Source organism: Phyllopteryx taeniolatus, chromosome 2, assembly GCF_024500385.1.
Source record: "Phyllopteryx taeniolatus isolate TA_2022b chromosome 2, UOR_Ptae_1.2, whole genome shotgun sequence".
Taxonomy (NCBI): Eukaryota; Metazoa; Chordata; class Actinopteri; order Syngnathiformes; family Syngnathidae; genus Phyllopteryx; species Phyllopteryx taeniolatus.
In genome coordinates, this window is record NC_084503.1 from 34,832,591 (window position 1) to 34,976,769 (window position 144,179).

Below are 144,179 nucleotides of genomic sequence, written 5' to 3' on the forward strand. Positions count from 1 at the left end.
GGAACCCATTTTAAGAGAATTATGCGTGCAAATGTTTGAGCACTGCTCATAAGACCTCAGAGTTTCATGATGCTGCTACATTTTCGTGATGACTAAGTTATTGTGACGAGGACACCAAAGGCACTTTGGAGTGATATTAACTTTCCCATTCGAAACCAACTGTGCCAAAAGGAAGCAAGAAGTAAAAGAAACCACTGTCGAGCTGGGTCTGTATGTAGCTGTAGACATTTTTACACACTTGCTTTGTGTTGGAATTCCCAAGAGCGTGTGCAAGTGTCCCTAATGTGTGACCACCGGTGAGCGAGCGCGCGGAACGAAAAACCGGTTCCACGAAGCGACTGTCTCAAAATGAAAGAGTGAGCATGAGCCAAGACCGCAGACGATGAATGCGTTGCAGGAAAGTAAACTAACGTGCGATGCAGAAGACGTGGCGGAGAACAATCACACAATCACACAATCACACACGCACACTCACGTACCTGTCACGCCAGTTGAAGTGAGGACAGAGAGGTCATTAAGGGTGAGCTATTATTCTGGAAGTGTGGCGTTCACGTACCGGTAGTAGCGCCCCCTGATGCTGCTGCTGCTGCTGCTGCTGGTGGCACGTGAACGCGCCGCGGGCTCTGCACTGCGTCAGACGCGCGCTCCCGGCCGCCGCCTGCACCGGAATGGCAAGTGAGCGCGTTGTCGTCCACGTGGAAGATCCGCACAGCCGTCGGCCACGTCCACAGCGAGATCCAGCTCGTTCCGCTCGTCTTGACGCCAACTCGGGATTTGGTTTCACGGCTTGCGTGACAGGAGGGTTCCGCCCAGTTGCGAGAAGTTGACTGCAGAATTGCTTCGCTTATTTCGACTACATTGGGCGCACTCCCGCACACAACTAATTTGCCAACACAAAATGCATCAACCCTCCATGTTTGGAGTCGTCCACAAAAGAAAAAAGGGAAGGTGCCCATTGTCAATCTTCCGGATGTTTTCTTTTCCGCTGCACAACATTGCGGAGACTGATATTATTTATTTATGTGTTGTTTTCAATGTTAAGATCTAAGAACGACTGGAACTGTAGATAGTCAACATCATATATAATGTCGGCATTTATTAATATTCTCACTTGGAATTAACGGATCGGGGCATACTGGGCATGCATGATAAGCTTAGGCTCCTCCTTTTCCAAAACAAAATCGATATTTTGTCTTTTTATTCATTTTTTTTTTCAAATCATGTTCAAATAAAGATTCAAAACAACAACAAAATACCTGATTTATTACCCCACTTAACCTCAAAGCAGAAGAAAAATCACGTGATTTGCTCTAACCAATGAGGGAAGGTCAGGCTCACGATAATAATAACACGCAAAAAAATAATAATGTATTATAAATTATACGTATTATAATGTACTATATATTATAAAATAACACCTATCATTAAAATGTGGTCACACAGGAGAATAGGTAGGTGTTTTCATTTAAAAAAAACAAAAAAAAAAACATTCAAGATGACTGCAGAGGTGCATGAGACTTACTAACGATCTTCTTCATACCGTTCGATATGTTTCTACTCGACTGTGATTGATCCTGGATCATCTTTTGTGTGATTTGTAAATGAAAGTGTCAATTTGTCCAGCGCAATGAATGAATCAGTGTCCATTTGATGAGAAAGTTTAGTCGTTGCCATTCCTGCTAACAACCACTGGGAGGCGACCCACTAAAAAGTAAAGTAGTGTAGTACAGTATATATTTCTTTTGTTCATACCATTATTGCACGCGTTCACAGATGAATCAATGTATGACTAGGTTTAAGTAAGACTACTTTGAATTGTTTTTATTGATCTTAATTTGACAAACAACATAAAACATTTGCAGCTACACTGTGCAATACAAAGACGCACGTTATCATGTGTTTGTCCTACTTTCACTATGTGCAGTATATGCACATTTTTATGTGAGGAAAATTAAGGGCAGGTTGTGAGACTAAATGTCTCTGGGGTCTTTTTTTGTGAAAGAAGATTCATATTGGGGATCTGAAAAGGAGCAAACCTTTTCAGAATCACTTGCCGACCTGTGATTCCCAACTGAGTTCTTCCTCACAGCTCCCCTCCTCTGTCAACTCTGAAAATAGAAAATAAAGCTCACACGGCCACGATGGCAAAGCATGTAAACAACAGTGCGGCGCAGGTTCTCTGGAAAAGACACACCATACTGTACATGAACATTTAGACTCGCAAATGTGTGGTTAATGCCTCTAATTGCTGAGTTGCAGCTTTGAAAGTGTGTGTGTGTGTGTGCGTGTGCATAGTGATGCAGAAAATGAGACAGTTGGACTCAGAAAACACAATTAATGAGACAATTCCCATTCCATCTTGGCTATGCAAGGGAAACTATTACACAGATGAATTCAAATTTTAGATTAATTAGTTTAGTTTAGATTAAGTTTTAGATGAATACATAAGTAGGCAAATTCCTGCGTTATTTGTATATTAAACAACCATTTTAATAGGGATGTAATATTCTAATATCTTGAGATGCTTCATTTTGTTTAGTTTTTTTTCAGTAAGCTACACTATATTCATCAAAATTGTAAAACATAAAATCATGAAATATTTAACTCTGGGTGTAATTGGACAAACAACCATTGTCACTCGCCTATGGAGTACCTAATGCATGTTTTTGGAATGTGGGAGAGAGCTGGAATACCCAGAGAAAATCCACGCAAGCATGGGGAGAACACAAACTCCACGCGAGAGCAAATTAGTTGTTTCAGAAGCGTGTATGCAAATGGTCGCCCTTCGGGATTGTGGTTATCAGTACATCGGTATCTGACCCTAACCCCAGAAGTAGTCCTCACTTTCAAAAAGGTTAGCGACCCCTTACCTAATGTTTTAAACCATGTGATGTTACATCTCTTCGGTGTGCTTCGTTCTACATCCCCTTTACGCATGAGACTTCAATTAACAGATGTTTAGTCCATGTAGTATTTTGTGAGCGCTGTCCCCGCTTCCCAGCACCATGTCACGCAACTGCAGGACTGTTTGTTTTCAGCATAGCCCAAGTGCATTCACGTGCATACACACACACACACACACACACGCACACACACACACACACACACACACACACACACACGAAACTCAAGCACAGGTCCCATTTGGAAGCCCCCCCACCTCCACTCAGTTGCATAACAGGGATTACCCTGCGCTATTTTATGGGCCCCAACCGTCCAAACCATGGCAGCTATTTTTAGGTCCTGACCCCCAATATAACATCAACACATGTTCTGGCATATAATGGCTAAATTAACATTCATGTGCGCAGCAGGGGCCTCACATAAGAACACTAACATCAACCTATGTGAGGCTCTACTTAACGCTTTGTTGCCAACAGTTTTTTTTGAGGTAAGAATAATCAGTACAGCTCTCGGTGGTATGCAGTGTAATAGTCTCGCGTTGCATTGCACCACAATAATAAACGTATCTATAAGTGTCAATCCAAACTGAGCATTATCTTTAAGTCTGATTCATTTGTATTCGCTCTCAATAGATCAGCGATTCCCAAGCGCTGTGCCGCAGCACATTAGCGTGCCCAGAGAGACCATCAGGTGTGCCGTAGGAAATTATCCAATTTCACTTCATTGTCAGGAAGTTATTATTCATTCAACTGCAAATAACGAATCTAAGCGACATATAGTGGTTGGAAGAACAATTAAATGCGCTTCCGGTAGATGGCAGAAGGTACAATTAATGTTATCCATCTATTGCAATTCATATAACTAGTCATGGAATGCACACACTGAGTAAGTAAACTGAGATGAAATATTCATTTCTGTATATACTTTTGGTGCCATTTTTGTTTGGTTGTGCGCAGTGAGATTTTTCTTTTCTTTTATTCTCCTGTTAGATTTTTCTAATACAGTGGATAATAGTCTAATCGCCCCTGTTTAAATGTCAGTTGTTTTTGGTTTTTAATATCAAAATGAGACCAAGATAAATCATTTCAGCACTTGTTTTCACCATTAATGTGACTGTTCAAGAGGGGTAGTAAAAATAAACAACTAAAATGATGTGGTTGCCAAAGTGTGCACACCCTCTTACAACCCAGATGTGGCTGTGTTCAGAATGACCCAGTCACATTCCAACTCATGTTAAATGGGAGTCAGCACACACCTGCCACCATTTAAAGTGCCTCTTAATCTCAAATAAAGTTCAGATGTTCTAGCAGAAGCCTGAAGGTTTCGTGCTAACACTGACTGGTATTTAGAACTGTTCATAATTCCTGCCTTCCCGTTGCAGCTGAATAAAAACAACCCTCAAGCATGATCCTGCCACCACCATGTTGTTTTTGTGCCAAACGTACATTTTGGAATTATGGCCTAAATGTTCAACGTTGGTTTCATCAGACATAACATATTTCCCACATGTATTTGGGAGAGTTTCTTTTGTGTTTTGGAGATTTTCTTTTGAGTTGTACAGGTTATAAGTCACATGAATGGTGTGAAAAAAGGTGAAATGAATTACCTAGGTCTCATTTTTTACATCACAAAAACCTGGCATCGAACAGGGTTGTGTAGATTATTCTTTTTTTTGCCACTGTATGTTACTCAAGGTTAACACTACTATACTGTATCTTGTAAAGAAGTACCTAATGTTGTGGCAACTCAGTATTCAACCACTTAAGAATGATAAACAACACAGGTCAACAACAAGTTTATTGTCGAAGACTTTTTGCTGATTTATGGCAATTTTGATGTGCCGAATCCAAATACATTTGTTTGGCTCAGTCAGGTCAACTTTTTGAAATATGGCCACGATTTTATTTTATTTTTTTTACATTTTTGTTTCTATATACAGTTATTTTCGCTTGATATCAGGGGTTCTGAACCTGGAGGCGAGCCCCTCTAGTGGTGTGTGAGTCCTTCCTTATAAGAAATGAAATACTATTCAATGTACAGTACGTGAAGTTTGTAACATTTGATTAATAAACTGTGTCAGAACACAATGTTTTTCTCTTCACAATCTATCTCAGATGAGAAATATTAACACAAATCAACCGATAATGTGACAAAAATGTAAATGTGTATGATAATGTCGGTGTATTTGGTCCAGTTTGATCCAGTTCCAGATTGGCATGAAGAAGATGGACAATATGCGCGCGCGCGCACACACACACACACATACACAAAAATGCCAGGCATTTCCATACACTTGAGTTTGTTTGAACTAGTTACCGTCACATTCCACAAACCTATTATTATGAATTTCTGGTCATTACAACTGGACAGCCAGGAAGCACTAATTGTGTTACAGTACAATAACACACACACACACGTGCGCACACACAAAACAGTGCGCGATTGCCACAGAGAGGATGTTTCTCTTGCACTCTGGCAACATGAGTGCACTTCTTGTACAACACACACCGAGAGGGCAGTTCCGCTTCATCATGGGCGACTAATTGCAGCCCAGCATGCGGCCAGGACGTTTTGACCCAGCCTCCAACGGTTATTAGTCCACAGGTTTTTATGGACACTTATTCCAAGTGTATAAGACCACCTGAGCACAGCATGTAGCCGCGTGTTTGAGACAAGCGTGCCCAAGGAAAGCTCGATATTCCTGACTTTTTGTGAGTAGTGTAGTACTAATTGATTGCAAATAGATAGAAACACAGTTGCACCCTATCAAATTAAAATAGAAGCCATTTCATTTCATCAATGGCCACTTCCACAATAAGGAGTTATAGGATTCCTTGATGGTTTATGCTCTATGTGGCATGATATTTGGTATTTTACATATCTTATTCAATTATTTTGATAAACTGGTCTGGCTCCTATCATGACAAAAAGCGGAAATAGACCCACTACATTAGGAGTATACTCTACATTAAGATGGAAGATTTAGTATAATTGTTAGTGAATTCAGATGCATAGAAATTCAGTGGCTATAAAAAGTTTACACACCCCTGTTCAACCGGCAGGTTTTTGTGATGTAAAATAATGAAGCCTTCTCCTGGCTGACGCGTTTTAACAATGAGATCCCTCTGACGCTGTTGGATCTGTCTTCGTGCTATGGCGTGTGCCACAAGATACAACTACAAAAAAAGTCAGGAAAAGCCTTCTATAACATCGGAACTTTATTTGGGGTTAATTAGAGGCACTTTAAATTGTGGCAGGTGTGTGCTGACTTCCATTTCACACGAGTTTGAATGTGAATCTGAAAACAGCCACCTCCCCATGCACACTTATGTAACCAAATGATCTTAGGTGTTTATTTTTACTTCCACATCTCAAAAAGATTGGATTTCAATTGACTTGTACTGGTTATAGAGGGCGGCACGGTGGGCGACTGGTTAGAGCGTCAGCCTCACAGTTCTGAGGACCCGGGTTCAATCCCCGGCCCCGCCTGTGTGGAGTTTGCATGTTCTCCCCGTGCCTGCGTGGGTTTTCTCCGGGCACTCCGGTTTCCTCCCACATCCCCAAAAACATGCATGAATTGGAGACTCTAAATTGCCCGTAGGTGTGAATGCGAGTGCAAATGGTTGTTTGTTTGTATGTGCCCTGCGATTGGCTGGCAACCAGTTCAGGGTGTACCCCGCCTCCTGCCCGATGATAGCTGGGATAGGCTCCAGCACGCCCGCGACCCTAGTGAGGAGAAGCGGCTCAGAAAATGGATGGATGGATGGATGGTTATAGAGCACATTAATGGTGCGAAAAGTTCATTTCATCATTTTTAACTATTTTTTTTTAAATCCCACGAACGTGGTATTTGAATAGCGGTGTGTCGACTTTTTAAAAAAAAAAAAGTAATATCCAGTGCAATTGACTAGTGACCAGTTCAGACTGCACCCAGCCTCTTCTTCCAAATTCTGCTCTGGTAGGCTCCCGCTCACCTGCATAGTGAGGATAAGATGTATCAAAAATGCATGAAAATATATTTATTGAGATATTAAATAACTTTGTATCATTTTCCTCACAGACTTGCATACAAACTCACAATCCATTATAGTCTCCCTCTTCTGGCCATTATGAAGAATGCACGTGTATATCAACCATGCATTTATTTGTACCTGTATATTGTGCGCTAAATACTTACTGGCATTGTGGAGGGGCGAGTATTATTGAATGTCTCATAAGCGAAAAGTGATTCCTTCAGGAAGTAGCCCATGTTACTGAATGCACACTTTTCTGTGTTGCATCGCAAGCACAACACACACGTTGGAGAAACGCACATCATTGAGTGTGGAACTAACTGTGACACACACACACACACGTCTATCTTTAGCAGAACAAATGGGCGTGTAATTAATGTTTGTGTGTGTGTGGGAGCCAGCAGGTGGAAGCATGAAGATTTAAACTGCTATTAATTTCTCATCGGCAGTAGACACACCAGCAGAGTGTCGGCGAGCCATCAGGGATGCCAATCAAGAGGAGGGCAGTGCCAGCTCAGCAAACCACACCACACGCATTTTAGTCACATCTCAAATGGATGCCAAACATCACAGAAAAAGCTCAATACAAGACATGTATAAGAAATTCTGCCTTTACACATAATTCTCAGTTTTGATTGACGCTGCCAGGGAGGTAGTCATTTTGCAATATGTGTGTGTGTATATATCTTATTGTGGCGTGCAACTGCCCTGCATCATACTGAGAGCTTTGGAAAATGATTGATCGATCGATAGATAGATAAATTGATTTTGTAATTAACGTAGAAATCATCCTTGGCATCACGAAAAGCAATCACGGAAGTACTTTGCAGCAGGCCTGCACAGGGGTGTCAAACTCTTTTTTTGTCTCGGGCCGCATTGTAGTTGTGATTCAACTTAGAGGGCCGTCAACTATTTACACAAAGCCGCTCAGCATTGTGGGGATTCCAGCGTCAGCGTCCTCGATACAACAATATATTTAATTGTCGTTTTCTCAAACGGCATCCTGCATAATAAACCAAGGCTCTTTAACTAGTGGCCTATTTAAAATTGTATTTGATATGGCCCGACAGATTTAACTACATCCATCCATCCATCCATTCATTTTCTGAGCCGCTTCTCCTCACTAGGGTCGCGGGCGTGCTGGAGCCTATCCCAGCTGTCATCGGGCAGGAGGCGGGGTACACCCTGAACTGCTTGCCAGCCAATCGCAGAGATTTAACTACAATTCTTTTAATTTGATGTAACGCATTGTTTGCAGTGATCGATTTCTTTATGTATCCAATTTCATGTTCTGTTTTAAAGGAGACTCACCGAAGTCTGTGGGCTGGTTCAGACTCAGAGGTCTGATACGTATGGTGGTTCTTGTAGTGTTAAACATTTTTCTGTAGTCTTGTTTTGGCTGTGCCCAGGGGTCAAATACATGTAAAAGTGTAGTTCTTTAACTTAGCTGTAATCATTCATCCATTTTCCGTGCTGCTTATCCTCACGCGGGTCGCGGGCGTGCTATATTTGGGCGGGAGGCGGGGTGCACCCTGAATTGGTCGCCAGCACATACAAACAAACAACTATTCACACCTACAGGCAATTTGGGATGTGGGAGGAGACCGGAGTATCCGGAGAAAACCCACCACGCAGAAAATATCTGCCAATGAAATGGCAGATACTTTATTCACATTAGAAAATGTGTGCGTGTGCGCATGTGTGTGTTTGTGTTTCTCCACCTCTTACTCCTCCCTCTGTTTGATCCCATCCCTCATATTCACTCAGGGAGCACAGTGAAGCAGCGTGCATGCCGGGGAGCAAAACAACACACTAGTGCGGCACACGTGGAGCTCCTCCATCCACTCTGCCGCTGGCTCGGCCTCAGCTGAGGAGAGGTGTTCAAAGGCGGAGAAGAGAGGAGGAGGACAAGAGGCGCTTCGGTATTACAGGGAGGAGAGCCCAAGAGGAGGAAAGATTCCCCCAAACGCAGTGAGGGCCTCGGATGAGGAGAAGAGGAGAGCAGAGGGCATTGGATAGGCTTCATTCAGAAGTGAGTACCGGCACCACTTTCAAACAATTTCTTTGCATCGGGCTTCACTTTCGATACGACGGGATCAATTCTTATTTTCCATTAGTAGGGTAAGCTAAGTCCTACGATCGCCACTATTAGTTTCAAAAAATATATATACAAAAAACAAAACTCTGTGTCATGTAGTGTTGGTATCATTTTAATCGCAATAATACATCATTAAATAATACCTCTTTGACAGAGTCATTTGTAATGAAATGTTTAATTTGTAATACATTTCTTGGATTTTGTGTCATTAGATTGTACATGTGTGCCTAATGCGCAGTGTATGAATATCTGTTTAAAAAAAAAAAATTAAAATTAAAATAAATATATATATAGACTAGTGCAACAACATTTGTACTTTTCAAAGCATCAACTTGATGGCATCCTATCTTCTTACACTCAGACACTCTTTTTTTTCCACCGCTGAATTATGGTGGACTTCAGAAAAGGGATTTATGTAGTGAAGATGGCCAATTGTTTCAAGGCTGCGTAGTGACAACACTGAAGCCTTGTTTGAAATCAACCAATTGTTTTTTTGTTTTTTTTTTTAAGTAAAACATCATGTTTTGTTATGTGACCTGCTAATAACAGCACATATTAACTATTAACTTTAATTGTTGACTGTGTGTGAAAAGGCAACAAAAAGCTGTTACTGGAAATTGATGGATGGTGTATTCTCAAATTGTGGCATGCGAACTGCTAGTGGTACGCCGGCTCCCTCTAGCGGTACATGAAAAAAAACATCACTGGCTTCAATGTTCAAAATGTACATAATGTTACATTGTCTTAAACAGTTTTTTAATCCAGTGCGTACATTTTTTAAACACACTTCAGTTGTATTCAACTTTTAAGTACAGTGCGACACATTTGCATTGAGCTTTCATGAATTGTTTGTATTCAAGCGTGTATTTACATGTAATTTGTATTTAAAGTACGTGCAATACAATTTGACTGAATCATTAAGTCGTTTTTTTAACTTCCTTTATTTAGGTACCATTTTAATGTTCCAACTGCGCATCATGTTACAGTGGCTTACAATTATATTAAATATACTATTTAGGAATAAAACCTCCTATATGATGAACACTTGGGTCTGCTATGCCGCTGTATTTTAATATTGGTCATGACATTGGTACTTGGAGAGTTTTGTTGGTATATTTAGCGCCTCTAAAAGATGATTGTGTTTTGATGTGCATGCACTTTCACTATACTGTACACTTATTCTAATCTTGCTGCAAGAGGCAGGAGCGCCATTCATGTTTGCTTGTGTTAGGACTGAAAGGCCATTTCAAAACCTTGTCTGTGATTTATTTATAAAGACTTCTAAAATTAACAACTAAATGGCCACAGCAAGTGAGAGTGAAGTGAGACAGTGTGGGCAAACACAATTCCAAGCAATCTTTCCCCCCCCCCCCCCCCCCCCCACATCCCGTCTGACAGTGGCAGCTCCAGACTTACTGGACCCCAAAACGGCCACTCACAACAACAAGCCCCGCCTCTCCTTCTCCACCAAGTCCATCACGCTGACCCCACGAGAGGAGAGCGAGGTGCGAAGCGGCTAAATAATCAACGCGCTTTCAATCGTAACCTTCTTTCCAACGCACGTGTTGGCTGACTGACCAGTTGAAGTGTTGCAGGTGGTTGCCACGGTGATGAAAAGGAAGACGGTGACCGCCATCTTTCTTTTGGTGGTCCTCTACCTGGTGATGGGAGCGGCCGTCTTCAGGTCCCTGGAACAGCCTCACGAAAGGTAAAAACAACAATGTAGGAGCTGTATCCCAAAAAAATTGGAATAACTCATTTTGCTTGAGGTTTTAATTCAACAATAAGTTTTTTACTGTGCTGTAAAACTGAACTTTTGGCCTACTCCCAGAGCTAAATAAAATAAACAAACAGTACAGTGCAGTACAGTTGGACACTATTTTACTTTTTCCGGAACTTTCCTGTTTACCCTGGTGTTATGAAATATCCGCTGCACTTCCACTAAAAAAGCACTCGGTTAAAAATGTTCCCGGAGCGTCCAATTTTGTTCCTCCTTGCCACTGTGCTCTTTCTGGAAGGCCCCGGAACTTCTGAGGGGCGAGCTGTGCTGACGACCGCTGATTGGTTGGACACAGCTGCAGCGCTTCATTCGAGCACTTTCTTTTACCACTCCCCCATACTTCATCAGTCTCATTTGGATAAATGACCCCCAGCAGGTGGAAATCCAACCCACATGAGCCGCAGGAAGCTTTCACCTAAACGGGCTGGGCTTTTGCTGAAAAAGGGGCGATTGAAAATGAACAAATACTGGCATGACTTTTGCTCCCAGCTACCATAAAATCATCTTGACTCAGATAGACAACTTTATTTTTGCTTGTACTGTTCAAATGTCCGAAAAGCAAGTCCTACTTCAAAGATACTCCTAAATGATGTATTTATTGCAGTAAGCAGTTCAGAAAATGGATGGATGGTAGCTTTTGGCATTCATGGAATGAAATGAAAAGAACTACAATCTGTCCAAAGTCATACCACGCTGTATCATTTCTTAAATTCGCATACGATTAAAGACAAAACCCCACCCCAAAAAACAGACAGAAAAAAATTACAATGAAGAAATAATTTTAAATTAGGGAGCTACTTTTCAATCACTGTGTAGTTGTAGTCGTAATTGGGTCCCTGGTGTATCCCTGAAAGTTTAAGTAGTTTCAGATATTGACATTTCAACTCAGGCACCTTGTACATAATGAGTCGGACGTTGGGCAGAATAAACCGCATGTCCCTGTAGCAACTAAACATGGCTAAATAGAATTGGATTTTTGTACCCCACGAGCACACATTTCTAATTGTGTCGATGCAAATGAATGAGGTGAACAGTGGTGGCAAACGTCTTTCTCCATCAGTGCTCAACGCTTGGCCATCTTCAATCAGAAGTTGGATTTTCTGGCCAAACACTCCTGCGTCAACTACAGTCAGCTGGAGGATCTAGTTAAGGTAAAGTACGTACATTTGTGTAGATGTACACAATCTGCAGTACAGTGGAACCTCGGTTTCGACGCCACCACAGAACGCTTTTTTGGGTTTAAACAAGGCGACGAAAGGCTTTTTGGGCTAGCAGTAACCATAACAGTAAAAATCACTGTACCCAAAAAGGCTAAGACACTTCACAGGGATTTGCAAGCAAACCCACTTTTATTTCATCATCAGGAATTGTGTTTTCTCCTATTTCTATGTTGCACAGTTTTTTTTAAACTACACAACGATCAAAATAAGGTAAAAATAACATGCAGCGGCTGTAACGGATGCATTGGATTTCCATTCATTTCAATGGGAAACATTACCTCAGTTTGTGAACGTTTCAGTTTGAGAACAGAGTCACGGAACAAATTCAATTTGTAACTCAAGGTTCCGCTGTAAAGACACTATGTGCATGTGTGTTGCCGCTGGAGCCGTGTGAGCGCCTAGGACAGCTCTTTACTTTCTCCGACTGTGGAACCTCTCAGGCCTGCTGCACACTAGCTGAACTGTCACGAAGTGTGCGGAGTTCGACGACGGGTTTTCTGAGTGGCCCGAGCGTCAGCCGGCAGTTTTGCTGCGATTCGAAAATTTGAACCACAGATTAACAGCGTCGCAACGTCGCAGGTCTAACAGCCAATCAAAAATGAGATGTCGTATCACAACAAAAGTTCTCTTTCCTGGGTGTGACGTGAGATCTAGCCGGCTGCTACTAAGCTGTACCAATACGGCGTATACAGTATACATATATTGTTTTACAATAACGCTTCACTATAAATGTAATTTCATATGTAGCTGTGGCTACAAAGCGAAGCGTGGAGAGTCTCTGTCGACAAAATAGAAAATCGATCAAATAAATATAATAGATACAAAATAAAATCAATGAAGAGTGAGATCCCTGCCAAGAGCTTCTCAAATATCCACATCATATCCTTTATTTCTTCCCTCGTTTCCTCTCTTTGGATGATGAGAATAAAGCTACAGCAGCAAGGGCCTTCTTGGCTTGCTTGACATGTTGGTATCTCAAAACGGTATTCGCTGATAAGAACATCAGGGGTCGCATTGTTTCCATTGCAGCGAGTTGGCTATAGGTGTGATGGTCAATCGCCAGGTGTGCGGGTGCGAGTCAGCAACTGTTTTTTTATTTTTATTTTTCCCATGATTGCCCAGTTCAGTCGCCTAAGGTTGAACACATTCTGTTCCGGTTGACCTCCACTTTTTTCTATTTCCAATCATTTTCCCCATTGGGAATACCGTGATAGAAATAAACAGAATCCCTCCCGTGTGTTAAAATGTACCTAAACCTAAAATAAAATAAAAATGACTCACACTTATTTAAGATGTAACAGAAGTGTAGTTTTTAAGGAAGTTTTAAGCTGAGTCATCTTTTCACGTGCGTTTTCACATTCTCGATTGTCTTACGAGTGTAAAAAGAAGTTAACCACTGTACAATACAATTTCAAAACAATAAGTATGTGGTGTGGTTATATTGTAGTAGACGACCGCGTTCTTGCATCACAATAAGGCCACTTTCCAGTTCTATTGTTATGACCACATTTTATTTATTAATTTTTTTTTGCCAACGCTGGTACATTCCTGTGGTGGCGTCAAAAAAAACCCCAAAAGTTGAGGAAAAAGCAAAAAATGGACTTAATCTTAGATGCTCGTTGACCTTAAGTGTTGTGTGACATCATGCCTGACGCCGTTTCGACCTGTGAAGTTTTGCTTGAATTTGACATCGTACAACTTTATTCACGCACTTACTTTTCCAATGAGGAGGTCCATTGTTTTCTCATATTATTTACATCTACCTTTCCACCGTAGCGTTCCAAGTGAAGTGTTTTCTGCCTCTCCTTCTCGCTCCAGCAAGTCGTGTCGGCCATTCGCTCGGGAGTGAACCCCGCGGGAACGCTCACCAATCCCAGCAGCCTCTGGGACCTCAGCTCCGCCTTCTTTTTTGCCGGGACTGTCATCACAACCATTGGTAGGACACACGCACACGCACAAAGAGTAAATGTGTGGTCAACATATGGTCATGAGAGCGCCACTGTGCACTAGTTTGATTACTTGCAGGAAGCAGATGTGGGATCGATGACAAAAGTAACATCCTCAATGTCTCGCAGTATTAAATCTTCTTACATAACACGCTCGCAAATATTATCTATCCATGTTTGTTTTTGTCTTTACTGCTTAAAATGCATTACGAGTAATACTGTATACAGATTGCCATCTATCTTGATAGCAGTTAAAAGTATTGAACTGTGCTGTGTGCGTGTACTACATTCTTTTACTCCCATTCTTTGACTCTTTTTGTTAGTTTTTTTAGAATTTGTTTGCGGCAGCCAATTTCAATGCAATTACGACATTACAAGTACAAGCAATGTTTGCTTCTATTGTGCACGTTGCTCCATTATTGAGTCTGTTCCTCTGCTTTTGTTGTTAGTGGTGATTTAAACGCATCAGCATACAGCCATCAAGTCTGCCTGGGCCATACTAGTACATGGACCATTCTGGCCTATGAGCAGTTTGAGCAATCAGGTCAAATTTTGCGTACTAGTGGATCGATGAATGCTCAAATTACTTTCAATAAAGCACTTTATTCAATATCCATCTTAAGGTCCAAGGACTAGTAGACTCTTTGGCCTAGGATAACGAGTAGGATAACGCTGGCATACTAAGAGGACTACATCTGCTAGTGAGGTAAAACTACTACTGGGCATTTTGGTGCTACCAGAAGGGTGAAGTGACATTAGAAAATCCCACTAGTTAACATTCAGTACTTCCTTAACAACGTACTAGTAATGCACAGATATCAGTTTTGAATTGTCCTACTATGATTCCAAAGTTGTCCTGCTAGTGTGCAGAAATGTCACACAACAGCGGGGGGAAAAAAGATTCCTAGTACGACATGAATTCCTTATTAGTGAGGACAAAGAGCTTACTAGTACATGGACATGAAGCTGGATATCAAGGGCACTGACTAAATGTTGAAACGCCGTTTCCAAAAAAGAACAACATGACAGCCGCTGTGGGAACGTTCAGAGCACTTCAGAGAAGTCCGTCTCCCAAAAAGTAAAAAGTAAAAAAGTCAAGTAGCGCAGGTAACAGGCGAATACGTCGCTGAGCGCGTTCTCCCGTCTTGGGCGCAGGTTTCGGCAACATCTCCCCTCACACGGAAGGCGGGAGAATCTTCTGCATCGTCTACGCTCTGCTGGGCATCCCTCTGTTCGGCTTCCTCCTGGCCGGCGTGGGCGACCAGCTGGGCACCATCTTTGGGAAAATCATCGCCAGAGTGGAGAAGATGTTTGTGGTGAGTGCAGGTGAACCCACGCACGCACGCACACACGCATACGCATACAGTCCAACACGTGTAAAAGGTGTGTTTCATCATTGACACAAAAGCACTCGGGACAGCAATCCTGTCACGATAAGACCTTTTAGTTACAAGACAGACAACCTGATATTTGTGTCAATATACGCTGAAGAGCGTTCACACACATGCGGTATTTCGGTCTGCACCCCCCCCACCCCCAAAAACAAACCCAAAAAAGCTCGTTTTTATGATTATACGCGGCACTTTATTGACATTGTGGTCTGCTGCTTCAGACCACTTCAAAAGTTTCCCAAAAATTCCTTTTAAACTTGTGCTAGTCTTCCCAGAATTCTGCATTTTGCACACACACAAATCGAGGGAATGAGAGCATCGAACAAAAAGTTCCCCATCTTTCCCATTCCAAATTCCAACTGTTCAGCTCGTTCAGCACACATTTTCCACGTTCCAAAAATTCCCAACACGCCACACTTTACACAGTTATTTGAAATATTCCACATTTCTTAACCAATCCAACATCCAAATATTCAGCTCCCTCAGAACATCTCGGGGACTATTTATCACTTTTTCCAAATTCCAACATTTTCACGATAAACATTCACAAATGTAAGAGCTATCTTGCACATTTACCTCCTCCTTCCACATTTCTTGAGCGCTTCAAACTATTCCCATTTCTAAATATTCAGCTCATTCAGGGAATCATCTATCACTTCCCCAAATCTCCCAATTATTATTGGATATTTCATATGTTTCTGCATACTTTAGTACAGTGCGATATGGACTAAATGTGATAATGATATATTCTATCCCAAATCCCAATATAGTATTTTTCCTTTAAATGACATGAAATTAATGGCAATTGTCTCTCATCTTTTGCGTCGTAGAAAATGTATTGCAGAATTCAGACTTTATAGCTGTTACACTTGCTTTGTTCTGAATCATTCATTTCCCAAAAACAAGGCAAACTATTGCTGCTGCACTTTCCTAAAAAGAAGAAATGAGTGCTAAGATATAACATTTTGAACATGCCTTGAACATATTCATCCTCACTTTCTTAATAAGCTGCTCTTGAAAGGCACTTTAAACATGTAAGCAGGAGTAGTCATGTTTCATATTGTGATATTTGTCTGTTTTCAAAGGCTATTTGTGAACAATACATGTTCTTTATTGTTCCTAACTTCCGTAATAGTGGGTCGCCACTTGGCAAATGGGGGTCCCACGGTGACAACCGTTGAGAAAAAATGATTTATATGTTACAGAGAAAAAGAAGGAAATGTATAAAAGATGAATACAAATACGATAAAACACAAATATCCAGTGGGAAACTACCATTCAAAGTATAGGATCCGGTAGTACAACCTGTTGTTGTACGTTCTAATGTACTGTCATGAACTTGTACAATGTCGTGTACATTTGTGCTCCTCTAGCAGCCGCACGAACGAGTACATTTGCGGGTGATGTGAAAGTAGCAGTGTTGCTGCAGTTACATTAAAACCTTCACTCATTCTTCAAATAATGTTAGTGTAGGAAGTCATTCTACAACCCCAATTCCAATGAAGTCGGGACGTTGTGTTTAACATAAATAAAATCAGAATACAATGATTTCCAAATCATGTTCAACCTATATTTCATTGAATACACTACAAGGACAAGATCTTTCATGTTCAAACTGATCAACTTGATTGTTTTTAGCAAATAATGCTTAACTTAGAATTTTATGGCTGCAACACGTTCCAAAAAAGCTGGGACAGGCTCATGCTTTACCACTGTGTTACAGCACCTTTTCTTGAAACAACATTCAATAAACGTTTGGGAACTGAGGACACTAATTGTTGAAGCTTTGGAGGTGGAATTCTTTCCCAAAACAATTTGAAATGTGGACTCGTCGGACCACAGAACACTTTTCCACTTTGGATCCGTCCGTCCATCTTAGATGAGCTCGGGCCCAGGGAAGCCGGCGGCGTATCTGGGCGTTGTTGAGAAATGTTCTTTTGCTTTGCATAGTAGAGTTTCAAGTTGCACTTACGGAACTGTATTTACTGACATTGGTTTTCCGAAGTGTTCCTGAGCCCGTGTGGTGATATCATTAACCCATTGATGTCGGTTTTTGATGCGGTGCCGCCGATTGATCGAAGGTCACGGGCATTCAATGTTGGTTTTTGGCCTTGCCGCTTACATGCAGTGATTTCTCCAGATTCTCGGAACCTTTTGAAATCCCCAAACTCCTTGCAATTGTACGTTGGGGAACATTGTCCTTCAACTTTTGGACTATTTTCTCACAAAGAGGTGAACCTCGCCCCATCTTTGCTTGTGAATGACCGAGCAATTCAGGGAAGCTCCTTTTATAGCCAATCACGGCACCCACCTGTTCACCTGTGCGATGTTCCAAACAGATGTTTGATGAGCATTCCTCAATTTCTCAGTCTTTTTTGCCACCGGTGCCAGCTTTTTGGGAAAATTCCAAGTTAATGATTATTTGCTAAAAACAATCAAGTTGATCAGTTTGAACATGAAAGATCTTGTCTTTGTAGTGTATTCAAGGAAATATAGGTTGAACATGATTTGCAAATCATTGTATTCTGTTTTTATTTAGGTTTAACACAACGTCCCGACTTCATTGGAATTGGGGTTGTATCTCGGAATGCATGTGTCATTGTGGCGGCGGTGCAGCCCGAAGCACGAACCCACGCTACAGGGTTGAAAGTCGAGTGCGCCAACCAGCAGCAGGTTGATGAGCTCCAAGAGTTTTTGGGGTTATGTTATATTTATGCACTCAGTCATTGAGATAGAACAAGTATGCATTTTAAGGGCAAAGACACACCAACATAAGTAAACATTCAATAATAACTGATCATTGAAAGTTGAATTCCGCCCCCCCAAAAAATGAGTCGGGCCATTTCTTAAATGCCTGTCCGTACTCGGGACAAACCTCCTAATCAATGAATCGATCAAGAGTTGGGCCGGTCCCTTAGCCTCCACTGCAAATCTCAGCTGTTCAGCCAACAGTTTTGTTCTGAATGATTAAGAGGTCCGGAGGGAGTCTGAGAGAAATATGATGATGACGACGGCTGCGGACCAGGACAAAAGTTCATTATGTCAGCCACCTAAAAGCATAATGGCTTTCAGGACAGATTGTTTTGGACGACAGTCACAAGTGCTCCCAAGAGGGTCCTTTGTGATGTAATATTGTGTCATGTCTGTTCCTGCGTTTGGAACTGTCGTAGGCGCGGATATGCAGTTTGTTATTGAAACTAAAACTGGGTGTGTTTGATGGACATTTATTCACAAATCAGTGTGATTCTCCAAGTGCAGTCACAATATTAAGCACTTGAACACTGTGATAGGATCGAATAGCTCCTTAGAACAACAACAAAAACAACAAAGCTTCATTTTAATTGACACTTAATATGAATATTATTGGGGTTAACATCATACTGACAGCTGTTTCTAATATTTTATAAACATTTTAATAAAAACTGAGCACTATTATCTTTAAAAAAGGAAACATTTTCAACATTTCATTCAATATTAATTCGGGCTCATGATTCATTTAGTATTCATACTTGATTTTGTTTAAAATCGAATTAATTGTCCAATTATTTAGGACAGTTTTACAAAGTTTTATGTAAAATTGTTTGTTTTGCTAATAGTTCTGTTGTATTATTTCACATAATCAAATCAATTATTTCAGATTATTTATTTTAATTTTAGATTTTTAAATTGCTAAATTAATGTAAATATTATAAGACTCTTGGCTTTGCACTCTAAAAATGTGACTGGGCTAAATTAATATTTAGGAAATTTGTAGATGAAACAAATGCCTGTGTGCAGTTTAGTATATTATTATGTGGAACTAATCAAATTGAAATTATTTGTCATTTGCGTTTTCTCAAATGTAATTGCTGTATATTTTTCTTCCGCAAAGTGAAAAAAATAATAAAGGATGTTAAACAAATGTATCTCAATAATTAGTAAATCTAGATTAATTCCACCAGTATTTAGTAAATCTACATTATATCACTCAGATATTTGGCACATCTAAAATACTTTTTTTCAACAAGTAAATATGAATCGGTTTTCGCTGTAAACATTTGCTCTGTTATTAGTAAATCCTACATATTTCCACCAGTGATTTCGTTATTTTGTATTTAATAGTTTTGTTTAAATTGACTGAATTTGAATTCAAATTCAAGTGGATCAAATCGATTCCATTGTATTAAGTGTCACTGTTTTGCCTTCATTCTTTTTAAATAGACAATGGTCACATGTTTCTCAGCGTGGATAATGTACATGCAAGAACAGAGTGGAGTGTATAGTTTATGGTTTTCCCACCCCTGTATTAGAAGCAGGCGTAACTAATATCGCGTCCCATGTTCTGCAACGTGTGCTCACCCCGTGTGTGGTCCGCGCAGCACTGGAACATCAGTCAGACCAAGATCCGGGTCATATCTACGCTGCTGTTTGTGCTCTTTGGCTGCTTGCTGTTTGTGGCGCTCCCAGCAGCCATCTTCCAACACATCGAGGGCTGGTCGGCGTTGGAGTCGCTCTACTTTGTGGTCATCACTTTGACCACCATCGGCTTCGGGGACTTTGTTGCGGGTAAAAAACTACACTAGTTCAAAGAAAGCATACAAAAAAGGGAGTTTGTAACTTGCCCGTGTGTGATTATATGGATGCTTCTACCTCTACCTCTTCCAGGAGGCTCAGAAATCGAGTACTTGGACTACTACAAACCAGTTGTGTGGTTCTGGATTCTGGTGGGACTGGCCTACTTTGCCGCCATCCTCAGCATGATTGGAGACTGGTTAAGAGTCATTTCTAGAAGGACCAAAGAAGAGGTTTGCTGCTTTTTAAGTTACCGTTCAACAAATAATAATAATATACATGCTGTACGGTGCAATAGTGGTTAGCACATCTGCTTCACAGTTCTTAGGTTCTGGATTCAAAGGTTCTCCCCATGCTTTACTCCGGCTTCCTCAAACGCACCAAAAACATGTTCGGCGTGTTCGGTTCATTGAATTCTCTAAATTGCCTATCGGTTGGAATGTGAGCGTGAAGGCTTGTCTGTACAGGATGTGACCTGCGATTGACTGTGGCGACCGGTTCAGGGTGTACGCCGCCTCTCAAAAGAAGCCAACTGAAATCGGCTCAAACTCACCTGTGACCTTAATGAGAATAGATGGATGGATGGAAAATGTACGCCCACTGGCAATAACTTCGATAACTATCATTAGGTCGAGTCAAGTAAAACAAAACATTAGAAATAACTAATATATAATATAAGAAACTGCTATGATGCAGTGTTGTTGTATGCTGGCCACAACCACAATAATAACCTATTGCTGAATGAAAACCTCGCATACTCATTTTGTATTGGGTATCATTCGACGAATAACAAATAACGGAAAATACTTTTTTTTAAACTACTTAATACTTCAAATACTATTTTAATAGCAAAATAAGAACAATAGAAACATTGTTTAATGTTATTTATAATTATTACATAATTACATAATTATTAGAATTAATGAACAAATATGATAATTAATTAAGTGAAATCCATGTTATTTTACTCAAATGTACAATACATCAATTAACAAATTATGTGATCGATACAAATAAACCAATACAAATTAATAAGTACATTTTCATTCAAGAACTGAAGAAGAAAAAAACTGCGCAAATATTAGGACCGGCGCACAGCGAGCAACGCGGCTGAACGTGCCTGAAGTGGACCATGACTAAGACTATAGTTGGCAACTCTTTGCCGCGCACCAAGCGGTTGAGCTACCAATTTGCGACCTTGGATCAGGCTGTGAGGCTGCACATACTATAGCTGCTGTACTGCATTGTTTTTTACTGAACCACAAAAACGTGGCGCATTTGTCAAAGAAGTGGATTGCCGCAAAGGGGAAACGAGGCGGAGTGTGCAAGGATATCTTGGCAATGATCGATCTGCATTTCGGTGTCAGAAATTTGCTTTCGAGCCACGATGTGAAATGATTTAGTTGAGTGTTATTATAAAACACAATATGTACAGTACGTACTGTATTGCTACGACTTGGCTGGCCGACTGGGTCTTGCTATGCTTCGTACCCGAAATTGTTTTTATTTGTTTTCTTATGCGAAGGCTCACGTGCATTTTTGTTTGGCTTATTACATGTGACGTTGTGACGCCGTGCACCAGAGGTTCACATTTTGAGTGGCAGCAAACTCATGAAAACGAGTGGCGGAACCCCGCGCATCGCGCGACAGTTTCAGCCGTGTTACAGGACTCTCCTAATATAAATGCTGGGTGGGATGGCTTGAAGAACACACTGTGGGTATGTCACCCGCAGGCCATACTTTGCCCAACCTTAATGCACTGTATTATGTAATACACAGTCGTCTCAGTGCAGTGACAAGTAAATGAGCTCTTGTTCATCTCCAACCACGGTGCCATGGCCTCTCATAGGCTTTTGTCACCCTCTTAACTTGGTTTCAATGATGAAACTGTTCTCTGATCCAATTGACTTTAAAACTAAACACACTCGCAGGTTGTTAGTGTGAGTCTCTCCAGCGAGAGATTGCATAAAGCATGACCATAGCCTTGCCAGGACATGCATCTTGACTCATTGGTGCTCTAAATATAACACAATTTATGCAAACAAGCACGCTTTTCTCCAGAGTAGAGAGATTTTTTTTTACAGGAGTCAAAATGGCAGATCAGGGACTAATTACAGTTGTCTTGTTTCACCATAAATTCCAATTCACAGTAGATGTAGTTTGGCAGAACTGAAGTTCATTCATTCATTCATCTTCCGTTCCGCTTATCCTCACTAGGGTGTGGGCGGGCGTGCTGGAGCCGAGAGGCGGGGTACACCCTGAACTGGTCGCCAGCCAATCGCAGGGCACATATAAACAACCAACCATTCGCACTCACATTCACACCTGCGGGCAATTTAGAGTCTTCAATTTACCTACGATGCATGTTTTTGGGAGGCGGGAGGAAATCGGAGTGCCCGGAGAAAACCCACGCAGGCACGGGGAGAACATGCAAACTCCACACAGCCGGGGCCGGGGATTGAACCCGGGCCCTCAGAACTGTGACGCGGATGTGCTAACCAGTCGTACACCGTGCCGCCAGAACTGAAGTTATTTAGCGAAAATAAAATACATAGTGTATTAAAACTATATGTAAAAAAATTTACCATGTTTCTTGCCCAAAGTCTGTATTCTGTATTTAATATGGGTACCCGCTCACATTGTCTGCTGTCCCACCGGCCAAGAGCAGTGACAACGCTCCACTCACGCACGGATCGCTGCGATTACACATCGTCCGCTTCTGCATAGATATGTCTCCATCGAGACCTTCGGTTGATTGCAGCACATTTAAAGGGAATGAGAGAAGCCGCTTTGATTGGCGGTGATTTAAGTTGGCTGCAAACACACCAATAGTGGTGCAGCCCGTCCACCTTCGGCTCCGCCAGGCGGCGTCGGTATATGAAATGACCAACACCGGTTTAACCCACCCCTGGCGCACACGGGCGCCGCCCGCCGTGCTGGATTTATTAAAGCATTCACGAGAATAGGGCCCTTCATGTTGTAGATCATGTCTGCATTCTGCACAGACATTTTTCAAACATATACATATATATACATCCATTTAGTCAAATTGAAACTCAGCAAATACAGGTAAACAGGAACATTAGTTGCCTGTTGATGCAGTTCTTACAACAGTACAGTGAAAATCATGTACAGTTTCAATCAATCCTAGCCCCATTGTAAATTGTATTTATTTGCAGTTATGTACAAACTTTTAATAGATGGTTGCTTTAATATTCATATTTCAAACTATTCAAATTGTTCTTGCTTTGTTGGCAGAATGGAGGTTGACTAAATTTAAAAATAGTATATTATACGACCAGTTCAGGGTGTAGTCTGCCTTTCGCCCGAAGTCAGCTGGGATAGGCTCCAACGTCCCGCGACCCTAACCAGGATAAGCGGTGTTGAAAATGGATGGATAATATATTCTACAGGCACTGTAGAATATATTACTATTTTTGTTTGTTTTGATTCATTCAAGATACAATACATACATAAATATACATGTATTTATTAATATAATAAAAATAAAAAGTATACATTATACTGCATGTAATAATATATGTAATATTCAGGTTTTGAGTCAGGTTTAAATGCACAGAAATCTTCCTTTCACTCTTTTTGCTTAGGTTTTTTTATTTATTTATTATACTTTAGATTGTGTTATTTAGGAATCACTCCAGCTCACAATAAGTCGACAAAGTATCATTTCATTTTGCCTCAATTTGATATCTTTATATACTGTATATTGTATATATATATTTTTTCTTTTCGAAATGATCTTCAGGCTTCTGATTGGCTAAACTGGCCTCACAATTAGAGTTTATAGCGCCCCCTGCACCTTCAACACGTATTTCAAAGCTGGCTAACGTTTTTTATTTTTTTTAACTAAAACAAATTTATTTAGTACTTGGAGAGGACGGAGTTACTTTCTAAACAGTAAGGAATATTGGGGGGGGGGGGGGGGGGGGGGGGGACGTAGCCTATAAGTGTGAACGTAGCCTTGCGACGTTTTTGAACCTCTGACTGCAGCTATCTTCTCCACAGGTGGGAGAGATTCGCGCGCACGCAGCCGAGTGGACCGCCAATGTGTCAGCTGAGTTGAAGGAAACACGGCGACGAGTGAGCGTTGAAATCTACGACAAGTTCCAGCGGGCCGCTTCCATTAAACGCAAACTGTCGTCCGAGCTCGGTTTCAGCCCCGCCCCCGATTTCGCGCTTCCCCGGAGGACGGTGTCAGCCAATCACAGCGAGGAGCGGGAAAAGAGCGACAAGGAGGCGGGGCTACCCGGGCTGACCTCACAGCTGACCCGGAACTGCGGCTTGTTTATGAACGGTCTGGACCTGGAAAGAGGCGAAATGGCCGTCGTTGAACACATTAAGTGAAAGACACTTTGTATTATGTCCCGCTCGAAAACATTGCGGCTCTCCTAATGATGGCGGATGTCGTCGTCTTCCATACAGAATTCCAGGTTTTTTGGACGAGTTCTGGGAGCTGAGGTGTCAATCAACAATGGGAGCATCTACTAAATATCCAAGCACTAGCAAATCTGCCTCTAACTGCAGTATTTCAACAGTTCATTCAAACAGGTTCCTTAGTTCTCAAACTATTTGGCTCCTGTGACCCCCTTATAATCCACACGCCAATTAAACACAACTACCCCTTAAATGCCAGAAGGATTGAAAAGGTGCCCATTTGGGGGTGGGGGGGGGGGGGGAAGTTGGAATATTACAATAAGAAACATATTTTTAAAAATTATATTATGATTATCGTATTGCTAATACCAATTAAACAACTACCCCTAAATGCCATAAGATTTAAAAAGCGGCCTATTTTTTTAGGAAAAAAGTTGTGATCTTTACAATAACAAATTCATATTTTTGAAAGAAAAAGCCATAGAATAAAGATGGATTTTACCCAAAAAGTCCAAATACATTGGACCCTCGCGTATTTCTGGTTTTGGCATTTGCAAATTCTTGAGAGAAACCCCTGCTTGTTCGCGTTTTTAAAAATAATTTAAAAAAAATTATAATTACCTAATCCCCCGCTTATTTGCAGTTTCATGGCCCAATCCCTTTCTGAATCCTCTCGGCTGCCTGAGGTCCCTTCACTTTCCTTCTGTTTGCTGGTCTTATGCCCAGTTGTTGGCAAACGAAGGATGGGCATTCTCTATTTTCCAGAGGTGGCTATTCCACTATAGTTTCAGCAAGGTACTTGAAACCGAAGCTATACTGCAAGGCCGCGGGGGTGTCCCCACTAGTGTGCCCGCAAGTGCACGGCAAATGATTGAAACCACGACTATAACTTTTATTCTGGAAAATATGGCTTTTGACTGAGGAAAATTTGACTTGATTTCTGGAGTAATGCACCTTTTCCCCCCCAAAATAAAAAAAACACCATTCATGCAGGGATATCAGATTTACGTGATGATACGTCACAATTAAATCAGTTTTTAATTGGCCTGAAGATAATGGTATGTTTGTTTTATTGGCGCACTGGCCCCCATGTGTAGGTATGCACCTTTCTAAATAATAAGGCATAATTTACTACATATTCTTTTGTGGACCCCCGAGCCACAGCTTGGGGACCCTCGGGGGTCCGGGGACCCCAGTTTGAGAACCGCTGTATAGTTAACAGCTGCTGCTAATTTATAAACGTTAAATACCTGGAATAATGTGGAGATTGTTTAGTTTTTGGGGGGACACTGCAATAAGCTAAAAAGTATTTTTGATAGTTTTGTTTATGCTTCTTCTATCGGTTTTATTGTCACTAACGTCTGTAGGCCACCATAATAATGTAGCTTGATCATAAAGACGTAGCTTTGGATGTGCTCGCCAGTTGAGAATAACAAGGTGGAACGCTTTTGGATTTTGTTTCCATGGCCAAACCTGTGACTGGTACTCATCAAAACTCCCAGGTGAGGAGGAAGAGGCAGCACGGGCGGTTTAATTCAAGCGTCACGGTGCCTTAAAGGCGTTCATTTTGCCGAAATGTCAAGCACACAAGCCTGAGAGGTTGACCTTTAAGTGCGAAGCAACAAAAAAAAGTTAGCCATGTTATCTTTCTATTGCCCCTCTGAGTCACTTCATCAGAGCTTCATTACAGTGAATGTGGAAGGTGGACACAAGCCTGTTAAAATATGAGGGTTTTTTTTTTCTTATGGAAAAAAACACCCAATATTATAGATATCTTTTTTTTCATCTGATGTTGTATGCTTGATTAGAGCAGGGTTCTCAAACTTTTCGGGTCTAAGGACCCCATGCAGGGTAAAAAAAAAAAAATGTTCCCAAGGTCTGCTCAAACAATTAACATGGCACAACTTGATTTGATATTGTTAACTCACTCGTCTTTAAACATAAGCCCACACATTCTCAGGTGGATTTAGGTCAGCGCTCTGGCTAAAAAAAATACAAAATAAAATAAAAAATAATAATTGTATCTTAACATTCAAACTAATTAAAAACTAACATAACTAATTATTTATCTGTTCACAAACTACTCCTAAACTTGGAATAGGTACAGGATACTCCTAAACGTTTATGTTCATCCATCACTCTACAGTACATGATTCCAGACTGACATATTGTACTTTTTCATGTGTGTGAATATGGAAAATGGAATGTATTTTCATGTGAATGTTGGAATTGACTAGATTCTAATCGACCTTAAACGATTCTACTCCTACTTTGTCACAAGAGGATGATGTGTGTCGAATATGTAGTGTTTGCATAAATTCTGATTCTAAGCTCTTAAATCAGGGGCTGGGGAACCTCAGATCCGGACGACGTACAATTGTAAAAACTAATACAATGTCAGGAAAAGCCCTAAAAACATCTAACCCACAAATGTTCAAAATTTGTCGTTTTGTTGCTTCGAGGACTTCCCCACACCCGACTTAAATCATTCTGAGCTCATGTACGACTACTGCTTAAAGACACACAAACAGGAGGCCGCCTCCTCCACCTGCAGTCTAAAATGCACTTTGATTTTACAGCATTAGCACGTAGCGACATGCTACAGTTGGCGCGGCTATGCAGTCCATCTCGTTATTAGCATTATTATTAAAGCTCTGATTTACAGTTTAATGTACTACAGTATTCTCATTGTGCAATGCTACACTACAAGCAGTCATTTTACTCATGTACACAAGTATGCCTGTGGAATGCCTTCATATGTATAAGAAACCAACATGTTTATTATTATCATTGATTTTGTTTACAACTGCACAGGAGTATTAGGGGCCAACAGAACATTTTCAAAGTTGGAAAGTTACCAGAAAAATGGTGTGTGAATGTCGATGCTCATAATATTATGAGCATATTATGTTTGTTTCTTTTTGTTGTTGTTGTTGTTGCGACATGTTTCACGTAATACTACAATTTTAATTCAGTTGTGATTTTTATTCTAATAGATATTAGATATTCAGATTTTATTCATATACAAATGTTTTGTTCTTCCCCAAAAAAGAATTTTATTCTTGCGAAACTACAACTTTATTTCCATTTAATTGAGATGTTTTTTTTCCCCACAAAATATTAGAACTTTCATTTTCATTTTTAGCACAATATAACTGTATTCCTGAAGTGTTTTCTTATTCATATATGTATACATACTGTATTTACACGTATTTGCCCTAATACTCCTTAGTACATGTTGAGTTATGATGGACTATGGTGCTAAAATGTACTCTCACACTTAGGCACATGACCAAAAGTGAAAGGTGATAGTTGTATTTATGTTTCATCTTCAGACTGATCCATCTGTCAAAAAAAAAGAATCGGAATGAAAACTAAAGCTGTATGAATGGTTACGACTATTTGCAGAGTTTAAAAAGTATAGTTTATTTAATAACCCAGTTTAATAACATGTTTGTTGGTGACTTATTGCATTACTCTTTTATTATTATTATTATTTCTTTTTTTGCTAGCCTGCTTCTTTTGCAGTCCAAAAATGAAACCAATGCCAATGCTCTTGTTTTTCTGCCACATGTGCCCAATCTGCTTTTTGTCTATTTTATGATTTTTTTTCTCTACATTTTACAATTTTTCTACCCTGCATGTTAGATTTTTGTTTGTTTTTAGTATATTTCTACTACTGATGAACACCAGATGAATGTCTTTTAGAGTTTAAATATTGTTTTTTCTACGCTACATGAGCAGAAAATATACTCAAGTTCAGCTGTTGTCATGTTTACTGTCATCCCTGACACTGATATCAGCAAAGTTTAAATATTGTGTTTTTATTAGTCCAGGTGATCTGTGATTTTGTTTAAGATATAAGATCATTCAGTCAATTCTTCTCAATTTTCCACGCAAGATACTTTTCGATCTCCACTTTCGAGACGATCATTTGGCTTTTAAATCAGATTTCAAACTCAACTTTAAATGAATTAAAGAAATCTGCAGGTCACATTACAGGCAGCAATATTTAGATCCTAGCAAGATTATGCAGCTCTTTGTCCCTGTCCATCACAAGTCTTTCAATGGGACGTCCCCTCAGGCAAGTTAAATGTTTGCAAACATAATAACTCCAGAAATCAGATGATGTAAAACATCCAGAGGCTTTTCTCTAGCCTCTTTCATGACTTTCTTTCTATTTTGGGTTCACTAAATGCAGAGTCAGCTCTTTACTGTGACTCAAAGAAAGAAAGAAAGAAAGAAAGAAAGAAAGAAGCCTGGAGTATGGTGAGCAAGAATGGCTCAATTGCTGCATGTGTAATTGTTTGCCGCCATGAGGACATCTCCCAGTCAATATGAGTTCATAATGTTAAGGTCGACATGTATTGCCGTTACTGAAGACCTCAGAAAATCTCTTGAGACTTGACAAAAAGGAAGTTTTTTTTTTTTTTTTCTTAAACATGCTCAGGTAACTGGAGCTGAGGAGAGAGCAGAAGCCATTTTCCAGCCAATTCACAATTCTTTTTGGAACCTATCCCCCGTTATTCCATGAAACTAAAACTAAGCCCTGTCTAGTGTAAAAGTACTGTTTTGGTGCCAACGTTTTAGTTGGGGCATCAATTACTTGCGGATTTTCACTATTTGCTGCAGGTTCCCTTACTTTTTGTACAGTAGCGCGCCATGAGATTTTTCTGAAGTAAAATGTCCTCCTTGGCTCAGTAACGGTTGGGAAACGCTGTTTTATGTCTCCTGTGATTGCAGAACAGGGGACTCATTTTGTGATGGACATTAAACAGGACTAAATGAAGACCAACAAAACTGTGAAATTAAATTAAATTGGGCCAAAATAGGTCACACTCAAACAGTAGCGTTGTGACGGTGTTGTTTTAAAGTAAATCAAATATCCTAGCAGGAGATCAAGTGTTCTCTCCGTGGCCTGGTGTCACTTCCTGACACTGGCTGCTGCTTACACAGTGTTGCCGGGCAGAGAATGGCTCAAATCAGGCATACAGCTCAGGGGTCGGACAGTCGATCACTCCGTCCGTCCAGTCCGCAGACACGCACACACACGTGTACACAAACACACGTTCGAAGGTCGGCGCCAGTCATAACATGGCCCCGCTTTTCCTGTGTGCCGGGCCACAGTTGATTCTGGCACAACGGCTTCCGTCAACAGTATCCGCTCTGAAGTGTGTGTGACTGGCTCATCCGGCTCTCTGTTCCCATAACCCACAATGCACTGCTCTCAGGTGCTTTCTGATTGTTGCTGACGTTGGCGTAAAGCGGTCAGGAGGTCACGCTGACCTCAGCTGACACATCGATAACCTTATTGTCTATAAGCAGAGAAGATCAATGGATATTGATCAGCAGCCGCCTGATTGCATCTTGACGCTGCGGCCACATGAAAAAAACTCGGCATCCCTAAATTACACACATACCGATATTTGTGGATGATCTTTGAGCATTTCCCCCTTGTAATCGGAAAACACATGAATAAATAAATAAAACAAAACACTTTAGTGCCTCTCACGTTCACTCAGATATACACATCTAGTAAAATAAAAACATCCTAAACACCTGTAAATGCAAACATGGATTGAGGAGGTGCGACATGTGACGACACATGCCGTTTGTGCGGCCAGCGTGGCAGGTGGGCAATTATGGGCCAGTGTCCCATTATATTTATCTACATACTTGTTGTTGTTATCAATAGCCTGACTATTGTTATTATTATGCCCACTATCATTAGGATTTGCATCATTAGTTTTTCAAATGTACAGTATATAACTGCGTGAGGAATAGTCCAACAGTTTAAGAACGTTTCTCAATGTACAATTGCAAGGAATTTAGGGATTTCATCATCTGGGGTCCATAACAACATCAAAAGGTTCACAGAATCCGGAGAAACGGCAAGGCTGCAAAACAACATTGAATGACCTTTGATCCCTCAGGTGGCATTGCATTAAAAACCAACATCATTGTGTAAAGGAACGGTGTCAAACTAATTTTTGTCACTGGCCACATTTTAGTTGCGATTTCCCTCAGAGGGCCGTTATGACGATGAAACCATATAAAGGTTTAATCATCTATTCATATTATTACTACATGTACACAAAATAATTGGATAACTAACTTTGAAATCAGAACGAAGTCAAGGATAATAGTTGATTCAGTTACTGCGAAAAGGGCTTTGCTAACAAAAACTTTTTATTTTGGCACAGACTTTAGTAAGAATCATGTAAGACGATGCACATGATTTTCTTTCACGGGCCACATAGAATGATGTGGCAGGCCGGATTTTACACTTGTGGTGTGAAGGATATTACCACGTGGGTTCAGAAAACCATTGTCAGTTAACACAGTTCGTCCCGACATCTACAAATGCAAGTTAAAACTCTACCATGCAAAAGCGAAAGCCATATATCAACAGCAAACAGAAACGCCGCCAGCTTCTGTGAGTCCGAGCTCATCTGAGATGGAATTACTCAAAGTGGAAAAGTGCTGTTCTGTGGTTTAACGAGTTGCTAACACCGCAAGGATAAAGAATCACAAAAACAAGAGGAAAAAGTTATGCTTGACAAAATGCTCGACTGAAGTACTGAATGTGTCACACATTGAGGCTGAACTGTTTGCTCAGGTGGTGACTTTGTGTGTCTGTGTGCATTGTGGTGACTCATATAGAATCATGCCACCGGATTCCCATTCCCAATTTGTCATGCTAAAACATTATTATAATAAAATCTTGATTCACCTGGAAGGATTTGCTCAAGACAGAGAGACCATACATAGTACAAGCTTGTTGGAACAAGTTTAATTTAAAAAAAAAAGTATTTACAATGATCACTAACCTCATACACCTAAACATTAACAATAAGCATATTTCGAATATAGTTTAAATTCAAATATGCTACAGAGTTAATCTGCGATAAGAGAAACACATTCAGATGTTACCAGGCTATAATTGTCAATAAAAGGTGAAGCAGTCCAAGCACAGAAAAGGACATTAAAAGGTAGCTGCCGTTAAAAGGAACGTAGGTGCCAGTACAAAGAATTAATGGGAAATATCATCTAAGCTGTACAAAGAAGGAACACAGGCTGTGATCACAATCGAGTTGACAATGAAATATACACAGCACATGACAGTGTAACAATGTGAAAGTGAGCAAAACAACTAATTGAACAGCGGCATGTAAGTATCGACGTATTCTAACACATTTTTCAGGTTTCTTTGTCCATAGTGCTGCTTCCATATTACCTATAACTGAAACACTCAAAAATAAAATGAAGAATTGGTGCATGCTAACTGTTAAGATTGATATGAAAAACTAAATTGTGTTAAAAAAGTGGAGTGTAATTACTGTAAATGTAAACTGTTTTGCTCACTGAACATGACAGTTGTCTTCTTGTTCCGGCGACTCCTCTGAATGAGGAGCGGCGGCTTCCTCGAAATTGTCAGTAGAGGAAGGACTCTGCTGGAGTAAAGGGAACAACACCTGTTGGACGAGAGAAGAAGGAGAGAGAGAGAGAGAGAGAGAGAGAGAGAGAGAGAGAGAAGGAAAAAAAAAATCAATATGACAAGGAAGAGCAAGTACATTAAAGAAAGCACAGGGTGGACATTTTTGAGAGAAACATTAGGACGTAGCATGATCTTCAGTTGAGGTGATGAGCTAGAAAGGAGAACTTGGCTGAAATGGACTCTCGCTGTTTAAACTAATGTTGTGTATCATTATTTCATGTGATTAATGTTGCCCACTCAACATCCTTTGCAGCCCGGTCATCCTGGAAGGGGGATCCCTCCATCGGTGATCCATCCTCAAAGTCTAGACCCAGGAGATGTCGTTGATTTTTGTGAACTGTGGACCCGTGAAGCCCTTTGACTCTTTTGGGGCTATTTAAGTAAACTTGACTCAAACACAAACTGCATGGCCCGGCTGACCCACATCTGTTAGATGAGGCCGACGCCCCTCCAGCTGTCTGTCTTGTCCCATGTAGAGTTGTACAGGTCAGGCACGGCAACCTCAGAATAATATTTGTGGCTTGGAAGCATGGGCCTCAGGTCAAAAGTGTCCAAATGTCTTTGGAAATGTTCAGCACCATTAACTCTGTGACTTCCACAAGACTCTTTTCTTTTCTTTTATCATACAGAAAACACTGTGAAAATGATTCCCTACGTCTGTCTTAAAGCAAAGTAAAGTCGATGAATCGCCCAGTCCTGCCGTCACATAGTTGTACTGTGCGTTTGTCTACTCCGGTTGAGGATTTGTGTGTGTGTGTGTGTGTGTGTGTGTATATATATATATTGAGTTATTGCTCACCTTATTGTCTGACTTGTGTCTGGCAGCAAGTCGAGGACTGCAGCGCTTCACAGTGGTTCTCCTCATGATGAAGGGGCTGGCCTCCCCCAGGGGGATGTCAGCAAAGCCTGACAGAAACAAATAATGACTCCACGACATCTACACGTTATACTGCATAATGATTTATTTAAAAAAAATAAAAAAAAATAAAAAAATTAAAAAAAATGGCAGCTGGGCATCCATACCTCTCTGTACCAACTCTGGAAGTCCCTCAGGCCTGAATTCATCCTCCTGCTCATTTCTTGGTTGTGGCGTGGTCACAGCGTTGGCTCTGATCTTCTTAGTGAGGTTGTGAAGAGCTTCCTGAGCACTGTCCTTGTTATTCACGTGTTTGTGACCCCTCTTTCCATTGCCCTGCGGTAACCTCTGAGGAGTAGAGGGAGGCGTGTTCTCGGTTTTGTCATCCAGACCTTTGGTAGAGGACCTTGCTGAGCGTCTGCGCCCGTCAGCGGCGCCGGAGTGAATTATGCTGTCTTTGTTGGAGGGTTTGCTCGCCGTTAAGTACTCCAGCCTCGTCGTCAGCATCTCGTTGGCCTCCTCCAACTTGTGCACCTCCAACATCAAGCTGCAGTATTTGTTCATGGTGTCGTCCACCTCCTTTGTCTTCTCCTCCAAAAGCTGTTCCAATTCTTTAACTTCACCTTTCACCTCCTCCAGAGCTCTGCTTCGGGATTCCAGGGCAGCCTTGCGCTCCTCCACCTCTTTGCCTCTTTCCTCACACTCCGCTCTCGCCTCTTTAAGGGACGACTTCAGCTCCTCCACCTCCTTTTTCCTCTCCTCGGCTTGAATCTGCAGCTGTGTATCCTCCACCTGTTCCGCCTCACTGTGCAGTGCATCTGGTGGAAAAGATGCAGGTCCATGTTTAAAATGTACTACATGGCGGATTTGTTTGTGTGGACCGCATTTGTCGCAGCAATCTGCGGATAATAGCGATCGTTAATACTGTACAGCTAGGTCCCCAACTGGTACCGGTCCATGAGACATTTGGTACCGGGCCGCACAAAGAGACTGAATAAAACATATTTTATTGCTCATCAGCGTGAGAAAAAATGTATTTTGAAAATCAGGCACATCAGTTTGTGGCTCTATCAAAATGCTCATGTGATGTGCAAACAAACAAAAACAACACAAGTATGCTCACAAGCTGGTAAAAAAAGAAGCAAATGTGTTTGGAGCACTTCTTTGAAGGGGAAAAGGCCAAATCATGAGATGGAGAACGAGCCTACAACTAGAAAGAAAAAGCTGTATTTAAGAGACAATATCAGCAATCATACTTTGATTCATTAATAGAATGGATTTGTATGCACCAAAGCTGCCAAATATGTGGCGACAGGCTTGCAAATGAGGCAAATCAATAAGCCACAAAAATTGCTCCGGCACATAGAGCCCATGCACTCAGCATTAAAAGACAAAGCATTTGTACTTTTTACCCCAAGATGGGACTGGCTTGTTGAAGAATCAAGTGTAGGGCTTCCAACTAATTGCGTCCTGCATCTTTGAAGGTTTTTGGGTTTTAGAAGAGAATGGTTTTGAAGGGTCTTTCGGTAGGACAACGTTACAGGGCCATTGTGTTGAAAACACTTTATTTCCATGTCAACATAACCAGCTATAGAACACCATATCTTGGACATTACTGCCATCTAGGGGTCTTCACAGCACACAGTACTGATCAATACTGTTGCGTTTTTTCTATCCATGTTATGCTTACAATTTTTCTGAGTTAAAATACATGTGTTTTAATAGGTAGGAGGGGTAAAAATGTAATACATATCTTTTTCATATGGTTTTGCAGATTTTCACATATTACAGGTGGGTCTGGAATGTAACCCCCACATTGAAAAGGGATTAACTGTACAGTACTTAAACATGAGCCAGAACGGAGGAGGACATTATATGTGCGAGCAGCGTCAGGTGAACAAACCTGAGCCACTCAGTATGAGCTGCTTCTCTTGCTCCAGCTGTTTGCAAGTCTTCATCCAAAGGCTCAACTTGCTGGAGGCGGCGTCTCTCTCTTTGGACACGCGAGCGACACGAGACGACAGCTCAGACACCTGGACGGAAACAAGGAGATACAGGGATTGATGAAGGAATTCAAACCACCGATTAAGTCTATCGTATAGTCTATATTTTGCTTCGTACAAAAGTGCATTATTATCCATCCATCTATCCCATATGTTAGGTGTGCATACCTGCTCATTGAGCTTTGAGACAGAGAGCTGCTGAGTTTCCAGCTTCTCCTCCAAGGAGGCAACTGTAGACTGAAGACTCTGTTGCTCCTGTGACATTTTCACCTTCTCTTCTTCAGTTCTCTGATTCTCTTGTGCCAGCAGAGAAAGAGCAGAGGACAAACTGTTCTTCTCTTCTTCCAGCAACGACAAGGATGTCTGAAGCTTCTTTGTCTCCCCCTCCAGCCTCTGTCTGTCCTCCTCTATTCTATCTCTCTCCTGCTTTAGTACAGTTTGCTTCTCCTCGCTAGAACGGAAAGTCTCGTTCTCCTGCTTTAGTCTCTCTTTTTCTTCTAGAAGTCGTTTGTTTTCTCCTTCTAGCTGTTCCTTGTCATCTGCCTCTCTGGCTTTTAAAATTTCTTCTTCCAAACTCTCAATGTGAGTCGTCAGATTCTTTTTCTGCACTTCCCACTGCTCTCCATCCATCTTCCACTTCTCCAGCAAGTTCTGAAAATGTTGTTTCTCTTCCTCCAGCTTCTCCAGGAGGCTCTTCATTCTCTGTCGCTCCCTCTGCATTTCTGCACTCTTTTCTTGAAAGGACAGCTCTCGCTGATGAGATGCTTCAAGCTGCGCTTGGAGGTTGTCCACTTGCTTCTCTGCTTGCGCCCTCACCCCCTTCTCTAACTCCTCCACCCTGCACCTGTGCCGTTCCTGCTCTTCTCTACGATCTATCTCTGCCCTCTCCAGCCCTCGCTCCAGCTCCTCCTTAGCAGCCTTCAGCTCCTCCAGCTCTACTCTTTTCGTTTGCAGCTCTCGCTCCAGTTGCTCCTTCTCGGATCTAAGGTTGTCCAGAGTGGCAGAAAGCTTCAAGAACTCCTCGTTAAGACCTCTCTTCTCTTCCTCCACCTGGGGGCCAGACAAAATAAAACCCAATCAGGAACAAAAGAACAGAAATTAGGAATAATTTGAACAATGATGAAAATGAACAAAACTTCATTTGCCATTTTATGCACAAACCGCTATTATGTCTTTTGCAAAGCAATGCGTTAAGTATTTGCTGTGAAAAGATCAGATTCAATAATAGTTTCTGCAATCAATATGTTGCAAGAGAGTGAGACGCCCTCTGAATGAAAAATAACCTCTGTCGTTAAATGTGTGATAATCTGGGGTGAGGTTGTGCAATAGGTATATTCAAAAGTAGTGCAAGTACTTTGAGGTCGAAAGGGCATCAAAAAGTTTTTATTTTTTAAAGACGAGGAAGAGACATGCAGCTACTCATTTTTTTTGTTTTGACGTTTCCCATGTTCTCACGATGTGTTAACATGCCGACCTTACGGTGAACGCGGAAGTGCTGCGTGCAATTACAATTTTAAACATTTTCAACAATTTGAAAACGGCCAAAACACTCTCTAAAACCCTATCTAGCAGCCACCAGGTTTTAATCAGATCCAAAGCATGACTTAATGATTCTCAATGAAAAATACTGACTGATGTATTTGCAGGAGTGTATAACTGCAGCGGCACTGGTTAGCACATCCGCCTCACAGTTCTAAGGACTCTGGTTCAAATCCGGCCTCCACTGTGTGGAGTTTGCATGTTCTCCCCGTGCCTGCTTGGGTTTCCTCCCACATCCCCAAAACATGCATGGTAGGTTAATTGAAGACTCTAAATTGCCCGTAGGTGTGAGTGTGAGTGGTTGTTTGTTTATATGTGCCCTGCAATAGGCTGGCCAGTTCAGAGTGTACCCTGCCTCTTGCCCAAAGATACCTGCACTGGATCATACAACCACAATTAAAGCTGCAAGTAGCGATGATTGGGGCACTCGCACTTCCAATCCTCATAAATGATATTGACATTTTCACACCATGCTCTCCCCACTTTAAATAGCAGAGGCTAAAAACCTTCGCAATTTTGCATGGCCCACCTTTCTAGGATAGCTGCTTCAGATCTGGGATCATTTGGGTGAATTCCGGAGCCCTGGAATTTGGCCAAAATGGCTCCTTCAAACCAATAAGGCAGACTTCCTGTTCAATTCCAGGCATGGGTCCTAGAGACTTTTTTGTGCATCTTGTTATGACAGACATGACCACCAATTGTGTATAGATTCGAGAAACTGGTGTTGGGGGCTGATTTTTGGTAACTTTTTAGAGGGCACTATCGAGTGCGTTTTTGGGGCGTCGTGTTACGGACTCCTAAAATGCAGATATTTTTACAGGGATACACGTGCTTGGAAAAAAAATGGTGCGTTTTGGGGCATGTTAAGGTCCCCAAAAAGGTAATTAACCTCCCAGAAGACTACTAACACAGTGATTCCAAGAGGCCTTCAATAACAAACATAAAACAATACTACATAAAACTTCTCTCCCAGTGTCAATAAAATGGTGCATTTACTTGTATGTACTTGAGGCTTTCGTTGTACACTGTGCAATGACATAGATAGATTCTAATTCTAATTGCTTTGTAAGTTTTTCCCCCTAATATATAAATACCATTACTGTATAAGTTCTCATTAGATTGTATGAGGTATATGATGTGGGTGATGATGAGTGTATGTTGCTTTGTCCAGTAAACAGTACATCCGAATCAAACAGGTTCAAATGAATGTACCTTTGTCCTTTCCTCCTCCAGCTCAGATTTGGTGGTCTCAGCCTGTATCAGATTGCAAATCACAGAGTAGTGTTACAATGGTCTGTCTCATTGTTTGTCTTGAAGCATTTAAGGTCAGAGAGGTATAAATGTTTGTGTGTACCTGAAGGACAGCTTCCTCAAGGTCTTGCTCTACATCTTCCTTCTCTCGCTGCAGAGCATCAATTCGGTCTTGCAGTGAGTCAGACTTCCTCTGAGCAGCTACCGACACACACACACACAAACACACACACACACACACACACACACACACTGAGTCCTGGTCAGGCCACTAACAAGACTGAGAAACGTGACGGTGCTGCAAAAGATGCGAGTAAGTTACCTTTGAGGAGTTCACCCATCTGCTTCTTCTTCCTCTCGTCAGATTCGATGCGAACGCGGAGCTTTTCAATGCCGCTGCGCATCTGCTGGACTTCCTCCTGTGTGGAGTTCAGACGAGAGGCGATTTGTCCCTTTTCCAGTAGAGAAGACTCCAAAGACTGCGTTAGCTGTCGCACTTCTCCCTCCAAAGCCTGGGCAAGGGAACAGTGGTGGAATTACAGAAACATATTAAAAGCCTATAGTTACTGCTTTCATCGCTCTTCTTATTCACCTGGATTTTGCTGAACATGGTCTCTGTGTTTTGATTAGCAGATGTGTTATCATCTTTAATTTTGTCAAGCTGCCCAATCAGTTGTTCCTTCTCTCCACTCTGCTGAGACATGGCTTCCTCCAACACGTTCATCTGCTCCAACAGCTTGAGACAGAAAACAGCTATTATTGTCAAAGTGTGAGGAGGAGAATAAGACATTTGTTGTGATTAGAACTTGCTTATTAAAAAACAATAGTCAAGTGTGTACCCATTGGCTCTCTGTCTTCATTTTGTCCATGTTGACTTGCAGGGCTTCATTCTCCCTCTTCCCTGCTCTGATGTCCTCCTCCAGGATGGAAATTAAAGACCTGGTATCACAGTTGGTCTTCTCTAGCCCGTGTACCTTCTCTCGCCACTGGCCTGCAGTCTGGCTCAGCTCCTCTCGTTCCTCAGTGCAGGAAACCAACTCAGATCTCAGGTGGATTGTCTGGAGAGGAAAAATCACATTTGGTATACACATCCACTGTATATAAGAATTATATTAAACACAGTAAACCTATGCTGCCTTGGCTTCCTGTGACTGCGTCATATTGCGTGGCTGACTTCACTTTCACTAGTACTGAATAACACTGACTTTAAAATGGGTTCACGTCACAATACACATTTATTCATGTCTTTTTGTCAAGAATGTGTCAAATTTTAGTCTGAAACCACAGAAAACACATTTTAGGGGGACATGCGGTATTCGTACATTTTCACAGCAATTTTTGGTAAGTAACCCCCTCCGAAAGGCCACCGTTTCCTTATGTATACAAAAAAAAAATTTATGCAAAAAGATAGACACTTCAGTACAGTGGACCCCCACGATTCGCAGGGGATACGGACCGAGCCTTGCAGCAAATATTGCTTATAGGTGCCACAAGATGGCAGCAAATCACTACATGAAGCTCCTTCACTCTAACATAGTTCCTTGGCACCAAGACGCCACAAGGTGGCAGAAAAGAACTACATGAAGTTACTCAACTTACTTCAATGTAACAATATGCCACAAGATGGTACCAAAGTAAAACGTATTGCTTTTGCACAACAAAAGTGAATAGGTGAGTTTATCAGTGAATAAAAGCATAACCCCCCCCACCCCCCAAAACAAAAACAAAAAAAAATCTCAATTAGGTAAATTTGCTAATGCCGAACAGTGAATATGCAGGAGTTCATTGTAATGATTTGGGCTGATGTAAATATCTTGCATGTTGACATTTGAAGTGTGAATGAGTGCTCACCTCAGCGGAGAGCGTTTCTATCTGCTGTTCCAAGCCCAAGCACATCCTCCTTTGAGTTTCCAGCTCATCCCCCACCTTGCTCCGCTCCTCCTGCAGGGCCTCCACCTCACACTCCATGCCAAGGATGTGATGCTCCAGGTTGGCTTTCTCTGAGCGAACCCTCTTCAGCTCGCTCTCCTGCTGAAGGAATTTATCGTCCCACCCGCCTACACACCAAAAATGAAACAACTAACTCAATCGCTGTTTATAATATAGAATGTAGATGCTTGTTAATGAATTATAGAACTACGAATAACTGGCAATGTTACAATTTCACATGCATTTACACACTCATAATTGATCTGCATATTTACCTTTAGCCATTTCTAGTCCCTCCACCATCTCCATAACATCAGTTAGCTGGCATTTAGCTGTTTGGAGCTGCAGGGTTAATGTTTCCCTGTCCTCTGACACCTGAGACAACTAAATTCAAACACACAGCATTGGCATCACAATTTAATAAACAAATGCTATTTGTACACTAGGAATATATGAGTCTCTAACCCACCTGATCAAAGAGGCTATTCTTCTCCTTCAGAACATTGTCCATCTTATTTGCTGCACAACGCGCTGCTTCTTCTGCTGCATCAACTTTCTGCTCCAAGTTTTGAACTTGCACTTGGAGGCCTGAGGTCAACTCCTTCCTCAGTGCAAGGTCCGAGGTGAGCAGGTCAATCTCTGAGAGCAGGGAACGGATTTTCTCTTCCCGATTTGAGAGTTTTTCATGGTAATTTTGTAACTGCAAAAGCTCTGTCTCTGCAAGACAGAATGTCAACACATAAGTTATTCGACATTTGGATATACAAGTGGAATAATCTGTAAAGTGAGAAATTCTTGTATGATGATAGTGAAAACATGCAGTGAACGTAATGTTATGTCCAGAAAATGTAGGCAGCAAACGTGTGTGTTCCGTTACTCACTGGTAGAGTGTAGCTCCCTAGTCTCCTCTGCTGAGGAGGAACATAGTGCCGGTTCAGCTTCATTTTCAGGGACGCCCCAGGGAAGGTTCTCCTCAGGAACCTGCAAGAAAGTTAAAAAATTCACAGCCAAAGTCAGTTTGTTTATTCCAGCACATCATATTCGGTGAAAGCACTAAAAATAATAATTTATGAGCAACCTGGTCGAAGGAAAACTCAACAAAACAATTATTTCATACCTCATCATGACCAAATAGCTGCTTTTTAATTTCCTGCATTTCATGTCCATCTTCGACACATGCATCTCTATCTTCCTCCATGTGTTCCTCGATTATCTCTGGTTCGATTACTTCCGTCTTGAGGACAGGTTCTGTTTCACTACAAGATTCGAGGAAGATAAGCTGTATTTCTCCCAATAATTGTCCATTTGTGACAAGCTGAATTGTCACCATACCTGAGGGCCTCATCAGGTTGGATTGAGAATTTCTCCAATTTGGACTCATTTACTGCCGAAGAGTCTAATGCTGGTTCCACAATGGGATCAGCATGAATGTGGATTATTGCCTCTGCTGGAATCACCATTACAGATAAATCAGTCTCAAAGAGCAGACACCAATGTTCAAACAAAGACCCCTGCTGAGATTATCATTTACAAGTCACAGTAATTAAAATCTGCGCTCACCACTGATGGCTGCATTTTCAGGCTCTGTGGAACTCAACTTTTCTTGGGGGCTCTGTTGGTCCTGGAGTTTTGAGAGCTGCTCTATGAGGAGGTGCTGCTGGCCGACCTGTTCCAGCAGCAAGTCATACTGGTGCTTGAACACGCTCAGCTCTTGTTGTAAGCACGACAACTTCTGATTCAGTTCACCCTGCTCCGTTTCAAACTGCTGGTTCCTGAGACACAATCAAGTTGTACCAGTCATTTAACAGCACATCAACAGAAACAGTGATACAGTGAACCCCCATTTATAGTGGAGGATACGTTCCAGAATCCAGACCCACCTGCATTAGCTAAAATTTTGCCATGTCTTGTTTTTTAAGATAGTTATCACCCCTTCTACATTCTTTAAACATTCATACTTTATAAAAGACACTTTTTAAACATACATTTTTTAACACAAAAATAATATCCATCCATCCATCCATTTTCTGAGCCGCTTCTCCTCACTAGGGTCGCGGGCCTGCTGGAGCCTATCCCAGCTATCAGCAAACATAAAATGTTTAGAAACTACTGCAGACATTGTAGTGTGTGTGCGTGTGCGTTAAATATGTGCCTTGAAGAGGCGGGGCCTGATGGGTTGGCGGGTGATAGTGAGTCTGGATGTGAGTTTCTGGGCATGAGCTATGGCTGACAGCAGCTCCTGCGTGAGTGTGCTTATTGTATTTTTGTTTTGCTTTGTTCTACAGAAAATGGACGGGAGAAAAAAAACAAAACAAAAAACAACAGGCCCACCCTCTTAAAAAATGTCTACAACGGAGTGGTGGCGCCTATCCCAGTTATCTTCGGGCGAGAGGCGGGGTACACCCTGAACTGGCCAGCCAATCGCAGGGCACATACTGTACAGACAAGCATATACGCTCACATTCAAACCAAAAGAGAATTTAGAGAATTCAATGAACTGAACACGGCGAACATGTTTTTGGTGCGTTTGAGGAAGCCGGAGTAAACCCACGCAAGCATGGGGAGAACCTTTGAATCCAGAACCTAAGAACTGTGAAGCAGATGTGCTAACCACTCTTTCGCCGTACAGCATATATATTATTATTTGTTGAAAGTAATGCTAATCGAATTTAACGGTAACTTAAAAGCTTTCTGTTTTCTCCAAACAACCATTCACACATATAGGCAATTTAGAGTCTTCAATCAACCTACCATGCATGTTTTTGGGATGTGCGAGGAAACCGGAGTACCTGGAGAAAACCCACGCAGGCACGGGGAGAAAATGCAAACTCCACACAGGCGGGGCCAGGATTTTAACCCCGGTCCTCAGAACTGTGAGGCGGATGTGATAACCAGTCGTCCACCGTGCCACGCTATTAAACTGTTAGAATTCAATTACGGTAGTTAAACAAACCACGATATCGACGAGGAAAACCGTAATAGTCATTGTACCTTGCTCTTTTCTCTTCCTCCATTCTCTTTTCTTTCATCTCAAGCTGATTCTTCATCTTGTGACACTCCAGTTCAGAAGACTGAAGGAGGTTTTGGATGCGTTCCTTCTCCTCTCGCAGAGAAGCCACCTCATTGTTACGCATTTTTACGCTCGCTTGGGATCGCCGCTTCTCCTCCATTAGCTGGACTTCACAGCACTGCAGAGCCATGTTCTTTTCCATCAGCTGATTATTGGTTTCTTCCAGCTGAAGTTTGTCCTCCACTGCTTGATTCAGCTTTTTTGCCAGCTCACCGAGTTGAGCCTCAATATGAGATTCCTGTTTACTGAGAAGATCAAGAGTGGTGAGGAGCTGGACTCTCTCTTCAGTGAGCTGCTTCACTGTTGACTCTATGTTTTCTTGCCCCACGGTGACTTGTTTTGTCAGTGCTTCCGCTTGCTGCTTCTCCTCAGTTAAAACTTTCACATTGATCTGCAGGTGTTTGTTCTCCTCAGCTAACACGTCAAGCCTGCTTTCCAACTGCTGCTTCTGAACAGTCACCTCGCTCATGTCAGTTTGTAATTGCTGTTTGTCATTGACTAATTGTTTCAGAGTTGCCTCGAAGTTATTTTTCTCCTGAAGTGACACTTTGTCATCATCATCTTTGTCTTTGATTATCTGGTTGAGAGTAGCAACTTTAGCCATCAAAGTGGCAACTTCCTCTTCTAACTGACAGCATTTGACAGTGTCCCCCTCCAGGCGAGTTATCTCACAACTCCTCTCCATCACTTCCTCTCTGGCTGTAACATACTTTGTCTCCAGCATGGAGTTCTGAGACTGGACCTCCTCCAACCGTGCTTCCAAAACGGAGACCTACGGAAATTAGCATTTTGATCCCAAAGTTTTGTTTGTAATTGTTAACCAGTTGGCACAGGAAAGGAATTATCACAGGTAACAGGCAAAATGACCAATATCTCTACATGCCTACCTGGGCTTTGCTGTCCTCTAGTCGGACCACCATGTCCGACATCTGGCTTTGTTTCTGAGCTAACGCAGATTCCAGTGACTGGATGGTTTCTTTCAGAGTCTCCATTTGATTTTCATAACAGTTGACAGTTGTCTCATTGTCTTCCAAGTCCATCTGAAGCATCTCAAGCTGCACCTTTATGTAAAAAAGATAAAAAAAATACAAAAAAAATACAAAAAAACTTTGAAACCGCCCGAGAGGTAATCAACAATATTTATTAATATGGTTGTAATTTACAGCATCATAATGTGTGGTGTTTAGTTTTTTTATCTTTTCAGTAAACTAAGTTCAGAGGTGGGAAAGTACCGTATTTTCACGACCATAAGGCGCACTTAAAAGTCTTAAATTTTCTCCAAAATGGACCTTATGTGTGCACAGAGTTCCAAAATCTATAAATGTGTGATGAGCGCTCCGCTTGACTGACTGGGAGCATTTCCTGCCGACACGCTGCTTATGTAGAGGAAAGGCGGACGTGACTGAGTACAGCATGCGGACATAAAAGGGGAAGGGTGCGCGTGAAGGAAGACGCTAAAGGCACGACCCCACGAGGTATATAGCGCCGGGGTAGTGCAAAACAACATCGGTTTGGCTAAGGACCCCCGAAAATGGCACCTATGAAGAGACATGCTTACGAAGCACAGTTTAAACTGCAAGCTGTGAGTTACGCGGAGGAACATGGGAATCGAGCAGCCGCAAGAGAATTCAAGATCAACAAATCCATGGTTCGCAAGTGGAGGAAGCAGGAAAACGCGCTTCGCCGAGTCAAGAAGACGAAGCAGAGTTTCCGCGGAAACAAGGCGAGGTGGCCCGAGTTGGAAGACCAACTCGAGCAATGGATTAATGAGAAAGAACAGCCAGGAGAAGCGTCTCTACTGTCACCATTCGACTGAGGGCAATAACGCTTGCAGAAGAAATGAAAATCGAACATTTTCAAGGAGGTTCCGTCTTGGTGCTTTCGTTTTATGAAACGGCGCCATCTATCCATCCGAGCAAGGACTACCATGGCGCAGCAACTTCCGGCGGATTACAAGGAAAAGCTGGCCATCTTCCGCTCCTTCTGCAGTAAAAAGATTGCCGACAAATACAGCTAGCCCAACCGCATCGCCAACATGGACGAGGTGCCGCTCACTTTCAACATCCCGGTGAACCACACTGTAGAGAAGAAGGGGACCACCACGGTAGCGATATGCACAACGGGGCACGAGAAGTCGGCTTTTACAGTTGTGCTTGGTTGCCATGGTAATGGACAGAAACTGCCACCTATGGTGATTTTTAAGAGGAAGACGCTGGCTAAAGAAAAGTTTCCAGCTGAAGTCATTGTTAAAGCCAATCAAAAGGGTTGGATGCACGAGGAGAAAATGAGAGAGTGGATGAGTGAGGTGTACGTAAAGAGACCGGATGTTTTTTTTCCACAAGTCACTGTCCCTGTTGATCTGTGACTCCATGCACACCTATCTCACAACCGCTGTGAAAAACCAAGTGCAACTAAGACTGGGAGGCAATGCCGGGCGAGTTACGCCACCATATGTGAATGGATTGTGGATGCTTGGGCTAAGGTATCTGCTTTGACTGTTGTCCGTAACTGAGACTGTGCCTTTTAATACGGTGCGCCCTATGGTCGTGAAAATACGGTACAGCCCGGGGGCGGGGCACATACGGCCCGCTTTGTTCTTCTCTGTCTCACTGAGAATGGCTTGTAATATTTGTTGCATTAATTTACCACTTTTTACTAAAATTGTTCAATTAATATATTTTATTTATGCATCACATAAAATAATTCTGTTGTATTCATTGTGACTATAAAAAAGGAAAAGAAAAGAAAAAAAGAACCAAACCTTGATTTTGTTCATGGCAACCATCTTCTCTTTCAGGACCTCAGTAGTCTTGGCATGTTCTACTTCTGCACAGTTCAGCTTCTCCTTCAGACTCTTTATGCTGGCGTCTCTTTCCTCCAAACCTTGCGAGGCTGCAGACAGAGTTGCCTTCATGGTCTTCACTCGTGTTCGGACGTTACTCAACTCGGCTTCGGTGGCATTCAGGGCTTTCTCTGCAGCTTCACACCGTTCTCGGAGGCTCTTTTCCTTGCTGAGGAAACTTTGGGCCTCCAAAGCCTGACTCTCAGATAGTTGGCTCACCTTCTGTCTGAGCTCTGCAACTTCTTTTTCCAAAGCAGAACCCAGATTTACTCTCTCAGTCAGTGTGTTCTCCAAGTTGGTCTTGACTTCAGTCATGGAGGAGAGACTCCTTTCAAGAGCATCCAGGTGCATTTTGAGGTCGGCATGTGAGCGGTTGACCACCTCAAGTTCACTTTTTAAAAGTGGGAGTTTCTCAGCTGCATCTTTGCTTGCAGATACATGCTCCTCTAAAGAAGATATTTTCTCCTGCAGCTTTTTTACCTTCTCAGCATGTGTATCTTTGAGGAACTTCACAAGAGAGATGTTACATTTATTAGCAAATTGACTAATGACAAGACTGTTTATTTTTTAAATCTACATGTGATAAGACTGTACCTCCGTTTCTTTCACCCTCTCTTGAGAAGCTTTTTCCAGGTCTTCATTTTGTTTCACCAGAGACAAAAGCCGAGCCCGGTCTTCTCCGAGCAGCCTCTCTTTCTCTGTTACCTGGGCACACACCTCCCTCAGCTCCTCCTCAAGCTGTTGCAGTTTTTGCACCTTTTCCGCATCTATCCTTTTGTGTTCCTCCTCGCGCTCTGACATCTTCTTACTTTGTTTCTGCAGCTCTGCTCCAAACTGCTCCTGAGCCTTCATCAACTGATCCATGGAGCTGATCTGAAACGAGCAAAACACGAAGTGTAGTGAAAGTCAAAACACTATTATAGCTCTTATTCCAAAATTCTAGAGCTATGAATGAATCAGGGGTGATTTGGATTCATTTGCAAATCCCCATGAAAAAAAACAAACTAATCCCAAATCTTAATTTTCCCATTTGAATGAAAACGAGTCAAAGAATAAAATAATTCTTACTTTATTCATATAAGCGCTGAAATGCTGCCTAAGGCTGCTACCATTCGCTTCTGTGCATGAACGCATTGTAGCTTCACCACGATCTCCATAAATAATTATTTGTGGTGGGGGGGGGGGAAAAACAAAAATAAAATAAATTAAAACGAGCTCTGCTCTGATGGTGGCTTGCGTTTAGCCTGGCTCTCCAATGAGCTGCAGGGATAACATGGAAGCGCCACAACGGAAGCGGAAAACAAGCCATCACTGGAGAGGGCGGCTGATTGATGGTCATAGTCATTCGTTACACTCAAAACAAATAACGAATGGGGTTTTAAGGTGCCTATGGAGTCTGACCACTACAAAACACACCTGTTTTTTGGTGAGTAGGAGCTCTTGCTGAGTTTCCTCCAACTGTAACTTGATTTGCGTCGTCTCCTCTGCCTTCACTGCAATGCTTTCCTCACATTGTCTCAACACAGCTGCTTTCTCCTCTGATAATCTGGGTGCAAAAGATGAACCATGTTACAAACATACAGTTTTTATTTTATTTTAGGGTTATAATGACTCCAGTGACTCACAATCAATAAACACAAAACTCTCACATAGTATAATCAAAATGTAATAGATAACATAATAGTCAATTTACAGTGATACCCTCGTTTGTGGTCAAGGATGACACAGTCGATACATTCCAGTCGCTTTCTACCCTTGAGCGATAACAGAATGCACATTCATGCAAGAGTGGAGCTTTGTTAGTAAGCAGGATTTTCACAACTACAGTAGTAGTAGGGCTGGGCGATTAATAAAAATTTAATTGTGATTTTGGCTTCTCACGATCATAAAAAACATTATAACCAATGAATAACAATTAATGTACCGAATGGTGCGGTGTGTGCATGTAAGTTCCTGCGTTGTAAAAGCACCCTGAAAGCACCTGCGTTGCTTGTCGCAACCCGTGATGCATGTTATTTTGCCCTCCCCAAGCATGCTTTAAGATGTTTATTGACACCCCTTTTACGTAAAACTAAATGCACAACAACAACAATTACACACATTGCATGGTTAAATACAACACACACTTGGTTTGAGAATCATCGCCAGCTTAATGCTAACACTCATTGGAAAACTTATTGATTGGCTAGCTAACAGAATTATAAGTGAGGGGAGGGATTTACCTTTGAATCACGAATATTCACACACAATCGTGTTAATACATAAAGACACACATAATACTCACAGGCATATACTGTATTCTTCTTAATCTTTGAAATACGACTTCTATTTATCCAGTTCGATCGCAACTTTCTTCTTCTAGTCCAGGGGTGTCAAACTAATTTTTGTCGCGGGTCAAATCGCAGTTAATGGTTCCACTCGGAGGGCCGTTATGGCTGCAAACCCATATGATTGTCTGAGATTATTACATATACACAAATTAATGGATAATTAGTTTTGAAATCAGAAGCCAGTAAAAACAGTTTGTTCAACTACAGTATAATCAATTATATTTTAAAAGGGGCGTTGGTAACAAAAAATGCTTGCAATATCTCAATATTTTTAAAAGCGAAGCCAATTCTCAATTTTGGTATTTTAGCAAGAAACGCAGTCGATGCACACTCTCGGGGGCTACATAAAATGATGTGGCGGGCCGGATCTGGCCCCCGGGCCACCAGTTTGGCACCTGTGTTCTAGTCTTTTATCTTAATGTGTGTATCTGCATGCATGCACCACACTGGCCTAAGAGGCCAAGGCCTGCACAGCAGCAACAGCAGGTATTTTGTTTTATTTATTGTTTCTATTCTTCTTGCTATTATTTTAATATATGACTATTTTACTTGTTACTATTTATTTTCCTATTGTTCTTTTAAGTCATATTTAAAGTAAAGTTTTGGTAGTTGAATAAATGCTAAGTTTTAAAATCAATTAACAATCATGTTTATTAATTGTGATTTCAATATCAATCAAAACAATTAGGATTACGGTGGACCCCTGCGAACAGCAGGGGATAGGGACTGGGCCAACCGCAAATAGTGATAATTGACGCCCGTTATAACTGAATTTAAATTAAAAAAATTGAAAAATAAAGAAAAATCATTTTGCACTCTGCTGACCATGGAGAAGAATTCCATTTTAAGTTAAGTGGAAGCTACCTCTGCTGACTGGAGAAACACTGTACTATTGTATCAGCATGAAAAAGAAAAAATGTGGTACACAGTAACGACAATGAATAATAAATTATTATTTTACAACCTGCAAATTGTCCAAAAACAAAACAAACAAAAAAAACAACTGGAATTTGAAAGGGCAAAAAAAACAAAAAAGGACATTTTATACTATGCAGTAAAAGAACAAAAAAAAATTTTTATTACAGATTTTTTTCCACATGGCTAAAAACACAAGCTGAAAGAGTAGTAAAATCGAACAAAGCCTGAGGGTTAATTAATAATTAGTGTTCAGAGGCGTTTATTTGCTCAACTGATGGTACCAAGCAATTAGGCATTTAACAGCGAGGAGGCCTGTAATTGTAAAAGGCATTTTTAAATGAGCACCAGACGTTGACCTTATAACTGTTTGTGATTTATTTTTATTTTTTTACTTTTCGGTTTCATTGCGTGTGCTTTATGTTTAATTAGTCTCAGTCTGAGCCAGTTCACAGCTGGTAAACAACTTGTGCATATATACCTGTAGCAATAGACTGCTATTCTTTCATATTTTGCATTCTTTCTAGGATACTGTGCTGCATACCTGTATTTATAGATACACAGTTTTTATTTTAATGTTCTTCATTTCTAAGTCGTGCCAAATGGGGGAGAACTGTGGTTGTGCCAGCCTACTCTGCAAGTATCAATAATGATGAGGAGGAAGATGACGGTGCGGGTCGGGTTCGCACCACGTTCCGGTTTCACGTAAAAAAATATTGTAATGGGAGGGTCGTAGCTGCTGCGCAGCAAGAACGCTTTGTTTGCTTCCTATACACATAACTCAGGCACCGTCGCCGCTCAGCGAACAGTGACGTTTGCGGGGAAGTTTCTTATGCACCACAGGCTCGTAGCTGAGCTCAAATAAACAGAGAATGGAAGTGGTTCCATTCAGAACATTCACTCAAGATTCCTTCTCTTTCGTTTGAAGGAGTTCTCGTGGAACACAACACTACTAAAATCACCCCGTCTCCTGCTGTGCAAAAAATAAAAAAGACTGCAAAATGCTTGGTGCGCAAAAGCGCACTAACACACCAACTGGGTGTGCTTTTAATATTTTCAGTGCCCATGCGCACCCCTTATGTGCATCCCTGCTTATACTTCATTATTTAAATAATATTACAATTTATCATGTATTCGGTATTTACAGCTCATAGCTAACAATCCTTCACCACCTGCCATAAACTACAAAAGCAGTTTACACAACGCCATGTCTGGGCTGCATGTGGTGTGTGCTGTAGTGGACTACCAATCCTTCCAGTCTACTGCAACATTTACTACTATTTCAGTGTATTATATGTAATTACAGGCTACTTTACTATATATTTGAAGGCAGAAAAAAAATAAATTGTTTAACTCAATTCTCTGAGGCACAGTGTCTATTAGAGAGGAGGCCTCTTGATGCAGAAATAGAGTAAGACTAATTGGAAGGCAGCGATAACAAAGAGCAGCAAATAAACGTCTCACCTTAAATTTCTCTCTTCGTGCTCTGCAGTGGTCTGAGCAAGCGTGTCTCTCAGCTGGCGTATTTCAGCTAGGCCGAGTTCAATCACTTGTTCTTTGGAGTGCGCCAGGTCGGAGGCTGCTCGCTGCTCATCTTGCAGCTGAGTGATGCTCCTCTCAGCCTGGTCTGCTCGGGCAATTTCCTTTTCCACCTGCGACTGAAGATCTCTGACCTATACAGATCGAAGGATTAGTGGCCAGCCAAACAGCATGGTGTTTCAGCAGGAAGTTTACAGAATAAACTAGGAATAACCATAGTAATTCACCTGTATTTCAAGCTGCGTCACCTGTGCACCAACATTTTCCAGATCCTTTGTGTGTTTCTGTACAGCCTCAGAGGATTTAGTCTGGAGATCCTTGTACTGATGCTCCTTCTCCTCCAGCTCTGTACTCTTGATGAGGAGTTCTCCCTTTAGGCTGTCAATGTGTGTCGACATCCTGGCCTGGTTCTCCTCTGCACACCTAAGCTGCTTCTACAATGCAGGATGAATCATTTGGGTGGAGTTTAACCACTTAAATACCACACTCTCCTGCCCATGATTGTTTATTCACCTTAGCAGTGATTGACGTGTCATGTTTTCTTGTTTATATGCTGTTTCGTGTCAGTTACTGATAGGAATTTTATTTTGCTGCCTCTTTGAAAGTACCAAGCATAAAAGCCGCTGAAAAGGAGAAACAGGAAGTAGCCTACGGAATGTAGACATTGACAGTAGGGTCGTTACTCACACGGCGTGTTCTCGTGTCTTCATAGGTTCATGCGGTCCCTTCAGAACACAATGACTATGACAATTGCATAATCTTTGTGTTAATGTGACATACAGTGGGTACGGAGAGTATTCAGACCCCCTTCATTTTTTCACTCTTTGTTATATTGCAGCCATTTTCTAAAATCATTTAAGTTTTTATTTCTTCCCCTCAATCTACTCACAGCACCCCACATTGACAGAAAAAAACTGAATTGTTTAAATGTTTGCAGATTTATTAAAAAAGAAAAACGGGAATACCACACAGCCATAAGTATTCAGACCCTTTGCTGTGACACTCATATATTTAACTCAAGTGCTGTCCATTTGTTCTGATCATCCTTGAGATGGTTCTACACCTTCATTGGAGTCCAGCTGTGTTTGATTACACTGATTGGATTTGATTAGGAAAGCCACACACCTGTCGATAGAAGACCTTACAGCTCACAGTGCATGTCAGAGCAAATGAGAATCATAAGGTCAAAGGAACTGCCTGAAGAGCTCAGAGACAGAATTGTGGCAAGGCACAGATCTGGTCAAGGTTACAAAAACATTTATGCTGCACTTAAGGTTCTGAAGAGCACAGTGCAGCACATAATCCTTAAATGGAAGACGTTTGGGACGACCACAACCCAGAAAGCGGTAAAGAAGAACCCAAAGATCACTGTGGCTGAGCTCCGGAGATGCAGTCGGGAGATGGGAGAAACTTCTAGAAAGTCAACCATCACTGTAGCCCTCCACCAGTCGGGGCTTTATGGCAGAGTGGCCCGACGGAAGTCTCTCCTCAGTGCAAGACACATGAAAGCCCGCATGGAGTTTGCTAAAAAAAACACCTGAAGGACTTCAAGATGGTGAGAAATAAGATTCTCTGGTCTGATGAGACCAGGATAGAAGTTTTTGGCCCTCATTCTAAGCAGTATGTGTGGAGAAAACCAGGCACTGCTCATCACCTGTCCAATACAGTCCGAACAGTGAAAGGTGTGTGTATGTTTTCAGCTGCAGGGACAGGTAGACTGGTTGCAATCGAAGGAAAGATAAATGCGGCCAAGTACAGGGATATCCTGGACAAAAAGCTTCCCCAGAGTGCTCAGGACCACAGACTCGGCCGAAGGTTCACCTTCCAACAAGACAATGACCCAAAGCACACAGCTAAAACAACGAAGGAGTGGCTTCAGAACAACTCTGTGATTGTTCTTGAATGGCCCCGCCAGAGCCCTAACTTAAACCCAATTGAGCATCTCTGGAGAGACCTGAAAATGGCTGTCCACAAACATTCACCATCCAACCTAACAGAACTGGAGAGGATCTGCAACGAGGAATTGCAGAGGATCCCCAAATCCAGGTGTGAAAAACTTGTTGCATCATTCCAAAAAGACTCATGGTATGTATTAGCTCAAAAGGGTGCTTCTACTAAATACTGAGAGAAGGGTCTGAATACTTATGGCTGTGATATTTCAGTTTTTCTTTTTTAATAAATCTGCAAAACTTTCAACAATTCATTTTTTTTCTGTCAACATGGGGTGCTGTGTGTACATTAATGAGGAAAAAAATGAAGTTAAATGATTTTAGCAAATGGCTGCAATATAACAAAGAGTGAAAAATTTAAGGGGGTCTGAATACTTTCCATACCCACTGTTTGTGTGACGTTCAATTACATGTGGCGATGTTTGCGGGTAAAATACGAACATGATGGTGGCGCAAAATGCTGCTGGGACATTAGCTCCGTTGCTAAATTTAGATTGTAATCTCGTGGGATTTGTCGTAATGACATCTTTCTTTCCTTCTCCTTTATCCACTTGTCTGTTATAATTTCACTGCAATTTACTGTTGTGTGGAAGTTAATAAAGGCGCAAGGACGCTCATCCTTCTTGGCTCATGAAAAGGAGTTTGGCTGACTGTTTCATCATTGTTAACGCTTGGAAGCGCAACACATTGAGAGGGCAGTACATATACTGTATGTATTCTGTTGTAGGACTATTACTGGAGCTGCTGCACTTACCTGCAGTTCTTCGTTAGCCTCATTCTGTGAACACAGACTTTTGTCCAACACACTGATTTTGTCAGTGAGTTCCTTCTGTGTGGCCTCTACATCGCTGATGATGGTATTTTTCTCGTTCTTCCACTCCAGCAGAACTAGATGCTTTTGTGTCAGCTGCTTGCACTCATCAAGACTCGCACCAAGACTTTTCTTCAGCTCTTGACTCTCTGTCACAGCCTCTGTCAACTTGTTGGTCAGCTGCTCTGCATCTTGCTTTTGCTTCTGTATTTCCTTCTGGGACCTACAGTGTGATTGCAACAAGGTTAATTGGCTTTCATCAAATCAAGGAGTAAGAATGGACAGTTCTTTTCTTCCCCCAATGTCTACCATTCATTTTTTGTCTCTGCGTCAGACAGAGTCTTCTTTAGGTTTTCCAGTTCCAGCGTCGAAGCTTGAGACTGCTGCTCCAGTTTGCACTGAAGTCTCTTCAGCTCTTCCTGTTGACATTCACATTTTCCTGAGGAATAAAATGGCATGAGAGGTGTTGAATGTATTTATTTTTTTAAATGAGCTGGCTAACCTCCAATGCAGGAGTGGACAAAATGTTGTGATCAAGGAACACATTTGATTTTTTTAAAACAGGCAGACGGGCCAGGTAATTCGGAGATGAGGTAAGACAAAAAAGTCAAAGTGTGCACGGGTATGTGAAATAGTTTATCTTAAATAATAAACTAATAATATATACAAATATATACTTTTATTTGTTTTACGCTAAAATAATATATTTTAATAAAATAATTATTTTGCATGTCATTATTACAATTATTTATAATTAATGAATAATAACTGAATCAATGTAATACAATTTGTATTAGTCTATTATTACAAAATTACAAATAAAAATAGAATAAATACATTGTAATTAACTAATTTTAGGACAAAACTAAATTAATACTACAAATATTACAGGACGGAATAATGTAAATGCTTGGTGGGTCAGATGAAAGAAACTGAGCTTTCCGTGCCATACGTTGCCCATCCGTGCTCTAATGCTACCATTAAAATATTACCTTTGAGGTCATCCAGGAGGCCTTGGGTGCGTTTGAGAGTCTGGTCCATGGTCTTCTTCTCATCCTCTAGTTGTGACAGGCGTCTGTTGCTCTGGTCCAGCTGGACAGAAGTACTGTTCTTCTCTCGCTGATGCTCCTGGAGTCAGAAAGAGAAACATAAATTAAACTCAGTAGACAGGTTATTAAAAGGTATGTTCATATTCCATCCATCCATCCATTTTCTACCGCTTAGCCGAGGTCGGATCGCGGGGGCAGTAGCTTTAGCATATTGCATTCACCAATTAGTTATGAAACCAGTTATCTACCGCCACCAAGCAAAAACACAATGACTAATTAAAAAGATTATATTACATTTAATTCCAGATACTGATGATATGCTTTGCTGATGCTTCTTTCAGTGAAAGCAAATCATAGATTTGTACTGGTAAATCACCAGTTTGGAATAGAAAGCAGGTGATAATAGAATCAACCACTAGAAATCTCAAATGTCAGGCAATTCAAAAATCAAAGATGCGAGTTAAAGTCACCTCTAGTTTCTTGCGGAGATCCTCCTCTTTGGTCTGGCTGGCCTGGAGGCTCTGATGTGAGCGCAGCAGCTTCTGTTTCTGCTCCTCCACCTCCCTGTCAAGCTGACACTTCTGAGAACACATCTAGAAACACAGCAAGAGGAGATAAGCATTCAGTAATATTCCACTTTAACCTTGCAAGAATTTTAATTTTATAATGAAGCAACTAATGGCAAAGTAAAGCAGTGTTACCTTCTCCAAATCAGTCTGCAGTATATTGTTGTCTTTTTTGGACTGTTGGATCTCTTGTGTTAACTTAGTTCTGGTCTGCTCCATCTGTTGCTCCAAAGCCTGATTAGATCTTTGCATCTGAGCTAGCTCCTACACACAATGAAATCAATCAGGTGTTATATTTTAATTTTATCAGATTAAAAACGTCAGAAGTGGTACGGCTCTGTCTTGTCGTACCTTCTGGCTGTCTCTCTCCTGGTCCTTGACTTTCTGTTCCAGTGCTCGTTTGCAGCTCTCAGCATTGTGTCTCTGACAGCTCATCTCCTCTGTAACTTGCTTCAGCTTCTGCTCTACTGAAGAACACTAAGAAAAAGAAGCAACACCCTTTAGGAGACCTTTCCCACAAGGTTCCACACTTTCCTCTTCTAGACGGTGTAATAAACTAAAAAGAAATAAACTAGTAGAAAGACAAGAAATCATGTTTTACCTTGACCTCAAGCTGCTGATGTCTGTCAGTGGTCTGACGCAGCTCGTGGCTTGTCTTGGCCAAGTCTCGGTCCCGTTCATTCAGGTCTTTGCGGGCCTGGGTCAGTTGGACTTGCAGGTCCTGCAGTTTGGAGGCCTGACTACTAAGCTCTCTCTCGTGACTGGACATGCTCCTCTCCAGCTCTGACACACGCCCACGAAGCTCTGAAACGATGAAGAAATTCCTAAATTATACAATCTGTCTGAAAAGATACATTCTAGGTCCAACACACTAATTCAACACAGTTACAACTCACCAAAGACTTCAATTTAGAGAAGTAGCCAAAAACTCGTCAAATGTCGTTGACAAAGTCTGTTAGATGCAGAATTGCCTATTGTTGTTTACTGGCGCTGTGGCGCAATGCAGGCAGAGAATGGGACTGAAGCATTTCCGGGTCACAGTCAGATATACAATATGACTAAATCCAACTCCAAAAGACAAGCCGCACATGCCTACATTGCGGCCATGTTGAATGTGGGGCTTAAAAGTGGCGGCCATGTGAGGATGGCTCTATTTATTGTCTGTTGTACATAGAGCGGCACTGCCGTGGTGTTAGCTCTGAGGAATACAAACAAGTCTCTGGAGTCTGGAACATGCCGTTTTTGGTAAAGTAACAGGGTTTTTTTTTGTCAAGCCGTTGCTTTCAAACTAGCAAGCACACTAATTCCTCGCGGTTTGGATAAAATGTGAAACTTTTAAACATTTTCAAGATTTCTTTATAATAATTTACAATAACCTTTTACTGTACTGGGTGTTTTAGGCCACGAAAAATACTACAAAACATAAATATTGAACTGTACAGTAATATGTGTGCATTTGGCCTCAAACAATTAATAAATAAATAAATACAAAGACAAAAATGGGCTTTAATGTCTCTCTCCTGCTGCTGACTTCGGCTATGGGGGAGCTAGCGTGGCGAGCTAGCCCAGCAGCCCGTACTTGTAAGTAAACATTACACTATGACTATCCCATCACAAATTACTCACTGCTTGACTATTTAAACACCGTATTACCACTGCTAAACCTATCACCAGGAATAAAACATGTTTATCCACGATGACGTTACGTATTGTCATGTATCATAAGTGTGCATGTGTAAACCTTAATTTGTCCTCTTTTTTCCATTTCACTTGTTATAACAAACACCGACTGTTTGGCTCATGCAGAAAGGTTATAAAAACCTTTCAAAAATGTTCATTCAATAATCAGTTGCATTAGGTTCTGCTTTTGGAGAATCATCAACACATATGAGCGAGGGAGTACTCATTGTATGACAAAATTGTTCAGGGGGTACACAAGACAAAAAGGTTGGGAACCACTGATCTAAGGAGTGAATCAAAAGAAAATATGTTTTTAATATTTTGCTGCAGTCATGTAACTATGAAAGTAACAAAAATATAATTGTTGTATCTGATGGACAGTAATAAGATTATAGAGGTGTACCTATTGTGGTTTGTGAGTGCATATACTATGAGTACAAACAGTACCTTGATTTAGGATTTTCAGTTCCTCCATCTGTTGGGATCCACCGGGACTCGGCGCTGTTCTGGTCGAGCTCATCCGCTGGCTGGGTTTGATGGGCGTGTCCTCATGGGCATCCCAGAGGGACGTGCCCCGCCTCTTCAGAGGCGTTTCCTTAACTTCCTGAGACTGGCGTACGTGGGCCTGATCTTGCTGTTGCCATGGGAATATAGAGGATCCAGCTTGGCGACCAGCCATGTCTTTGTGGCTCACGCTTACTGACGACTGACTCAAGAGCTGCAAAAGAGACTGTTTAGCAAAATTTACTTGGAAAACAAGACACTCAGTGACCATGACTGACATACTCACTTTGACCTGCAGGACTTTGAGTTCATTTTCTAGCCTTTTTCTTTCTTCTGCTTCCTGGTTGTATTTCTCTTGAAGGTCTTCTAGTTTATCTGTAGCAAATATACAGGTTGTATGTCAAAATGTTTGACATGTTCTTACAGGTACACTAACATATATTATAGCTTAAAAGGTTAGGAAGGGCAAGTTTACAGCAGTGTGATACCTTGCTGTCTGTAAGCTGAAACTGGAGTGGGGAAACTCTTCTGTGGCGTAACAAATGGCTGCAGCTCCGAGGATGATAACGAGGAGGAAGAGCCAGCAGGTTGAGAACGATCCAGTTCAGTTTTATACCTGAAAGACAACAGATGAATATAGTATTTGATGTTAATTGCTGAGTGCTGCCCATTCACCATAGCTTCTCTTGAATCAAAATTTGCACAAAAGCACAACTCACTTCTTTAGCTCCTGCTCCAGTCGCTCTATAGTCTTCCTACAAGTGTTAAGCTGCCCCTCCAAATATCTCACCTTTATTAAAACAAAGCAGTTCACATAATTTATAGTTCCATTTTGATTTTAGACATGCACCATTGACCTTTGGCTGAATTTGCCCATACACTATCAATTTCTCACTGATGAATTGTGTTTTCCCAAACAATACTATAGTAAAATTTACTTAAATGTATAAATCTACCATATCTGGATAGATGATTGAACAAACCCAAGAAAGGAGGACATTTCAATATTGGAATCATATTAAAATATTTACACACACATTCACGGTTAAACAGTTCATAATAATGATGTATCGGTATACATTTCTGATTGCCAGTGCTATGAAAATTCTCTCTTAATAACTCAACGAGTATCATAATACTTAAACTTACTCCTTCATGACAGTGGAATATGGTATAATTCTCCACCCGATATATATATATATATATATATATATATTTTTTTTTTTTTAACTTACCTGCTGCTCTTTGATCCCCAGATCATGTACAACCTTGTGGCGAGCTTTCTCTACAGAGTCACATGACTCTACTAAAGACTGGTTCTCTCTTTTCAAAGCAGATGTCTCATTGCGTTCACTGTCCACCTGCAAAACAAAACAACAAATACTATACAGTTTATAATTTGATTTCCCCATGCCCCTTCAGTGCAGTTTTCATTTTAGGTGCAGCCATGCAACTCTAATTTCACCCAGCAAAATAACATGGTTTCAATTGTCACAGTTTAGAATCCAGCCGCGATACCTTCTTGACCACTGACCTTTTGTTTCTGCTTCTGTAGGGCTGCCTCCAGAGAGTCAATCTGGAACTGCTTTTGAGTTCTCTCCTTTTTCACTTTGTCCAGCTGGACTTCCATCTCCTGGATCTTCTGCAGGGCCTTTCCCGGAAGTCCATCCTTCCACTCCTCCACCGCCCAGCTCATTGTTGCTCACCTGACGAAACAGCCAACACAAGTTGGGTTAGAGTAAGAACATATGATATATGGACAAAAGTATGGGGACACCTAGTTACCAAACCGACATGAAGTGTGTGGTTTTAGTTTGTTAGTTGCAGTTTTTACAGCATATACATTTCTGAGAAAACTACACATTTTTGGGAGAGTCAGAGTGGCTGTGGTATTATTATTATTTTTTTAATCATTTGGGTCAAGTGGACGATGGCACCATGTTTATCTGAAATACTGTGATAATGTTTTTTAAACCAAGGTTAGTGTCCGATGAAGACGGGTAAGTGTTTTTTTTTGTTGTTGCTTTTGGGGTGAGGTGGGTGGGTAAGAACGATTTTGAGACTAAGAAGGTTTAAATTAAATCCTAACTAACATACTAACTACAAGCTTTAAAAGGGATCTAACGTAATAAGTATCTTTCTGTTAGCTTTAGCATTAATCTGTCGTTAAACTAGTATAATTGTCAGCTTCACCCCAGAAAAAAAAAACAATTTACACAGTGAAACCTTAGGTAACGGGTTTAACTATGTATAGACTACGAGGAATTCTTCCTAATGGAAATAAGAAAACTTACTTCGGCGCGATGGTTCTCTACAACGATTGTTGACGACTCGTTGAAAATTCAAATTGTACAGAAACAAAAACGATTTCATCTATGTCGACGCTCATTGGCTAGAGCTCGTGACGTTTATTGAACGACTTCTGTCACTTGCCGTGTGACAGTGCCACCACGTGGCAAGGCGTTTTATGTGCACACAATAATCAACATCAGGATGCTCACTGCATCGTTTGAAATAGTTTTTTTTTTTTTATTTCAGTTTTTTAAAATGTATTCTATTTATAACATAAAAAGTCTGACCTGGGAACGCCTCGGAATCCCCCCGGAAGAGCCGGACTAAGTGGGCTGGGAAGAGGGAAGTCGGGGCTTCCCTGCTTGAGCTGCTGCCTCCGCGACCCAACAATGGATGTTACTAACATTTTCAAAATACTTTTATGTCAAAATAGACATGGATCGAGGAGTGATACACAAATAAAATGAGCCCTAGTTTGTTCGAATATGATAAGGATTCAAGATTTTATGCCACTTTTCATGTCGCAAACCGGCCCAAATTTGGCCCAGAAATCACTGTAAATCATTGGGAAATTTGTGACAGAAACCTTGACTCTTTGGTAGAAACATTCCTGTATTGTTAGTTGAAAATGTGATGTTTAATTTAAAAGGTCATTTTCAAAATTTGTAATGGCGTCCGCGGTCCGTGTCTCTTTTGGTAATTGGATATAACTTTTGGAGAACAATATTAAAAATTGAAAAACGACAGGTTATTTGATTGGCGTTTTAAAATAGAAAACCCCAAATTCAAATACAGCTTGATTTTATTTATTTATTTAGATTGGAACAAGTAAGGAAAACTTGAATAATGGTTTGATTTACAATTTTCATTTGAATTGCATGAAGTTGTCACCAACAAGAACAATGCTCATGCTGTCCAGTAGAGGGCGACAGCGTAGTGCCTACACATGCCAACCGTTGGAAAAACATAGAACAACAACGAGGGGCGCAATTAATAGCCTACAGTTGTGGGAAAATCAAATTAGTGGTACGCAATAAGCACTTCTGCGATGGAGATGGAATATTATATTGTCTTCATTTGACTTTTCTCCCTCCCACACCTACAGCCTACAAATCTCATTAATTGCGCTCCCTCCTCCTCCTTTCGCGTTTTCTGACGGTTGGCATGTGTAGGTACCACGCTCTCGCCCTCTACTGGCCAGTATAGCACTGTTCTTGTCGGTGAAAACTTCCGCCAATCCAAAACAAATATACAGATCATATTCTAGTTTTGTTTTAGAAATAAAAATGGAAAATCAAACCGTTATTCCACTTTTCTTTACTGGTTCCAGACAACAACAACAAAAATCAAGCTGTATTTAAATTTTGTTTTTTCCATTTTAAAATGAAAATCAAATAACCATTCGTTTTTTTATGTTTAATATCGGAACATCGTTACAGCTCTCAAGTAGCCTACTCAAAACAAAGGGAACTGTATCCTGCGCCACTTATGGCTATTTTAATAGGTACGTTACTAGGTGTAAGATGACAACTGCTGACTTATTTCTCCCAAATAAACACTCTTGATTATAAATGAGTGCCATACTGCTGTTTATTGGAATTCACTGACAGAGTACAGAAAGAGGTTTTGTATGTGTGCATTCCACAATACTATACATTTATGCCTGACAAAGCAGTTTGTTAAATGAAATCAACATATTTTTGTTCATGCAGAAAGTATACTGTATTGATTGGGATGGGTTAATTTGTATGCCACACGTTTAGTCTTTTTTTAAGACATGACTAGAAACGAGGAGCATCTATCTCAATGTTGCTTAGTGACTGACAGCCCTTGAATGTGATTTCTGCTTAGCAACAGGACAGGCACCTCATATCATGACATATCTTTACAGAGCAGAGTTGATGTCACCTGTGTGCAGAAGTTGCTTTTGATTGTTACACCTCTTGACAACAGTTAAGCTGGACCCATAATTGTAAGAGAAAAAATGGAAAGGCTACATATACATGCTGGCAGTGCATGAAGAAAATATCCATCAAAAAATCTCGTGTGCCAAAAATGACATCACCTTGTTTTAGCAACATTTGAGGGCAAAATAAATCCTGCATTTTAAAGCCTTGTAGAAATAAGTGAAATATTCTTTGTCACATAATATCAGGTCCAGAAAAATTATGACAAAACGATTTGCAAAAGCACTCACTCAAAGTTAAATTCCACTGTGAGCTTCCATTCCTAGCCAATAGTTCTATTATATTCACAATTTTATGAATTGTTTCTCTCAGAAGAGTGCAAACATTAAGGAATTGATGCAGTCCATTATTTACGATTCAAATGTTAAAATGCATGCAAAGGATATCTGACTATAAGAAAATGACATCCTGGTTGAATGTTTGGCTTCATAAATATTTAGAGGGAGGGGGAGAAGAGAAGAAGAGGGGGGAGAGAAAAAAAAAACTGTTCAGTGTGGCTTAACTAGCCAAAACAGCTAGTTTTGCTGGCCTGAGGTCAGCATATACTTTTACATATCTAAATTACTGTAAATATTGCCCCAAGAGACACTTCATTAGGCACAAATCCAAAAACAGTATCAGAAATTCTAACTACAAAGATTAAGCTCAGTTTTGATTGACATGTTCCAAGAGATGGTGGTACGGTGGGCGACTGGTTAGAGCGTCAGCCTCACAGTTCTGTGTGGAGTTTGCATGTTCTCCCCGTGCCTGCGTGGTTTTCTCCGGGCACTCCGGTTTCCTCCCACATCCCAAAAACATGCATTGGAGACTCTAAATTGCCCGTAGGTGTGACTGTGAGTGCGAATGGTTGTTTGTTTGTATGTGCCCTGCGATTGGCTGGCAACCATTTCGGGGTGTACCCCGCCTCCTGCCCGATGATAGCTGGGATAGGCTTCAGCACGCCCGCGACCCTAGTGAGGAAAAGCGGCTCAGAAAATGGATGGATGTTCCAAGAGGTATTAATTTAACAATACATCCTGGGAAGTGTTTCCTGTCATCACCTAGTGCAGGTGTACCAAATGTTGTGCTTGGTGAATGTCCCCTCAAAACAGACAATTCATTATAGCTCACTGTGATTTTGGTCAATAATTGTATATATATATATATATATATATATATATATATATATACACACACAAACATCTAAAAAACATGCGTCTTTTTTTTAACTTCAGTCAAACATGACAGACACAAGCCAATCACTTAGTGGCATAGGAACAGTTGTTTGCATTTTCTCTTCTGTTGCTACAGAGCCCCTGATGATGTGTGATCAGTCTTTAGTTCACATTTCAAAAAAGGATCTAAAGGAGCAAGAAACACTGATGCCTGGTAATTAACAGATTCACATATCTGCTGCAGTTTGAACATGTTTCAGCCAATGATTTCACTCACAAGAAAAATCTGCAGTGCATAAAGTTCAGTCAAGACAAGAAGCGTGTTTCGATCCAAAATGCATCTTGTAAAGGCAAAATCAAAATCCTCTCGTTATGATTTTGAATTTGAGACAAAGAAATGTCCCGTAACAGACCAAAAAACAAACCTTTTGAAACGCTTCTCATTTTAAACGTGCCAGTGAAAAGACAGCTGATGAAGGTGCTTGTCGTCATCTCAGCCAAACTTTGAAGAGATGATAGAAAATCCTTCCATAAGAGGCGGATGAAAGACAATAGAAAAAAACGACACATGCCATGCAGTCAGGGTGTGTGCTTTCATCTCCTTATTTCTTGATGGCCTTTTCTTTTTATTTTTGTTCCTCAATTTCCCTTTTGACTTCTGCAACATAATGGTGATCTTTCCCATGGGCCACCTCCATGACGGCGAGCGCCTGCATACAAGATAAAGTGACATTGACGGGTTGCTTTATCAAGCTAAATTTTCACAACCTTAGCCGCTCTGGAGCGTTCATATCTAACTACTCTGCATGTATTGAACATAAATAAATATATGTTTAAATACCTTCTTCAGCGCTTTGATTCCTTGTGTCTTCTTCTCCAGCCCCAAATACAGGCGGCCCAGCTTCAGATACATGGACGCCACATTGAGAGAGTAGGCCGGGTAGTGCACACTGCAGCGAGAGCGATGTTGTAACATCAATGGCCACTTCATTAGATACATCTGCACATGCTTCATGCATGCTTAGTTTTAATTGACATGGTCAAGAGGGGATTTTACTACCCATTTGCTAATAAGCACAACTACATTATGGTAGGGCTGGGCGAATACTCAAAATGTAATCGTGATTTTGACTTCTCACAATCAAAAACATTATAGTCAAAGAATAACGATTAATGTACCGACCAGCACAGTGTGTGTATGCAAGTCCCTGCGTTGTAAAAGCACCCTGAACGCACCTCTGTTGCTTGCGGCAAGCTGTGACACGTTATTCTGCCCTGGCTGAGCGTGCTTTAAGATGTTTATTGACACCCCATTAGAGTTTACTGTAAAAGTACACACACAACAAAAATAATCACACCCATTGCATAGTTAAATACAGCACAGTTTTAGAAACATCACCAGCTTAATGCTTACACTCAATACAAAACCCTATTGACGGACTAGCTAAAATTAGCATTAGAAGTGACGGGAGGGATTTACTTTCGAATAACAAATATTCACACGCAAACGCTGTAGTAACACATACAGACAGGAAATATAACAATACTCACGGGCATATATTCTTCCTAATCTGCGAAAAACAAGTTATATTACTAAAGTTCGATTGCGACTTTCTTCTTCTTCTCTTTTTATCTTAATGTGTGTATCTGCATGCATACACCACACTGCCCAAAGAGGCCAAGGCGTGCACAGTGGGAAAAGCCGGCAGGTTTTTATTTTCTTTACTGTTACTTATTGCTGTTATTTTAATATACACTATAGGTTACACTCTGATGTTGGACGAGAAGGCCTGGCTCTCCGTCTCTGCTCCAATTTATTCAAAAGTGTTCTATAGGGTTGAGGTCAGGATTGTGCAGGCCCGTCAAGTTCATCCACATCAAACTCTCTCCATGTTTTTATGAAACTTGATTTCTACACTGATGGACAGTCATGTTGGAACAGGAAGGGGTTATTTCCAAACTGTTACCACAAAATGTCCAAAATATTAGCACCTGAGCGCCAGTGAAAAGAACTTTGAATGCTTCAGCATACCAAGAGATTTTGCATAGTCACACAGTTTGCGGACTACCCCTTCCTGTTTCAACATGTCTGTGTACCAGTGCATAAAACAAGGTCCATAAAGACATGGATGAAAGAATTTGGTGTGGATGAACTTTACTGGCCTGCACAGAATCCTTCCCTCAACCTGACAAAACATCTTTGGGTTTATTTCAAGTGGACAATGAGCCAGGCCTTCTCATCCAACATCAGTGTGTGACCTCACAAATATGATCCTGGAAGAATATGCAAAAATTCCCATAAACTCACTCTTAAACCATTTTGAAAACCCTCCCACAAGAGTTGAAGCAATTATAGCTGCAACATCATATTAAACCATATGGATTTATAATGGGCTATCACTTAAAATCATATGTGACTCAAGGCAGGTGAGCGAATACTTTCGGCATTATAGTGTACTACTACTTGTTAGTAATGTATTTTCTCGTTGTTCTTTTAAGTTATATTTAAAGTTGAGTTTTGGTAGTTGAATTAATACGAAGTTTTTAAATCAATGAATAAACATGATTATTGATGGTGATGTCAATAATCAAAATAATGATTCCCCCCCCCCCCCCCCCGTAATCGCCCAGCCCTGCAGTATGGTACAGACCAAGGAAGAACACAGGTTAATTGTACCTTCTGCATCTAGTGGATGACCATTTCATTGTTCTACCTATCACTATATGTCACTGACATGCAGTAGATGAACAAAGATACATTTTTGTCGTAAATACATGTCTTTCACACCTTATGATCTCTCGCAACACACTAATGTGCTGCGGCAAAGAGATTGGGAATCACTGCAATAATGCATACTGTAGATCTTACTGACGAACATTTTGTCCAATGTAGGATGTGGACATATGTTTGGCGATTATCCAAATGTTCAAGTTAGTTTGGTCTTGATCAAGATGTGAGCTCTGCTGAGTGCCTTTTACCATTGTGGAACTTAGCCCCTTTTGTCTCTCTCGTCGCTAATTAACGAAACAACATATTAGAAACAGCTCTCAGTATGATGCAGTGCAGATCTATACCACTGCCAACTACAAAAACATTAATAAACATGTATTATCTTTATAAAGGCAGCATTTCTGATACACCTCGTCTATTGGATCTCAGAATTTGCAGGTGTACCTACTGTTGGGGCAAGTACATAAAATGTGAAGGAACACAATAAAGTAGGGACATTAATAATACCTTGAAGTGGTTATACCTGTATGGCTTTATGATCTTCTCTCCGTAGCTCATGGCTCCGTCCCAGTCCTGCATGTAGAGACAGACGCCCATGGCCTGATACATCATGTGCAGCATGTAGACGTTAGTGTCTCCAAATATGGTGCCCATCTTCTCCTGGCTCAGTTCACACATCTCCAGCAGCTCGCTCGGGCATGCAAGAGAGTCAAGGAGTCAACAAACAAGTGAAGGCACCTGACTTATTTAAGAACAAAAATGGAAAATGTGAGGATGAGGGAAAAGGATATTCTTGTAATGTTTAGCTCTTCTGAATTCCTCAATTACATTCTTGGCATATCGAACCATAGCTAGGATTTCCTCTGGCTCAGGTCCTCTGGAGCTCAGGTTCCGGATTTCCATCTTTTCTTTGTCCTACAGAAAGCGAGCGAGAGAGAGAGAGAGAGAGAGAGAGAGAGATTAACATGATATTTTGGCATAGGCTCTGCTTCCTAATACAAAGTAGAAAGGATGAAGTGCTTTGAGCAATCAAACACATTCTTCAGTCATCACCTTACTTCAAATTGTGTAATGGCACAATCATTTCACATGAAAAAAGTAAAGCTTAGGTAAATAATTAAATTGCTCATGTAGCCTTCATTATTAATTAGTGCCAAAAAACTTGTCTTTAAGTATATAAAACATCAGTCATTCAGCATGTTGTTTTAGTATACGTGAATGAGGGCCCGTTCAAAGTTCCCCATTTACAATGTATATAAAAACTCTACACACCCCCTGTTCAGATGCTAAGTTTTTGTGGTATAAAAATAATTACACTGAGGGGTGGTTGTTTTTTTTGTTAAATTATCCACTGTGCGCGCGGTTTATTATTATTTTTTAATTATCCAATGTGTGCACGTGTGCGCATGTGGCAGATGCCAATACCTTTGACTTGGTGGTGCACTCTGTACACTGGCAAGTGAAAAAGTAGGAATCTAACAACCGTTCTTTGCGGTCCTCTGTGGGGTAGAGCAAGTCAATGTAACTGTTAAAGACCTAAGGAAAGAAAACACACAGTGGTTAACCCTGAACTGAACTGTATTAGGAATAGATGTAATCAAGTATGCGCGTGTGTGCAGATGCACACCTCCTCTCCAGGGCTGATTTCCTTCACTGCTCTTACTTCTGCGACTGTGCCTTTGTAGGTCACAATGACATTTGGACTGCAGCTATGGTTCATCAGTGCTACACTGGAAGGAATCACATTATTACATTGAGTGGGGAATGGTCAGAGAATAAATATCGACTTGATTTAATATGGCACAGAACACTTAGATGTAAGGCCTGAACATTCCACCATCCATTCATTTAATAGCACTTGCATTAGGGTTGCAAGCACACTGGATGCTGGCCAACGGCAGGGCACATGAAGACAAACATCCATTCACACTCACATTTGCACCAATGGACAATTTAGAGTCTTCAATTAATCCAACATGCATGTTGATGGAATGTGGGAGGAAGCCTGAGTACCCAGAGAAAACCAACACAAGCACAGGGCGAACCCGAGTCGAGAGTCAAAAGCCGAAATGTGTGGCAGACACACTAGCCTCTAATACAGCGTGCTGCCTAAGTTTACATTTACATAAAAAAAATATGAACTGTTAAAATATCCAGCGTGAAATATGATTATTGGATTTTTTTCAATCCTAATTTCTAACATTTTTTTGTTTGGTGCAACCTGCAATATTCAGACACTGACAGACTGTGTGTCATGAGAAATGCTGTAAAACACTGCATGAATACTGTTATACACTTTATTGCAAAAAATATTCGCTCACCCATCCAAATAATCAGACTCAGGTGTTCCAATCACTTCAATGGCCACAGGTATATATAATAAAGCACCTCGGCATGCAGACTGGTTTTATAAACATTCTTGTGAAAGAATGGGTTGCTCTCAGGAGCTCAGTGAATTCCAGCCTGGAACTGTGATAGGATGCTATCAGTGCAACAAGTCTAGTCGTGAAATATCCTCGCTCCTAAATATTCCACAGTTGACTGTCAGCTGTATTTAAGAAGTGAAAGCGTTTGGGAACGAAAGCAACTCAGCCACGAAGCGGTAGGCCACGTAAACTGACGGAGCAGGGTCAGCGGATGCTGATGCGCATCGTGTGAAGAGGTTGCCAACTTTCTGCTGAGTCAATCGCTACAGAACTCCAACCGTCATGGGGCCTTCAGATTACCTCAGGAACAGTGCGTAGAGAGCGACATGGGAAGGGTTTCCATGGCCGAGCAGCTGCATCCAAGCCATACATCTCCAAGTGCAATGCAAAGAGTCAGATGCAGTGGGGTAAAGCACGCTGCGACTGGACTGGAGCAGTGGAGACGTGTTCTTTGGAGTGACGAATCGAGCTTCTCCATCTGGCAATCTGATAGATGAGTCTGGATTTGGCAGTTACCAGGAGAACGGTTTTTGTCTGACTGCATTGTGCCAAGTGTCAAGTTTGGTGGAGGGGGGATTATGGTGTGGGGTTGCTTTTCAGAAGCTGGGCTTGGCCCCTTAGTTCCATCGAAAGGAACTCTGAATGCTTCAGCATACCAAGAAATTTTGGATAATTCCATGCTCCCAACTTTGTGAGAACAGTTTGGAGCTGGACTCTTCCTCTTCCAACATGACTTTGCACCAGTGCACAAAGCAAGGTCCATAAAGACATGGATGACAGAGTCTGCTGTGGATTAACTTGACTGGCCTGCAGAGTCCTAACCTCAACCCAATAAAACACCTTTTGGATGAATTAGATGGAAGACTGAGAACCAAGCCTTCTCGCCCAACATCAGTGTCTGACCTCACAAATGCGGTTCTGGAAGAATGATAAAAAATTCTCCTAAACACATTCTTAAACCTTGTGGACAGCCTTCCCAGAAGAGTTGAAGCTGTTATAGTTTCAAAGGGTGGACCGACATCATATTGAACTCTATGGATTAGGAATGGGATGTCACTAAAGTTCATATGTGAGTCAAGGCAGGTGAGCGAATACTTTTGGCAATATTGTGTATGTCAGAGCAAACATCCCTTTGTCATTTTTGTTGTTGTCAAGTACTGGTGCCAAACGTAAAACAGTCAAATTCACCCAGACTTGACAAAACATACAGAGACGGTCACGATCATGATAATGAAATGGCACCTCAAAGACAAGTGATTTGTTTATTGAAGATGGCAAGTTGTGAAAAATATGTTTAAAGATTCAGAGGTTCAAATTAAATTCAATGAACATATGCATACGAGCACATGACAGAAGTTCCTGAATTGTATAATTTTTATTTGCACGTGTCCTCTTTGCTTAAGTACTTTGGCAATTTATTTTGGTGTGTGATATGCATGTATTGAATGTAAGCGTCAGACAAATGACTTGTTAGTGCTTCATCTTCTTTTAAACTAGGCTAGGTAATGGCCAGACAAAACATACTATATGCCCCGAAGATGTGTGTAAAGGCATAATTCTGGAAGAATAAAGATAAAATTGGTTGTCAAAATAATGTAGCATTAACTCTGGTTGGAGGATGATATTGTTCTACTTACTCAGGAAAAACTGCTGATCCCAAATGTGAGAGTTCCTCATCCTCTATTGTGAAACCATTGCAATTAACCTGCACACACAAAGTAAGAGCAACAGGAGGAGATAGAACAGCAGCCGTAAGTACAACCAACAAGGGCTCTTGTAACATTACTTGAGGCCAGCCAGACAAAAAAAATAAAAAATCTAGTCTCTGTTGGGTAATTTTAACACTCATTCATTTGCAAATGCAACATTGGATACAATATAGTGTATGCATGAGTAAATGAGGCAAAAAACCTGTGCAAAGAGCTCAGTGAGAGCCTGGTCATCCGGGATGTTGCTGATGTGTTTGGTGTAGAAGTGGTGCAGAGCAGCAATGTCTGTCTGGTTTATTTCGTCCTTCTGGCTGTCCATTTTGTCTAAATCTGGTCAAGAAATAAACCAACAAGACAAGGGATGGATTTTTTTTTTATTTCGGTTATTGCCACATCAACTACATCACAACAATACACACATACACTCCGTATAATAGCACTAACCCTATCACGTGGCGTTGCAGTAGAGCACGCTGCGCTCAGTCACACAAATGCACGCAAGTGGCAGCAGCTGGTCCCTGAAATGCTTTGTGTGTGTGTGTGTGTGAGTGAGTGAGTGAGTGAGTGAGAGAGATAGAGAGAGAGAGAGAGAGAGAGAGAGAAACAGACGCACCAAATGGAGCAACCAAAAATAAGCAAGACAAAACTTTATTTACACTCTGAACACCTTTCTACAGAAAAAAAGAAAAAAATCTTTCCTGTGGCTGCATGTTCAATTACACCCACACTGATTACCCCGCTCAAGGGCACAGTGTGAGTAATGTTTTGCGGAGAACTTGAAATTACACCAGTAGGAGTCTTGGGATTTAAGTCCCAGTGTGCTGCACATTTGGAGTGAAAGAAAGCGAGAGAAGGAGAACCCAAGGCTACAGCTGTCTTGAATAGACGCACTGCTAACACAATTCACTATGTAACTAATATTGCTTGTAGCTGTAACAAAGAACACTTAATCTATTGGAGGAAGTAATTCTATGCTGTGGCTGAATTTACATACAGTCCCCTCCAAAAGTATTGGAACGGCAAGGTCACTTCCTTTGTTTTTGTTGTATACTGAAGACATTTGCAATTCAGATCAAAAGATGAATATGAGACAAGTTCAGAATTCCAGCTTTTATTTGATGGTATTTACATCTAGATGTGTTAACAATTCAGGACAGAGCACCTTTTGTTTGAACACACCCACTTGGGCAGCCGTGGCCCAATGGTTAAGATCATCGCCTACCACCGTGGGGGACCAAGGTTCAAGACCCCGACTGGACCATCCGCCAACATCCCTCGGACTCACGGCTGTGGTGTCCTTGATACACTGATACCCCGAAATGCTCCCTGGGCGTTTCAGCTGCCCCCTGCTCCAGTGTGTTCCACTAACGTGTGTGTTCACTGTGATGGGTTAAATGCAGAGAACAAATTTCGTGTGCATGCATGCATGCATGTTCATGACAATAAAAGGTGATTCTTCTTCTTCTTTTCAAGTGAGCAAAAGTATTGAAACATCTGACTAATGGGTGTTTCTAGTTGCTCAGGTGTTGCCTTTTAGATTGATTTCTTAAACATTAGATAGTGCTCGTTTTTGGCTTTGGGTTTCACCTGTGAAAACTGCATTTGATAATACGCAAACATGAAGACCAGAGAGCTGTTTATGGGAGAAAAGCAAACCATTTTGAAGCCGACAAAAGAAGGAAAATCGATCAGAGCTATTTCACAAACATTGGGCATAGCCAAAAGTTTTTGGAACAAAGTGTTATGGACTGATGAGACCAATATTAACCTCTGCCAAAGTATGGAGAAAGAAAGGATCTGCCTGTTATCCAAAACACACAAGCTCATCTGGTAGAGGTAATGTCATGGCTTGGGCTTGCATAGCTGCTTCTGGAACTAGTCTTTATTGATGATGTAACTCTGATGGTAGCAGCATAATGAACTCTGAAGTCTACAAAACCATTTTGTCTGGCAATTTACAGAAAAATGCATCCAAAGTAATCGGGAGAAGCTTCATCATACAACAAGACAATGAACCAAAACACTGCCAATACAACAAAGGACTTCATCAGGGGGAAAAACCGGAAGGTCTTAGACTGGCCAAGTCAATCACTGGACCTTTACCAAAGAGATCATGCATTTTACCTCCTGTAGAGGAGACTGAAGGGAGAAACCTCCAGAAACAAACAAGAACTGAAAGAGGCTGCAGTAAAGGCCTGGAAAACCATTTTTAATGAAGAATGCGAAACTGTCTGGTGAAGTCAATGGGTCACAGGCTTGATGCAGTTATTGCAAGTAAGGATTATGCCACCTTAATTTAATGTCTGTTCCAATACTTTTGCTCACTTGAAAAGTGGGTGGGTTCAAACAAAAGGTGCTCTGTCCTGAGTTGTTTAACACATCTAGATGTAAATATCATTAAATAAAAGCTGGAGTTCTGAACTTTTGTCTCATATGCATCTTTTGATCTGAAACCCAAATGTCTTCAGTATACAACAAAAACAAAGGAATTGACCTTGCAATTCCAATACTTTTGGAGGGGAGTCTAGGTTCTGAAGAGATATATGTAATATTTTAATTTAAGTACCTACACTATTAACGCTGAGCGTAAAAGTGCAAGGGCTAGAGGTGTGTGATTTCTATTTGTTGGTTGGTTCGTTACAAAACATGATTTTTATGAACCTTTGCATAGTGATGGTTCATGTGTCAAAAGCGGGCCTTGGTAGCGGTCTGTACTCTAGTCGGTCATGACATGTCTCAATATATTCAGACATACGGCATCCATACTTACGTGCTTCAAACTCTTTGAGCATTAGTAGTCTTTCTGACGGCGTGCGCTCTGTTGTGACTTTCTGCAAACGTGACATGAATTAAAAAACAAAAGGGAATACTATAAATAACTACTACTACTACTATAAATAACCATCTTTGTTGCAACAAAACAGTTTTGATGTGAACTTGTTTTTCAAAACATTTCAAATGACATGCAGCTGCTGGCAAGCACAGCTGGAGAGCAGCAGTACAGACTGCAGGCATGTTGGCTTTCACTGAGACTTGAATGACAACAACTACAGAGAAGCCTTCAACTTAGGTCCAACACAATCCGTTCTTGGTCAAAAACTATTTCTCATATGAAATAATGGAAAAAGAAATCTTCTGTTCCAAGGACATTATAAAACCTTTATTAACTTTACAGGCAATTTTGTAGGAAACATTTGATCTGTAATAGTGCAAAAAGATGTTAACTACAACTAACAGTCAAATGTAGACATATTACAGTATAGTCAAGTTTAACTTTCATGACAAGAACCTGGTGATGAGTTTGGCAAAGTTTGCGCAGTGGTGTAATAACACGACATCATGCAGCATAAGAAGGTAAGTGCAGTTACCGCTGTATTTACCTTTTTTCATTTGACTGTTTAATATTCATGAGCTAGACTTGCCTTTTCATACAAATATTTATTTTAATTATGACTTCACTACAGCGTAGCGTACAGTGTAGGTTAGGGATAGACCACGGCGTGTTCCGACTTGAGGCACTTACACACTGTGGGGTAGGACAGAGGACGGTCGAGGGACAACGGCGACCCAGCGCAAGGGTGCCCATATTTGGCGCTGGTTGCTAAGCGACCTAACAGGAAGTAGGCTGGTGCCTTTTCCCACTGGTTTGGACGTAAAGTAGACTGCAGCTTGGCAATATGCATTTGCCACTGTTAGAATGGAAAGCCCTGGCTTTACATATACTGTAAGTAAGAGGAGGAGGAGGTGATGATACAAGTGAAGCATGTGTGGCTAAAATATACTTAAAGCTAACATTTGCATTGTTAAAAATGCTAAATAAATAAATAAATCTATCGCTGTGTCTTCTTTACCATGTCACGGTAGGGCATTTGTTAGACACTGCATTAATAATGTTTTCCTCCATTTTATCCATACTGTTTTCACTGTACAAATTACTTCGTTGTAAATAGAAGACCCACAGTCGTGTTGATTAAGACTTATTGTACAAAGAAACCACAAAGATGAGTGGACAAAGACTATTCAGAAGTGCCCAGTAGGTCTGTCACCATCGAATATTTTTAGATTCGATTATTTTATCGACAATTTTAAATTAAACAATAGCTCTAAACAATTAAGTGATTGAAATAGCTGGCGATTAACTTGATAATCGATTGATTGCAGATTAATCAACTAATTGTTGCACCTCTACTGCCCAATGTCATCGTTGATTTAGCCATATTGCTACGAGCACCCAGGAAAGAGACCTCTTTTCTACGTTACAATGGTTCCACTTCCAGTTGTATTGTCATCATCACAATTTTCTTATTTTGCCATCACTAGTACACTATGATAGCACAGTGAGGAAATCGCAAAAAGAAAGCCAAAGAAGACTTCTCACAATTCTGAGCCATATTTTGGATTTGGGTTGAATTGAAAAAATGATGGGACATTTAGGAAGTGTCCCTATAAATGTATATATTCTAGTTTGAAACTTTTAATATCTGTAACACTTTGTAGCTATTCCCTCACGGGCCCAATGAAATATCTATCTACCTGTCGATCTATATAGATTTCTATCTTTCCGCCCTCAGCTAAAAAAGACAAATTGTTGTTTCAACATGCATGGTGCTAAGCAGCTACTTTTCAATTTACCTGTTTCATGATGATTCTGGCTACCAATCTGACAGTCTCTGAGGGACACCAATTTTCTCCGTAGGAACACATGGCAACACACTCCAGCTTATGCATGGGCCAATCCCCTCTCTGCGTGCATACATAAACACAATAAGTAACCCAGACATTGTCACATTCAACTATATCTACTACACATTACCTGACAGTCAATGTTGCAATAGTAGGCCTGTTTACATTTCCCACATTTAAAAAGGTCTTCTTTCCTGTAATCAATACAACACATTATTGATGTGAGGAGGAGGTCTAAGTTGACATTGTGTATGTATTTTATTGAATAACGAACACACAAACTCCCTTTAAAACCTTTTCATCTCTGCTCTGAGGGGGTTCTTTTTAGTTAGAGTATTTCAACTGAATAGAGTGAAGCAAATGTACAACACATGCTCCCCTGGCCTTCCCTTCTCCTTCACGACCGGGACACATGGACGTCTATATTTAGCACCCTAACCTTTCACTGCTCCACAAACCTTCATGCAGCATGGGGACGACATGCATTTGTGAGAGGCAGTGTGGGAGGATTTAATTACAAGACAATAAACGTGAAATGAATTTGGCTCTTGTTTTCCCTTCTCTTACTTCAGAGAACACCTGAAACATACCCTTGGATTATGTTTCACACCCATAAGGAAGTTTTTCAGCAAAAATGTTCACTTTGTTATTTGGAGAAAATGTACAGTGTTCCAAAGGATTTGACAAAATTTTGTCACCTAGTATAGCCAATTCCTGCTCAAATGAGCTCAAATTTTTAAAAGATGCGTAAAAACTAACCAATTTCAATGTTCAACTTTACCTCCTTTATTCTATATAGAAACATGTCTGTTGTGGAAAACATTTATTTGAGTACCACATGACGCCTGTCTAAGTTGGAAGAATTGAAATAAGCAAGATAAGACAAGTGTCCATTTAAAGATTGATTTCGGCCTGATGATTCATGCGAGGCTGTGTAGGTCGGGTTAGTTTGTGATTGAATAAATGGAGTTTATTACAAACCCTGCGTGCGCTTGGGTGAGTGAACGTCTCCAAAAGGACTGATGGAAAATACTCTTGTGTTATTTATCCATCATTATTACGGAAAACATTATTAGCTGCAGTGACATATAGTGAGGTAATACACACCACCAACCCATTAACTTGAGCTAACTGGGCATCCAGAGCTAAAAGCTAAACTAGCCTAAGCGTCGGAATGGATACGTGGCTAACTTTAAACGACAGGTTTAATTAAAGGGGGGATAAAAAGATTAGGGAGGGTAGCTAGCGGTGTGTTAACCTGGTGAAACAGTGGTCGCAGTGCGCTCCTCTCTCGGTCTCGGTCAGCACGTACGAGTAAGCTGGGCAGGCGAACACCAGCTCCCCCACCGCGAAGTGCCTCAACGCACGGAGACCCCGGCCCCTGTCCAGGCTAAGGAACCGCTCCGTCCCCTCTATGCCTTCGTTCTTCATGGTTCGCTTGTGTACACGAATGTGCTCTTCTACGCTCCTACTGACTTTACTGGGATCCGTTTTAGGCTTTTCGCGAATAGCGATCCTTCTTCTTCTACAGCGCTATATGTGCCCCACTGCTGTTTTTATCTCCCCCTGGTGGACAGATGACAATACAGGAAAAGCCGCATTAAAAGTCAAAACTGCACCGGGGGGGGGGTCCACTTGTTATGGTTCTGATTACTGCGTTCCTAAAATTATGAAGTTCATTATTATAAAGTCATATATAAAAACACGTTCTAATACAGATCTCTATATACTCTGATTCAGGGGCGGGAAAATCGTTGTGTAAAGGGGGCACATTGGATCTTTTTAAAACAGACAGAAGGGCCAGGTTATTTTTTTGATGACTTAAAAAAAAAAAATAATAATACAGTAGTTACAATGTGTGTAAAATTGTGTATTTTAATAATACAATGATTCATGCTATTTTATTGTATTTATTATTCAATTGAAAACAAACATTTCATAAAATAAAAACAATCTATTTTTCAAATATTAATTAATTTTATTATTTACGATGATCAACATTAATTAGGCAAATGAATCCATTTTATATTTTTGTATAGAATTAATATATTTTAACTGAGCAATTTTAGCTAAATTGTTGAAATATTTGTAATAATAAATTCATGGTAATTTTATTGTATTACTGATAATTAATGAATTGTGATTTATTAATCAATTGTTGTCCTCCTCTGGTCCTGTTCCAGTCGAATCCTCCAAAGCAACAGCAACAGCCTCACTTCGCTCATCCCCCTATGCCCCCTCTCGAGGATAGAAGAGAAATGGTCAAAATCCAAATGTCTGGGGGTGAGGCAGGGTGACAGAATAGTTGCAGACTAGGTGTTGTTTAATCAAATACAAGAGTGTAGAAATCAGTTGAGATTAAAAAAAAATGTTCATAGGTACTGTAGCTGTTCTAATTTCCATAGTTGGCGCACTCCAACGTATGGGGCACGAATGGTGAATGCTCGAGATCTTGCTGACTTCTTTTTAGCTCACGCAGTCACTAAAAGACCAGCATGTTGTGAGCATAGGCTCAGGATGGCGCATAAGGTACCACTAAGTCAGCAAGATAGGAAGGTGCTAAGCATAGTAATATCTTATGGGTAAGTAGCAAAGCCTAAATATCACATCTCAGGTGGACCAGTCTGGGAGCCAGTGCACCATGGCCAATATAGGAGTAATTTTGTACTAACTGCAGACTTTGATTACTAGACATGAGAAGACTAGAAAGCCACACATTATAATAGTCAAGGCAAAAATGTAACAAATGCTCTGCTTCACTCATTGAAAGAATGGGCCAAATCTTAGCAATATCGCAAAGAGGAAAATGCAGTTCGAACTGATCCTAATATATTGTTTAATGGGGAGAGGTTTTGTCAAATATAACTCACAGATTTTTTTTCCGAGTCACTTTGGGTATCGGTACGTCTGTCAAAACACAGACTGATGTCCTTAAACAGGTGCATGTGTCTGGAAGGACCAATAAGCAACATCGCTGCTTTCTCAAGGTTAAGAAGCAAGTTACAAGACATCCATTTTTTTAATCTCACAAAGACATGCCTCCAGATGACAGCAATTGTCTCGGTTGGTTAGTTCTTAAGGCATTTACAGTTGAGTATCACTAACAGTGAAAGTTAATGTCATAGTTAAATATCTCCAAGTAGCAGCATATATAAATCCTGAACAGTAAAAGGCAGAGTGCCGATCCCTGCTGGACTCCACAGATAACATTAGAACACTCGGAATATTGTACTTGAGACTAGATTTGGTTAACAAGCTAAATCAATACAAAAATAACATTGCATCCAATATGAATATGTATTTTTAAGCAGGGTATAAGTCTGCAAATCAGTGGAATTTCAACAATTTGGGACCCATCCAGAATTAACATTTGACTTTATGGAAATGGAATACATTATTATGAAATATTTTGGTGTTATAAAACATGGAAGGCACAAGGAGGGTGTAAGTAAAATAGTAAGTAAGTAAAATAAGTCTGTTATTGATTCATGTAAAAGCGACCATTAAAATTATTATAATAGGGAAGCATACCAAAATACTCGGTTACATTTTTGTATATAAATGCATTTATTTAAGTTAATCATTTCTCTTCATTCAAAGTTTGCAATGTCTATAAAAGTGGGAACAGTTAGAAGCACTGTAGAGTGTGACAAAAACAAAACCTTTTAGCAATCTGGGGCTGGGTACACTGTTCATATATGTACATAATGTACACACATTAGGATGTAAGTATTTACAAAGATATATACACTTTTACAAACGGGACAACACAGCTTCAAGCATAAACTTCATATCCTTAAGTCATTATTACCCAAGTAATATTTTACTATCGAAGGGCTGGTAAACTAAAATGGATGCTAATCTAATAATTAGGATGAACTATAATTAGGGAAATAAATATGACATAACTGAACCCGCAACTTTATTTTTGCACCTCCTTTCTCATGTTCACTCAATTGCATTCAGTCACTCATCACTTTAAAACTATGATGTGTGCTTTGGATGTTTTTGTCACAAATGTTAAGACATTAAATCAGGAAGCTGAGAGGTTTATACCCTGTGGAAAACTCATCCTGTTATACTGTTTCATTCATTCAGACTCATACAGAAAAAAACAGGAAGAAACTTTGGCACGATGTGCGAAAGATGTAAACATTTAATCATCCAATCAATGGGATTGGGTTGGGATACTTAATCATTTGTTGAAAATGAAAAATGGCATTGGGTTAAACGGTTCTGGTTTATAAAGATAACAGACTGTTGCCTTGGTAACTCAGATATGTGCAGGCAACAGATCATAAAAGCAACAGCTTTTAATAATGAAACCTGAAAGTCTTTGGTGGTGCATCATCGGTTTAGTACCAGTACATGGGTAAGAACCTTTTTCTTATGAGGGAACATTTCAGGTTTGAAAGCCACACTGATTTTAAAGCAATCCAAAAATTTTTTTTAATGAATCATAGGATTCAGTGGGCAATTGGGCTGTTTCTCTGCACTTTTATTTGTTTTTAGAATTGCACGGGGGACCGGATCCAATCCTCTTGTGGGCTGTCCTAGGCCCACGGGCTGCAGGTTCCCCAACATGAAGGGATCTTTTCTTTTTAGCACAGAAAACGTCATTTTTAGAACCTCTAGTTGCTATTGTGTGGCAGGAGAAAGACCTGTACACCATAGAAACATTTTGTCTTCTTCAGGAAGGACAAATCTATACAATGCCTAACAAATGTGATTTGAGGAAATCTGCACAATGCTAAAAACATGGCAGCATGATAAATACTAAAACTACTAATAATTTTTATTGTAGAATTTCCACTATATTGAGCGGGTGGTTGCCATGACAATTATGAACAGAGTGACTTTTTTTGAGTGTTGCTCATACTTGATCAAACTTTGTTTGTTAATCTAAAATGCTGACTGATGTTCTAAAACATTTTAAAGATACAAATATTCAGATAAAATAATACTAATGTAACTTTCTTTTGCATTTTCCAACCACAATTGACCCCCCCCCCCCCCCCCCCCCCCCCCCCAAAAAAAAAGTTAAACCTCCTAACTCACGCACATTGGGGCCATCTGAGTACAGTACAGTCACCGTGGTAACAAAGCTCTCCTCACAACCGAGCCAGTCCCGTTCTGTACCTGCCCCGGCACCCATGGGTGCTGGGAGGCCAGCACAGAAGCCTATCAAGTGGCAGGATAGGCTCTGCAAGCAGCTGCAGTGTCAGCATGGTCACCTCAACTTGGGTTTAAGACAAAGGCATAGACATACAGTAGAGAGGAAAAAAAAAAAGGGCCAAGACGGCCAGCAGATGGAAACTCAGTTTGAAGAAAAAAAAAAAAACACTTTAAATACCATGAGAAGAGGTGGAGGGAAAGCTGGAAAAAATTGAATATTTAAAAAAAAAAAAAAAAAAAAAAAAAATATATATATATATATATATATATATATAGGCTGCAGTTTCTCTCTAGTATGGGGAAAAGGTTTTTTTTCTTGAATTCCTTAAATGATCATTAACAGTGAATATGCACTGTGTTAGAATTAATTCATTAAAAAATAAAATATTTATTCCCCATATTTAAGTCTTCAGTATAGGTCAGATATATCCTTTGTTGCATAACACTCCCAAAAAATGCTGAGTAAGAACTAGAAATGCATGATCATAGAAGACCTCAATGTTTCCCCCCGATCGTCATTCAATTGTTTGATATGCTGGCATTGCTGTCCAAGGACAACCTCGAAAGTCCACTTTATGATTTGTACATGAGATTCAAACGTGTTCTCCTGCATGCACTGTTAAGTGTAAAGCTATATAACCAATAAAAACATGTTTTATGTTTACAATGAGCATCTCCATCCAACAGTGCAACGACCCTTCACAGTAGACCACACCTCCTCCATTTTGTATTGGAGACACACGGTGAGATCACTTTTGTTTTAATGAAGCAACTGTCATGATTTGACAGATGATTGACAAGGCAATATTTCCTGGTGAACTGCATCAGATGTGTGCAGCACAAAATCAGGAGGCTAAATCAATTATAAATTAAATAGAGTTTGCATTTTTTTTGGACATATTTGGCAAAACAGTCGTTATGACTTGACAGTAGTACATGATAAATAAGATCTATGAATAATTTCTGGTCCTATTTTGTGTCCAACAAGAAACCACAGTTCATGAGGAAAAACAACTAATCAGAGACAGGAGGTGTGACTTCGGTGTCAATCGTTTGTTACACACCCGTCGGCGCACACATCGTGGGCACATCCCCGCAAAAACTCTAAACCTAACATTTAGGGTTACAATTAGGAATATGGTGTTTTTCTGGGTTAACAAAGTCACAAGTCAGCGTGAGGATGTTTGCGTAGTATGCCCATGAGCAAGTGACAAATGAGTGACATCTCAAAGGTCACGGCTTGTCTCTGATTGGTTGTTTTTCCTCAGGAGCGGTGATTTCTTATATATTAAATTAGAAGCACAGGATGCAGCCAGAGACGGCTTATTTGTTCATAGATTATATTTCTAACATACTACCGTAAAGTCCTAATTAGTTTGAACAAATATGACTAAAAGTGATTTTTTTTCTGACAAAATTGCAAAATCTTCCCTTTAACAATACAATATTTCAATGTAAAAATTAAATACACTGATGACATGGCGTGCTTTGCGGAAACTCGTTATACATTGTTACAAGTTGAGAGGAACACAAATGGCCACGTTCAGTTGAAGATGTTCTGGACAAGTCCACAAAAAAAATGGAAAACCTTAAACACACATACAGTATATTATAGTTGTGTTTGCTTTTCGTGCCAACGTTGTTTGTGTTCTTAATTGAATCCTTTCAGATGTCATTGGACAGCAATAATATCTAGCACAAAAAATTGTTTAAAAAAAATTACATTCAGGCCAAACAAATCTTAACATTCTTTTGAATGACACTGAATAACTATGTCATTATGTAATACAAAATGAAATTCAATGTTTGTACCATCTTGAGAACGACAGTTCTGTGGCAAACATGCACAATCTGAACACGGTCCAAATAACAATAACATAACCTGTGTTCCTTTCCCTTAATATGTACTGTATGGAGCGGTGGATGTGACTCCGAATGAGTGCCCACAGTGGGATACAATAAATAAATTGCACAAACACATGCTACCAAGTGTGGTGCTTCACATCAGAGCTACAGTATAACAGAAAAACTAATAGGAGTTGGTGGTGATAATAGAAGTTCCACTATTTATTCCTGTTACCTCTAGAGAGAAACCGCTGCAACAGTAAATAACACAAATTCAGTTCAATGCGCTGAGCAAAATAAAATCACAAAGCAAACAGAAGTTGTATAAAACTGAGGCACTCCCGAGGGAGTAGCTGAAAAGCAGCAAGAGTAAAGAAAAGACATCAATCTTCTAGAGTTCATTGTCCTTGCAGGTTTTTTTCAATTTGCTGAAGAGAGAAATAAGTAAACAAACAAACAAAAACATGGCTGCTAAGAGCTTTGTGGTGTGTGTTGTTGCTTTAAAGACAAAAAGAAGAATGCTAAAGTGCAGCAGCCAGTGCTACAGCCTGAGGAGAGAGCACAACTCCTCAATGTGGTACTCTATGTTCTCCGAGAATTCCCCCAGAGCTTCGCTGCCTGGTGTGGGAAATCTCCGCTTCAACTTTTGTGGGGGGGAAAAAGATTAGTAGAAAATGTTATTTTTCTCCACCTCATCTCTGCCGATCCTGTAAACCGATGAGATTCAACACAAGGGGGAAAAAACAACGAAAAAGTTGTTTTCCTCCAATTCAACAGTTCTGGGTCGGTTCGGAAAGGTTCATTTTTGTTTTGGAAAAGTTCTTAAAAACAAACCAAAAAAAACAAAAACCCTCCTTCAAACCTCCGCTAATTAACAGGAATTAAAATATTCAAAAGAAAATAATTACAAAATAAAAACACGAAAGAGTTAAATTTTACCAACATTCAAGAAAACGACTCAAAGAATTCCGACGTTATTTTGCCTCCCGAACCGTCAATGAGAAAAACACTGAGGTATGTAGTATTTGGATGGAAAGCCGCCTTCATCGCTTTTATCCCCCTCATCACGTCATCAGCGTCACCAGCACTGGTCCTCCCACTAAATATTGTCAGTTTCCTGTTTAAGTTCTACAAGGCCCTCCGCCAGTCTGTATGTTGGAGGGGGGGAGTGGTGGTGTTGAAATGACCTCAGAAGCCTGCGGAGGAGCAAGAGGGACTCATTAATCCATCATGTTTGTCTTTCTCCTCCAGTTGACAGCTTCTACTTCTTAAAGTCAGTCGGTGCGTAATGTTCTTAGCAGAGCATGATGTCTGTTGTCCCCTAGGATTGTAAATTTAGGGTGAACTTCCACTGCTGGCTCAGGTTGGGGCTGCACCCTTCCACAGTGAGACCGCCCATGCGGGCACTGCGGCTGTCCAGACACAGGTTACTGCCCACGTGACGGAGCTTCGAGTTGGACTCAATCTGCTCCCACTTCTGCTCATATAACAAGGCAAAGACAGCACAAAATTAATGGCCATTTGACTACATGTTATGGGTGTGCTCAGCTGACTTTGGGCGAGAGGTAGGGTACACCCTTGACTGGTCGCCAGACAATCGCAGGGCACATATAGACAAAAAAAAAAACATTCACATTCACACCTAAGGACAATTTAGAGTCTTTAATTAATCTAAGAAGAATGTTTTCGGAACATTACAGTGGTGCCTTGAGATATGAGTTTTATTTATTTGTTCCGTGACCACGCTTGTAACTCAAAACACTTGCATCTCAAAACATCTTTTTCCATTAAAATGAATGTAAATGACAATCTGTTCTAGGGCTGGGCATCGTTAAGAACCTCACGTTTCGCTTCAATTTCGATTCTTAAGGTTGCGATTCAATATTGATTTAAATGTTCTGATATTGATTCAGTAAGAAGTAAAAATACACAAATTATTATTATTATTACACAAATATTATTATTGAGTACATTTTGAAAATGGGTAAATATTTATTTTTGATGTAAAAACATGTCACGTCCCATTTGCTCCCCGCAAACGGAGGTGACACAGTGGTTCCCCACGGTTTGATAAACTGCACCCTTCGAAACCGCCCTGCTGTGAGACTACCCCCAAGGAAGACGCCTCATGGGCCCTAAACTAATTAACATCTACCCTCGAAGTCTGAACTCCCGAGCATCACAGGCCAGATGTTTCCACCGAACCACCTGTCTGTGAATAGGAACAATTGCTGGGACAAGGCGACACCCGCTGGTGTCGAGAGGAACTGCAGGCAAACCGGCGGGCTCTCGTTTGATGTTTAACCAAGGTTAAATGTATGACATTTCACGAACTCTGCAGAAATTTTCCAAATGTATGCCTTGATGTCTGTGTCAGTGTGTCAACTTTACAAACGCAATCGTGAGATTTTGAGAATTGTTTGTCTAGATTTGACTCCCAGCAGCATGAAATGTGATTGGAATAATAAGCAGTTGAGTTGCCAAAACTAAAGTATAAACATTCCATGCGCTTGACCTGTGAGTAAAGAGAGTATCAGGTTGAGGTTATTTTATATTAATATATGATTTTAAACCCATTTTATCAAATTTGTAGACAAGATTCAAGCGGATGGGTGTGGTCTTCTCCATCCCTCTTCGACATGCCCCTGGGGTACTTAACCCTGGCGCGCGTGTGTTTTGCTCTCTCGTGTTTTTCTCTCCTCTTGTCTTGCTGGCAGCTCGCCAGCCGGAATGGCTGTGTGCCTTTTGGCCCTTTCTTTATTCGGGCACACGGCTGGGTAACCGCAAAAGCCGGGATAGAAGTTGACTTGGCTTCTCAGCCTAACCGTGGGCCACCGCTAGGCGATCAGAGCAGCTACTACGAAGGTACCAGGTACGCTTCCAGCCAAGCGGAATCGCTCTGAAATTGCCAGCGAGCCACACAAGGAAAAAGGCAGGAAGAGGGACGGTCCGGTTCTCCCAAGAAGGCGTGACGCACAACAATTTTTTCTTCTTCCGCCTCTTTCCTTTTTGTTTGATTTTTCTACATATTTTTCTTCTGCAACCGAATCTGTTGCCTTGCTTCCTGAGCCACTTCCAGAGAAAGAGACACTACCACCCACCAGCTTGAGCCTACGGTCGTGAGTAGACGTGGCAAAACGTTTGCCAGACGACAACATTAGTGCCTAATAATTTCGGGGAAATTATTAGCTTCAGACAAAATCTTTGTTCTGTCTCTCTCCCGTCCGGAGACGTAGTAAACGCTCACGTTTCCAACTTTAGTCCAACACACGATGCTCTATTTTCATTTTCGTATGCCTATTTTCCTTCTTTTTACCATTATTAGTGTTATTTTCTCTTTTTTGTAGATGTCATTAAATAAACTATAAAATTCTACTGGATTGTATTATGTGTGTGTTCTGAGTTTAAGTAAGTCTCTGTCATCTAGAACTCAAAATTTCATAAACTGTAGCAACCTTCAGATTACGAGACTGATAAAAAGGTTTCTCGTCACGTTCCCTAAATTTTATCCCATAAAAAGAGACGTGGTGCCCCTTTACGAGACATACTAGTTTTATTTTAACAATTAAACTTGAAATGACGGTAAACCGGAAGTAACGCAAGCGTCGCTTCCGGCTTATTCTTTTCTCCTAAATTAATTACACTTTTATTTGACTAATATACGCTACAACACACACAACGGTGAGGGATGCCGTCAAGCTGAAGAAGGAGTCCTATCGGGCCTTTTTGGCCTGTGGGACTCCTGAGGCAGCTGATGGGTACCGGCTGGCCAAGCGGAATGCAGCTCTGGTGGTCGCTGAAGCAAAAACCCGGGCATGGGAGGAGTTCGGTGAGGCCGTGGAGAAAGACTTCCGGACGGCTTCGAGGAAATTCTGGTCCACCATCCGACGTCTCAGGAGAGGAAAGCAGTGCACCACCAACACTGTGTATAGTGGGGATGGGGCGCTGCTGACCTCGACTCGGGACGTTGTGAGTCGGTGGGGAGAATACTTCGAAGACCTCCTCAATTCCACCGACACGCCTTCCCATGGGGAAGCAGAGTGTGGGTTCTCTGAGGCGGGCTCTCCTATCTCTGGGTTTGAGGTCACCGAGGTAGTTAAAAAGCTCCTCGGTGGCAGGGCCCCGGGGGTGGATGAGATTCGCCCGGAGTTCCTAAAGGCTCTGGATGTTGTGGGGCTGTCCTGGTTGACACGCCTCTGCAACATCGCGTGGACATCGGGGACAGTGCCTCTGGATTGGCAGACTGGGGTGGTGGTCCCCCTTTTTAAGAAGGGGGACCGGAGGGTGTGTTCCAACTACAGGGGGATCACACTGCTCAGCCTCCCTGGTAAGGTCTATTCAGGGGTGCTGGAGAGGAGGGTCCGTCGGGAAGTCGAATCTCAGATTCAGGAGGAGCAGTGTGGTTTTCGTCCTGGCCGTGGAACAGTGGACCAGCTCTACACCCTCGGCAGGGTCCTCGAGGGTGCATGGGAGTTCGCCCAACCAGTCTACATGTGTTTTGTGGACTTGGAGAAGGCGTTCGACCGTGTCCCTCGGGAAGTCCTGTGGAGAGTGCTTCGGGAGTATGGGGTACCGAACCCCCTGATACGGGCTGTTCGGTCCCTGTACGACCGGAGTCAGAGTTTGGTCCGCATATCCGGCAGTAAGTCGGACTCGTTCCCGGTGAGGGTTGGACTCCGCCAAGGCTGCCCTTTGTCGCCGATTCTGTTCATAACTTTTCTGGACAGAATTTCTAGGCGCAGCCGAGGCGTAGAGGGGGTCCGGTTTGGTGGCCTCAGTATTGCATCTCTGCTTTTTGCAGATGATGTGGTTCTGTTGGCTTCATCAAGCCGTGACCTCCAACTCTCATTGGAGCAGTTCGCAGCCGAGTGTGAAGCGGCTGGGATGAGAATCAGCACCTCCAAATCTGAGACCATGGTCCTCAGTCGGGAAAGGGTGGCATGCCATCTCCAGGTCGGGGATGAGATCCTGCCCCAAGTGGAGGAATTCAAGTATCTTGGGGTCTTGTTCACGAGTGAGGGAAGAATGGAAACGGGAGATCGACAGGCGGATCGGTGCAGCGTCTGCAGTGATGCGGACTTTGTATCGGTCCGTTGTGGTAAAGAAAGAGCTAAGCCGAAAGGCGAAGCTCTCAATTTACCGGGCGATCTTCGTTCCTACCCTCACCTATGGTCATGAGCTGTGGGTCCTGACCGAAAGAACAAGATCCCGGATACAAGCGGCCGAAATGAGTTTCCTCCGCAGGGTGTCCGGGCTCTCCCTTAGAGATAGGGTGAGAAGCTCGGTCATCCGGGAGGATCTCAGAGTAGAGCCGCTGCTCCTCCGCATTGAGAGGAGCCAGATGAGGTGGCTGGGGCATCTGATTCGGATGCCTCCCGGACGCCTCCCTGGTGAGGTGTTCCGGGCATGTCCCACCGGGAGGAGACCCCGGGGACGACCCAGGACACGCTGGAGAGACTACATCCTTCGGCTGGCCTGGGAACGCCTGGATGAAGTGGCTGGGGAGAGGGAAGTCTGGGCGTCCCTGCTGAAGCTACTGCCCCCGCGACCCGACCCGGATAAGCGGTAGAGAATGGATGGATGGATGGACAACACACACAGTGCATCACAGTGGCCAGGAGGTGAGGCCAGATTTGCTGAATCAATATCAAATTGCAATGCATTGCTGAATCTATATCTTTACCCACCCCTAATTTCTGTTCCAGTCTTCCCCACAAAAATCAACAAATTGTTGTATTTTAATGAGGAAAAGGACAGTTGACCACTTTTTAGGTTTCCTATTGGTCTCATGTCAAAATCTAAAAAGCTTGATAACGAGGACTGAACTAATTATAAATTAACCTGGACATTTATTGGTCAATTTTTTTAATTGAACATTAAAAAAATATCTTGTACGGAGCCCCGCCGTGTTTGTACTTGTGATTAACTCAATATTAGGCCAGGGTATTTATAATTTTGGACTTAACACCTCTGTAACAAGAAAACAATTGTGACAGACTCAATGGCACCACCGCTAGTTCAACACAATTCTTAAGCATCAATTAATCAGTTGCCCATCCGTAGTGGTTTGTGCTCCTTTTGGATGTTAATTTGGTTGTGTAGTAGTACTGTTGTGTCAGTATACCTGTCTGGTGTCATTGTCTCGACAGCCCTGCAGTTTGATGAGGGAGCCGGCCGTTCTGTCCACCACAGTCAGACACAAATCCATGTGTTTGACTGACTTATCCTTAGTCAGGGCCCATTCCTTGAGCAAAAAAGTACAATCACAACAACATACAGCTTTAAATGTGGTCAAATAATCTTTAATACAGAACAGGATAATATAATTTTATTCATACTCAACACAATGAAAAATGACGTTTTCATTCTATTGAATGTCGGTGCTGCCATTGCCACGTTAAATTCCGAATTCAAGGCATTGCAAACCCCTCATAGAATAATAGCACTAAAGTTGAGTCAGTATTGCATTATATTCTAATACTCTCTCTGCTCACGGGCAACTTTCACAAGCTAATGAGATCCAGGAGTTACAAGAAAATCCACCTCAAGATAATACCTCTGTCAGAGAGGTACGGTATTAATTTAACAATATGTTTAAAAAGAAGAGAAAAATAGGAGTCTTAATTATCATCAAAGCATGTCATGAAGCCGCAGGCTACCAAATAAAGTGTAAAATGCAGTAAGCTATGAATAAAAATGCCATAAATAGGTTACAAGTGTGCAAAATGGCCCATATTTTACGTCCTTAAAATTTAAGTGGCGTAATGAATGGGTGGAGTGGACGTGTGGGAGCTGTTTAATTAGAGCAGTTGACTCTCCTATTACAGTCGTTGTAGTTTGTGGTGGTGTAGAATTGCACTGCATCATACTGAGCGTGGGGCAGCACGGTGACGGACTGGTTAGCACATCTGCCTCACAGTTCTGAGGACCCGGGTTCAAATCCGGCCTCCCCTGTGTGGAGTTTGCATGTTCTCCCTGTACCTGCGTGGGTTTTCTCCGGGTACTTCCTTCCACATTCCAAAAACATGCATCGTAGTTTAATTGAAGACTCTAAATTGCCCGTAGGTGTGAAAGTGAGTGCGAAAGGTTGTTTGTTTATATGTGCCCTGCGATTGGCTGGCGACCGGTACAGGGTGTGCCCCATCTCTTGCCCAGAGTCCATCACAGCTGCGACCCTCGTGAGGATAAGCGGTACGCAAAATAGATGGCTACCTGATTTAGCTTCAGGAGAGTGACAAAACTAGAAATCATGCTGTTCTATATCACTGTAAACTATAAACAAAATAATACAATTATTGTTAAATAGAATTCAATAGGCTCCAGCGCCCCGCGACCCTAACCAGGATAAGCGGTGTTGAAAATGGATGGATGGATAGAATTCATTAACCAATGCATTTCTGACAGCATCATTCAGTCTGATTTTGTACGCAATACAGTGTTGCCTTGAGATAAGAGTTTAATTCATTCAGTTTTTTTAATTACAAAATAAAAACAGCAAATGTTTGTGTTTTTAATGACAAAAATAGCACTCTATAATAGTGTACTTTATAAAAACATAGTAATGACTTAATAAAATGTAAACAATTTAAGTTTTTGACATTTTTTCCTCCAATTCAAGGGACATTGAGCTGCTCTTTCTGCCGTGCGCGCCTTTGCCACCAGGGGACAGTATAATACACACATACCGATATACACGGACACGTTTCAGCTCCTCAGTAAGCTGAAGTAATACTAGTCATTCTTCACCGAGGATAAAGAATTTATGACTGTATTGTTATATTATCAAACTACATGTGTTGCTCCACAGTTTGTGTTCAAATATCCATTGGTCAAAGGGTTATAACACTGCAACACTGATGCTATTAGTTACTCCGTCTATGGCGTTTTGCATTGTTTGTTAGCATTAAGATAAGCAAACCTAAGCCAAAGTCATATGGTTGTTTAAAAAAAGACAACGTAATTCTCTTGGTTTTGTTTAATTTGACGGTAAAATTAAACTGGGAGTGGCATTACACAGCTTGAAGCCTCTTTTTTGAAGAATTGTTCACTATCTGCCAAACTGCTGTTTGTTGTGAAGTGATTTGAGTTCATTGCCACCATGCAGCCCTATTAGCTCAAATTTGTACTCGCAAGTCAAAGCAAAACATCGGCCGAATAACAACTCGTATCTTGAACAACCCATAAGTTGAGTCACTCGGACCTTAAGGCACCACTATTTGTAATCTCGTCTGCTTCTTGGGTGCTGCAATGCAAGTAAACTGCACTTCAGAAATTAAGATGAATTAAATACAAATTAGAGGGAGCTTGGTGTTGTTGTATTTTATTATCTTGTGCTTAATCAGTGTGGGTGTGTGCCCCCAAAATGTTTGTGTTTCTTTCCCCTTTAATGTTGCGGTCAGTAAAGATAAATCTAAAAACACCCACAACGGTCACTTTGTCATTACATTTCTTAGCTATAAGAACAGTGTGTTGTACAAGAATTGAATGATGCTGCATGTCATGTGGCAAAGTCTATATTGTCTACATTTCCTAGTTTTCTCCAGTACGACCTTTGTTTTAGGAAAAAGAAGATGAACACACTACAACATTTATTTTACATGAAGGTGAACGACACCTAAAGATTGCAGAGGCTAATAAGCTGTGGAATGAGCATGTTCAATTTACTGCTAGCTAAAAAAGCAAGAACATTAAATTATGTTGACATTTATTGCAGCAAAGGGATGATTAAGTGTGACTTTATTCAGATTTATGTAAACATACCCGCTATCCTCTAAGTGCCAGCGCTACCGTTTATCTCCCCAGGTAAGTCTAAAGTGTAAGTTTAGACATGCTGACCTGCGTGTGTTGCCGTGGTAACGCTACCTGGTTTCCGCCGGCGTTGTGGCACTCGTAAACGCCCACCACACCATCAGCAAAATGTCCCAGTGTGTCAAGGCAGTTTCCTCCCTGCTGTAAGGCTCCGAAGGCGATGTCCTGGTGGTCTGGTACGCTAATCACACACACACACAAACATTTAAATGGCTTTTAAATATGTACAGTATGATCATAAATACATTTCCTTCATTAACCGCATGACAGAAATACTGTAAAACAGCTCTACAGTGAATCCCTGTTTATCGCGAGGGATAGGTTCCAGACCCGCCCGCTATAGGTGAAAATCCGCGATATAGACTATATAAAAATTTTTTTTTTTAATAGTTGGACCTCTTGCACACACTTTAAACACAATTAAAACATACTTATATATATTAAAACACACTTTCTAAAGTATTACTTTGCGCCTGTTCTCACTCTCTTGCTTGTTCTCCAAGAGGAAAAGCGTGCTCGCTTTAAGCTGTTTGCCACTCCCAGTTGATTTTTACTGTAAAACGGAAGCATAAAACAAAAGCGAATGAAACATTATAATAGGGATGGACTATATATTTTCTTTAAGCTGATACCGTTAACTTCCTGCTTCTCAAGACCGATACTGATATGATATGATAATATGAGTCCCCTAGCTTAATGGTAACATAAAATGTGAAACACCAAAGACGAGCTAACAGAAATTAGCATAGGTGTTACGGAAATTATAAACCTATAAACTACTGTTACTTTAACACACATTGGATTACCAACACATGCAAACAGAACATTAAAAAAATCCTCATAGGCATATTCTCTCTACTCTGTGGGAACAATGACTATTACTGTAGTTTTACAAATCCACGATATACTGGAAGTGCAAACGATGAACTGCGGTATAGTTGGACAACACTGTACAGTTATTAAATGCAAACCATTTTGTGCTGCCGTAGCACACAGTCATACATGTGAAATGAAGACATCTTACCGCAGCTCAGGGTAGACATTCTCCAGGTACCATTTAAAGGGCTTACAGGCTAAACGCTTCTTCATATCCAAACGACTCTGGATACTGAGGGAGACAACCAGGGACAGAAAGGATGAGAGGCTTGTCACTCATGGTGAAAACAGATTAAATTAAAGTGATGAGAAGGGCAAGAGAGGTCCACAGCGTGACTGCAGCAGAGGAAATGAGCATAAACGGGGAGATACGACAACAATGTTTCTAAAACATCACAAAAAATCTAAAGTCTCTGTAGAGGGCGTTTGTTGTGCAAATAAGCACAAAACATGAGCCACAAATGCAATTAAGCGAATCAAAAGTGTTTGATAAGTAACGATCACTGGGAGAGAGAAAGACAATGTTTTAACATATGTGCTACTGAAGCATTGAGTTAATGTGAATGGTTACAATTTAGGAGCTTAAATCAGATCAAATTCAGATACAGAATTTATTTTGGATCTCAGACAATAACATTTAATAATACCGTTGAAGTATCAGACATTACAAACGTACTTGGACTTAAGATTTGACAGATAGTTTTTAAATATAAACATTTCAGTTTATTCTTTTATAAACTAGTTAGAAATTACACACAAATTTACAGTAACTGGCAAGGCAGCCGAGTGGTTAGCACATCCATCTGACAGTTTTGAGGTTGGGAGTTTGAATCTGGGCTCCAGCATTCCTGTGTGGGGTTTGCATGTCATCCTTCATTCCAAAAACATGGATGATAGGTTGATTGAAGACTCAGATTTGTCCTTAGATGTGATTGTGAGAGTGAATGGTTGTTTGCCTACATATGCCCTGCGTTTTACTGGCGACCAGTCCAGGGTGTACCCTGCCTCTTACCCATGCTCAGCTGAGAAAGGCTCCAGGTCACCTGCAACCTTAGTGGGGATAAACAGTATAAAAAATGAATTGATGGATGGACATACAAATTTAATGTTATTACAGTTGGAAAAAATAAAAAAATAAAAATAATTTTTTAAGGATCATTAAAATGTTGATAATTTGCACTGATTTCAACTAACATTTAATCCTCATTGATGTATCAAATATTGTAGACAGCAATTTGCATACAAAGAGATCCATCCATCCATTTTTTATATTGCTTGTTGTCCTCATTAGGGCCATGGGTGAGCAGGAACCTATCCCTGCTTACTATGGGCGAGAAGCAGGCAGCAATCATTGGCAAATCACATACTGACAAACAACCATTACACTTAAATCAAAAGACAATTTATAGTCTTCAATTAACCTACTGTAAGAATTCTGTTTTTGGAATGTGGGAGGGAAGCCGGAGTACCCAAAGAAACCCCAAGTGAGCACAGGGAGAACATGCAAAAGTACACACAGGAAGGTTAGAGCAGTGATTAAAAACCAGAACCTCAGAAATGTGAGGCAGACATGCTAATCCCTAGTCCACTGTGCTGCCATTGCATACAAACATGAAATGAAAAAAATCTCAACCCTAATGCAACCTACAAGCTAAGGCTGAAGGGGGCGCCCTTAGTTTTGGAAGTTTTAGGTCTACCCAAGCAACATGTAATGCCTAGCCTATTACAGCCACACAGTGACATTTTCACCAGCATTATTATCGCCTGCATGAACAAGTAAGATGACAAAGATGGCATTGTAGTAAAAAACTCAAAGCTTGAACCTAAAAACTGTTCACATATCCATCTATCCTTTTCATTAGGCTTTGAAATAAAATGAGTACACTTCACAAGAGCACATCAAATCATGTGGTAGTTAGTCTTGTGATTGGTCCAAATCAGGCATTTGGCCGTCACACAAATGTGGAAAGGTACTGGTGCCAATTATTTATCCGGTTTAAAAAGGTTATGCCATGTGGTGTGGTAAACAACACAAGAATGTTTAGAAGAACGGCCCTTACTTTCCATACGGCACATTTCTCGCTGAGGGAACGGCGGCGTAGTAGAAGTTTTTAAACTCGTCCATCCACACCTCAGCAGCTCTCCTGGTGTTCCTGGGATGGAGAGAAGGAACGGAAGGGAGAGTAGGTGAAAAGTGTCCGTGTGATATCAGTTTTTATCTCCACAGCTATTGAAGGGCAGAATTCCCCTGTTTGTACAGTCAAGTGGGGTCGTTGTGTTTATTTCTCTAGTTACTACTCTCAGTGTGGGTTGCCAGGCAAAGCAAAGCATTGACACGGAGCCCGGAGCTATTTTGCTATATTTACATTCTTTTCTAATGATGTCACAGACAGCTGTTAAACCCTGAGTCAGCTGGACTATGATCTAAAAGTCCAAGTCTAGTATACATCTCATGAAGATATACAGTAACTGCTTAGAGAGGGTATAATAATAAAAAAAAAAAACCTGCATTATTTATATATCCTAGTGTCGCTATGAATTCTGATTAGAGACTTACACATTGGTGATAAAGATTTTTAAAGGGCACTAAGGTAATACAAGTTGAGGGGAAATGTGGTTTGCAAACCAGTATAGTGGTGCAAACTAAAAGCACAATAATAAACATTCTTAAATTAATACCACCAAAACTTAGCATTATTAGAAGGAATTTATCATAGGCAGATTGTGCAGGTGTTCCTAATGTTGCATCTGGATCAGGTACAGTAATGCTATACCAATAAAAAGCTTCTAAGAATGACCTCAATGCTACCATCTGACATTTTTCTAAAATGTCCGTAGTGAATGCAAATCAGAATTCTCTACATCTGGAGGGACGACACCAGATGTGGTTAAATATTTCAACAGGATGAGTTCATTTGAGAATATCTTCATGCATAAAGTGTTTCTTTCTAAAGATGATATCTGAACGTGTTCTTCTTAACCCACTTGCATCCCAGCAGAAGACACAATGTAAACTGCATTTCTTGCTTATGATCTCCCCGGTTGCAACATGCCAGCACAAACGCACGACATGGGAGCGACCGGGAGAAGAAGCATAATGTCATCAGCTGGGACTGTCTCGTGGCTCCCTAGGGTGGCCACCAGCGGAAATAAAGAGAATGTCTAGCCTTTTCATCAGTGATAAGCAGCTGCTGTGCATATTGGGATAACTGATATACACCATACACTCTGCCATTTTTCATGACCATCCCCAATGCTTTCACCTTTTTTTTTGGCATGTCGTGCTGCTGCATGACTCATCGAGTGATGTTCAGCAGCAGCTGGAAACATCATCAAGGATAGCCCCAATGAGTTAGAAAGTAAGATAAAAAAGAGAGACAATTTGCAAGCTAGTGCATTCAAACCTAAGTGACCAAACTTCAGAATTCAATCCACCATCATGCATGACACCATACAAGACAGCAGCTTAACATGCAAACTCAATTCAATGAGGCTCAAAGGATTAATTATTTGCTTTATCTTAGGCATTTTGAGACACTTTTTCCAAACAATGTATTCCCGGCATTGATGATGTCACACAAGTTAATTGTTGCATGGATCTTCGGCGAATTTCATAAGCGAGGATCATAAAATGAACCTTGGCATACCTTTTGCACTTTTTTAAATAGATTTTTTACAACACTTACTCCAAAAGAATCAGCACTCTCAACATTGGGTACGAAGAGAAGAAGCTACGTTCACAATATGTTACCGCTGAAAACGCCAACAAATCGGGATGGTCGTGAGACAATGCGGGGGAACGGGAAGGGGAAACGTGACAGGCCTTTACTGTTGTGGATGCCCGTCGAGATGTTTAAATAGTTAAAACATTTTCCATGCCAGTCACGGTGCCGATGAGAAACCGAGTCGGCCCTGGTGAAACGGAGTGCACGCAACTCAACCTGACAGCACGTAATATGGTCCAACACAACTTGGACGGGGTCCGCTGTGTGATGGGAAGAATTGTATTTCCTGGCATCTCACAGTCACCTCCTAAAACTCTTCTAAAGCCCTGTTTAATTTGTGTAATGAGAGAGTGACTGAGGGTGACAGAGACAGAAAGACAGACAGACAGAGAGCGAGAGCGAGAGAGAGAGAGAGAGAGAGCGAGAACACTATGCAGTGTGTCTATTAATCACAGGATCTTTTACTATTAAATCAAATATTATCAAACATTTTTGGAGTGGCGGTATACATGTGCCCCTTCGCGCTGGCGCCAACATTGGAGCCGCACCGAGGAGGGCCAATGGAACTTTATTCAACTCTGCCAGGGCAACAAATGTGCTCCAAAGTGTTTCACCTCTAGAAAGCCTTGACAAACAATGACAAAGGGAGCCTTTTCAGAACAAGATAGGCCGGGAGGGAACATACTGGTGTCCCTGGTTAACAGCAGCCCCGTCCCCATGACAGATACTGTGATAGACTGTCAGAGAACTAAGAAAGACTTGATTAGGGAGAAAGTTTTTTTTACTAATGCAGTGGTTAAATGATGTTTACACATGTATGACAAGTAGGAATGTAGACAATTAGATCCTGGAACACGTATTGCCTCCTGGAGGTGTTGAAGTTCACAGTACAGAATGTAAGAATCAGTTCTCTGGCTCAGGTGACAGGTACTAAAACTTGTAGTCCCACATTTTCCGACCCACTGAACGGAAAACAAACAAATAAATGTCTCACTTTGCACTTCTTCAAGTATGCAACAAAGGGGCGCTGCACCGCATGGACAATTCATTGCACTCATCTAATGAGAGGAGAAAATGTTAATGACTAACTAATGTAGGGTGTGTGAATATGTTACTGTTGGATATTAAGAGTGGAATTGAATGTTAGTCTTCAGCAGCCAAACATTGATGGCTAATGAAATCACTCCCCAACGCTACGATGTTGACTGCCTAAAAAGTCGTAATGAAGGTCATTAAAGCGAGACGCCGTAATTGGTAGTTTGAGGTCTTGTGTGTGTGTGTGTGTGTGTGTGTGTGTGTGTGCGTGTGTGCATGCCACCTTGCAAAGACAGTGCCGCTGCCACCAGGGAAGGTATAGGGATGTTGTTTCCTGAAGACATGTCCGACTCGGCTGCACGGGATGATTTCCAGACTTCCGCCACACTGCCACACACGAAATGAGATCTCTGAAACACAACACAGGTGGGCCCAAAAACAAACATTGGATTATTACATGAGCTAACAGCACCTGAAAAATGTCTTCAGCATGGTGGCACTGTAAGGTTCTCTCACCAACATTCTATTAATCTGAATACGTGATAAAACAACTGTGTGAATTGGCAATCTTGCGTCATTAAAAATCCCATCAAAGGAGAATGCATCTGTCTGACAGCTGCGTGCTGGAGACAAATTCCCAATTTAATTTCAACAAAATTAAGAGAGAGAAATACTTTATGGCATTATGTGTTGGGATGAACTACTGTACAACACAGAGAGTGAGCCAGGCCAAACTCCAAACAGTAGAAAGTTTCCCCAGAAGAGTAGAAGCTTTTACAGCTGCAAAGGCGGGGACCAATCCCATACGATGTTTTCACTTCCTGTAAGTGATAATGGACAGATGTACCAATACTTTTGCCCATATTGTATGCAATGCATTTGTAAAATAACTCTGTCCTATAAACCAGACAAAAGGTTTTAACAAGAGTCATTAGTCTGTTGACTTGATGCCGCACTTATACTCTATAATTATTGACATTAGCATTAGCTGCACTCACCCAGGTTTTCTCCTCCCCAAACATCCATCATCATGTCATATTTCCCCAAAAGCTCAAAGTATTCCTTATCCATGACAAACAGACCTCCTGCTATCATGGGAGTCCTGTGTGGGGGGTGGGTCAGAGAAAAAAGGAAATCTTAGTAGTTTGTATTCAATGTCATACAGTAGGTAAGTGTTTTGTTGGTGAGCTGTTTTGTGTTGTGTGTGTGTGTCTTACTTTATGGGGGCGATGGGGTTGCTCTGTCTTGCTCGTCTCTGGTCAAGGGTCATGTAATCCCATTTAAACACCAAATTCCAGTCGAAACCTGCACAGGCATTTTGCATTACTTAAGTTGTAGGTTGAGTGTACAGTGGTGCCTTGAGATTGAAGTTTAATTTTGGTTGCTTTAAATACACAACATGTAATTCTCTTTGTTTAGTTTAGTTTGACAGTAAACTTCAACTGGGAGTGGCAATAAACAGCTTGAGGCCTCTTTTCTGAAGAATTGTTCTCCATCTGCCAAACTGCTACTTCTTGTGAAGGGAGTTGACTTATTTCACTGCCACCATAATTTATGCTCACAAGTCAAGTCAAAACCGTCCAAACGATGGCTCGTATCTCACAAAACTCACAAGTCGGCTTACTTATCTCTAGCACCACTGTACATTATTTGGTCATAATGTTTTAATGAGAAAGCACAGCATTTCAGTTCTTAGGTTTGATTAGTCAACAGAAACATTTGAAAGAAGTGTGTCCCGAACAACACTATAGAGTTTTTGTACAACACAATTTTGTACAGCAGCTGCTGAAAATGCCGGAGGATAGGGATGCACGAAAACTATCGGACTGATAACTATCGGCTCGATATTGCGGAAAAATGGCATCACACTCATTGGTCCGATAACAGAAAAACTGGACCGATTAGAAGAACCGTATCATACCAATATCATCCGGCTCTGCACCGGTCGCCACTCGCCAGCCTGTTGCATTGCACAGTCATGGATTTCATGACCAGAATTCTTCGCCTACGCCACCAAAAATAGTCAATATCCATCCATCCATTTTCTGAGCCGCTTCTCCTCACTAGGGTCGCGGGCGTGCTGGAGCCTATCCCAGCTATCATCGGGCAGGAGGCGGGGTACACCCTAAACTGGTTCCCAGCCAATCGCAGGGCACATATAAACAAACAACCATTTGCACTCACATTCACACCTATGGGCAATTTAAAGTTGTAAATTAACCTACCATGCATGTTTTTGGGATTTGGGAGGAAACCGGAGTACCCGGAGAAAACCCACGCAGGCACGGGGAGAACATGCAAACTCCACACAGACGGGACCGGGGATTGCACCTCAGAACTGTGAGGCAGACGCTCGAACCAGTCGGCCACCGTGCCGCCTAAAATAGTCAATATCTACAGTAAATTATCTTATGATCACCAGCAGTTGGTAAAATTACGACCATCCAGTGACTTTGAGTTCGTAACAATGACGCTCGCTGTAAGACCCAGTGGCCTACGAAGCAGCGGGCTAGCTTAGCATCTCAAGCCGACAACAGCTAAGGTCACAACAGCTAACCCCTGCAAATGCTGCTCTTATGCATCTTCCTTTACAACTTCAGCTCACTGGACAATTAATTTGAAAATCTACAAATGAAATTTACATTAAAACACGCAAAGGCCCTTCTTTGTGCGGCAGGGAAATGTGGGAGCACAAATCCACCACGCGCATCTGCCAGCTTGCTCGAGCAGCACCAACACTTCCCTTGGCACTCTTCGCCAGCCACAAATTCACATTTAAATTCATATTTAAATAAACATTAACATGAATGATCACCCGTTCTTGTATTGTTTAAAATAAAGAAAAACCATGAATATATGAATCTGTGTATTATTCAAGTTTGAGAAAAAAAAAAAGTTCACTGAGTTATCAATACGATAGTATTGAATGTACAATAAGTACACTTACACATTGCATCTCATCTCAATTTCATTGTACTTGTGCATAGTGACAATAAAAAGGCAATGTTTTATTCTCATATTACATTACATAGTATGTTGTTTACGTATGATAAATATTACATTAGCATAATACTATTTTAATGTAAATTATATTTGATATAAATAAAAAGGCATTCTATTATATGACCAGTTTGATATAAAATAGGATAATATACAATCTACTGTATATAAGCCGGGGGTCCGTGCTCCAGCTTTCCATCAGTTTGGGGGTCCCTGGCCTGGAAATTGTTGAAGGCCCTTGATATCTATCCATCCATTTTCTGAGCCCCTTATCCTCACAAGGGTTGCGGGAGTGTTGCAGGCTATTCCAGCTATCATCGGGCAGGAGGCGGGTTACACCCTGAACTGCTTACCAGCCAATTGCAGGGCACATATAAACAAACAACCATTCACACTCACATTCACACCTTCGGCCAATTTGGAGTCTTCAATAAACCTACCATGCATGTTTTTGGGATGTGGGAGGAAACCGGAGTGCCCGGAGAAAACCCATGCAGGCACGGGGAGAACATGCAAACTCCACACAGGCCATTGAAAAATAAATAAATAATTATATCAGTTATGAGTATCGGCTTGGAGAAGCAGCAAGTTATTGGTATTGGTGGAAAAAAAGTAGTTATCGTGCATCCCTACCGGAAAGTACACTTTACATCGAAAGCATCGCATGCTGCCTCGTTGAGGTCACGCTCACTCGCCCCTCTCTAATCGTGCACTGTACCTCCTTTGAGATCAGCCGAAGCTCCTACATACTGGAAGTTGTCCATGTTAATGACATCAATTATGGGAGAAACCACTCTGGTCTTATCCTGGAAAAAGGGAGACAGGAAACTTTCTGTCCAGATGGATGGTAGCATTCATACAGCAAAGACTACGACGGATTCAGCAATCATTAATACACAAGTTGTACATACAAACCCAATTCCAAAGAAGTTGGGACGTTGTGTTAAACATAAATAAAAACAGAATACAATGATTTGCAAATCATGTTTAACCTATATTTAATTGAATACACTGCAAAGACAAGATATTTAATGCTCAAACTTCCAAACTTTATTGTTTTTAGGAAATAATCATTAACTTAGAATTTTATGGCTGCAACACGTTCCAAAGAAGCTGGGACAGGTGGCAAAAAAGACTGAGAAAGTTGAGGAATGCTCATCAAACACCTGTTTGGAACATCCCACAGGTGAACAGGCTAACAGGTGGGTGCCATGATTGGGTATAAAAGGAGCTTCCCTGAATTGCTCAGTCATTCACAGGGAAAGATGGGGCGAGATTCACCTCTTTGTGAACAAGTGCGTGAGAAAATAGTTGAACAGTTTAAGGACAATGTTCCTCAACGTAAAATTGCAAGGAATTTAGGGATTTCATCATCTACGGTCCATAATATCTTCAAAAAGTTCAGAGAATCTGGAGAAATCACTGCATGTAAGCGGCAAGGCCGAAAACCAACCTTGAATGCCCATGACCTTCGATCCCTCAGGCGGCACTGCATCAAAAACCGACATTAATGTGTAAAGGATATCACCACATGGCCTCAGAAACACTTCAGAAAACCAATGTCAGTAAATACAGTTTGGCGCTACATCCGTCAGAACAACTTAAAACTCTACTATGCAAAGCAAAAGCCATTTATCAACAACACCCAGAAACACCCCCGGCTTCTCTGAGCCCGAGCTCATCTAAGATGGACTGATGCAAAGTGGAAAAGTGTTCTGTGGTCCGACGAGTCTGTGATGGTATGGGGCTGTGTTAGTGCCAATGGCATGGGTAACTTACACATCTGTGAAGGCACCATTAATGCTGAAAGGTACATACAGGTTTTGGAGAAACATATGCTGCCATCCAAGCAACGTCTTTTTCATGGAAGCCCCTGCTTATTTCAGCAAGACAATGCCAAACCACATTCTGCACGTGTTACAACAGCGTGGCTTCGTAGTAAAAGAGTGCGGTACTAGACTGCCATGCCTGCAGTCCAGACCTTTCTCCCATTGAAAATGTGTGGCGCATTATGAAGCGTAAAATACGACAATGGAAACCCCGGACTGTTGAACAGGTGAGGCTGTACATCAAGCAAGAATGGGAAAGAATTCCACCTACAAAGCTTCAACAATTAGTGTCCTCAGTTCCCAAACGTTTATTGAATGCTGTTAAAAGAAAAGGTGATGTAACACAGAGGTAAACATGACCCTGTCCCAGCTTTTTTGGAATGTGTCGCACCCATAAATTTCTTAGTTAATGATTATTTGCTAAAAACAACAAGTTTATCAGTTTGAACGTTAAATATCTTGTCTTTGTAGTGTATTCAATGAAGTTTAGGTTGAACATGATTTGCAAATCATTGTATTCTGTTTTTATTTATGTTTAACACAACGTCCCAACTTCATTGGAATTGTACTAAGTCTATGTTTATTGGGTAAAAGGGATGAATTTAAGGAATCTTTTTCTCACCAGTCCACACCCTACATAAATGCACATTCCAGCTAAAAAAAATGGTTACACAAGTGGGCAGAGAGTGAAATAAGTACGATAGGAAATCATTTTGTGTGGAATTGAGTTTATTCATCATGTCTTGAATCAATCAAGAAAAATGCTTTCTTGCATCAAACAGAGGCGCAGTTCTTTCAATTGCAACTCATTTGTAATCTTAAAACAAACAGTATAAGCTGCTGGAACGCAATTTGTTACGTAATGTTTCATGTTAAATTGTTAAAACAATTGATATCTATATGGAAAATCAAATTTCCTCAATATGGTCTGCCATCTAAAATTGATAAATAAATCACACCAATTAATAAAGTGATTATAGAAATTCGGTCAAACTAAAGTAAATAAAGCCAATCAGTAAACTCATGGGTAGAAAATTCCTTTAAAATAGCCTCCATTGCTTTCCAACTTGGAAGACAAAACCGGGTCTAATCTATCCATCCATCCATCCATTTTCTGAGCCGCTTCTCCTCACTAGGGTCGCGGGCGTGCTGGAGCCTATCCCAGCTATCATCGGGCAGGAGGCGGGGTACACCCTGAACTGGTTGCCAGCCAATCGCAGGGCACATACAAACAAAGAACCATTCGCACTCACATTCAAACCTACGGGCAATTTAGAGTTGCATGAACCTACCATGCATGTTTTTGGGATGTGGGAGAAAACCGGAGTGCACGGAGAAAGTCCACGCAGGCACGGGGAGAACATGCAAACTCCACACAGGCGGGGCCGGGGATTGAACCCCGGCCCTCAGAACTGTGAGGCAGACGCTCTAACCAGTCGTCCACCGTGCCGCCGGGTCTAATCTAATACAGCTAAATATTTCCCAACATTGTTAAATCATGAGAATTCACTTCTGATGATTTATTTCTATAAGGAAAATTTTTGTGATGTCTATTCTTAATGCTCTCCCTTCAAATATACAATTAATTTGTAATGAAGCTGAGTTCATTTATATTTTTGTAACGTTTTTGTTTTTAAGCTCATTTGAAAACATTTCCTACATAAAATAACTTGCACTACACTACAAACCAACTATTATGATATATTAAATCAGCAAATACAACACTTTAATCTTGACATCAAAAAATTTCTGAAGCCGTTTCCTGTTGTACAGAATATGAGAGCGCAAATAATATTGAAGACACATGACCAACACGACGCTGAGTGCCAGACAGATGGCTCCATGGATGCAGGCTGGACATCGGACATCTTTGTGTGAAAAAGGATAGATAAACTTTCTGCCGAAATAAATAAGGACATGCTACATGACGAAGCAATTAGCAGCAGTGTGATGCTGCGTATTTTTAAAATACTGAAAGGCAGCGAGAAAAAAAAAACTTTCACCCTGAAATTATTCCAGTGTGTAAGTGACATTTTGAGGGCGTTTGGTGGCAACGATAGTGTATTTTTCTTAAAAGTGAAGACAGCTGTCTGAAAGTAGGCCAAAAGATAGGATTCACCCAAGAAGACACCCAAGAAGACAAGAAATGTCTTAAACACCACTTGCAAATGTCTTAACAGTCTTAATAGAATATAAATGAAAAACAATCATTTTAGTCTCTCAAGGCTAAATTCAGTTTCTACTCTTAAAATAGAGCATTTATGTACAGACATTCTACACAGTCAATACACACAATAATAGAGCTATATTAAACGACAACTGCGAAAATTGCGAAATGAATACCTCCCTGATAGTGTTAATCAAAACTGAACATTATTGTCTTCATGTTTAGGCCTGCTGCACACCGAGCGACACGGCCAAATGAGAAGGAACTGGACCGTCGCAATCAAATTACAGTTGGTGACTAACAACTCCACGTGCATATCTGGCGACTGTCCCTCCCACACATACCAACTTGCTGCAACGAAAAAACTGTGATCCTACGGTGTTCTGATCTGAAAACTTTTTAGGTGCCACATATTTTATTGAACAACAAAGAACATGGCACAAAGGTCAAGGAAAGGGCGGATTTCCCTGGCAGGTGTAGCTGTACTATAATATACAAAGAGAGGAAAAGGGCGAGAAGAAGAGACAATATAGCTAGTTCACAGGCTATTGGCAATGACAGCCCCATTCATTGACTCCATTCATGTAATTCAGTTACATCTGTGACATTGAGACACTTCACCTGCGATTCAAGTTTCGCGTCACTCAGTGTGCGGTGGGAATAAACAAAAAAACTATAATGTTTAGTTTTGATGAACACTACCATGGAGTTATTCATTTAATGCTGTTATTATTTGGGTTTAGGTTTGCATTGAGAACAGTAAGAAGAACATTACTGCATCATACTGAGCTCAGTTTCTAATATTTGGGTACCAGAAGGAGAGGGGTGAAATATTACTCAATAAGTTTTAGTTATCAAAAAAAAAGAAATGCATGGCTGTAGCTAACCACACACAAGTATCCCACTAGTCATCCTTTGTTGTTAATGATACTGAATATGTTCATGTTCCAAGATGTTTACAAAAACAATCATTACAAGGTCATCTCAAATGAATCTCTTAAGAGGCTTTTGAATAACAATGAAACAAATGTCATAACTACATCCAAAATTAGATCTTAAGTTCTGTTGCAAACACCAAATTAAAAAAAGAAACCAACCAACCTACCAACCTTGAAGTGGAGATGTACCAAATGAAAGAGTCTTTTGATCATAGATACAGTGGAAACGTTAATAAAAAATACACACGCGCAATAAGACCCGATGGTCATTTCTATATTTTGGGGTTTTTTATCGGGTTTTCAAATGGCCTCCCTGATTGGCCCAGCTGAAGTTTTTAAATGCAGTAAATATCTCATTTACACATCAATGACACAGTATGAGGAGTAATTGGGAGCGCAGTATCTTTACTCAAGGGTACTTAAACAAGGACTCTCCCAAGTTCTTCAAAGACTAACCACCCAGTTTCAGTGTTTCAGTGTGGACTTCCTGTTGAACACAGGACTACAAGGCATGTGCAAATAATGGTTGATGAGTGAGTTTGTACACACGCACCTCAGCTACTCTCTCCAGGAGCGGCTCAAGCCAGTGGTCATTACATTCACAGTGGGAGTCTAAGAAGGTGAGGACGGGCGCCGTGGCAGCATCTGCACCACGAACCCTCGAGCGCATCAGTCCTAAAAGAAGCTTTGGTTACAGAAACCTCATGCACAACAGAACGTCTCCATCCCGAGCCGTAGATATCAAAGCAAGAACAGCAACCAGAGGTTTGTCCTGAGATTAAAAAATGAAAATGTTCTTCTCTTCTTTTAATACCTTCTCTTCGGTCGTTTCGCAGCACGCGGACTTTCTCGATCTTGCCCAGCAGCGCTCCATCCTCTGCTGCAACAAATCCACAAAAAAGTTCTTTCACACACTGGAATCAGAGTACTTGTGTTTTTGTGTCAGGATGGGCATTTGGCAAGAATCATATAGCAGTTATGGGGAAAATTAAGCAATTTTTCAATTATTAAATCTTTTAAATATTTGTGTCAATGGGATGGGAGAAGCTCTTAATGTTCTATACTAGTTTCAATGCCAGTGTCGTACTGAGAGGTTTGCATGGATGTAGCGCAACTTCCCATAGCTGAGGTCATGTTGTTCTAGTTGAGTTAGGTGATACTAACTCATTAGTGTTTCTGCAAGTTGCAGCCAAGTAGTGCACACCAGTGGAACACGACACCAGAAAAGACAATGTTTCCACATGTTCAACAAAGCTCATCATTAGAGAGGACAAATTTGACTTTTTAGTTGCTTGGAAACAAATGGTAAAAATAATAATAATAAAATGCATCTGTGAGCACACCAAGTTTCTCCACCCATTACTTACCAGCTAGGCTGGGGAGAAGATCTACCAGTTTCAAGCGATGGCCGGAGTCCAACCGCGTGTCAAAGCCAAAAAGTAAGTGGTGCTCCAGTGTTAGCGCAGATTAGTGTTAGCCATTATTGTTAGCTTCTGATAAGCGGCACACAGTGTACACTCATAGAAAAGTGTTGTTTTGAATTGCTGCTTCCACAAGCGAAAACCTTTACCATGTTTGTGTACTTTGCAGTTTGAGCTTGCTTTTTTTTTTTTTTTTTTTTTTTTTTTAAGACTCTGCCTCATCAAATAGATAATCCATAACTCCAGCCCTAGTTATCATGGTAATGAATTCCATTTGTACACCCAGAATCAATTAATCAATTAATATTGTTATGCCCATTTTTTGTGTGCCTTGTGCTTGTAAGCAATACTCACGATTATCACTGTAGTCATCAACCAAGATGATCTCTTTGACCAAGTGAGCTGGACTTTTCTTCAAGACGCTGAAGCAAGAAGAAAGTGGGAATGACTAAATAAAACATTTAGATGTCAATACATTTGTTTACATGGAACGCTAACAAAAAGCATTTTTGTACCTGACAATGGTGCGCAGCAGAGCAGAGCGTGCTTCATTGTGGAAGGTGATGACCACGCTCGAAGCTGGCAGGTCTGACTTCCATTGCTTATGTCTGCAACTACACACACACACACACACACACACACACACGCAGTACATACAATGTGACAAATACATGGATGCAAACATTCCCCTTTCCTTTAAAGTAATAACAAAGGGGAAATGTGTCGTTGGACAAAACTAATAGAGTTCAGTGCGCCTTAAAACAAAGGTGAATGGACAACAGTTATGCTCTACTGCAGCTGGAATTGACTGGGTTTCACCAGAGACACATCTGAATTGCAGTCAGGAACATGAGACACTGAGGAGTAGCGACAAGACAGAAAAAATAGAGGACCATGACCTCATTAGCAAACACCTCTCACTACGTCTGACTCTACCACTACAAACATCCAATTTAAAATCTGCCATACACACCAGACAGCGTTTGATGTGGGTGAACAGTATTGAAAGCGAAGGTGCCGTAAATGGATTTTGTGTGTGCGTGTGTGTGTGATCCCTTGTGCCTTTTCCATCTGTGTCGCAGCATCATTGGCTTCAAACGAGTCAATATGTTACTAAATCTAAAATTAACATCCCCTCAATCACCATACAGGCAGAAAATACAATTTAGGTATGAGTCATTTATAAGAAACCTATAACGTCTTGTGATTGTGTGTTGAAAATATAAACGAATCTCTGGCCTGGGGAGACCCTGGCATCCTCTTTTTACCCTCTCACAGTCAAGAGCGCCGGCACGCTAGGCAAACTGACAAATCACTGCAAAATCAATAGGAGACACATCTGAGCTTTTATAGGAGCCTAATGGCTTTAGTTGGCCACGTTAGGTCAGTGCATCAGTGAGGCATGCCCGCTGTCACTCTGAAAACACTCTTCACGGTGTGTGTTTGTGTAGCCGGACTAAAAGTGCAAAAATAAAATCACTGATAAATAGTGGGAGTGTTGGCAGCAAACAGAAAGCACATAGTCTGTGTGTCTAATGGGCTATAAAAGCAAGATCAGCATCACTAGGAAAATGTTAACAAATGAAGCACAATGGGATGGCAAGGCAGAGAAGCAATAAAACAGATGCTAATCCTGTTGCTGTAATGGGATGACTTCAAGGAGAGCAATCCAACCAAATGGGTTTTGTCTCCAATTCGACAACAGAAGGAATGTGAAAAAAATTATGTATTTAAAGGTAAGAAGCACAACTGGCATCTGTCTTTAGAGCAAACTGAGGCAAGGCCAGGAAACAAAGAAAGTACATAGGTGTGTTTAATTTGAGACGACAATGGCACTTAGAGAGAAGACCTACGAACGATAATGACTGGTAGTGGTCAATTCCTCACTAAAAGATTTATGCTCCATTTAATACTGTACATACAAATTGTGGTATATGTGGTTACCTTTTTAATTTTTTTTTTAAAAGGGTTACAATGTCAGCCTCTGTGTGGAATTTGCATGTTCTCCTCATGCTTGTGTGGGTTTTCTCCAGTCACTACGGTTTTCTCCTACAATCCCCCCAAAATGGCTATTCGGTTAGCTGAATACTCCACATTGTCAGGTGTAAATGTGAGCGTGAATGGTTGTCTGTCTACAGTGGATATAAAAAGTCTACACATCCCTGTTTGAATGCTAAGACTTCTAAAGCCGTCAATGGCAGTAATTGTGTCAAGGTGATCTATAACCCTTACAACTCAATTGAACAAATGTTTTAATGGGCTGAAATATGTGCCAGCAGGAACTGAATTTAATAATTTATATTTAAATTTCTACACCTGAATAACAATTCATTTTTTTAAACCCCTAAATTCATTTGAAACAATGCTGTCTATATCGGTATGTGCTGAGTGCTGTTTCTACCCCTTGGTGTCAGTAAAGCCTAAGGCATATCTCTTTCTGACCTTAATGATGCATTCCACAAAGGTTAAGGAAAGGTGGTATAAAGGTTAAAGTACTGTAGCTGGTTAGAAGATTTGACTTTCCGGAGGGTCCCTATGTCACGTGCTCAAAAATGAAGGCGCAGATTGGCCGAAGAGGAGATCTGTGCATCGTCAATTGATTGCTATTCCTACAGTCCACCGATGTCTGTTACAGCTAATTTGAAATTGAATGTGTCGAACTGAATCTAAAATGATCAAACTGAATGTGAAAATATATCATTTGAATTCTCATTGCGGATAAAATAATCTTACCTTCACTTTTAAATTTATTGGACTTCAGTTGCAAACTAATAAATTCAATTTCAAATTATACTATACAGATTTTGTTTTGAAATGGTTTCAAATTAAACAATACAAAATCAGTTTTTTAATGCAATTGTTCAAGTTTAGATTCAAATTCAAATATAACATTTAAATTCAATTCCTGCTGGCACATATTTCAGCCTTTTGTCGTAATCCTTTTGAAAGAGGCAGTAAAAATAAACAACTGAAATAATGTGGTTGCACACGTTTGCACACCCCCTTATAATAGGGATTTGGCTGTTAAGAATGAACCAATCACATCCAAACATGTTAAATGAGTCAGCACACACCTGCTCCCATTTCAAGTGCCACTGACTAACCCAAAATAAAGTTAATATGTTCTAGTAAGGCTTTTCCTGACTTTTCCTGATTTGTCTGTGCTTTCTAGCAGAAACCTAAAAATGTTGTGCTAACACTGACTGGTTCATGGAGCAGTTCACAATTATTTCCACCTTGTCTAAGCCCCCAGTTACAGCTGGAGAAATGAAGCCCCAATGCATGTTGCTGCCACCACCATCACTGTAGGTATGGTGTTCTTTTGGTGACGAGAAATGTTGAGTTTGTGCCAAACATACCTTTTGGAATTATGACCAAAAAGTTCAACCTTGGTGTCACTGAATTGTAACACATTTTTCCAAATTAGATTTTGATATGGCCCGATGAAAGCAAGGTTGGACCTTTTGGCCATAATTCCAAAACCAATGTATGGCACAAACTACACAGCTCATCACCAAAACAAAAACATTCTGTACCTACAGTGAAGCAGGGTGGTGGAAGTATCATGCTTTGGAGCAATATCTCTTGAGTTAGACATGGTGCTTTAGACAAGGTGGAAGGGATTATGAAACATTTAAAATAGCAGTGTGAAACATTATATATTCACTGTATATGTGCCATGGGATTGACTGCAAACCAATCCAGGGTATAAAATCAGCTAAGGAAAGGCTCCAGCTCATCCGAGACCCTGAACAGGATAAGCAGTAGAAAATGGATGGACGAGCTGAAAAAGTCCAGAAAACAGAAGGATGTATGATATTCTCTACCGTTGTTGACAAAGTGCTGCTGACATGTAACTTTGGTTCACTTAAATTTATAGAGTGTGGTCCTAAACATGCTCCATATGAAAAATGCCTAAAACCGGTGTTGTTAATCGGTTCTTTATGAAAAAAATTCAATTTAAATGAGTCCACCCTATAATATTTGTATCCTGTCATTTGAGATCACAGGTGGAAGGAGTGGTCATTGTAGAGTGTGTCTGGGCTCTGTTGCGACTTCCTGATGTCATTTGACCAACCATTACAATAGAGGGTGTTTCCATCAGATCTTATCGTTGTAGAACAAATTAGTCAAACAGACATGCACAAAGACTTCCACACTGTACTTACACACAAAAAGTGTTCAGAGGTGAAATGCAGTGGCTTAACAAAACATTAGGTCTGTGTGTATTCATCAGTGACAATACGCACTGGTCATGTCTGGTATCGGGCACAGCTCTGTCCATACGGAGCTTATCACTCTCCACCTGATTGAACTTGTTTCTGGCATATGGGTCCTGACCTGGTCGAACCACTGTTGCTCCAACATACAGATCCTGGTCGAAGTCCTGCCAACGGACCTTACCTAAACACAGACAGACACAAACATTATGCAATAGGCAAATTGGCAAACTGCTCTGCTTTCTTGGCACTTTACAAAGACCATTTACAATGTTGGTTTACAGCTAATATTTTTTGTTCAGAAACAGGTATGGGCATAGTAACTGGTTGATTGATCGTTGAGAATTCTGGCCATTGTGTACAATTATTGTTGATTAAACATGTCTTGACACAGTGGAGAATAAATGGAGCACACGACTAAGCAACAACCAGCAGAGGCATTGTTGATTCAGTCTCAACTAAAATCCCAATTCCAATGAAGTTGGGACGTTGTGTTAAACATAAATAAAAACAGAATACAATGATTTGCAAATCATGTTCAGCCTATATTTAATTGAATACACTACAAAGACAAGATATTTAATGTTCAAACGGATAAACTTTATTGTACTGTATTTACTGTAGATATTGTCTCTCTAGAATACCTTGTTAGTCTGGAGATTTCATTGTACCCTGCACAGATTCAAGACACAACCTGTACCAGATGTAGCAAAGCTGCTCCAGAACATAACAGAGCCTCCTCCATGTTTCATAGTAGGGACAGTGTTCTTTTCTTGATATGCTTCATTTTTGTGTCTGTGAACATCAAGCTGTGCCTTGCCAAAAAGTTCCACTTTTGTCTCGTCTGTCCATAGAACATTCTCCCAGAAGCTTTGTGGCTTGTCAACATGGAGTTAGGCAAGTTCGAGTCTCGCTTTTTTATGATTTATTTTCAACAGTGGTGTCTTCCTTGGTCATCTCCCATGAAGCCCACTTTGCTTCAAACAATGACTGATGGTGCGATCGAACACTGATGTACCTTGACTTTGGATTTCATCTTTAATTTCTTTGGAGGTTGTTTTGGGCTCATTTGTTACCTTTCGTATTATCCGTTTCTTCAATTTGTCATCAGTTTTTTTCCCGCGACCATCTCAAGGGACGTTCGCTACAGTCCAGTGGGATCTTAAATTTCTGAACAATAGACTATATTGCCAAAATAATTCTTTCACCTGCCTTGACTCACATTTTTAAGTGAGATTCCATTCAAAATCCGTATGGTTTAAAGATCAGAGGACAAAGATGTTAAAATTTTTCTTGATAACTCTAGAACCCCTTTACAAACCAAATCTGCCATTGCGAAGTGATTATATAGCAGATATACAGCAGTTAAATCGATAAATATGATGCAGAATGCGTCTTCTGCTTTTTGCATCCAGCACCTTCCGTTCTTCAGCTCTATCAGGCACAGTGACGTCACACGAGCCAAGCAGCCTGTTCATTCGACATTGTGTGCTATTGTTTCATGCTGTTGTTCCCGTCCTTGTATATTTGTTGTCGCATGATTGAGCGATTGCACGATGGTTTATTGTGTGGCATTTCGTTGTACAAATGGTTCAGGCAGTGGCAAGACTTTTTTTTGGCTTTTCAAGTGAAAAAGGATTACGTGACCAGTGGTTAGGGAAACTCAATCGACGGGAAAAAGCGTGGTCAGCTAAGGGTGCATAGCAAGCATTCCAAACTCTGTTCTGATCACTTTGAACTGGCCTGTTTTAAGAAAGACTTAGCTGAAAGCATTGGATACAGAGGAAGAGGCTGAAATCAGCTGCGGTGCCAACGATTTTTCCTACGGTCATCGGGACCTCAACCGCCAGCAAGAGAACTAAATCTTGAAGCCGCGACGATGCGGCGCAGTCAAGAGGTGAGTATTTCCTTGTAGATACAGTGGGTACGGAAACTATTCAGACCCCCTTAAATTTTTCACTCTTTATTATATTGCAGCCATTTGCTAAAATCATTTATTTTTTTCCTCATTAATGTACACACAGCACCCCATATTGACAGAAAAAAAATATTTTTTTTTGCAGATTGATTAAAAAAGAAAAACTGAAATATCACACAGCCAGAAATATTCAGACCCTTTGGTGTGACACTCGTATTTAATTCGGGTGCTGTCCATTTCTTCTGATCATCCTTGAGATGGTTCTACACCTTCATTCGAGTCCAGCTGTGTTTGATTATTCTGATTGGACTTGATTAGGAAAGCCCCACACCTGTCTGTATAAGCAAATGAGAATCATGAGGTCAAAGGAACTGCCTGAAGAGCTCAGAGACAGAATTGTTGCAAGGCACAGATCTGGCTAAGGTTACAAAAACAATTCAGCTGCACTTAAGGTTCCCTAAGAGTACAGCGGCCTCCATAATCCTTAAATGGAAGATGTTTGAGACGACCAGAACCCTTCCTAGAGCTGGCCGTTCGGCCAAACTGAGCAATCGGGGGAGAAGAGCCTTGGTGAGAGAGGGAAAGAAGAACCCAAAGATCACTGTGGCTCAGCTCCAGAGATGCAGTCGGGAGATGGGAGAAAGTTCTAGAAAATCAACCATCACTGTAGCCCTCCACCAGTTGGGACTTTATGGCAGAGTGGCCCGAAGGAAGCCTCTCCTCAGTGCAAGGCACATGAAAGCCTGCATGGAGTTTGCTTAAAACAAAACAAAAAAAGAAAAACACCTAAAGGACTCCAAGATGGTGAGAAATAAGATTCTCTGGTCTGATAAGACCGAGGTGGAACTTTATGGCCTTAATTCTAAGCGGTATGTGTGGAGAAAACCAGGCACTGCTCATCAACTGTCCAATACAGTCCCAACAGTGAAGCATGGTGGTGGCAGGATCATGCTGTGGGGGTGTTTTTCAGTTGCAGGGACAGGACTTGTGGTAGAACACTGAAACTACAAATAGACCGCACTAAGAGGGCCACCAGCCACCCGAGTGCACATCCAGCTTCTGTTGTCCTTGGGATTTGTGCCCACTGGAACATTTTAGCGGGAGACTGGAGACATGTGTGACATTTTGCAACCAACCCTAAGCTGAATAATTTCAGCAGTGTTGGATGTAATTATTTTCCTGGCCCCAATTTACATTCAGTTCCCATGCAGACATCACCAACAAGATGAAATAAAACAAGGGTTTCCCCAAACGTATAGTTGGAGCCATAGATTGCACCCACATTTCAATTAAAGCACCATCACACAACGAATTCAGCTTTGTGAACAGGAAAATTAATGCACAAATAATCTAAATAATCATGTTTACTAATCGTGATTTCAACGTCAGTCAAAATAATCGTGATTATTAATTGTTTCCATATTCGTCAAGCCCTAACATAAGGTAAAAAAGCCATATGGTTGTTTTAGATGTACAGCCCCTAAAAAGTTAAAGTTGGGACGTTGTGTTAAACAAATAAAAACAGAATACAATGATTTGCAAATCGTGTTCAACCTATATCTAATTGAATACACTACAAAGACACAATATTTAACGTTCAAACTGATAAACTTTATTTTTAGCAAATAATCATCAACTTAGAATTTTATGGCTGCAACACGTTCCAAAAAAGCTGGGACAGGGTCATGTTTACCACTGTGTTACATCACCTTTTCTTTTAACAACATTCAATAAACGTTTGGGAACTGAGGACACTAATTGTTGAAGCTTTGTAGGTGGAATTCTTTCCCATTCTTGCTTGATTTACAGCTTCAGCTGTTCAACAGTCCGGAGTCTCTGTTGTCGTATTTTACGCTTCGTAATGCGTCACACATTTTCAATGGGCGACAGGTCTGGACTGCAACCAGGCCAGTCTAGTACCCGCGCTCTTTTACTACGAAGCCACACTGTTGTAACACGTGCAGAATGTGGTTTGGCATTGTCTTGCTGAAATAAGCAGGGGCGTCCATGAAAAAGATGTTGCTTGGATGGCAGCATGTGTTTCTCCAAAACCTGTATGTACCTTTCAGCATTAATGGTGCCTTCACAGATGTGTAAGTTACCCATGCCATTGGCACTAACACAGCCCCATACCATCACAGATGCTGGCTTTTGAACTTTGCCTCCATAACAGTCCAGATGGTTCTTTTCCTCTTTGGCCCGTAGGACACGAAATCCACAATTTCCAAAAATAATTTGAAATGTGGACTTGTAAGACCACAGAACACTTTTCCACTTTGCATCAGTCCATCTTAGATGAGCTCTGGCCTAGAGAAGCCGGTGGCGTTTCTGGGTGTTGTTGTTAAATGGCTTTTGCTTTGCATAGTTGAGTTTCAAGAAGCACTTACGAATGTAGCGCCGAATTGTATTTACTGACATTGGTTTTCTGAAGTGTTCCTGAGCCCATGTGGTGATACCCTTTACACAGTGCACGGTGGGCGATTGGTTAGCACATCTGCGTCACAGTTCTGAGGACCGGGGTTCAAATCCCGGCCCCGCCTGTGTGGAGTTTGCATGTTCTCCCCATGCCTGCATGGGTTTTCTCCGAGCACTCCAGTTTCCTCTCACATCCCAAAAACATGCATGGTAGGTTGATTGTAAACTCTGAATTGCCCTTAGGTGTGAATGTGAGCGGGAATGGTTGTTTGTTTCTATGTGCCCTGCAATTGGCTGGCGACCGGTTCAGGGTGTACTCCACCTCCAGCCTGAAGATAGCTGGGATAGGGTCCAGCAGCCCGCGACCCTAGTGAGGATAAGCGGTAAAATAAAATGGATGGGTGGATGGTTTTCTATTGTGTTCCTGAGCCCATGTGGCGATATCCTTTACACATTGATGTCGGTTTTTGATGCAGTGCCGCCTGATGGATCGAAGGTCACAGGCATTCAATGTTGGTTTACGGCCTTGCCGCTTACATGCAGCGATTTCTCCAGATTCTCTGAACCTTTTGATGATATTTTGGACCGTAGATGATGAAATCCCTAAATTCCTTGCAATTGTACGTTGAGGAACATTGTCCTTAAACTGTTCGACTATTTCTCACGCACTTGTTCACAAAGAGGTGAATCTCGCCCCATCTTTCCCTGTGAATGACTGAGCAATTCAGGGAAGCTCCTTTTATACCCAATCATGTCACCCACCTGTTCCCAATTAGCCTGTTCACCTGTGGGATGTTCCAAACAGGTGTTTGATGAGCATTCCTCAACTTTCTTAGTCTTTTTTGACACCTGTCCCAGCTTTTTTGGAACGTGTTGCAGCCATAAAATTCCAAGTTAATGATTATTTGCTAAAAACAATAAAGTTTATCCTTTTGAACATTAAATATCTTGTCTTTGTCGTGTATTCAATTAAATATAGGTTGAACATGATTTGCAAATCATTGTATTCTCTTTTTATTTATGTTTAACACAACGTCCCAACTTCATTGGAATTGGGGTTGTAGTTGATGGCTTGAAGAACAACTTTATTCCTCCTAATATAACAATAACATGGAAGCAAGAGTGGAAACAGTAGTTCTGAGTTTTCTGAGGTTTATTTGTAAAGGAAAAAAAACTATGTCTGACTTTTAAAGTCAGAGTAATTTTAAATCCCACTTCGTAGACAAACACATGTCCAATAAATTTCACATTTCCGAAGTCATTAAAGCCTTCAAAGAGTCTGAACCTATACAAATGTGTCTTGGCTAGAATGGGGATTATACGTCAGTTGGAGTATAAAATGCAGGCAGTAGTGTTGGTGCAAGTACACTTTACAGCTGTCTGGGAAGAAAGCTGCTGAGCTACCGTGAACTATTTCCTACTTATAAAATGGGAAAAAAACCAACAACATTGTCCAATAAAGTGTGAGCTGAGAAACCTGCAAACAATCAAAAGGACGTTGCCCTAGTTACCAAGACTGCTAAACAGAGAAAATCCCTTGATTTCCCAGTTAATCATTACCACTGGGACACACTCTAACAAGACCACAGTTAATTAGTTGGATGCGATTGCAATGGTAATGACTTGTGTTAAGCGTATGGCAGCATGAGATAATAACTATCTGTCAGCGGAGGTGAGCGCATGCAATGACAGACAGAGACAGACAGAGAAGGGAAGCCTGACGAGGATGAGAGGTGACAACCGAAACGTGCATGCGTCTGCCTTGACAGTGTGTGAATGTGTTTTGCATGTTAATTAGCTCGCAGTGATCATCAGCCTGTGAAGAAAGCGACGCCTTTGAGACATGGCAGCGTGATGTCCTAGTTGATATCGGTCGCGGCTCCATGGCAGCCAGTCATTAATTTTTCAAAAGATGAATTATTTTCTTTTCTCAAATATTTTCAGTTTCTTCCATCTTTATCTCCACCTGGATAGATGTCTTTTTTTTATCTCCTGTTTCCACCAAGCGGTAGGTACAGTTTGGGTCAGCACATCACCAAACAAAAATGTCTCAAAAAGTATATACAGTACACTGAAGTAATGATAATATTGTCTCAATTTACTCACAAATTGAAGTGCAAAATCTGGACCCGTTTAGTAACTTAAAGCTGATATACTCGCAGGTAGCCATTAATTATTTAGTTGCATGAATAGCAAGAGGTGTTAATTGTAATTAATTAATTGTACCTTCTTCCATCTTGTCCAAGAGCATGTAATTGTTTTTCGGGTCACTATACATTGCTGGCACAGACAGATGAACAAAGATATCGTTGCTGTGGGGCAGAACCTCGTATGTCCAAATACAGCCAATTTCATATTTGTTCACTAATCAATACTATTGGTCTGTCCACATGTCGACTGATATTTTTAAGCCTTATTAATGAAATTAAATTATTCAAAATAGCTTGAGGACAGATCTAACTCTCTTGAATGCTCAACTGTCTTGAGAGGCGTTGTCAAACTACACCCCTTCCCTAACTCAGCGGGAGCAGTGCGGCATTTTCTCAACTCAAGATTCAAAGTCTAGATTGAAAATAGTTACGTTACATACATTTGAGTAAGCCTGTTTTGTTAAATATTTATTGTTGTAATTGCTTCAGTGCAGAAGGAACTGGTCAGCCATGAAGGTAAGTGCATGCAGATTAACTATTCGCCTATTAAACTCATCCGTTAGTGAGTTTTATCATGGCTGTGAGACCTTTGAAAAGGAAGTTTGGTAACCACAGTGGTGTACTTTTGTGATTTATTTAACGCTTTATGACTGGTCGGTGGGTAGGAATGACTGCAGACTTTGATGTAGACGATTCGTGCCTGGCAACGTATTCTACCATTTTAACCAATGACAGCAATAAATTACTGGGGTTTCTTTGGCATATTCAATTTGCGATTGAACATGGTTTTGGGGAGGTGTTGTGTTGATGTTGGCGTGCAACAGTATATGATAATATATGAGGTATAGTACCAACTTGAACGATGTAATGTTTGGTAAGTAAAGCAAGATGGTGGTCTTTTTTCTTTTTTCCCCCCTGAAAGGTAGGCACACCTGATGACCTTTAATGGCACACTGTTCTGCCTCCACACAGTGGTTGGGAAACACTGCAATAGAGAGCACTTCTTGGTCACATACCAAGAAAAATAGAACACAAAGTGCTGCATACCCTCCATTATTCACATTGATGACATTTTATGCGTTTCCATTATTAAACTAGAATTGAACTCAGTTGACTGCAGGCCTTCGCCAAAGTTAAACTGTTACCAAAAGTGGGCAAGTCCAGTGCCATATTTGGGTTTGTGTTACCACAATATGGCAAGTGGCAGTTGCTGCTATTAGCTGTGTGCACTGTGACAAGAATGAGGCACTACATACAATGACTGAACCTTAAGGCTTCTTCATACTAGCGCGGGCGGCAACCGCGCTGCGGCTATCCCGTGCGCAGTTTGCCTTTATACCCGAGCGCAAACCATGGGTGGTATTTTGAAAATGTGCTGCAGTTATCCGGTCAGGGGTGTCGCTACGGCTGGTATTGGCTAGGACGCCACAGGGTGGAGTTTCCTCTGCATTTTTTGACCATTTCCGGTAGCCGTTTTTACTTTAATTTCCGTAACAAGGAACAAAGCAACAACAATGGCGACCGTGGAACAGTGTCTGCTAGAACAAATGGACCTTGATGACCAGTGATACGTTTAATTATGCTGCAAAATCGATCAAGAAGGCGGCGGCGTAGGTGGTATGTGGAACCGAGAGGAACGGTGAGTACGTCATCACAGCATGTGACTAAAACGGACTAATCACGAGAGATGATCGCCGCGGCATTCTAGGAGCAGGAACAATTTTTCCCGTGTGCACGTCAAGTGACGCAGAGGGGCCGCGTGGCACTATGCGTCGGTCACGTGATGCAATGCGGGCGTTGACGCCCTGCGCAAGCGCGGGAGTATAAAGAGGCCTTAACTGTTAAAAGCTACACAAAAGGCGAAGGTGACTGCAGAGTATAATTTTTTTTATTCTAGGGCGGAAGGAAGCTTTGTTTCCATTGTGATTAAAATCCCGCCCGAAGATAGCTGGGATAGGGTCCAGCAGACCGCGACCCTAGTGACGATAAGCGGTAAAAGAAAATGGATGGATGGTTTTCCATAGTGTTCCTGAGCCCATGTGGTGATATCCTTTACACATTGATGTCGGTTTTTGTGCAGTGCCGCCTGAGGGATCGAAGGTCATGGGCATTCAATGGTGGTTTACGGCCTTGCCGCTTACATGCAGTGATTTCTCCAGATTCTCTGCACCTTTTGATGATATTATGGATCGTAGATGATGAAATCCCTAAATTCCTTCCAATTGTACGTTGAGGAACATTGTCCTTAAGCTGTTCGACTATTTCTCACGCACTTGTTCACAAAGAGGTGAATCTCGCCCCTTTCTTTCCCTGTGAATGACTGAGCAATTCAGGGAAGCTCCTTTTATACCCAATCATGTCACCCACCTGTTCCCAGTTAGCCTGTTCACCTGTGGGACGTCATCGATCGGCTCCGCACAAGACATTTAACTCCGCATCTTCGTCGCGTATGAATCTAAAAGCCTTGTCACGTGTCTTGTTGCGCAGTACTGTAACTATCTGACGGCCAATAAAGTTTTTTCAATCTTGTCGGTGAAAAAACACATCGTCGGTGTGGGACTATTTTGCTGCGTCTCAGACAAACAGTTATTTGCAGTCTGTGCACAACTGAAGTACGTCGTGGGGAACGTCATCTAAATGCTTTAACAACAAATTTAATCGAGCACCTGAAGAATGTACACGAGGAGCAAGCTGCGTTCAAGCAACGCAGCGTGGAGGGGAAAAAAACCAAAAACAAACAAAAGTCAAACGGACTTGAACTCTGGACAACACCCGTCCATATAGCTGGGACAGTGAGAAAGTTAGAGTAAGCATGTCATTAACAGTATTTATTAAAGTAATTTAATTGCAATAAAGTAATTTAATTACAGTAAGTTAGCACCCATTATTTCTGTCATGTAATGTTTATTTGACAGTGGCCAATCCTTGAATGCCCCCTAGAGGAATGCTAGAGAATAATTTGAGCTGGGACGGGCTCCAGCACGCCCGCAACCCTTGTGAGGATAAGCAATACAGAAAATGGATGGATGGATGGATACATTGCTGCATCTTGTGATCGGATTGGTGATCGATTATCGTTTTTCTGATCGTGTAAAGCCTAATCAAGAGTAAGATGGCAAGATGCCAGTGTCTTCATTGTGTGAATGACTTAACATCCGTCCATGGCAACATGTGAATACATGAAATTATAAAAGGAACTTGAGTAGCTTGAAGGTAAAAGGCACCAAATTAATACATTAACTGTTCCTTCTCTTTGTTCATTGTTTGTTACCATCCCAACTACATACCCTCGTGCAAACACGAGCCAGATAAGGTTTTAACGTTTTAAACTGAATTATGGCGTACTGAACTGTAATGTACTTAATATACTGCTTCTACAGAGCCTCTTTCAGAGCTACTTGATTAAATGTCCACAGCCTCTACCACCGTATTTCGCATTCATGTGAAATGAATAAGAAAAAAACTCTCTGAGGCCATCTTTTCGAGGGCATCCCCTATGGACCTGGCTTGTGGTTTGCATGTTTGGACTTTTTCCACTGGTGAATAATGGACAGTTTGAACAGTCTGCACTTCTTTCCTGTGGCCTCTTGCTCACTGAGCTCTTTCCACCCTTTGCCTCTTCTGACTGTCTGTTTGTGTTGGCTGCGGTATTTTCTGGAAATCCCACAATGCTGTGGTGTTGTCATACTGATGGTGCATGGCAGACAGGACTCCCCTGTGTAACTATTCCAAAGGAATCCATTGGAACCCCAACCCACTCAATCCACCCCCTCTCAGCAAACCATTTTGTGCACACGTGTCTTTAGATTCACTCCCAGAAAAAGATGAGCTCAATTTGTCTTTTCAATGTCTTTTAGGTTACTAAAAGTGTGACTATATCAGTTCAACAATTGAAAATTAAAAATACTGTCTAAATTTACGGTGAAACAAAAAACGGCAACATGAAAAATCATATTATTAGTTATTTTTGTTGTTTGTTTGTCGAGATGGTTGACTGAGAAACTAAGAAAATTGTTTGTCCTTTGCTTAAGGCAATTGCTAGTGACTTAATAAATCCATGTGGAGTCGATAAAAGGCAGAATGCATTTTTTTAAAGCAGCAGGGGACTCCATTTGTTTGAAAGCTGTTCAAATTTTCAATTTAAAGTAATTTATTTGAACTCAAAATCTATTACGTTTCACCCTTTGATTTTTAAAAAGGGTGGTAAATGGTCACCAAGATCACCTACACATGCTAATTGCGCTCTATGCTTTCCAATTATTATTTTTTGACTTATACTTTGTAACACATTTTATTCCACCTCTGTCCACTTTTCCTCTCGTACTTAAAAGATCTTGGGGAATATTAGTGGTAGTGTTATGCTGAACTGTCACGGTGATAAATAAAGTAACTAAAGTTAAAATGCCCCCCACTTCTGCAGTCAAATTGGGCTCCATTTCCACTCATGGATCAATCAGATGCAAGCACTTCAGCTTTTCATGAGTCACAGGGACTTTGTGGGAGGGAGGGGCGACGGTTCCGAGCAAGGCTCCGGACAAGAGCTGCATGACAAGTCGCTCAGCTATGGCTTTTTAATCTGCTCTGCTTTTGGATTCGGATGTTGTTTCTGGAAACAGTGGGTGGAGATGCATAGTTGGGTTGGTGGACATGTTGCAATGTAATTTCAAACCATCACACTGCCGAGTGCATGGGAGTGTCTTTTCTGTTTCTAGTTGGTAAAATTTATGAAGGTCAAAGAGGCTGGGAAACATGTAACACTGATCAAGAACCCTTTGAATATTTGACCACATTAAAAGACCAGGAAATGCTTTGCTTTGTGAAAACACTTGGAGGTACATATACTTTCTAGACACAGCTGGAATGCATCTGTCTTGCAGTTTCTTTGGTAAAACAACAACTACAACCCCCAACGACTGGATGTAGATAGATAAAGCAGACCCCCCCCCCCCCCCCCCCTTGTAGCCTGATTTTACTACTAAAGAAAATACGGCTACGTGCCAGTCAAGTTGCTGAATTTATGCGCTACAGCCTCTGTTGGGAATATTGTGGAGGGACTTTTAAAAGTGAGTGGTTTTGTTTTTTTAATTGTTATATTCATTCATAGTGTATATATTCTATTAGTATGGACATATTGGCAGCAAATTATCTTGGGGAGAGGACTGTTATCTAACGGCTGAAACTTTTAGGTACATTGGCAAATTTAGGACCCCCCCATGACCTTCATGATGTAACCTGAGGGCCCACACTGTGCTTGAAACAAAGCCAGCTGGCTATCCTCAGTTTGAGTCAAAGAAATGTCACTCTAGGATTCTTTTAAAGACAACATGACACTTCCTGGATGCCTGCACATACTGTACAACATGTTACACTGGTGAACTTTTTAGATTGTAGTAAAAACAATTCTTTAAAAACGATGTCTGGACAAGATGAATGAGAAAATTGCAGGAGGTAGTAATGTCCCCATGGGGAGGTTATCTGCAGACTGAGGTGTGTGTGATAATATTTGGAAATGAGAAAAATAGTGGAATAAGTTGGCATATGATTATGCAGAGCCACTAGAATCTATATAAGACATAACATTTTCTGTTGTGATTGCTACGCTTAAATGTTATCTGTAGCATTAGCACTGTGATCCATACAAGTCTACTAATAATTAGACCAATTTATGGAGCACTGGAATGTTGTGTTTGTATGTTTTGTGTTGTTAGCCCGTTACTTTCCCTGGATCCTGGCAATCTTATGTTGCTGTTCAGATGACACACAACCTTAAAATATACTGTGACAAGAAGGGCTGCACGATTATGACCAAAATAATAATCACAATTATTTTGATCAATAGTTTAATCATCAGGGCTGTGAAATGGGAAAAGGAAAATCTGAGGAACAATTAGTGGTGTGTACGTACACACACACATACAGTGAGTACAGAAAGTTTACAGACCCCCTCAAATCTTTCACTTTGTTATATTGCAGCCATTTGCTAGAATAATTTAAGTTAATTTCTTTTCCTCATTAATTTACACACAGCACCCCATATATTGACAGAAAAAAAACATAATTGTTGAAATTTTTGCAGATTTATTAAAAAAGAAAAACTGAAATATCACACAGCCATAAGTATTCAGACCCTTTGCTCTGTATTTAGTAGAATCACCCTTTTGAGCTAATACAGCCATGAGTCTTTTTGGGAATGATGCAACAAGTTTTTCACACCTGGATTTCACCTCTCCAGTTCTGTCAGGTTGGATGGTGAATGTTGGTGGACAGCCATTTTCAGGTCTCTCCAGAGATGCTCAATTGGGTTTAAGTCAAGGCTCTGGGTGGGCCATTCAAGAACAGTCACGGAGTTGTTCTGAAGCCACTCTTTCGTTATTTTAGCTGTGTGCTTAGCGTCATTGTCTTGTTGGAAGGTGAACCTTCGACAGAGTCTGAGGTCCTGAGCACTCTGGATAAGGTTTAAATCCAGAATATCCCTGTACTTTCTCTCATCCTGTTTACAATTAGTGCTTTGTCTTTTGTCTTTGTTTCTCTCTCCCTTCTAGAAACTTTGTTCTGTTCGACTGATCAAGTCTGATTCTCAATAAACCTCAAATATAATACCACAGCGGAAGCTTAAAAACTCTACTGTGACACAGTAAAACTGTTCCGGCATGAAAGGGATACAGATTTTCCATTCTGCTTGACCTAAAAGCCGAACAGGACAAAAATAAAATAAAATAAAAACCATATATATACAGGGTGATTAAAAAGTAACTCCCTATTTTTAAGTACTTGTAATTTGTATTTCTGAACTATAATTTTTACAAGAAATGAACATGAGAAGAAAGTGTATTGCACGGAGTTTTATTTAAAATTTGACATGGGCGCCAGCATTAGCCACCAGTTTCTCAAGCTGCCCCAGAACCGCATTAACTGATTTCACAAGGAACTCTCGTATTTGCCCTTCAAGTTCTTCCAAAGTCGTTGGTTTGGTAGAAAAGACTTGCACAGAACCAACCCCACAGAAAAAAGTCACAGGCTGTTAAGTCAGGACTTCTGGCTGGCCACTCATACACCAAAAATGTTTTTGAAAAATATTACAACATATGAATAAATACGTATTTTAAAATATGGAGTTAATTTTCAATCACCTCAATGCCATTTAAGTCTTTTATTTTTAAGTTGGCTCCAGAGCCGGCGCTTAATGAAGCCTTAACCATATGTCGCCCCCTGCTGGCTGGCTGATTAGGTTGTGGGCAATGCTCCAAATGAAGCACTACTCATATGCAACAGTGCCAACGATCAATCTCATTTAATCGTGGTAGCCAAAATCGCCAACTTGATTAAAATTGTATTAATTGTGCAGCCATAGTCACAAGAATAATCGAACAATGCACTGTGGTCATGTAAGACTGTGAATTTGTAGTAATCCTCTCTTTGTACTTGTATTTCCACCATCATTAAATCAGCATAATTGTGATTCATAATGAGTGAGATTCTTACCGGGCGGCAGAACCTCCAGACCGTGAGTCTTGTCGTCAGAGTTCTGAGCTTTGTTTCGGCCGGAGGAGTCACTGGAGTCCCAGTCATCCTGCAAGATAAAACAAACACTTTGAACACAATTTATCGAATTAAAATGTTTTTGAACAGAAAGTCTAGAAAGGAAGAAGCCCAGAAAACATGTTGCTATTGTGCATTGTGTATCAATGTAATGTAAGGCAAGGCTATTAAAAGTAAAGACGTCAGGGAACTGCATGCAACAATTTGTTCAGAAGTCGTCTTTTGGTAACCTGTTGAGTTTCACGCTTTTCTGTGTAATAAAAAAACATTTGACTGTAATCATCGCGTATACTTTTGCTTTGTGATAGCTTATCCAATCCCAAAGCTCTTTAACAAAGATCTGCTGATAAAAGACATTAAGACAAACAAGGTAAATATGCCAGATACAACGGGAGACAAGTATCTGAAACTGAAAAGATTTCATTCACTTTATGGAATTTCTTCATTTTGTGGTTAGGTTTATGTCCTTTATGTCTGTTGATATTGAATGTTCAATTGTCTCCAAGATGGGGATCGAGAGACATTTACAAGACTAATCCATCAGAAACAGTCAAAGCTATTAATTCCTTTTTCATCCGTCATTTTCAGACAGTTCGCAGTAAGGGAGCACTCTCCTCTTATTTAATTTTTGAGACATTTTGGACAATTGTGTGCATTCATCTTTGAGGGAATAGTTCTGTTGAAGGATATAAACTATAACTTTATTAGATTTGATGATGAGCAAATTATTGACTGTCAGCAGGCCAGAAAACAGAGCTCATCTTTTTTGGCACAGAAAATGGATGGATGGATGGATGATTATTTTTACATGGCACATTTTAAAGAAAGATTTCACACAGTGATAGTGTCACCATGACGAGTGTCCCGTGTTCAAGATACGAGCCATCGTTCTGCTGATTTTCTGCTTAGACTTTGACCAGCAAAAATTGGAGATAGAAACATTGTATGGTGGCAGTGAACTCAAATGAACTCACTTTACAACAAGCAGCAGTTTGGCGGATAGTCAACAACTCTAAAGAGTGTCTTAAAGTTGTGTATTTCAACTCCAAGTTGAAGTTTACGGTCAACCAAAACAAAACATAAAACAAAAAGAAATACAACCCCAATTCCAATGAAGTTGAGACCTTGTGTTAAACATAAATAAAAACAGAATACAATGATTTAGAAATCATGTTCAACCTATACTTAATTGAATACACTACAAAGATGTTCAAATTGATAAACTTTATTGTTTTTAGCAAATAATCATTAACTTAGAATTTTATAGCTGCAACATGTTCCAAAAAAGTTGGGACAGGTGGCAAGAAAGACTGAGAAAGTTGAGGAATGCTCATCAAACACCTGTTTGGAACATCCCACAGGTGAACAGGCTAATTGGGAACAGGTGGGTGCCATGATTTGGGTATAATAGGAGCTTCCCTGAATTGCTCAGTCATTCACAAGCAAAGATGGGGTGAGGTTCACCTCTTTGCGAGCAAGTGCGTGACAAAATAGTCGAACAGTTTAAGGAATTTAGGGATTTCATCATCTACGGTCCATAATATCATCAAAAGGTTCAGAGAATTTGGAGCAACCACTGCATGTAAGCGGCAAGGTGGAAAACCAACATTGAATGCCTGTGACCTTCGATCCCTCAGGCGGCACAGCAGCAAAAACCGACAATGTGTAAAGCATATCACCACATGGGCTCAGGAACACTTCAGAAAACCAATGTCAGTAAATACAGTTTGGTGCTACATCCGTAAGTGCAACTTGAAACTCTACTATGCAAACCAAAAGCCATTTATCAAGAAACACCCTGGGCCTTCTCTGGGCCCGAGCTTGGGGGTACTGTGTGTGCAGTCACTGGAGCAAACCAAGATGGCGCCTACCAGTGTGGTCGCCTCGGTAACGCACTCTCTAGTATTGTTTTTGTTTTTGTGTTTTTCGTCCGTCTTTGGAGACCTTACACGACTCACTTACACAAGGGGAGACCTGCTAACCATCAAGGAGGCTACTCCGGACTTTCTATCACCAACTTTCGCAAATCCGCTCAGTTTTTTCCCCGAGTTACTCACCGGAGCGGCGTCCGCGATTTTCGGCGCATGGAGACGGAAGCGGCGCCACAGAGGGAAACGGGCCGGCATTCAGGTGAAACTCCGCAAGAACGAAAAATGGTGTACGGACGTCACGGAGCTCAGCACACACTGCAGCCCGCATTTGGAGTCGCTATTTTTAAACTGTAAACCATTCTACTCGCCACGTGAGTTCGCATCGTTCATACTGGCTGGAGTCTACATACTGCCTCAAGCTAACACGAACGCCGCACTGCTAACGCTCGCCGAACAAGTCAACGAAATTGAAAAAAAACACCCGGACTCACTTTAACAAAGCTAAACTCAACCACGAACTCCCTAAATACAAGCAGCACATCGACTGTCCTACCAGGGAAAATAATACTTTAGACCACTGCTACACTACGGTAAAAAACGCATACCGTGCTATACCTCGTGCAGCCCTGGGCTAGTCTGATCACTGCTTAATTCACTTAAATGCGCGAAGCCTACAGTGAAAACAGTGAAAAAGTGGACCAATGAAGCAAAGATGGAACTTCAAAGCTGTTTAGACTGCACAGACTGGAGTGTCTTTGAAAATTCAGCTGGCAGCCTGGATGAATATACGGACACTGTCACATCCTATATCAGTTTCTGTGAAGAGGTTTGTGTACCAACAAAATCATTTCGCACATTCAACAACAACAAGCCGTGGTTCACTGCTAAACTTAAGCAGCTTCGCCAAGCTAAGGAGGACGCATATCAGAGCGGGGACAGGGCCCTGTATAATCGAGCTAGAAACCAGCTGACTAAAGAAATTAACATTGCAAAGAGGAGCTATGCAGCAAAGTTGGAAAATCAGTTTAGCGCAAACGACTCTAAATCAGTCTGGCATGCATTACAATCGCTGACTAATTACAAGCGACGATCCCCCCAAGCTGAGAAAAATAGCACACTAGCCAACGACTTGAATACCTTCTACTGCAGATTTGAAAAGGACAGTTTCACACCACACAGCCACCCGGCCGCACCCACGACACCAATCACACCTCTGACTTCTGCGTTAACCATCCATGAACAGGATGTGAGACGCATCTTCAAACAACAAAAGATTAACAATGCGGCAGGCCCGGACCATGTGTCCCCATCCTGCCTCAAAGTCTGCGCGGACCAGCTCGCTCCAGTCTTCACTCAGATCTTCAATAGATCTCTAGAAATGTGCGAAGTTCCATCCTGTTTCAAACGCTCCACCATCATTCCAGTCCCCAAGAAACCTGCAATCTCGGGTCTGAATGACTACAGGCCTGTCGCTTTGACATCTGTGGTCATGAAGTCCTTTGAACGTCTCGTGCTGGACCACCTTAAGAGTGTCACAGGTCCCATGCTGGACCCCCTGCAGTTTGCCTACCAAGCGAACAGGTCTGCGGATGATGCAGTCAACATGGGACTGCACTTCATCCTAGAAGACCTCGACAGTGCAGGGACCTACGCGAGGATCCTGTTCGTGGACTTCAGCTCAGCGTTCAACACCATCATCCCTGAGCTCCTTTCATCCAAGCTTCTCCAGCTCAGCGTCTCACCTGCCATCTGCCAGTGGATTTACAGCTTTCTGACGGGCAGGACACAGTAGGTCAGGCTGGGGGAGGCCACCTCATCCACACGCAGCATCAGCACTGGGCCACCCCAAGGTTGTGTCCTCTCTCCGCTGCTCTTCTCTCTCTACACGAACGACTGCACCTCAGCGAACCCGACTGTCAAACTCCTGAAGTTTGCAGATGACACCACTGTCATCGGCCTCATCAACGACGGTGACGAGTCTGCATATCGACAGGAAGCGGAGCGGCTGGAGCTGTGGTGCGGCCGACACAACCTGTAGCTGAACACGCTCAAGACTGTAGAGATGATCGTGGACTTCAGGAGGCATCCTTCGCCACAGCTGCCCCTCACGTTGTCCAGCTGCCTTGTGTCAATCGTCGAGACCTTCAAGTTCCTGGGAATTACAATCTCTCAGGACCTGAAGTGGGCGGCCAACATCAACTCCGTCCTCAAAAAGGCCCAGCAGAGGATGTACTTCCTGCGGCTTCTGAGAAAGCACGGCCTGCCACCGGAGCTGCTGAGACAGTTCTACACAGCGGTCATCGAATCAGTCCTGTGTTCTTCCATCACAGACTGGTTTGGTGCTGCTACAAAAAAGGACAAACTCCGACTGCAACGGACAATCAAAACTGCTGAAAGGATTCTCGGTACCCCCCTACCCACCCTTGAGGACTTGCACGCTGCCAGAACTAAGACAAGGGCGTGCAAAATCCTCTCGGACCCTCCGCATCCTGGTCACCAGCTCTTCCAGCTCCTTCCCTCAGGTAGGCGCTACCGATCAATGCAAACTAGAACTAGTAGACATTCCAACAGCTTCTTCCCTCTTGCAATCAACTTCTTAAACAGCTAACCTATAATTCCATTACAACAAGCTGGCAATTTTTTGACTTGAGTTCATTGTCACATTTCTGTGGGGCCAATTATGTATTACTCGTGCACTCACTGTAGTTGTCTCGCCATGCTGCACTATTTGCATATACTGGCCACTCATGCCAGAGTAGCATCTGCTCCATTTGCACACTGATTGAGGAGTATCTGTAATATTTGCACAACCAGTCCCAGATTATCGCACTACTCGTCACTTTAAACCGCATACACTCCTTGAAGTCTCAGCGCCCTTTGCACAATGGTCATTGCACCGGACTATTGCAATATTAGTCATTCGAACTGCTCTAAGTGCTAGAGGACTCTGCATCTTTTTGCACAATTGTTTTTTGTCAATGTCTTTATGTCTCCAAAGTGTTCTGTAAATTGACTGTCTGTTGTACTAGAGCGGCTCCAACTACCGGAGACAAATTCCTAGTGTGTTTTGTACATACTTGGCAAATAAAGATGATTCTGATTCAAGATGGACAGATGCAAAGTGGGAAAGTGTTCTGTGGTCCAACAAGTCCACATTTCAAATTATTTTTGGAAATTGTGGACGTCGTGTCCTACGGGCCAAAGAGGAAAAGAACCATCCGAACTGTTATGGACGCAAAGTTCAAAAGCCAGCATCTGTGATGGTATGGGGCTGTGTTAGTGCCAATGGCATGGGTAACTTACACATCTGTGAAGGCACCATTAATGCTGAAAGGTACATATAGGTTTTGGAGAAACATATGCTGCCATCCAAGCAACGTCTTTTTCATGGACGCCCCTGCTTATTTCAGCAAGACAATGCCAAACCACATTCTGCACGTGTTACAACAGCATGGCTTCGTAGTAAAAGAGTGAAAGAGTCTGGGTACTAGACTGGCCTGCCTGCAGTCCAGACCTGTCTCCCATTGAAAATGTGTGGCGCATTATGAAGCGTAAAATACGACAACAGAGACCCTGGACTGTTGAACAGCTGAAGCTGTACATCAAGCAAGAATGGGAAAGAATTCCACCTACAAAGCTTCAACAATTGGTGTCCTCAGTTCCCAAACGTTTATTGAATGTTGTTAAACGAAAAGGTGATGTAACACAGTGGTAAACATGACGTGGAACGTGTTGCAGCCATAAAATTCTAAATTGATGATTATTTGCGAAAAACAATAAAGTTTATCAGTTTGAACATTAAATATCGTGTCTTTGTAGTGTATTCAATGAAATATAGGTTGAACACGATTTGCAAATCATTGTATTCTGTTTTTATTTGTTTAACACAACGCCCCAACTTCAGTGGAATAGGGGCTGTACATTTAAAACAACCATATGGCTTTTTTACCTTATGTTAGGGCTTGACGAATATGGAAAAAAAAATAATCACGATTATTTTGACTGACGTTGAAATCACGATTAGTAAACATGATTATTTAGATTATTTGTGCATTAATTGAATGAAATCCTTTCCTGTTCACGAAGCTGAATTCGTTGTGTGATGGTGCTTTAATTGAAATGTGGGTGGCTCCAACTATACGTTTGGGGAAACCCTTGTTTTATTTCATCTTGTTGGTGATGTCTGCATGGGAACTGAATGTAAATTGGGGCCAGGAAAATAATTACATCCAACGCTGCTGACATGATTCAGCTTAGTGTTGGTTGCAAAATGTCACACATGTCTCCAGTCTCCCGCTAAAATGTCCCTGTGGCCACAAATCCCAAGGACAGCAGAAGCTGGATGTGCACTCGGGTGGCTGGTGCGGTCTATTTGTAGTTTCACTGTTCTACCACAAGTCCTGTCCCTGCGACTGAAAAACACACCCTCACCATGATGCTGCCACCACCATGCTACACTGTTGGGACTGTATTGGACAGTTGATGAGCAATGGCTGGTTTTCTCCACACATACCGCTTAGAATTAAGGCCAAAAAGTTCCACCTTGGTCTCATCAGACCAGAGAATCAGATTTCTCACCATCTTGGAGTCCTTCAGGTGTTTTTCTTTTTTTTTGTTTTAAGCAAACTCCATGCAGGCTTTCATGTGCCTTGCACTGAGGAGAGGCTTCCGTCGGGCCACTCTGCCATAAAGCCCCAACTGGTGGAGGGCTACAGTGATGGTTGACTTTCTAGAACTTTCTCCCATCTCCCGACTGCATCTCTGGAGCTGAGCCACAGTGATCTTTGGGTTCTTCTTTCCATCTCTCACCAAGGCTCTTCTCCCCCGATTGCTCAGTTTGGCCGGACGGCCAGCTCTAGGAAGGGTTCTGGTCGTCTCAAACATCTTCCATTTAAGGATTATGGAGGCCGCTGTACTCTTAGTAACCTTAAGTGCAGCTGAATTGTTTTTGTAACCATAGCCAGATCTGTGCCTTGCAACAATTCTGTCTCTGAGCTCTTCAGGCAGTTCCTTTGACCTCATGATTCTCATTTGCTTATACAGACAGGTGTGGGGCTTTCCTAATCAAGTCCAATCAGAATAATCAAACACAGCTGGACTCGAATGAAGGTGTAGAACCATCTCAAGGATGATCAGAAGAAATGGACAGCACCCGAATTAAATACAAGTGTCACACCAAAGGGTCTGAATATTTCTGGCTGTGTGATATTTTAGTTTTTCTTTTTTAATCAATCTGCAAAAAAAAATATTTTTTTTCTGTCAATATGGGGTGCTGTGTGTACATTAATGAGGAAAAAAATAAATGATTTTAGCAAATGGCTGCAATATAATAAAGAGTGAAAAATTTAAGGGGGTCTGAATAGTTTCCGTACCCACTGTATCTACAAGGAAATCCTCACCTCTTGACTGCGCCGCATCGTCGCGGCTTCAAGATTTAGTTCTCTTGCTGGCGGTTGAGGTCCCGATGGCCGTAGGAAAAATCGTTGGCACCGCAGCTGATTTCAGCCTCTTCCTCTGTATCCAATGCTTTCTGCTAAGTCTTTCTTAAAACAGGCCGGTTCGAAGTGATCATAACAGAGTTTGGAATGCTTGCTATGCAACCTGACCTGACCACTCTTTTTCCCGTCGATTGAGTTTCCCTAACCACTGGTCACGTACTCCTTTTTCACTTGGAAAGCCAAAAAACGTCTTGCCACTGCCTGAACCATTTGTACAACGAAATGCCACATAATAAACCATCGTGAAATCGCTAAATCATGCGACAAAAAATATACAAGGATGGGAACAACAGCATGGAACAATAGCAGACAACGCCGAATGAACAGGCTGCTTGGCTCGTGTGACGTCACAGTGCCTGATAGAGCCGAAGAACGGAAGGTGCTGGATGCAAAAAGAAGAAGACGCATTCTGCATCATATTTATCAATTTAACTGCTGGATATCTGCTATATAATCACTTCGAAATGGCAGATGTGGTTTGTAAAGGGGTTCTAGAGTTATCAAGAATTTTTTTTTACATCTTTGTCCTCTGATCTTTAAACCATATGGATTTTGAATGGAATCTCACTTAAAAACGTGAGTCAAGGCAGGTGAAAGAATTATTTTGGAAAGATAGTCTATTGTTCAGAAATTTAAGATCCCACTGGACTGTAGCGAACCTCCCTTGAGATGGTCGCGGGAAGAAAACTGATGACAAATTGAAGAAATTGATAATACGAAAGGTAACAAAAGAGCCCAAAACAACCTCCAAAGAAATTAAAGATGAACTCCAAAGTCAAGGTACATCAGTGTTAGATCGCACCATCAGTCATTGTTTGAGGCAAAGTGGACTTCATGGGAGATGACCAGGGAAGACACCACTGTTGAAAATAAATCATAAAAAAGCGAGACTCGAACTTGCCTAACTCCATGTTGACAAGCCACAAAGCTTCTGGGAGAATGTTCTATGGACAGACGAGACAAAAGTGGAACTTTTTGGCAAGGCACAGCTTGATGTTGACAGACACAAAAATGAAGCATATCAAGAAAAGAACACTGTCCCTACTGTTATGTTCTTCTAGAGCAGCTTTGCTACATCTGGTACAGGTTGTGTTTTGAATCTGTGCATGGTACAGTGAAATCTCAAGACTAACAAGATATGAGTGAGTGAGTGAGTGAGTGAGAGTGAGAGAGAGAGAGAGAGAGAGAGAGAGAGAGAGAGAGAGAGAGAGAGAGAGAGAGAGAGAGAGAGAGAGAGAGATGCTGCCCAGAGTCAGAAAGCTTGGTCTGAGTTGCAGGTCATGGGTCTTGCAACAGGATAATGACCCAAAACACCCATGAATGGCTAAGAGCAAAACATTGTACTATTCTGAAGTGGCCTTCCACTGTATGAGCCCTGATCTAAATTATATTGAACATCTGTGGAAGGAGCTGAAACATGCAGTCTGGAGAAAGTGCCCTTCAAACCTGAGACAACTGGAGCAGTGTGCTCATGAAGAGTAGGCCAAAATATTTTCTGAGAGGTGCAGAAGTGTCACTGATAGATTGCAGTGATTACCTCAAAAGGTTGCACAACAAAATATTAAGTTGTGGGTACAATCATTTTTGTCAAGGCCTGTTTCATGATTTTTTTTTTTTTTTTTTTTTAAATAATTACGTTGAACCACAATTCAAAAGCAATGTCTGACTTTCATTGGTTAAATTTCATAAAATGTTTATTTATTATTACTTTTGTTTATTTCTGTGACCACTGTTGGGTTTTCTCTCATTAACAGGGCCGTACCAACAATTTTGTCCACGTGTGTGTAGCTGCAAAGAGAGACCAACTGTATTTTCTTCTTTTTTCCACTTGACGTAGGTGACCATACTTTGGTACATATAGTGTCTTTTCTCCATGAAAATTAATGCTGTACAACCATTCCGTCATTTGATATATCCCTTGCCATCCAGTGTCACATCTGGAGTACATTCAGATTTACATGGGCTGACATCTTTCATTGTGACTCTGACACCTCTGTAAATTATTTCACAGACTGTTAAGATGACAGAAATCAACTACTGAAGTCCGCCAAGTGGCTTTCCCTCCCATCTAAACGTGAGCCAATCGGTTATTACGTCCCATGTTCTTCTTTCTGAGCGTCATCCAGCCCTACCAAAAAACTGTCAACATGTCTTGTAATTCACTTCTCACTCACACTAAAACAGTGTCATCTAAAACTGTTCATGGGAATGCCCCCTCCGAAGAGAAAGCACAGCACAGCATCAGCATCTGGGCTTATTGGCAGCATCCAATGCAAAGCCATGCAAGTGTGGCTTTCAGTAATATTTAATAGCTAACGCACGGAGTCCTTGCCACATAGCCAAGTGGGCAACGTCAGTGGAACAAACGTGATGTCACACTGAAACACAATTTTGTAACCATTGGACATTTTAGGGCTCATTCAGCCAAGTTGGAAAGCCCCTCAAATCATGCTAGCACATCATTAGAACCTTAAATCAGAATAAATAATCATTAAAAATGGGCTGCGCTTCAATTTAACACAAGAAGCTGCCAAGAAACTTAGACCAAGAATAATCTGTTATGCAATTATGTGATCAGAACTAATACACAAAAATCCCTGTGTGTTTTTAACAACAGGGATTCACATTTAATCTTGCCTCGTTTTTCACTGCAGTAAACATATACTTAACATAGCTATCCATTTCTATACCGATTATCCTTTTCAGGGTCACAGGTAGGTGGAGCCGATCTCACCTGACTTCGGGTGAAAGGCAGACCACACCCTAGACTGGGCGCCACTCAATGTCAGGGCACATATAGAGACAGACAACCATTCACACCGCCACTAAGTGGGAAATTAACCCATGCTGCCTGCACTCAGGCAAGTGTACCGTACCACTTCACGATCAGTGACTACAGAGCCACACATTAGAAATATGGTGGCACCTCTAGTCAAACGCCTAAAGTTGTAATATTGGGAATCCGGGCAACATTTTCAGTGGAGGTGCAATGATTAATCAACAACTAATCGATTATCAGCGGGTGATAAGACTCCAGTGTCACCATACACGTCGTCAAAGAGTGTCGTCTGTTTTTTACGTTTCACTATTAACTCACTCACTTGCAAAACACATCATCAATAAAAAGTATTCTCTAGTAATCATATGTATTTTTTTTAAAACTTACTGGTTATGCATCAAGCAGACGTTCGACTCCCATTCCAGTACGCGGTGCAGAGAAAAAAATTTAATTGAAAGCTTTTTTCCTCCACGTCCCACGACAGTAATTTCAACAATGTATTTTTATAGTAATAGTTATATTTCTAAACTGCACGGGTTCTGCTTCGAGCAGTAGTAGTGACTGGTTTCAAGGAGAATGACAACCACACAAGACCCCATTCAATGCCAACAGAAGAATAAAATAAGATATGGATAAAACTTTTCTAGATTTTATGCGCAAGGTAATAAAAACCTGGACTATTGAGCAGTCGGTAGAGGAGGAGAATTTGGAGGAAAAAAGTGTGGGAGGCCCATTTGTTCATGCATTTTTGTCTAATGTAAATTCGGTACATAGTTATACTTGTAAATACATTATTTGTCAGTCAAAAGTACTTTCTCAGTGTTGTTTTATGTTCAAATGTTTGAGATTTTCACTAAAGAAAAAAATATATAAATATAAGTCATTGTTCTGCTTGCCGTGTCTGCTATCACAAAAAGACTGATTTCTCCGTTTTTTTCTTCCAGAAAGAGATTTGGCTGAAAGTAGCCTATATTTGACTGCTGATTACTAAAGAACGGTATAAGCTTTTTTTCTGATGAAAGAAGAGAGCCTGATCTTTCATTTGGTGGTTTTGGTGTCTACATCGTCATAGTACATAATATTCTGTGGGGCTTGGAAAATCAGTGACATTGCTCAAAAATGCCTGGCAGTCTAGGGGTTCCCTGCTCAGGAAACGGCTGGCAGTGAATGAGTTAACAGTGGTTACATTTGTTTGGTGTTCATCAGAGGCACTTTAAATGGTGGCAGGTGTGTGCCGACTCTCACTTAACATTAATTTGGAATGTGATTGGTTAATTCTGAGTGCAGCCACACCCCAAGTTACAAGAGAGTGTACATACTTGTCCAACTAGATTAATCCAGTGTGTGTTCGCTGGAGGGAGAAAGAAATGTTCACAAACTTTGGAGTTCATCCACAGCTTTTTAAGAAAAAAGATGCAGAGGTTGTGATGTGGAAATATTTCACCTACAGGGCCGACAGTTTGGGCAAGCCAAAAGATACTACAAACTAAGTCTGCAAAGCCTGACATAATATACAGTGTGGCCAAACAGCTTGCTGCACAGCATTGTCGAAGAGTTGAAAGTGCAACAGGTTATCAAATGTATCAAATTTATATGAAGTAGTAAATTCAGATGAGTTAAACATGATTAATTTGCTAAAATACTGTACCACTTCACAACACACATTTTAATACAGCAGGTTTAAGACCACATTTTTGTTTTACTGTAATATGCAATGGAACTTCGGTTTTCGTATACCTTAGTTTTCATACTGATCGGTTTTCCAGGATGTTTTTGGCTAAATATTGTCCAAGTTTTCATATATGCGCTTAGTATTAGTACAAAAACATACGTGAGTCGGCCATTAATTTCCTAGAATCAATGCACATTAATCTGATAAATTTTGTAATTTGTGTGAACAGGAGTTTTCCCCAATGGAAGCTTTTTATTATTATTATTTTATTTTTTGTCCTATTTGGCTGTGTGAGTATTTTAAGCTTCCACTGTGGTTCTTTGTATTCTGATGGATTTTTATTGAAAATTTCAGCCAGACAGAACAAAGTTTAAAAGGGGAGTGACGGAAAAAACAAGAGAGAGACACTGAAAAGATAACTAAATAACATAGGAAGAGAAGACAACTAAAGAAAGGACATTACCTGTAAGAATGATGAGGAAAGTAAATCATTATATGCCTAGTACAATGACACATTAGATTGGAGCGTTGTATGGGGCAGTAGTGCTACACCCTGTGAAGGACAGGACAATATAGAGCAGGGCTGGATAGGACAAGGACAGGAGTGAAAGCATGGAGGACAGAGGTAGTGGACCCGGCTGTATAACTGAAGTGTAGTGGGAGTGGCTATGTACAGTAAATTATTATTATTATTAGTTATTTATCGCAATGAGTGAGTGGCCCCACACCAAGCGAATAAGTCCCAGAGGTATCTGTGGACACATGCAAGTGGATTGACACAGTTTTGCATGCACAATAACTTTCAGAAGTGGCCCGTAATTGTTGTGCGTGCACTGCGGGGGCTGAGGACCCCACACCACTCACACAGAGGGACCCGGGGAGGCACCCCTAAGTCGGCCACCCGGATGAGGCCGCAGGGGCCCAACGCCACCACCACCCCCACAAGCCCCCGACGTCTCAAAATTTTTTTACATAATTTGATTTCAGAGTTCCAGAGATTTGATAAAGAAGGCAAGAATGACGATAGAATTCGTAGCCAAGTATGAAAATTGCTCCCCTCTTTTCCCTCGTTATATACAGTGGAACCTCGATAAAACAAACCCCGATATAACGGATACTGGATAAAAAAAGAAACAAAAAAGTGGAACGGTTCATTGATGAATATTTCACATTATTAATTTAATGTAAAATTACAGATATTCGATAAAATCAAAATACATTTTTGTTTATATTTTTGGGTGTCTCGAACAGACTGGATTTACATGATTTCCTATGGAAAATATTGCTTTGATTTTTGTATGATTCAGTTTTACAGACTTTCTGGAACGGATTAATATTAAGGTTCCACTGAATATTAAAGAGACCCTGCCAAAAAAAAAAACAGATATAACTGTTAAGTCACACCACTCCGATTTGAATCAGTAAACTCAGTCCATTTCCCTCCTCCTCACCACAACTAAACATATTTGGAATGGCACAGAGACCATCAAGAAGAGATGACCGTTTATTAGGTCCACACTATCATACCATACCGTTGTCAGATCTGACCAAATGCACAGCACCACAGGGGACAACCAAACTCGAGTTTAAATGGACCGAAGGGTCCTAGTGTGAAAGCACCCTAAGGAAGAAACCTATAACAGAAACTCAGAAAGACTCAATGCAGCGCTCAGCCATCTGCCTTGACTTGTTGGGTTGAGAACTTGAGACAGAAAAATAGAAGCTAAAAGGCTTAACAATAGCTAAAGCAATAGTAGTAGTAAGTGTAACACAATCGTAGCTCTTGCCACGTATGAAAGCATAATTTAACCAGGTGTAAGTAATAGTTCTATTCCATTTCATGCCAAGTGAAGGATGTTTGCTGGGTGTTCTCACACATGCTGCTTGACTAATGGGATCAATTTAAAATCCCCTAACATCACGTCATGTGTGTGTCTGTGTGTGTGTGTGTGTGTGTGTGTGAGAGAGAGAGAGAAAGAGAGCTTAAGCCAGTGTCAGCTCATATTTATATATGTGCACGTGGGGCCGTAGAAACATTTGTGTGCTAGAAAAGGTTACACGCACACACTGTGTAGATGAACGAATGTGTGTGTGTTCATCCTCTAATGGTCAGTGTATAAACCCCGCTAATCTGATCACATTTGATGACAGATTAACTCTGAGAGGAGGCGAGAGCTCACACACACACAAACATTTGGATGGAGTCAGTTTGCAGTCGTGAATTTTCCAGTTGTGGTCTTTTAGTCACCTATGACCTCCAATCTAAGTTGTACTTCACAGTGCACACGTTGACAAGAGCAAGACCAAGGGTCACATTTATCCGGTAGACTTCCTGTAAAGTCAACAACACGAAGTTTTGAATGGTAAGGATCAGTAATGGTATTAGCCAGTATCACAGGTGGTTAATGTTGGAAATATGGCAAGTCAATAGTATAGTGTCCTGCAGTAATCAAGAGTTAAGCATGTTCATGAAAATCTGCATAAATCACCAAAGCAGTGTTTGTGAAAGCACAATCTTATAAAGATACAATAATAATAATAACAGCTATATCATTCAAGCATCTTATGTTGTTTGAATCATTTGTAATTATTTGCAAATTCAGTTTATTTATTTATATTTATTTATCCAGGTAAATCAATTGAGAAGAGATTCTCATTGGCTATGCCAACCCCCGGCTGCAGACAGCACCGTAAAACAAAGCAAAATAAAAACAAATACAAATAAATACAATATAAACAAATTAATAAATATACAACAAACTTTACAAAGTAATATAGTTCCACATTTACATAATACATTACATCATAGCAGATGATAAATAAAAGGTTCCTAATAGGCTAAAAACAGGTGCAGGGATCATACAAAGTATGCCTCACAAACCTTTTAAACGATATTAGGATGAATGAGGTGAGTTTTAATTCGACTTTACACCGATTAGATCGGGCTGATCGGTATCGGCCGATATTTAGCATCTTATGCTGATCGGCTTGAATGTTATAATTCGCCGATCTGATCAATGACGTCATTGATCGGCTCCGCAAAAGACGTCGCCACGTGCACAGTATATTTGAATCCAAAAGCTAGTTTATTTTTAGCCTTGTTGCGTGTCTTTTGACGTAGTACTGTAAATATCTGACGGCCAATGAAGTTATTTAAAAAAAATAAAAATATATATTTTTTTTAAATATGGTATCGGCGGTGTAGGACAACACGTAAATCAGACTACAAGACAAATTTGCTCTTTCACGATTGATTGATTGTCAGACTACTGCAATAAAATCTTGTATTCCGATACCACCGCATCCCGTTTTTTACGATCATTGGGCTTTAGCTTGTCAACTCAAATGCGACCGGATACACTTGGCGTGGCGACGACAACACGACTGGATCGCCCCGACTGTATTATAAAAACAAAACGGGGAAAAACGTGTTGGTGGTCACCGGTGCTCAGGACAGGAGAGGACGTTCGTTGAAGGCTTGCTTGAGGTATGGTCCCGTACTTTTAATACGATATGGCTCACAAGCAGGCAATAAAATGTTATGTAGCCTAGTAAGCTAGCGGTAGGACGAACGGTTGAACGTAAACATGCCGCCGTTCTGTGGAATCATGCTCTAAAGTTTCGGTGTGGGTGTAGTCATTTCATTAAAAATAAAGTAATTTAATTATGGAGCCAAGGAACATATTTTACAATTGAAAAATCTCACGGCACACCAGCAAACAAAAATGTCACAAAAAGTGGATACATTAATTACTGTATTTACTTCTTGCCATCTAATAGAAGACCATTCATTTGTTGTCTGTCACTGTGCCTCACTGGAATAAATAGAGGAACAAAGATACATTATTTATTGTAAATATAATGTTTTGAGCAATTAAGTACACAAGTATATACAGTAAATGAACAGGTCATTTAAATAGACACATTCCTCCATCTTGTGATCGGATCGGTGATCGGTTATTTAAACTCGCTGATCGGCCCTAAAAATCCTGATCGTGTAAAGCCTAGTTTTAATATTTGTTGTAGAGTTTTCCAGTCATTTGTTAGTCACCAAAAAATAGTTCTGACTTTTGAGAATACGAGGTTAATAAAACTGCTGGAACAGAGAGTACAGGTGGTGGTATGCATAGTGAACAGAGAGCAAAGATAGCGTGGGGTTGCCTGCATGTTTGATGGACTTGATCTGGCTATGTGTAATGTAGGCTAATGAAACATATATTGAATTTTATTTCTTTATGTTAATGTAACTTTATGTTTTGATCCCTGTCGGTGTAGTCTTTCTTGCCTGACTTCCATGCAGTCAGCGGGCTAACCCTATCCCACTCAGTGACAAGTTTAATAAGTGTTGGTCGTTTGCCGATAGTTTATATGTGCCCTGTGAGACTGGCGACCACTCCTGGGTGTAGTCTGCCTTTCGCCCAAAATCAGCTGTGATAGGCCCCAGCTCCCCGCAACCCTGACCGGGATAAACAATATAGAAAATGGATGGATTCATGCAGTTTGTGTTTTAGCCATGGCTTAATGTTAGCTATTTTGTTGCTGAAGTGGAACAAAATAAAATGATGCCTCATAGCATAATCTCCAAGACATATTTTCCCAGTAAATATTGATTGAATTCCAATTTGTCTGATCTTTAGGGTGTTTGGAGGTTCTACTGCATTTGAAACACATTTCCAATAGTTCACCTGCAGTATATCGCCACAATCTTGTAAGATTAATGGCCACAGGTTGTCCCCCCCCAAAAAAACAATAATAATAATAAATGACAAATTTAACATTGTGTACATTTTAGTACAGTGTTTTTTCCCTTCATTGACAAGCACTGTTTTAGGCTTTTTGTTGATTTTCCATAATGCACTTATTTATTTATACACAACCACATCCTGGCAATGTTACCCACTCTGTGCCTCCAATCTCCTCGTTTAACATCATGAATAATATTCTTCTTCCTCCAGTCAATATTGCTATTACAACCACCCTGAGTGGCGGCACGGTGGACGACTGGTTAGAGCGTCAGCCTCACAGTTCTGAGGACCCGGGTTCAATCCCCGGCCCCGCCTGTGTGGAGTTTGCATGTTCTCACCTGCGTGGGTTTTCTCCGGGCACTCCGGTTTTCCTCCCACATCCCAAAAAGACTCTAAATTGCCTGTAGGCATGACTGTGAGTGCGAATGGTTGTTTGTTTCTATGTGCCCTGCGATTGGCTGGCAACCAGTTCAGGGTGTACCCCGCCTCCTGCCCGATGACAGCTGGGATAGGCTCCAGCACGCCCGCGACCCTAGTGAGGAGAAGCGGCTCAGAAAATGGATGGATGGATGGAACCACCCTGAGTCTGGTTCTACATCACAGTTATTTGTTTCCCCTCATTACGATCACAACTAGAGTGACAAACAAATCAGTGGTCATTCAGATTGACTCGCATGTCTACTTGAAAAAACAAATCCCGAATCTGAATTTTCACATTCGAATAAGGAGTGTCCTGATCCGATCTTTGATATTGGATAGCAGACAGATGTCAGGAGAAAAAAAATAAAAAAGAATAAATAAAATCCGATGGGACTGCATCTAAAATCTCCCATTTTACCACTTTTATACAAGCAGTCCAATCCATGTTCCACACCAGCTTCTATCCAACAGCGCCTAGACTACATGCAGATCCCACATGATCACATCAACAGGTTGCTTAAGTGCTAACATGGAGTAAGAGTGAATGTTGCTTGCTTAAAGTCGTTTATTGACACTCCAGTTGAAGTTCACTGTAAAACTAAAGACAAATAACAAAAGAATTACACCTATTGAATGTTCAAATACGTTAGACTTTGTTTCTTTCTTCCTTTTTGTTCACAAAAATTGCTAGCTCAAAGCTAACACAATGAATGAAAACCATCATTGACGAGCTAACGAAAATGAGCAGCGAACGCGCAGCACTTATAGCTCTCAGAATAATTAATATTGGTACACAGACGCTGAATAAGCACATACAAACAGGCAATATAACAATACTCTCTAGCATATATTCTTCAGAATCTGTGAAAAAAAGTTATTTTAACAATATTCAATCATGACGTCTTTCTTTGTTATCTCATTGGGTGCACCACACTAGCCCCCATAGGTCAAGACAATTTTATTCTGAAAAGAGCTGCAATGCACGCCGCATTTACTTTCTTTGCTTACGGCTGGCTGCTGCCATTTTGACTTACTACACGTGCATAGCCATAGTTGTACAGTTAGATACTGTAACAGACTCCATGGATCACAGAGCTCCCCCGAGACAATAATCTCAGCGGAATGAAGCATCCGATGGCCGTGCTTGAGGAGCTGTACAGGTGTGCTGCTGGAATAGATTTCCTTCATTTCCTACAGCTTTCCAGATCCCAAAAATGTGGTAGTTTGACCAGCATCTTTGAACGGATTGTCTTCAAACCTTAGTCCCACCATTGTACAAGATAAGAACATATGTGCACCATGACAGCCATCACTACATGTGGTCAGACAAATAAACATACTGTAGAATGAGACAGATGTGAGATATGACATTTAACCTCAAACATCTTGGGTCACAGCGTTTACAGTCTTGGAACAATACATTTTTAAAGTTTGAAGGGAATTGGTTCAAAAAAGAAGCTGGAAAAGTTCTGCAAAGATTTTGAATAGACCTTAGCTACTTTGGCAATCTTGAGTTGGATATCGTTCAAAAAGGAGAGTGCACTTCAGGAGATCTGAGACACCAATCCCTGAAATTGGAGATGTTATTATACAAACCATCACAGGACTTTTAAATGTGTATGACATTTTTTTCTGTCCCTTTGTTTCTAACAGGAACACACACTCACATATGCTGTACTTCTGAGGAACTCATGGTGTGTGTTACCTCAAGTAAGATTATGAAGAAAAAGAAAAAAAAATACAGAGGGGAAAATCCACAGTGTCAACTTGCAGCCGAGTCATTTTGCTCAGACGTCACTGAGCAAACTGAAAAAAGTTAGACCAAGGTGTGTGTGTTTGTGTCAGCAGGAGAGACTGGGTGTTAAACAGCTCAATGGTACAATTGTGTATGCTGGCCTCCTTCCCAAAAACTCATCTGCATCCCACAAACACACACACAGACACAGACACACACACACACACACACACACAAGCACACACATAATTGTCAGTCTAAAACAAGAGTGTGCAGAAAATGGGAAAGAAAATTCAGCAACGGACCTTTAGCTTCAATCTTTAAAGTTAAAAGGGGGGGGGGGAATGGCAAAGCACCAGACATCAACCATATGAATCATCAAGTCCCAAATAAATTAGCAAACATTACCAGTAACAATAAGAAACAGAGGAGATGATGTTGAGAAAATGTACACTGAGTAGAACATCTTTCTCTGGGGCATACAAATTTTTTAATTTCTTTGCTATTGAAACTGTGCCAAAAATAAAATTTCGTGAGGCAGGAGGAAACAACTATTTAAAGCTCATAGCATTACTTGATTTTAGCTGTAGTTTATATATTTTATCATAATAGTGGAACTCTTTTTCTATAAAAAGCATTCAGGTCTGCTGCCATAAACACATTTTAGGTCAACTTCCATACCATTCACTAATCATTTATACAACAATTCTCCATTGTGCGACATAGAAAATAAATCCTGGACAAATTGTAATAAATGTTATCCATATTACATATGTTAATATGCATAATATTGATTGCACCTGTGTCCCAAATACTATTTACTTGACTATATTAATATCATACCTCTAATTGTTGCACTCATAGCATAGTCAGACTACTGCAAATTTAATACTTGCCATATTCCAACATGCATTTTAATGAGTGTTTTCTTAGATTTGATTTAAATCTTTCATTCCTTACTGCTGCTTTTTGTTAGTTTTGTTTCTTGCTGTTTGTATTTATATTACTTTGAGTTTATGTGTGTGAACATGCTGTGACACCTTAATTTCTCTCTAAATGCATAAACCGTTCTGCTTCGAGAACCCTATTTCTACTGTGAATCAGTGCAATTTCTTACTGTACTGTAGTAATTTCTAAAGGGTGAAGCTTGCCACAATGCAGGCTGTTAATTAGTTAACAGAGAATTGTCAAGAGGAATGGAACGGGAAAAACATACACCAAAAAAGCTTGTCACCTTCTTGGCATAAACACACATATCGGGAAGAGAAACAAAATTGTTGATGTCTTCCATTTTTGTCCTGTGTCGCAATTCTCTTTGTTGAATTTGTGTGGCAGGTTTAACCGGGTTCTACTGCTATGATGTTTACCATTTACCGGCGCTGCTTTTTTTAGTTTCCAATTGCACTGTGGTAAGTTCTTAATTGCTGCTTAACTAACTGGATGAAGAAAAAAAAAAAGTTTAAATTCAATTTAAATGAAGCTGGATTCATTTACAACAATATAGAATCATATTCTTGTGAAACAAGAACATGAAGCAGCAAAATGAACAGCGACACCAGTATTCATGCTGCCAGGGCCCAAATAATGTCCACAGTGCTTGAAAGAATATCCAATCCAGGACATTGCTGTGTCATCTGTTGTTGTAGTACTCCAAGACATCACTCACACACACACTGTTAATTTTAGCGTATCGGATCAACACAAAGCCTTGTCGTGAGGACATGAAAGAGCATCAAAACTTTGAAATTAGAAGTGAGGAAGAATGCAAAGCTGGGGAAGAGAAAACAGCAAAGTAATCTCCATTCATTCACATGCTGGAGCATATACCAGCTATCTTCGGGGGAGAGGTGGGGTACACCCTGAACTGGTCGCCAGCCAATCGCAGGTGTTTGCTAATGCTAATTATCGGCCGATACGATCAAGCCGATCAGATCAGTGTAAAGTCTAGAAAATGTATAATAGCATGCAAGAGAACTACAATACATTAACAAAATATAAATATAAACTATTGTCATGCATAAACTATCCAATTCAATCAAACTGTTCCGCAGTAATGTTCTTGACAAAATTTTGAAAATATGGAAGTTCAGACAAATTATTCTGGAAGTGAATTTCTGTGGGTTTGGCAGCTCTGCACTATTCACAGTCACAACTACAAGACATTTACTCGTACGTGTCAACCATCTAAATAATCCAACATTTCAGCATCTATCGCGCTTACAAAGGACATTCTGGCATGCTTGTTTAAAGTAGTACCCCGCTATATTGTGGTTCATGCTTCGCGGTCCCGCTCTACTGTATCATAGATTTTTATGTTTATTTTTTTGTGTTATTACAGTTGTTATTGTTACTCAATTAGTTTTTTTTAATCCTGTTTTTTCAATATTGTTATCCAATGCTCATGCTCTCTCTCGATATATCATGTGTTTAAATGCGTTTGTATTGTTTTAAGTGTGTTTAAAGACCTTAAAAATAATTAAAGTGCCTTAAACATAAAAACATGCCTAGGATGTATTTAAATAGAGTGTTTCTATCTCACAGATTTAACTTCTAGCGGGGGTGTTCTCGAATGTAACCCCAGCAATGTACGGGAGATCCACGGGACCCGGTGGGAATCCTGAAAAATGTCAGCCGCTAGTTTGAATGTGAGTGTGAAAGTTTGTTGAAGTTTGTAGTTTAGTTTGGCAGTGTGTACTCCATCTCTTGCAGTCAGCTGGGATAGGTTCCAGCTTTTCTGTGAACCTAAACACGATAAGCAGTAGAAAATTGATGGCTGGATTTTCTTATTAAAAGTTCATAGATCTGCA

At 41.0% G+C, this 144,179-nt stretch overlaps 5 protein-coding genes across 7 annotated transcripts in view; 1 reads left to right on the top strand and 4 right to left on the bottom strand.

The window, feature by feature from the left end:
- cgref1 (cell growth regulator with EF-hand domain 1) overlaps window positions 1-1,538 on the bottom strand; it is an 8,353-nt gene extending 6,815 nt beyond the window's left edge. The window contains exons 1-2 of the mRNA XM_061766302.1: window positions 1,523-1,538; window positions 557-843 (exon numbers count right to left, since the gene is read on the bottom strand). Of these exons, the coding sequence (XP_061622286.1) occupies window positions 557-843; window positions 1,523-1,538 (303 nt within the window). The remainder of the gene's footprint in view (window positions 1-556; window positions 844-1,522) is intronic.
- Window positions 1,539-8,670: 7,132 nt separating this feature from the next.
- On the top strand, window positions 8,671-28,067 carry kcnk2a (potassium channel, subfamily K, member 2a). The gene is made up of 9 exons (XM_061765910.1): window positions 8,671-8,949; window positions 10,414-10,520; window positions 10,611-10,723; window positions 11,856-11,946; window positions 13,834-13,951; window positions 15,117-15,277; window positions 19,711-19,897; window positions 19,997-20,136; window positions 23,930-28,067. Coding segments are annotated over exons 1-9 (1,257 nt in total). The 5' UTR covers window positions 8,671-8,948; the 3' UTR covers window positions 24,269-28,067.
- Window positions 28,068-31,083: 3,016 nt separating this feature from the next.
- cenpf (centromere protein F) lies at window positions 31,084-59,021 on the bottom strand. Its single transcript, XM_061765911.1, has 38 exons — window positions 58,924-59,021; window positions 58,164-58,335; window positions 57,865-57,990; window positions 57,349-57,419; window positions 57,118-57,245; window positions 56,916-57,004; window positions 56,573-56,843; window positions 55,047-55,249; window positions 54,797-54,922; window positions 54,581-54,709; window positions 54,350-54,472; window positions 53,823-53,958; window positions 53,140-53,269; window positions 52,774-53,053; window positions 50,298-50,504; window positions 49,996-50,204; window positions 46,703-46,832; window positions 45,881-46,159; window positions 45,206-45,793; window positions 43,332-43,505; window positions 42,366-43,216; window positions 40,935-41,146; window positions 40,707-40,821; window positions 40,492-40,630; window positions 40,256-40,355; window positions 39,844-40,091; window positions 39,650-39,758; window positions 39,297-39,502; window positions 38,285-38,503; window positions 38,038-38,181; window positions 37,768-37,957; window positions 37,549-37,646; window positions 37,407-37,448; window positions 34,824-35,705; window positions 34,556-34,685; window positions 32,820-33,470; window positions 32,596-32,702; window positions 31,084-31,773 (listed from the first exon to the last, which is right to left on the bottom strand). The coding sequence occupies exons 2-38, from the start codon at window positions 58,323-58,325 to the stop codon at window positions 31,660-31,662; spliced, it is 8,118 nt and encodes a 2,705-aa protein (XP_061621895.1). The 5' UTR covers window positions 58,326-58,335; window positions 58,924-59,021; the 3' UTR covers window positions 31,084-31,659.
- Window positions 59,022-60,493: 1,472 nt separating this feature from the next.
- smyd2a (SET and MYND domain containing 2a) lies at window positions 60,494-75,140 on the bottom strand. Of its 2 annotated transcripts, XR_009787462.1 has the most exons (13): window positions 74,850-75,140; window positions 73,722-73,785; window positions 73,541-73,651; window positions 71,679-71,739; window positions 69,111-69,238; window positions 68,837-68,904; window positions 66,401-66,503; window positions 66,199-66,309; window positions 65,565-65,688; window positions 65,297-65,471; window positions 63,279-63,365; window positions 62,884-62,992; window positions 62,622-62,752 (listed from the first exon to the last, which is right to left on the bottom strand). XR_009787462.1 is itself a non-coding variant. In XM_061765912.1 (12 exons), the coding sequence occupies exons 1-12, from the start codon at window positions 75,020-75,022 to the stop codon at window positions 62,669-62,671; spliced, it is 1,311 nt and encodes a 436-aa protein (XP_061621896.1). In that variant the 5' UTR covers window positions 75,023-75,138; the 3' UTR covers window positions 60,494-62,668. The 2 variants fall into 2 exon arrangements, 1 of the variants encoding a protein (XP_061621896.1); XM_061765912.1 differs by lacking the exon at window positions 63,279-63,365 and having other exon boundaries at window positions 60,494-62,752; window positions 74,850-75,138.
- A 3,878-nt stretch (window positions 75,141-79,018) lies between these two features.
- The window catches only part of galnt2 (UDP-N-acetyl-alpha-D-galactosamine:polypeptide N-acetylgalactosaminyltransferase 2), a 90,992-nt gene continuing 25,831 nt past the window's right edge, over window positions 79,019-144,179 (bottom strand). Inside the window, exons 2-16 of one of the 2 annotated variants that reach the window (XM_061765915.1) lie at window positions 122,596-122,683; window positions 108,661-108,814; window positions 104,926-105,024; window positions 104,765-104,832; window positions 103,804-103,869; window positions 103,543-103,664; window positions 98,774-98,861; window positions 96,273-96,360; window positions 96,054-96,157; window positions 95,339-95,465; window positions 92,356-92,448; window positions 90,444-90,527; window positions 89,474-89,600; window positions 86,736-86,855; window positions 79,019-82,088 (exon numbers count right to left, since the gene is read on the bottom strand). In XM_061765915.1, the coding sequence (XP_061621899.1) occupies window positions 81,933-82,088; window positions 86,736-86,855; window positions 89,474-89,600; window positions 90,444-90,527; window positions 92,356-92,448; window positions 95,339-95,465; window positions 96,054-96,157; window positions 96,273-96,360; window positions 98,774-98,861; window positions 103,543-103,664; window positions 103,804-103,869; window positions 104,765-104,832; window positions 104,926-105,024; window positions 108,661-108,814; window positions 122,596-122,683 (1,584 nt within the window). In that variant the 3' untranslated portion in view covers window positions 79,019-81,932. Of the gene's footprint in view, window positions 82,089-86,735; window positions 86,856-89,446; window positions 89,601-90,443; window positions 90,528-92,355; window positions 92,449-95,338; window positions 95,466-96,053; window positions 96,158-96,272; window positions 96,361-98,773; window positions 98,862-103,542; window positions 103,665-103,803; window positions 103,870-104,764; window positions 104,833-104,925; window positions 105,025-108,660; window positions 108,815-122,595; window positions 122,684-144,179 lie in introns of both variants that reach the window. The other variant, XM_061765913.1, reaches the window with a different exon arrangement.

Bases quoted from the DNA above. Each gene is read 5' to 3' on its own strand.
- kcnk2a (XM_061765910.1), top strand. The intron at 13,952-15,116 runs GTAGGACACACG...TCTTGGGCGCAG, and splicing joins GACTGTCATCACAACCATTG to GTTTCGGCAACATCTCCCCT. The intron at 19,898-19,996 runs GTAAAAAACTAC...TACCTCTTCCAG, and splicing joins CTTCGGGGACTTTGTTGCGG to GAGGCTCAGAAATCGAGTAC.
- cenpf (XM_061765911.1), bottom strand. From the start codon at position 58,325: ATGAGCTGGGCGGTGGAGGAGTGGAAGGATGGACTTCCGGGAAAGGCC. The intron at 53,270-53,822 runs GTAATATTTTAA...TTTATTCCTCAG, and splicing joins CCTCCTGGATGACCTCAAAG to GAAAATGTGAATGTCAACAG. The intron at 46,833-49,995 runs GTGAGACGTTTA...TTTTGCACCCAG, and splicing joins CACGAAGAGAGAAATTTAAG to ATTATCAGAGGAGAAAGCAG.
- smyd2a (XM_061765912.1), bottom strand. From the start codon at position 75,022: ATGAAGAACGAAGGCATAGAGGGGACGGAGCGGTTCCTTAGCCTGGAC. The intron at 73,786-74,849 runs GTTAACACACCG...TATTGATTACAG, and splicing joins TGCGACCACTGTTTCACCAG to GAAAGAAGACCTTTTTAAAT. The intron at 71,740-73,540 runs GTAAATTGAAAA...TCACGTTTGCAG, and splicing joins CCAGAATCATCATGAAACAG to AAAGTCACAACAGAGCGCAC.